General features: G+C 43.7%; 2 protein-coding genes across 2 annotated transcripts; one reads left to right on the top strand and one right to left on the bottom strand.

Moving 5' to 3' along the window:
- Positions 1-27474: 27474 nt before the first annotated feature.
- TNKS (tankyrase) lies at positions 27475-99555 on the top strand. The gene is made up of 27 exons (XM_082204592.1): positions 27475-28078; positions 34615-34839; positions 36596-36691; positions 52674-52710; positions 53380-53455; positions 62366-62460; positions 63863-63929; positions 65072-65258; positions 66105-66226; positions 68503-68594; positions 68689-68767; positions 73552-73723; positions 74011-74090; positions 74877-75022; positions 75597-75762; positions 80761-80980; positions 81176-81285; positions 82204-82392; positions 83643-83880; positions 84850-84932; positions 85197-85317; positions 85914-86011; positions 87367-87441; positions 88678-88783; positions 89920-90106; positions 91046-91202; positions 92649-99555. Exons 1-27 carry the CDS (start codon positions 27520-27522, stop codon positions 92733-92735), a joined length of 3870 nt encoding a protein of 1289 aa, XP_082060718.1. The 5' UTR covers positions 27475-27519; the 3' UTR covers positions 92736-99555.
- A 4977-nt stretch (positions 99556-104532) lies between these two features.
- Positions 104533-120101, bottom strand: DUSP4 (dual specificity phosphatase 4). Its single transcript, XM_082205093.1, has 4 exons — positions 119444-120101; positions 108921-109057; positions 105804-106023; positions 104533-105187 (listed from the first exon to the last, which is right to left on the bottom strand). Exons 1-4 carry the CDS (start codon positions 119820-119822, stop codon positions 104802-104804), a joined length of 1122 nt encoding a protein of 373 aa, XP_082061219.1. The 5' UTR covers positions 119823-120101; the 3' UTR covers positions 104533-104801.
- Between the last annotated feature and the right edge of the window lie 2454 nt (positions 120102-122555).

Here is a 122555-nt window from a genome sequence, read left to right as displayed (position 1 = left end):
CATGTCAGCTGTGAAACTCTCACTGGGTGACCTTGATCCAGTATCTATCTACAGTATCCATCCATCCATCCATCCATCCATCCATCCATCCCTGATGTTTCACAAGGTTATTGTTTGTATAAAAGTGGGTGGATGTCAGGGACTGGACTGAAGGGGACGAGATGGAGGGGGAATGGTGGAGACCGCTCCCCTCTTCTCCTGAAGCTTCCAGAGAAGAGGAAGGCAGTATTGATTTACAGCTGGGGTTTGAGGAAGGTCACAGTGCGGAGACTGGTGAACAGAAGAGTTGGGAGGTGTTAGAAGGGGCAAAGGGAGACAGAGGCAGAGCAACCAGCTGACACGTTGCCATTGGAGAGTATTTCTGACCTCCCTTCTCCCAGAACTTGGCCTTCGTTAAGCGTGCAAGAGCAAAGGACCCAGAGATAGTTGGCCACGGGCAGCCACCGTAAGGGAAAATGCCGTTGCGGGAGGAGGAGCTCAGTTGGAGCAATGCCATTATCGATAGACAGACTGCATTCTTTTGTCTTTTGCCATGATGAATGAATAAACTCATTAGAAAAGACTCTACCTTGTTTTTCTCTGCTTCTTCCTGAAGCCTGACGATGGGAAGCACATGTGTCCCTTTGGAGCTCGTTGAAGAAAAGGTGTGAATGTACAGTACTTAGTCATAGACTAGATCAGGGGTCAGCAAACCTTTTCAGCTGGGGGCCGGTCCACTGTCCCTCAGACCTTGTGGGGGGCCGGATTATATTTTTTTTTTTGGGGGGGGGGAAATGAACAAATTCCTATGCCCCACAAATAACCCAGAGATACATTTTAAATAAAAGGACACATTTTACTCATGTAAAAACACACTGATTCCTGGACCGTACGTGGGCCAGATTTAGCAGGCGATTGGGCCGGATCCGGCCCCCGGGCCTTAGGTTGCCTACCCATGGACTAGATGGACTCTGAGTTTCTGGAGCTTCCTGGGATACAAATGGGATCTGAAAGAAGGAATCTCTTTGCCCCCTCCACCTAGATGGATCTGATGCAACCCCTGCCAGAGGTTGGAGCGTGCCCCACCAATACCCGAGATCTCCCAAAGTTGTTCAGCATTTTTTGGAAAATCACTGCTGCTTCCTGCTTCAAACCCTTCCAAAATCATGAATGGGACCTAATGTCCTTCACGTCTGACCATGACCAGCAGGTATATTTACCCATTTCATCATCATTAATCAATGATCATTTTAGATGGATGAGATAATAACTTATTCTTGAAATGTAGAAGAAGATACGCTGCTCTAAAGCTTTTGAAGTTCGAACTCATGTGCTATCAGAGAGCTGTCTTCCCCTTCTCTCATTGCTTTGTCAGAATTTTCATTCTGCAGGGCATATTCTGTATCATATTTTTTTGCCCTAATTTTCTGGGTCAGTGCAAGGAGATTTCTGCATTGCATCATAATGAACAAGTGCCAGTTTTCTGAAATCTGGCAGCTATTTAAAGAGTGACCAAGATCAAACAGGGCATAAAACTGCCTCAAAGTCACTGGATGTGACTGGGGAATAAATTGTCAAGGTTTCATTCCCCAACACAGAGGTTGTACTAAGTTGATATCTACGTGGAGGTCAATGGGTCAGTTCTAAACGGGTTGCATAACATGAGCATGTCTTTTAAACAAACATTATTTGGTTCCGATGATGAACTGACTTGCTGTATTATACTGTATTGTTTTAATTAGTGTTTTTATAGTTGTTTTGATTTTGTGTGGAGTGCCCTACCTGGGTGGATGGAGCAGCCAAGTAATTTTGTTGTCCCCGAGAGGGGGCAATGACAATAAAGATATTATTATTATTATTATTATTATTATTATTATTATTATTGACTTGCTAATAAAAGGTGGGGGTGGGAAGAGGCTGTTTTTCCTCTGCGCCGTAAAACGACTGGGATCCTAGCATGCTTTTTCAAGTCAGTAGTTGGGAAACATGTTCGGAGTCTTAGTGAAGGCAGAAGGCCAGGCACAGTGGCTCTCTTGCACCTTCTCATTGGTGGCCCTGTGTCTGCAGCAGTTGAGCACAGAAAAACACATTCCTGCCACTAACTAGTGCTAGTGGAAAGGATAAAAACAGAACTTGTGACATTGGAGGCAGAAGGTTTATTTCCTGGTATCTAGATGCACCAATGATTTGATTTGGTAGAAGGCACCTTCCTTTGTTCCTATGGACAGCAGAAGCCAGTTTCTGAGCAGAAGTAGACTCCCTGACCCATGAAAACTAGGCCTTGAACTTTCATCAGCAAGCACCCTTAAACGGTTGGTTCCCGTGGAGGATACTGAAGTGGAAACATAGGGGAAATGCTACCAACGACTCTCTGGACTCAGTACTCCTGTGAGCCGTTCTGATCCTACAGGATTTGCTTCATGCAAGTTATTATGAACTGTAAGAAGGTCATGTTGAAGCTACTATACTGCAGGACATAAGGGGAAGCTGCTCTGCCTCAGTAATAGAGAACAGGGATAGAGAACAGGAAATCTTCGCCCCCAGGAAGAGCGATTGACTATTAAACTACTCTGAGAACTGCAAGTTTGTGAGAGGAATAGGTGTCTTCTAATAACACAGGGACACGGGTGGCGCTGTGGGCTAAACCATAGAGCCTAGGACTTGCCGATCAGAAGGTTGGCAGTTCGAATCCCCGCGACGGGGTGAGCTCCCGTTCCTCGGTCCCTGCTCCTGCCCACGTAGCAGTTCGAAAGCACGTCAAAGTGCAAATAGATAAATAGGTACCACTTCGGCAGGAAGGTAAACGGCATTTCCGTGCGCTGTTCTTGTTCGCCAGAAGCGGCTTAGTCATGCTGGCGACATGACCCGGAAGCTGTACGCCGGCTCCCTCGGCCAGTAAAGCGAGATGAGCGCCACAACCCCAGAGTTGGCCACGATTGGACCTAATGGTCAGGGGTCCCTTTACCCCTTTACCTTTTTAATAACACAGGACTGCAATACCTCAAGGACCGCCTCTCTCCATATGAACCAACCTGGAACCTGCGATCATCTTCTGAGGCCCTTCTTTGTGGGCCTCCCCCATGAGAGGTCTGGAGGGTGGCAACATGAGAACAGGCCTTTTCTGTGGTGACTCCCTGTTTGTGGAGTGCCTTCCCCAGGGAGGTTCAGCTGGCGCCCTCATTATACACCTTTAGGCGCCAAGCAAAAGCAACAACATCCAGAAATTACATTCATTTAGGAGCAACGTTTCTCTCTCCTCACTAACCCTGACCATTAGGTCTAGTCATGGCCGACTCTGGGGTTGCGGCGCTCATCTCACTTTATTGGCCAAGGAGCCGGTGTACAGCTTCCGGGTCATGTGGCCAGCATGACTAAGCCGCTTTTGGTGAACCAGAGCAGCACACGGAAACACCATTTACCTTCCCGCCGGAGTGGTACCTATTTATCTACTTGCACTTTGACGTGCTTTCGAACTGCTAGGTTGGCAGGAGCAGGGACTGAGCAACGGGAGCTTACCCCATCGTGGGGATTCGAACCGCCGACCTTATGATCGGCAAGCCCTAGGCTCTGTGGTTTAACCCACAGCACCACCCGTGTCCCTAGTGCTGCCCTAATTGCCATTCTGTGCTCGCCAGGGGATACTATAGGCATTGTTGCACTCGAAGTTACTTCTTACCTGTATCTGTGAGCCTGCATGACTCTGCACGCCACATAAAATACCGTAGATTGTGTAATATGTACTCTGATGTGAGAAAGGATGAGGCAATGTGGGAATTTGCGAGATGTTACTGCAGCTGAGTTCCACTTGAATATGTTTGAGGATGAAACTGGACTTGGTTCCAAGTTCATACACCTCCTGCAATGCTTATCTGGTTGGCAGGAAGCCTGTGAGTTTGCCTGCTAGTTATCACGGAGTTCCCTTGGCACTGCCAAGTCTTATTGACCAATGAAGCTCTCAGTCATGCCACCCGGTTAAAGGTATCTTCTGTCTTTAAAAAAAAAACCAAAAAAACCCAGCTGTTACAAATTACTTATACTTGAATAAAAGTCACATGGTTTGATGAGACTGCTAATTTTTTTTTAAAGAGAATAATTGAAGTCAGTGATGATTTTTTGGCACAATATTCTTTAAAAGAATGTAACCCCAGTTATGTAAGAAAGCTAAATGCAGGATTTTCTGCTTCTGTAGCTGATATTTGTAAGGGTCATCCTGGCCTTCAAGGGAAAAACGGGCTGGTCAAAAAGCAAGCAATACTAAATAGGCATTTTTTCTTAGCTTCCTATGCCTCTCCGTACCTCAGACAGGGGCATAGTTCGGGGGGGCGGCGGCAGCTGGCCCCCAATCAAGTACCATATTTTTTGTCCCATAGGACGCTCCGTCCCATAGGACGCACCTAGTTTTTTTGGGGGGGAATAAAGGAACATTTTTTCCCCTTTATTTCCCCCCCCAAACCAGGTCGGGGAATCCAAACCACGTCAGGGAACAGCGGGATGGCTGCGCTGCGCCTCCCCGCTGTCCCCCAAGCTTGTGGGGCTGGCGCTGGGGAGAAGCGCGCTTCTCCCCAGAGCCAGCCTCCAAACCAGGTCGAGGAACAGCGGGATGGTGGCACTGCGCCTCTCCACTGTCCCCCGAGCTTGTGGGGCTGACTGATGTCTGCCCGAAGCGCGGGGTGCTCTGCTTCAGGGCGCCTATCGCGCCGGGCGGCAGGCTGCTATCCGCAGCCTAGGGAGCCCTGCGGGAACTCCCCAGGCTTGCGGATAGCTGCCTGACGCCTGGAGAGCAAGAGGGGTCGGTGCGCACCAACCCCTCTCGCTCTCCAAGCTTCAGCGAAAGCCTGTATTCGCCCCATAGGACGCACACAGATTTCCCCTTCATTTTTGGAGGGGAAAAAGTGCATCCTATAGGGCGAAAAATACGGTACATTAAAAAAATTAACTTAACTAAAAGTAGAAATAATCAGAATATTTGAAATTGAAATGCTCTCTGAGGTCGCTTGGATGATGTGGTGCGTTCTAGTGATGCAACTGGCAACCTGACTGAGCGATAGGTGTGGCTTCCATGAGCTGACTAATCGTGTCACAGGCAGCTCAGTTCTGGAAGCTTCTCATAATTTCTGGCATTTTCTCCTGAGAGCCTGCACCTGCAGGGCCTGTCTAGAAATGAATTGGAAGTTTCCCACAGACTATTTATACTGCAGAAACCCCTCAGGGCTCATTCAATGATATAGTTCATTGGAGGGCAAAGGAGAAATTTGAGAAGAAAGTGCTGAAATGGTTTTCCGCAAATCCAATAAAACTTGCTTTAGTTTAGATTTTTTTAAAAATTAAAAAGACGTGTGCTTTATAATTTTGCAAACCGTACTCGTTAAGCGCATGAAACGTTAATTTTTTAAAAAATTAACTTCCTAGTTTTCAAATGACTGAAGATTTTGACAGATTTTCCTGAGCACTTGGGGTCGAAAGAAAACAATTTAAAATAACTGTTGTTGAGACATTTCATTCCGAATCTGCTGGACGGAGCCGGACAGAGGATGGTGACAGGTGGATGTCCTGCTCCCTCATAACATAATTCCTGGCTACGCTCATGACCTCAGAAGGTCCCACGTTCAATCTCAAGCATCTCTGGAAAAGATCTCTCTCTCTCTCTCTCTCTCTCTCTCTCTCTCTCTCTCTCTCTCTCTCAGATCCTGGAGAGCCACTGCTGGACTAGGTGGAGCCAATGTTCTGATTTCTTAGAAGGTACTTTCCTATCTTATTCCTAAAGCCTAGGAAAAGAAGTATCACGTGACCTTGCTTCCTGCACCGCTTCATTGGCTGCCAGGGCCAGGAAAGTGATTGTGGTGGCATTAATTCACAGGTCTTCCTTTCCTGGACATTGCTGTGGAGGTGAAGCAAGGAGACCTGGGGCTGCTGTTCTTGGCAACAGACATGCATTCCTTGTGTTTGTCTCATCTTGCCTTGGGCTATGTCTGAAAATTCCAAGGGCCAGTAATGTGAAGACTTCTTCAGCAGCATCCCTGTGGGGCAGGGATGATAAACCTCTATCCTTTGGGTGCGGTTGGTCTCTATCTCCCCTGACTGGCTGGGGCAGAGAGCAGCTGAGCTCATTGGTGGTTGTCCCTTCCTCCCCAGCTGATGCCAGGGCTGGCCTGCCCCTGAAGTGAGTTGAAGCAACAAGCTCTAGGCAACTGGGAGGAGGTGGCACCACTTGCCCCTCACTGCCACTGCCACCGCTCTACCACTACCTGGACCTGCCTCCGCCTCTGCATGCTGCCTGCCCACTGCTGCTGGGCGCACAGGTGGTTGCACAGTGGAAGAGGAGGAGATGGGCACTGGCAACCCATGCCACTGTTGACATTTCCATTCCACCTTAAGGAACAGACATGGGATTGTTACATGTCACATGTCTGTTTACATTCCAGCACAGCTTGCTGGGAACTTCCATTGTGTGTATAGCTTTTGCTTTTACTGTTCTCTCTGAGATGACATGAGAGAGAGATGACATGTTTCTTTGTCCTGATTTATGATTAATAAATCTGTAGTTGTAGCACGCTTCCACAAGCCTCACGCCTATTCTGTGTGCGCAGTTCGATCTGCTGATAGTGTGCCCTGGGTTGAAGCCCGGGTTGCAGATTTATGTTGGAGCAGAGGCTTATGGGTCTTCGCAGCGGGACTGCTGAAATGAGACAGCCCAGCTGGAGCTAGCCAGCTGGCCTCCCGGCCCTCTGCATGCCGACAACAGCCACACCACACCACGTCACTGCTCCTGAATCTTCCATATAATGTGTAAATTGGCCCAGATTTGGTTTTGCTCTGAATTGCCTGCTGGATGCCTCTCCTTTCTGCCAATAAAAATACTGGTTTAACAGCTTTGCCATCAAATTTATTGCGCCCGTTAAAATGCTGGTGTCAAATTGCAGCTCAGCAATAATCCCATGTGACTATGATGTTCGGCAGTGTGACCGATCTGGATAAGAATAGATGCTTGGAAAGTTGGAGACGTAACAGACCTGCTCTTATTGTAGGCCCTCTTGAGTCATCTTCTCCCAAAGGACACGTCTACCTGGTGACAGATTCCTCCTGAAGCACAGCCCAAGGCGGTTTTTAGCAGCACTTGTAAGACGTCGATGGCACAGACACACATAAATGAATATGTGTCATTGTGGGTTAAACCACAGAGCCTAGGACTTGCCAATCAGATGGTCGGCGGTTCGAATCCCCGCGATGGGGTGAACTCCCATTGCTCGGTCCCTGCTCCTGCCAACCTAGCAGTTCGAAAGCACGTCAAAGTGCAAGTAGATAAATAGGTACCACTCCGGCGGGAAGGTAAACGGCGTTTCCGTGCGCTGCTCTGGTTTGCCAGAAGTGGCTTAGTCATGCTGGCCACATGACCCGGAAGCTGTACACCGGCTCCCTCGGCCAGTAAAGCGAGATGAGTGCCGCAACCCCAGAGTTGGTCACGATTGGAGCTAATGGTCAGGGGTCCCTTTACTAATTATTGTTACTATTATTTTAAAAGTTGGACAGCCTGCCCAATGCATTGGGCTGATGCAACTTCTTGGCAACTTATGGGGCAGGTGTTGGATTTGCAATGGAATAAACCACTGCCAGGTTGTAGTGCCACACATGTACAGTATGATAGCATCCACTTCTCTGTAGTCTCTAGGAGGCTTAGATCAACATCACTTTGCCAGATCACACATTCATTGGGTGCTATTTGTAGATATATCATTTGCTTATATTTAACAGAAGCAGATGTACATAAGTAGCATGGGCTGAGGTGCATCACACCAGGCTTTTTGTAAATATGGTACTGTTTTCCAATGTGGAATTTGTTAGGAGCTCTAAATAGCTCGGGATAGTTCTGCAGAATTTTATGAGCAGGCTATTTATGGAAAGGCATTTTGGTCAGCCAAGGGAAGTGTTCTTAAGAGCAAAACCCAGTCAGAAGAATACCAGTGATAACAGCTGGGAATGGCATACGCTTTCTTTTGAAGCCTCTAAACTTTTTCATGGTCTCTCCTCCTCGTTCCTGTCTCAGTACCAATCTATGCAGTCAGCTAAATCACATGATGCAGAGTTCGTTGGATGATGCCATTTCAGATTTCAAGGGGTTGAATGGCTGCCTATTTGTTTCTGGGCTAAATTTGAGATACTGGTTCTTAACCCTACATGACCTGAGCTTGGAATATCTGATGGAGAGTGCCTTCTCGCATATATATCTCCCCATTTGTCAAGGTCTGTGAGTGAAACTTTTTAGTAGGCTCTGGAGCTACAGAGCCATGATTTTCCTCCACGATAAACAGGTCTTTCTCGGTGGTGAGAAACTCCTGCAAAGGGGCTCCTCTTTTGCCAAAGCCTAGACAGCCAAATGTTGGTGAGGGAGGGCTCCATCAAGGGTTCTGCCATCAAATCAGTTCAAATACCTTTGACACAATCTGGCCTCCCTTTTTCTTTTTTATTGAAGAATAAGAGGATATTTTAATGCCACCATCACAGAGGTGTCTGCAGAGGTGATATATTGATTGAAAACGTATTGTATTGTGTCAGGGAACTGACATCGGAGCTAGAGGCGGAGGGAAGGCTCTCAAATGATGCTGGAGAAGGGCCCAGCAGGGAGAGAGGCAGCTCCGCAGATGGGGAAGCAAATCAGCGCAACACCAGGGATGAAGGGGGGCAGATGGGGGAATCGGCGAGAGGGCTCCAGGACACCAGCGGGGAGAGCACGGGTCCTCCGCTACCCACGCCCACCCTGCGCAGAAGACTTCCGCGCAGGGAGAGTAGGAGGAGACTTGGCGTCAAACAACTTTTATGTTGGAAAAGATTTAAGAAACGCCCACTGACGGATTCTGCTAGCGACTGAGGCAGCCACGAAGTGAAGGGCTGTCCAGACTGAAAGGTTTAGCAAGGCAACAAAGCCTGGAGAGGCGGCAACTTATGCACAAGCAGCCCATACACATTACATATTGTAACTGCATTGTACCTTTTGAATAAATGTTTTTTTGGCAGGGGGGAAAAAACCCCTCAGTTCTTCCCCCAATGTGGCAGGAGCAGTTCTGATCTCTTGACGCAGACAGGGGTATAAATTCATTGTTGGAGGCAGTATGCCTCTGAATACTAATTGCTGTGAATCGCAGGTAGGTAGAATGCTGTTACATTCAGCTCTTGCTTCTGAGATTCCCATAAGCTTCTTTAAGGTTTTTAAACCGCTTTGTTTTTTTCTTCTTCTTTACAATCAAGCGGTAGATAAATTTTATGGGAGGGAAAAAAGGCACCTGACTGCTCGCTCTGAGGATAGGATGTTGGAGAAGATGGGCCTTTGGCTTGGTCCACCTCAGTGACCATTCATGAGCCATGGGCTTGGGCCTGTAATAATAATAATAATAATAATAATAATAATAATAATAATAATAATAATAATAATTTATTTATTTATACCCCACCCATTTGGCTGAGTTTCCCCAGCCACTCTGGGCGGCTCCCAATCAAGTATTAAAAACAATACAGCGTTAAATGTTAAAAACTTCCCTGAACAGGGCTGCCTTCAGATGTCTTTTAAAGATAGGATAGCTACTTATTTCCTTGACATCTGATGGAAGGGCGATCCACAGGGCGGGTGCCACTACCGAGAAGGCCCTCTGTCTGGTTCCCTGTAACCTTACTTCTTGCAGTGAGGGAACCGCCAGAAGGCCCTTGGCGCTGGACCTCAGTGTCCGGGTAGAACGATGGGGGTGGAGCCGCTCCTTCTAGGATGATCGCTTAAGCACACCCCAAAAGATGACTGATTTGCATTAAAGATTGCATATGCCAGTGTATGAACACAGATGCAAATTTGGAATTAATTAGTTCAGTTTAAATATAAATGTAATACAGTTTCAGTATTGTGGGAAATACCAGGACAATTGACAACAGTTAGACAGCTGTCCTGTGTAAACTAGGACATGTTGCCACCCTGCTGACAGCACTGTGCAGAAATGACAAAAGCAGTAACTGTTCAGATTAGATATAAAAACAAACATAAAAGTAATATGTCAGCAGGATCTGAGCAAAACAGAAAAACCCAACCGGACATAAAGGCCAACATCAGCTCATGGTTGAATATCCATTTCCCAGATATATATATAAAACTTCCTTGAGGCTCAGGGATTGTGTTTCCACATGGTTTGCCTGTCTGGGCGGATGGGTTTTCCAAGATTGTGGGAAAAGGTTATTGTACGATTATAACACACATTGCCTCATGATTGGCTTAAACTGTAATAAGCCCCTTATTTATATTGGAGCTGTAGCAATCAAACATTGTGGTCCCAGGCATCCTGAAAGTTCCCACTCCTGAAAAAGTCCACCCTGGACCCTTTGTTGCTTTGTGACAACTACTACCCCATTGCAAATACACCCCCCCCCCATTTTATAGGCAAGTCAATTTCAGGGGTTGTGGAGCACCAACTGCAGGTGCTGTTTTGGTGAAACAGATTATCTTGACCCATTTCCACCTGGGTTCAGGCCTTGTTATTTATTTTATGGCATAAAATTTACACACCACTTGATTATAAAAGACCCCCCTCCAAGCGGTTTGTGAAAAGATAAAAACAAGAAAATCAAGGGGAAAATGCAACAATCCTTTAAAACACACAGAGGACCTGATGGACCTTTATCTAGAGAAGGACAAGGGGAGTGTCACCCTGTTATTCTTACTTGAATCTCTTAGCAGCTTTTGGTACCTTTAAACAGAGACATCATCTTACCAACAAAGGTCCGTATAGTTAAAGCTATGGTTTTCCCAGTAGTGATGTACGGAAGTGAGAGCTGGACCATAAAGAAGGCTGATCGCCGAAGAATGGATGCTTTTGAATTATGGTGCTGGAGGAGACTCTTGAGAGTCCCATGGACTGCAAGAAGATCAAACCTCTCCATTCTGTAGGAAATCAGCCCTGAGTGCTCACTGGAAGGACAGATCCTGAAGCTGAGACTCCAGTACTTTGCCACCTCATAAGAAGAGAAGACTCCCTGGAAAAGACCCTGATGATGGGAAAGATGGAGGGCACAAGGAGAAGGGGAGGACAGAGGATGAGATGGTGGGACAGTGTTCTTGAAGCTACCAGCATGAGTTTGACCAAACTGCGGGAGGCAGTGGAAGACAGGAGTGCCTGGCATGCTCTGGTCCACGGGGTCATGAAGAGTTGGACATGACTAAACGACTAAACAACAACAACCATGGTATCCTTCTGAGCTGTCTTAGTAGGATGGATATTGGAGGCCCTGTGTTACGGAATAGTTAAGGGGCTGCAAGCCTATGCACATCTTTGAGGGTGAGTTCCATTGAGCTGAATACTTTGGATTGTGCTGTAATTTTCTCAGCCATTGTGAAACAAATTATACATGTCTTGTAATGCCAAAAATTAATTTCTAAGGGTGGAATTCAACATCACATTATGGTGAGCGTTCTGTCAGCGCTGCGTTCTAACCCCCCCCCCCCGTCTTACCCCCTGCCCGTGTGATGTTCTGGGGTTTTCCAGAGCCCCCAAGCCAATTTGTGGGGTGGAGGGCAAAAGGCAGGGAGAGGAAAGCCTTATTGCTCAAGCAGCAGCCCTTGCACAGGACTTGCACTGACAGGATTGATTAGATGAATCCTGCCCAATCATTCCGTTCCAGAAGATCAAGACTGTAGCCAAGAGTGTGACAGATTCTTAGGCTTAGTGCAGGATGATGGAGAAGAATGACGTACCCTGGGGGTGAAATTGAAATCTTAAATGGTTTTAGACTGGCAGGTGTGAAATGCCTCACAGGAAGCCACACGTTAAGGCTGCAATCTTATGCCCACCTACCCAGGAGTAAGCCCCTCTGAACTGAGCGTCATATACCTCTGGGTAGACATGTATAAGAAGGTAAAAGGTAAAGGACTTCTGGATGGTTAAGTCCAGTCAAACCTGACTATGGGGGGCGGTGCTCATTTCGCTTTCAGGCCGAAGGTGCTGGCATTTGTCCACAGACAACTTTCCAGGTCGTGTGGCCAGCATGGCTAAACCGCTTCTTGCGCACAGAACACCGCGACGAGTGCCAGCGCGCACAGAAACAGCGTTTACCTTCCTGCCGCAGTGGCACCTATTCATCTACTCGCACTGGTGTGCTTTCGAACTGCTAGGTTGGCAGAGCTGGGACAGAGCAATGGGAGCTCACCCCGTCCTGCGGACTCGAACTGCTGACCTTCCGATCGCTAAGCCCAAGAGACTCAGTGGTTTCGACCAGAGCGCCACCCGCTGTTTCCTTACATGTGTAAGAACCACACTGTAAAAGTGACGTTGCCATTCTCCATAATTTCTTGGCTGGTGGCAGAGGGTGTCGATTGTAAATGCTTGAGAAGGGTGGGTTTAAGGTGGAGGAAAAGGTCGTTGAATGAAAAGCACCAAAAGACAGACACCCAGACAAAGCTGGTCCATTGTTTACAAATGTAGCAGGGATTCTGACATGCGGCATAAATGAAGGGAAGGGCTTGCCTGGTCTCTCACCATGCCTACACTTATGGAATGTCTCAAATTGCCAGTTCCAATATTTACCTTACTGTAATAGCCACAGGCCTCATTATGCTACACCCTGTGTAAACACCTAGCAGGAACCAGCCCCTGTTGAGAAGCACACCCCTCTGCAGGTTGGAGTTGCTTGGCATATAACGTGGCTCCTGTTATGAAAAGCCAGAGAGTGTTCCTCCACCCGCTACAAAGGAGATGGAGAGGGAATGTGTCAGGAGGAGATCAAAAGTACAATTGCTGTGCAAAACCTGGGGGGGGGGGAACGATTAGGAGTTAAAAAGGTATAGAAGTCTGCTGAGAAAAGTACCTCAGAAAACTCACGGGAAGTGAAGGCCCTGTGCTTAAATTCAGAACATCTCTTGGTTTTTGTTTTACTGCTTATTTAGAACAGCAAGGCAATCCCGCGTATCGGTGGATATTGTGTGCTGTGAATTAGAAGTTGAAAAAGCAGCTCATTGCTCATGAGTGGTCGCTGGAGATTTGGAGTTCACGGGAAAGGGAAGCCCCCTCCCTGCCATGTTGAACTACAGAGTGTGATAAATTAAATTTATCTATCCTCCAGGATAAATTAAATTATATGGAAACAGAGATGCAGCGGATTTTCGTCTCCTCAAAAGAGGCATCCTGTTGCATTACTATGAGCCTGTTCTAGACCTAGTCTTGACCTCTCTGGAGCATACTCAAAACAGTGCAAAAACACAGGGGTAAGTCAGTCTCTCTCTCTCTCTCTCTCTCTCTCTCTCACACACACACACACACACACACACACACACACACACACACCCTTCACCCCAAGGTCTTGGTGAGGTACACACGCATATTTGAAGCCAAACTGACAATATATGAGCTAAAACCAAAATACATAAATCACGCTATGACCTCTGAGAAAAATGTCCTTTAGATGGCAGCAGGAACCAGGCACTGCGTTAAAGAATTTTGTGGTGCATGTGCCCCATGCTGTGGTTTCATGGAAGAGAACACATTCTGCATGTCGAAAGTTCAGGCTCTTCTCTTGATACTTCCAGCCAAAAGGCTCTCAGGTAGCAGAACTGAGGATGTTCTCTGCTGAAGACCTTGAAAAGCTGTTGTGGGCAGCTTAGGCTAGAGAGACGAATGGACTGATGGCATAGGAGGCAACTATATGCTTCTGCCTGGGTCTCTCCCTCAGCGGTGGCTGCCCTGGTGCAGGAGGCAGGACTGACTCCCAATGTTGGTGCAAGCTAGGGAGTGATTCCCTTGCACTTGGGCTGGGATAAGTGACCCTTATTCTAGGTTCAGCTGCTGCAGCACAGCTAGACATAAAGACTGGACCCTTGACAGGTTTTGCATTGGTCTGTGTTAAAGGTGAGATCAAAGGCTGTTTTAAAAAATTGCCAAAAATCAGATGTTATAATTACCAATCACTAAATGCCAACCTAGCAGTTCAAAAGCATGTCAAAGTGCAAGTAGATAAATAGGTACCACTCCGGCAGTAAGGTAAATGGTGTTTCCGTGCGCTGCTCTGGTTCTCCAGAAGCAGCTTAGTCATGCTGGCCACATGACCCGGAAGCTGTACGCCGGTTCCCTCAGCCAGTAAAGCGAGATGAGCGCCACAACCCGAGTCGTCCGCGACTGGACCTAATGGTCAGGGGTCCCTTTACCTTAAATGCCACCCCACCAGTTAAGTCAGATACTGTACTTAATTCCATTGCAACTATGAAAACAGTCAAATATTGGTCCACATATCTACTTGGGCAGGACCTCAGATGGTTATCCACAACACCAAGGTCTCATTTACTTGTTCATTTTCCAATGCCACCAATGCTCTTCTGCAAAGGGCAAACAGGCTAGTTTGTGCAAAAGAGTAATTGAATCTGAAATTTAATAAAGTTGTGGCCAATTTTAATCCTATAGCACTTTGTCTTGAGTCATTATTCCGCTCAGGGGTCACCTGGGGGTACGGGAGACTCTGCCTGTCCATGCAAATGGAAATACTAAAAAACTAGTGGGGGAACATTTCATTTTTCTGGGCACTCAGTAAATGACCATCTTGGAGTAGTTATCCTGGAGCAATTTCAAAGGGAGACAGCAGCATGGAGTCACTGAATTACAGTTCAGCAAGCGTTTTATTGATATCACTTGTGGGCTGAACAAGACAAAGGATCATTGCTGTCTGACCTCATTGTTTACAACCTCCCTCACCCCCAGTGGCGTAGCGTGGGTTGTCAGCACCCGGGGCAAGGCAAGTAATTTGCGCCCCCTAACCCGTGGATTTGCGCCCCCTAACCCTAACCCCCAGATGTTGCGCCCGGTGCAGCCGGCCCCCCCTGCACCCCCCACGCTACGCCACTGCTCACCCCCTGCTGCCATGTATATATGTTCCTGCAACTTGGGGAAACGCTTCATGTATCTCATATCCTCCAACATTTCTCTGGTTTCATAATGATAATTTTACTATTTATACCCCACACATCTTACTGAGTTGCCCCAGGCACTCTGGGCAGCTTCCAACATATACTGTACAAAAATATAACAAAACACTAAATATTAAAAAAAGCTTCCCTATACAGAATTGCCTTCAGATGGCTTGGGGGTTGGATATCTCCATACCCTCCAACATTTCTCCAATGAAAAAAGGGACATTCTAAGGAAAAGTGGGACATTCTGGGATCAAATAAGAAACTGGGATGGCTTCTCTAAATCAGGGACATACCTGGAAAATAGGGACACTTGGAGGGTTGGGAAGTGGACTGTAGTCCAAGAGAACTTATGCTGTATAAATGTGTCACTCTTTAAGGTGTCATAAGACTCTTTGTTATTTTTATCCGACAGCGATAGAAGCAAAATGTCAGATACTGAAATAATATTTTATGGGGTGTCAGTATTCCAGAACAAAACAAAACACCAAATTATTTTGAGAGTATCTGATGAATTTTTCGCATCAAGCTTCATACTGGAGAATTTGGGGGAGCAAATTCATATACTGAGAGAGAGAGGACCGTTTTGCCTCAAATGACTGTTTTGTAATTCTGGAACAATTAATTTGTATGAAGGATGAAATTAATGCAAACTTCTAAGAAACCTGTTGGGTTTTTTCCCCCCCTCAGGAGAGGATAATAGTTGGGTGTTGTGTTTAGATGGTTTTTTGGGTGGGGGGTCTTTCAACTGATGTGCTACTCTGAGTGCTGTCGTGTTTTCTGGACAATTCAGCTTAATGTATTATTTCTTTTCCTTCCCGGTTTAATGCGGTAGAGATGACTGCTGGTTTTACAAGATATCCCAGGACCTTTCGTGCTAGGAAGGTCACTTGGAATTAAAAAGGGGCCTCTGAAACCGAATTCCAGCTCCAACACTACTAGGCAGGAGGAGAGAAGCAGCCTGTGAGCCTTTGAATTCTGTAGTCTCACATCTTGACTCTCTGTTATTCTCCCTGCCTGTGTATATTAGCCTGACCAAAGTGGCGCTAACGTTTTGTTTTCAGAGAGAGCTATCCAATTCTCTTTTGTTCTTGGAAGCATGAGATGCTAACCCCTTGGAAATTTTCCAGACTACCCATTTCTGGGGTACATTTGACCAGTCCAAGACTGTTTCATGAGGGCACTTTAAAGTGTCTCTTACTTTCAGTTTTCTATAAATATGCTCTCTTGCGAAAAGCAAGTCCAAAGCAAAATCCTCTTGCAGTTAGTTCCCTTGGCTTGGCCAAGCTATGTGCAACACAGGGCCTTGCAGAAGAAGGAAAAACATACACTCTTGAACGTGAGCCTGGCCAGGGAGGTCTTCTAAAAATCGCCACTGGCATCTTGATCGCAGATCTGTTATCACCAACTGTACCAGGGAAGTATTCAAAAACAGTTTTCTTTGGTTTTTCTCTTTCTGTTCGGGTTGCCTGTTTTTCCAGTGGTTTCTGTAGCCTTTAGTGAGAGCTGGCTCTGCAGATGTTGTTGGTGATAATGCTGTCTACTCCAGGGGTGAGAAAGCATGTCTGAGAAATATGGGCCCTTTCAGGCTCCCAAGCTTCAATTATTATTATTATTATTATTATTATTATTATTATTATTATTATTAATTTATTTATTTATTTTTACCCCACCCATCTGGCTGGGTTTCCCCAGCCACTCTGGGCGGCTTTCAACAGAATATTAAAATTGTTGTTGTTGTTGTTTAGTTGTTTAGTCATGTCCGACTCTTCATGATCCCATGGACCAGAGCACGCCAGGCACTCCTGTCTTCTACTGCCTCCCACAGTTTGGTCAAACTCATGCTGGTAGCTTCAAGGACACTGTCCAACCATCTCGTCCTCTGTCGTCCCCTTCTCCTTGTGCCCTCCATCTTTCCCAACATCAGGGTCTTTTCCAGGGAGTCTTCTCTTCTCATGAGGTGGCCAAAGTACTGGAGCCTCAGCTTCACAATCTGTCCTTCCAGTGAGCACTCAGGGCTGATTTCCTTAAGAATGGAGAGGTTTGGTCTTCTTGCAGTCCATGGGACTCTCAAGAGTCTCCTCCAGCACCATAATTCAAAACAATAAATTCTTCGGCGATCAGCCTTCTTTATGGACCAGCTCTCACTTCCATACATCACTACTGGGAAAATAGTCTATTAAACATTAAAAGCTTCCCTAAACAGGGCTGCCTTCAGATGTCTTCTTCTTTCTCATTGTATATCCTCTTCCATCAGCCTGAGGGCCTCATTCCTTATTGCACAACCCTTTGGGAGCCACATACTGATAGTGGGTGGGGCCAGAGGCAAATGTAGACAGAGCAAGGGATGCAACTCTTAATCACATGCGCACCCCCCCTCCCCAAATCACAGCATGCAAGAGGCATTATCAGGAGGAGGACACAATCCACTCAAGGAAGATGTGGAGTGAGACTGGTGATGGGCGTAGTCTGGGAGGGCCATGTTTGTTCCTGGAATCTGTGCTTCCTGACCCCAGCTCTACTCCTTCAGTTACAAGAGCAAACCAGGCTTCTTTTTCTCTGGCCAGTGCCAGACCCTCCAAGTGTCCCTATTTTCCAGGGACAATCCTGGATATACAGAAGCCGTCCTGGTTTCTGATTTGATCCCAGAAAGTCCCACTTTCCCTTGGGACATCCCTATTTTCACCAGAGAAAGGTTGGAGGGTATGGAGTTCTGCGACCCCTGAGCCATGTTCTCCATGTAACTATACAACCTTTAAAGGTAAAGGTAAAGGGACCCCTGACCCTTAGGTCCAGTCGTGACCGACTCTGGGGTTGCGGTGCTGATCTCGCTTTATTGGCCGAGGGAGCCGGCGTACAGCTTCTGGGTTATGTGGCCAGCATGACTAAGCCGCTTCTGGCGAACCAGAGCAGCGCACAGAAATGCTGTTTACCTTCCCGCTGGAGCAGTACCTATTTATCTACTTGCACTTTGACGTGCTTTTGAACTGCTAGGTTGGCAGGAGCAGGGACCAAACAACGGGAACTCACCCCGTCGCGGGGATTCGAACTGCCGCCCTTCTGATCGGCAAGTCCTAATCTCTATGGTTTAGCCCACAGCGCCACCCGCGTCCCTTATACAACCTTTAGAAGACATATAAAGGCAGCCCCACATAGGAAAATTTTAAATGTTTAATTATGTTTTTATATATGTTGGAAGCCGCCCAGAGTGTCTGGGGCAACCCAGTCAGATGAGTGGGGTATAAATAACAAAATTATTATTACAATTGTAATAAATAAAAACCTGCCCTTATTCCCTTATGGGGGACACAAGAGCCCTTATAGAGTCCTTTGTAGGTTCTCTATCGGTAGGAGAAAATAACAGAGGCCAACCAGAGAATATTGAGAAGCAAAGCAGCTAGTAAGCCTGATCTTTATTGAAACTGTTGCAACAGGGTGCTCCCCTCACACACAGGAAAGGGGGAGGACCCAGAACAAAGGTGTGCCCACCCTTATAAATTTTAAACTGACCGCCTTGGAGTCCAAGACCACCCCCCCCCCCGATACATCATACCTACATCACAGAAAGGGCGGTCTACAACAGAAATCTGAGTGCGTTGTTTATCTCCTGTCTGGCAGGTTACCTGTTAATGGTTACTTGATTGGATACCCTGGGGAGCCTGGCCAGTCTTTTGTAATGATAAATACTTAGTTCCTGAGCCAGGTCACAGGCTCACCCTATTCATACACAGACATACCCTTAAGACAGGATTTGTGAACAAAAAGACAATGGGGAGGCTTTTCCATTTTCCTTCGACCTTGCTGAGAAATATTTGAGGTCAATTTGGGAAGGACAAAATGGTTTCAGGACCTTTTCTGTGGCGTTTCAGACATGTGGTTTATATATGCAGCTATGAACATTGTGTGTGTGTGTGTGTGTGTGTGTGTGTGGCCTTAATTTTTTTTATTTCACAATTATTATGGAATAGGACATCCCTATTTTCATCGGAGAAATGTTAGAGTACGCAGTTGACAACCCTTTATGTTCTTTACTTTCTTCAGGTGCTCCCCTATCAGTTGAGTTGATGTTATTATTCCAATGCAAGGTTGCTACCTGTTTTATTGGCCCGTGGCTCCTGAGTCTTTCATGACAGCCTGCAGTAAGGAAATCTAGCAGATGGTGCTTTTTCCAGGAATGGAGAGAGAGAATGTGTGTGTGTGTGGGGGGAATTCTTTGGTTAAATCTCTGCACCTAAGACTACTGTTGAAGCACAAAGGGAAGGCTGGGGGGGGGGAGGTGGGCCCCACATTCCTTAACACAATTGTGGAGATGGGGGGGCGGGGGGGGGCAGAGGCTTGCCAAAGGCCTCCTAGTACTTTCCACTGGCCAAGGTGGCCTTTGAACTGGGATCATATGTGATGTGGATGCACGCTTCTGCTGGAGGCAAATAATGCTTATTCCAGAGAATTGGAGGAAACCTTGAAAGCAAGACTGACACTTGTGATAAGTGCAGACACCCCCTCCCCATCAATTTTGCAACTGCGCCGGGAAAACAAGCCTGGCAACTTTCCATATCATCTCAAAAGCAGCAAAACGTGTTCCACCAGAAGCTGACTGCGGGACAGAATAAATGCCCATGTGTCCAAGCGATGCCTTTCTTTCATCACTTTTCATCACCTCTCCTATAAGCTACAGTCTTATTGCTTTCCCTTGAATGGTGGTCCGTGCAGCCGGCTAGGCGAGATGAGCTCTGGTGATGCAGATACCGGGCTGCAGATCCAGAGGAGCACAGCATTGTGAGGAGAGAACTGCTGCGTGAGGCGGCTGCAGTCACCTTCCTTATCCACAAAGGGTCCAGCCTCCCCACTAGTACAAACATCCATTCGGAGCAGGAGAGTGGAACTTGTGAGCTGTGATACTCGCAGGGTGGCTTTAGGCCAGGCACAGTTTCTCAGCCTTAACCTACCTCACAGGGTTGTTGTGAGGATAAAATGGGGAGGAAGAGAACCGTGTGTGTTGCCTTGAGCTCCTCGGGATATAAATATGGCAAATAAGTAATAAATACAAATATTTAAGCTTAGGCCCACATCGGCTCTGGATGGTCTTCTAAGTGTAAGCGAGTACAGTGGTACCTCAGGTTAAGAACTTAATTCGTTCTGGAGGTCTGTTCTTAACCTGAAACTGTTCTTAACCTGAGGTACCACTTTAGCTAATGGGGCCTCCCGCTGCCGCTGCGCGATTTCTGTTCTTATCCTGAGGTAAAGTTCTTAACCCGAGGTACTATTTCTGGGTTAGTGGCGTCTGTAACCTGAAGCATCTGTAACCTGAAGTGTATGTAACCCGAGGTATCACTGTATTTGACTAGATTGCTGGGGAGAGGGTACTTGAGTAGAGAGCTGCTAGGTGCCACACTTTGGGAAATCCCATTGCACGCTGCTCTGCTCCCTCTTTCTTCCCATCTAGGGCAGCCCTGCCCTCTGCCTACCCCACAGAGCTGCTGAGTCAAGTGGGGCTGAGCCTTGGCAGTGACAGACTCTCTTCCTCCTCCTCCTCCTCCTCCCCCCCCCCCCCCCGGCAATCTAGTGATTGCTTTGAACTACCCAAGGGAGGGAGGCAAGGAGCAGTGGTCATGGAGAAGCAATGGGATGCTGCTCCCTTTTAGCCGCCACTGCCACTGCTGCTTGAGACGAACATCAGCCCATCGTCTTCCAAGGAGTGTGGTGGAGTCTCCTACTTTGGAGGTCTTTAAGCAGAGGCTTGACAACCATATGTCAGGAGTGCTCTGATGGTGTTTCCTGCTTGGCAGGGGGTTGGACTCGATGGCCCTTGGGGTCTCTTCCAACTCTATGATTCTATTCTATTCTATTCTATTCTATTCTATTCTATTCTATTCTATTCTATTCTATCCTATTCTATTCCCTGAGCCCTGTGGCAGTGCTGGCGGGGGAAATGGGGACATTCCAGGATCAAATCAGAAGCTGGGGTGGGTTTCATAATTCTGGGACTTTCCTTGGAAAATAGGGACACTTAGAGGGTATGAGAGTAGTGTTTTCCAGTACAGTGGTACCTTGGGTTACAGACGCTTCAGGTTACAGACTCCGCTAACCCAAAAATAGTACTTCGAGTTGTTGTAAACAAAAACTGCCCTTTTCCCTTATGGGGTATCCAAGAGCCCATATAGAGTCCTTACATAGGTTCCCTATTGGTAGGAGAAGATAACAGAGGCCAACCAGAGAATATTGAGAAGCAAAGCAGCTAGCAAGCCTGATCTTTATTGATCTGTTGCAACAGGGTGCTCCCCTCACCCGCAGGAAAGGAGGAGGAACCCAGAACAATGGCATGCAAGGCCTTATAAAGATTTTTGAAATTGCTACCCTGTAGATCCATGGGGTCATGAAGAGTCGGACATGACTAAACGACTAAACAACAACAACAAAGATCAAGACCACCCCCAGAAACATCATACATGCATCACAGAAAAGGCGGTCTAAAACAGAAATTTGAATGTTGTTTTTCCTTTTCCCCTCAGGTTATCTGATTGCCTTTCCTGATTGCCTTTCCTGATAGTCTGTCACCCATTAAAATGCTGATTACTCAATTCCGCAGACAATGGGAAGGCTCCCTGACCCCCTTCCCTCCTTGCAGGGAGAACATTTGGTCACTTTGGGAATCAGGTCGGTCTTCCTGTGCTGATCTATGTACGTGCTTGGTTGGTACACTTATGAACATAACCATATATCTAAGACCTCAAAATTCCTATCACAGGGTTAAGAATTTTGCTTCAGGATGAGAACAGAAGTCGTGCGGCAGCAGAGGGAGGCCCCATTAGCTAAAGTGGTACCTCAGATTAAGAACAGTTTCAGGTTAAGAATGGACCTCCAGAACGACTTAAGGTTTTAACCCGAGGTGCCACTGTAAAGTGCTGGGGAACCTTGCAAGGCTTATTAAAGGTAAAGGGACCCCTGACCATTAGGTCCAGTTGTGGCCGACTCTGGGGTTGTGGTGCTCATCTTGCTTCACTGGCCGAGGGAGCCGGCATACAGCTTCCAGGTCATGTGGCCAGCATGACTAAGCCGCTTCTGGCGAACCAGAGCAGCACACGGAAACGCCATTTGCCTTCCTGCTGGTAAAAGGTAAAGGTACCCCTGCCCGTACGGGGCCAGTCTTGACACACTCTAGGGTTGTGCGCTCATCTCACTCTAGAGGCCGGGAGCCAGCGCTGTCCGCAGACACTTCCGGTTCACGTGGCCAGCATGACGAAGCTGCTCCGGTGAACCGGCACCAGAGCAGCACACGGAACGCCGTTTACCTTCCCGCTATAAAGCAGTCCCTATTTATCTACTTGCACCCGGGGGTGCTTTCGAACTGCTAGGTTGGCAGGCGCTGGGACCGAGCAACGGGAGCGCACCCCGCCGCGGGGATTCAAACTGCCGACCATGCGATCGGCAAGTCCTAGGCGCTGAGGTTTTACCCACAGCGCCACCCGCATCCCTATAGGTACCGCTGGAGCAGTACCTATTTATCTACTTGCACTTTTTGTGCTTTCGAACTGCTAGGTTGGCAGGCGCAGGGACTGAGCAATGGGAGCTCACCCCGTCACGGGGATTCAAACCACCGACCTTCTGATCGGCAAGTCCTATGCTCTGTGGTTTAATCCACAGCGCCACCCACGTCCCATTGCAAGGCTTATTAGATGATATTCAAAGAGAAGATCACTTTTGACAGGCATGCTTTCTTGAAGGATAACATGCCTGCTTCCACTGAACTTCTGCAATGTTTGGCGTGTCAGGGGGTTGCTCTTGGTTCATCGTGCGTTCCAAGAATCCTGGCTGGTGCCCTGCATGGGCAGAGCATGCTTTTTTCTCCCTCTCTCCCAAATATGCCCCAGGACAATCTGTAACGCACTGACAGATGTGCTCAGCAGACAAGCTAATGTGGAAAGAGTTCCCCGGAGGTGGAAAGTCTGAAAACCTCTCCCTTAACAAAGTTTTAACTGTATTTGGTAAGGGTTGCTGCTGGGAATTGCAGCTTTGTGGGAAGTCAGCGACAGTGCTCAGAATTCTTTGAGAGGGGGAATGTGCTTTGAAGGTGGCTGTGGGTGTAGCTCAAAAAAAGTTAAGGTTGGAAAAGGTTTGGCTGAGGAAGGTGGAATAAACTTAACTAGTAAATGCAGTAAGACTGCCTCCATGTGGTTATCTGAGTAACCTGATTAACTTTTGGCCTTGGCTGTTGACAGCAAAGATAAAAGGAAGACTTGTATCATCGCTGCAATTGGTTTCAACTTTGCATTTCAACCCCTGTTGCAAGCCTGAAATCTGTGAGGCTGAAATGTGATTTCCCCTCTCCCCTTTTTGGTCCATTTTGGATGCTGAACCTTTATTGTTGTTGTTGGTATATGTCTGTCTCCAGAGACAATGGAGTGTGCCTCAGGAGGTGGAGTCAAATTGCTGCATTAGCAGCACCAAAGTGAGCTTACCCAGGGTGCAAGTCTGGGCAGTGTGTATGGACATCCTGGGCTGTACAGAGGACAAATTTGGCAGGGGGCAGTTTGGGGAGAGAATTAATTATATGCTATGCTCCTGGAAGGGCCGCGGGTGGTGCTGTGGGTTAAACCACAGAGCCTAGGGCAGGGGTCTGCAACCTTTAAGACAAAAAGAGCCGCTTGGACCCGTTTCCGAAGGAAAAAAACCTGGGAGCCACAAAACTCATCATTATAAAAATAACATTTTTGTCACTTTTTATTATTATTTCTTTGTTTGACCCCTCAGAATTACTCCTCCTCATAGAAATAAACATTAAATTAACAAGTTACCTTTTTGTGTGTGTGTGTGTGTTCTTCACTCCCCTTCAAAACAGTGACCAGCGTACATGCCCCCTTTCAATGTAGTGGGTGGGCGGAGAGGCGGGAAGGTGGCGTCGGGACGGTGCGTGACTAACGCACGCACCGCCCCATGCGACGTCACAGCCAGTACAGCGCCCGCCACAGTGGGGAGTGTCGGGGCGCACAATGCGCCTCCTCCCCTCGCTAGTATCTGCCCCGGAGCCGCGGCAAAGGTGTAAAAGAGCCACATGCGGCTCCGGAGCCGCGGGTTGCAGACCCCTGGCCTAGGGCTTGCCGATCAGAAGGTCGGCGGTCCGAATCCCTGCAACGGGGTGAGTTCCCGCTGCTCAGTCCCAGCTCCTGCCAACTTAGCAGTTCGAAAGCACGTCAAGTAGATAAATAGGTACCACTCCGGCGGGAAGGTAAACGGCATTTCCGTGCGCTGCTCTGGTTCGCCAGAAGCGGCTTAGTCATGCTGGCCACATGACCCGGAAGCTGTACGCCGGCTCCCTCAGCCAATAAAAGGAGATGAGCACTGCAACCCTAGAGTCAGCCACGACTGGACCTAATGATCAGGGGTCCCTTTACCTTTTTATGCTCCTGCAAACAAACCCCTGCTTCTTCACATTTTGCAATGTATTTCTGTGCACTAGCATTTTTTTTTTAATGTAAAAAGTTGCATACAAATTTCTTTCTGGTGTATGCATTGAAAAGCATGTATTTCACATAAAGAGTGCACACAGCAGGATGGAACAGGGTGCAAGGAACCTCTGAGTTCCAGTGAGACCAAAAGCACATTGGAATTCTCTGATCATCCCATCCCTAGTAGAGAACACCCCCTGGTGACTATGTTTTATATCTCGCACAATTCCCCTTGCAACTGATGTGTCGGATTCCTCTGTTGGGCAACATTAAAGCTCATCTGAAAGAGAATGCTGGATATAGCCCAGCATAAGAAATACAACACAAATTCCACATGCAAAACCAAACACCATCCCTAATATGAATAAGAGTGCCACAATTTAAGTAACATAATCAAATGAAACTCTTGATTCTATTTTGGATGAAGTTGGCTCTGTTGTTTCCAAGGCTTTGGGCTGCTCATCTGGTAGTTCTAGAATCCATCTTGCCTCAGCTACCAAGGGCTTAAAGAATTCTGATTGAAAGAGTCTCCCCTTAGGTGGAGATTCCTCCAGTTATTATCACAGAATGTGGAAATGGTGCATCCAAAATAATATGCAAAAGGTTAATGCTGTAGCACAGAATCCTGCTATGTCATATGCCTGAGGCATTTCCCCCCCCCCAGTTAGTTGAATTATCAACTGTTGTTAAGTTTTAACTGTTAGAGCAGCAAGTATATTGTGTTATGCTACTGTCTGCCTCAGAGTGAGTCTGTAAATGTCAGTCAGTCTCAGATAATTTTGTTTTATTTAGATGCAGGAGTTGGTAAACGGACAACTGAGGGATGAGGAATTTGCTTTAAATAAATGGATGTTAATTAGAGATAAATCTGCAAAATAAGCAGAATGAAAAAGGGGAAGAAATGGAAGTATCTGAGAAAGAGACTGGGAATCCAGTTTTTTTTTGGGAAATGTATTAAATTAGCTTTAATTTGGTGTTGATGTGTTATAAATTTTAAAAATAAATAAAAATTAATTGACAAAAGAAGAAAGTGAGGTTTGCAGCATAAACCAGCACTAAACCAGCACACCACTTTGGCACCAGTTTGCAATCAGTTGGACAAAGTTGGAGGTTTAGCCATTTCCTTGTGACCCCTGTCTGAGTGTGTTATAAGAATTTTAAGGTCTCAAATATAGAATATTCCTAAATGTGACGCGGGTGGCACTGTGGTCTAAACCACTGAGCCTCTTGGGCTTGCCGATCAGAAGGTCGGTGGTTCGAATCCCCGTGATGGAGTGAGCTGCTGTTGCTCTGTCCCAGCTCCTGCCAGCCTAGCAATTCAAAAGCACACCAGTGCAAGTAGATAATTAAGTATCGCTGTGGTGGGGAGGTAAACAGCATTTCCATGTGCTCTGGTTTCCATCATGGTATTCCGTTGCGCCAGAAGCGGTTTAGTCATGCTGGCCACATGATCCGGAAAGCTGTCTGTGGACAAACGCCTGCTCCCTTGGCTTGAAAGCGAGATGAGCGCCGCAACCCCATAGTCGCATTTGACTGAACTAAACCATCCAGGGGTCCTTTATTTTTACCTTTTTTATTCATAAATGCACACATATATGAACCATGAGTCTGAAATAGTATGGGAGAGTAATCCTGAAGCCATTTGACTCTCCCAATGACCTCAAATATTCATCTACAATGGGGGAAGCCTTCTCATTGTCTTTTTGATTGTAAATCCTGTCTTAAGGGCATATTTGTGTATGAATAGGTTGAGCCTGTGACCTAGAGTCAGGAACAAAAGTGTTAAGCATCACAAAAGAATGGCCAAACTGCCCAGGTAATGCAATCAGTGACAATTATCAGGTATCCTGGCAGACAGGATTTCTGCTGTATACCACCTCCTTCTGTGATGTATGTGTGATTTTTTTTTTTGGGGGGTGGTGGTCTTGGGCTACAGGGTGGTCAACTTCAACTCTATGTAAGGTTTTGCGCCCCGTTCTTCAGGGTTTCCCTCCCTCCTGCTTTTGGTGAGTGGGGACCCTGTTGCAACAGTTTATTTTCCTTCAATAAAGATCAGGCTTACTAGCCGCTTTACTTCTGGTTGGCCTTTGTTATTTTAATCGTACAGATAGGGAACCCACTTAAGGACTCTATTCGGGCTCTGGAATATCCCCAAAGGGAAAGGGATCAGTTTTTTTCTTATAACAAGTGTAAATTACTCATTTCGGAGAGCAGCACAAAACATGAGGTTTGCAGCAAAAACTGCACAAAACTTAGGCACCTGCTTGGAGTCAATTAGACAAGGTTGGATTTATTGGCAATAACTTGTGACCCCGATTTGCTGTTGTCATTCAGTTTAGGGGAGCGGCACAAAACATAGGGTTTCCGGCACAAAACTAGCACAAAACTTTGGCATCCAGAATTTCTGGGTCACACACTAATGAAGCTTGGGATAGTAAACATCCAGAGGAACAAACAGAAGCTCAGCTTTAAAAGCAGAAGAATTCAAGTAGGCAGGAAGACTCTCAAGATTGCATGTGCCTAAGGTGAGATTGGTTATCTTGTTGTAAATTAATTAAGTTTGGAATTGGACTGTAAATAGGTTTCCGGCATCCCCTCTAGGCTTCGGATTTTATAGCCCTTCCTATAGAAGTGGCCGATAAAAAGAGGTCAAACCAGCTGGGCGAGCTTAATCTAGCAGATAACCCCTTTTTTATGAGGAGACTTTGCATAACTAAAGAATTGGCTAAGTACAGGTGAAATGGATAGTGGGAGTCCCTTCTGATGTCATCAAAGTGTGCAGGAAAGACAACAATAATAATAATAATAATAATAATAATAATAATAATAATAATAATTAATAATAATACTACTTTATTATTTATACCCCGCCCATCTTCCAACAAAACACTAAAATACAAAGAAGAGAGTCTTAAGCCCTATCTGTCTGTTTCCTTGGAAGCAAGCTCCCCTCTTCAGCAGGGCTTACTCCCAAGTCAGCAGGCAAGAAAGAGCTGGCTCACTTTTAGGCCCCGCGCAGGGAACCAGTTCCCTACGCGCTTCCGTAGCCATCACGACGCGTGACGTCACGTCCCACCAGCCCGCGCGCTGATTGGCTGCGAGGAGGCGGAAGCGAGGGCGGGCGCTCCGTCGCCGTTGCCGCAGTGACAGGACCGGGCCGCTCTTAAGAGCTGGGAAATGGCGGCGGCTTCGTCGTCGCGTCGCTCCCAGCAGCAGCAGCAGCAGCAGCAGCATCACCCGCCTCACCACCCGGCCGCGACTCCCGCGTCGCCGCCGCCGCCGCAGAGCCCCGGCCTTTCCACCCTCGGAGCTTCCCCTCAGCAGAGGCCCAGCCTAGCCGGGCCTGAGGGGGAGGCTCACGGAGGTAGCGGCCGGGAGGCGGCGGCGGAGAGGCCTTTCTCCCCGGAGAGCGTCTGCGAGGCCGCCGGGCCTCCTCCCCCTCCGGGCTCGGGCGCCAGCAGCGCCGCCAACAGCAGCAGCAGCAGCAGCAGCTCCGGCTCGTCGCCGTCGTCGTCGTCCTCGGCCGCTTCCAGCCCGGCCGCCGCCGAGAGCCCCGAGCCGCCCGCCCCGCCTCTGCAGCCGCCCCCCGCGCCCGTGGGAAGCGGCACTTTCCGGGAGCTGCTGGAGGCCTGTCGCAATGGGGACGTGACCCGCGTCCGGCGCCTGGTGGATGCCACCAACGTCAACGCCAAGGATATGGCGGGGAGGAAATCCACCCCCTTGCACTTCGCGGCAGGTGAGGGGGCGCCGGGGATGGGGCGGGCAGCTGCCTGGGGCGCGTTGCCCCGAGAGGGTCCTCTGGTGCTTGCGGGGAATGGTCCCCTTGCAACGCTTAAGTGTGCTTAATCCGGGAAGGGAATGTCGTTGTTGTTGTTGTTGTTGTTGAGTCGTTTAGTCGTGTCCGCCTCTTCGTGACCCCATGGACCAGAGCACGCCAGGCACTCCTGTTTTCCACTTGCTCCCGCAGTTTGGTCAAACTCATGTTGGCCTCTTCGAGAACACTGTCCAACCACCTTGTCCTCTGTCGTCCCCTTCTCCTTGTGCCCTCCATCTTTCCCAACACCAGGGTCTTTTCCAGAGAGTCTTCTCTTCTCATGAGGTGGCCAAAGTCTTGGAGCCTCAGCTTCAGGATCTGTCCTTCCAGCGAGCACTCAGGGCTGATTTCCTTCAGAACAGAGAGGTTTGATCTTCTTGCAGTCCATGGGACTCTCAAGAGTCTCTTCCAGCACCATAATTCAAAAGCATCAATTCTTCGGCGATCAGCCTTCTTTATGGTCCAGCTCTCACTTCCATACACTTGGGAAAACCATAGCTTTACCTATATGGACCTTTGTTGGCAAGGTGATGTCTCTGCTTTTTAAGATGCTGTCTGGGTTTGTCATTGCTTTTGCACCCCAATATTACACTCCCCCATCTGTACGAGGTTGAACATGGTTGCAGAAGAGGCAGAAAGGTTTTTTACTTTCATAATAATAATAATAATAATAATAATAATTTATTTATACCCCGCCCATCTGGCTGGGCTTCCCCAGCCACTCTGGGTGGCTTCCAACCAAGTATTAAAATACAGTAGGAATGCTCCTTCCACATAGATCAGAGGCAGAGAGGGCAGAAAACTTGTCTGTTTATAATTTGACACCCAGGTGGTTGGCTTCCTGCTGGGTGGGTAGTGGGTGGACGGGCCTCCGCCCTGCTTGTTGTGGTCCACTCTGCTTGTAGTGGCTGGATCAACAGCTCCTCCTCCAGCCCAGAGGGCTGCGCAGCAATCACACACCTATCCTGTATATGTGTGTCCCACACACAGGGGCAGCAAGGGAAGGGGCATGGAGGCAGTAGTTGCCCTTTCCAGGAGCAGCCTCTGCCTACTTGGCCCTTTCTCTCTGGGCTGCCCGATTGGGAGGATTGGGCCCTCTGACAGGTTCCCACTTCCCTACTGGGGGGGGGGGGAATGTGTAACTGAACCAAGGGGTAGGAGGTGGTGGTTGCTGCCTCCCTGGGGCAGCCATCCACCCCACTGCTCTTTTTCATTCACTTTCCCCTTTTTTGTGGGTGGTAGTCTGGAGGAAGGGGCCTAGTATATAAGTAAGCAAGCAAGTAAGCAAGCAAGAAAGAAAGAAAGAAAGAAAGAAAGAAAGGGGAGGAGTTGCTGCTGCCTCCTCCTGCTCTGTTTGGGCAGTCCAGCAGGGAGGAACAAATCCTTTCAGGTAAGAGCTGCCTCTGCCCAGACTCCCCCCCCCCCAAGGAATAGCAAGGAGAATTGGTGATTAGTTAGCTGCCCAGAAGGAATGCCCATCTGTTCTTTCTCTCTCTCTGCTAATATTGGACTCCCAGCAGGGGTGATGAGGGAAGACAAGAAGGCCTTGAAAGTTCTCTGACTGTGGGCCTGCTATAAACTAAGCCACCCTGGAGAGGTGAATGGTCATGAGCTTTTTAAGTTCTTCATTCGCCACCTCTTAAAGGACAAGGGTGTAGACTAGAGGCCCATAGGCCCTTGATGTCACGTTAAGGTGAAGCATCAGGTGCTTCTAAGGACCACTTCACATATTGCAACATTACTGCTATTAATATTTCAGGTGTATACCGTAAAATGTTGATGAGGCAACCACTTGTATCCTGTTGGTACAGATTTTAGCACAGGAGTAGTGAATGTGTTATCCTCAAGATATTGCTGGACTTCCATCAGCCCCAGCCTGCTTTGCCATTGGTCAGGGATGATGGAGGTTGTAGTCCAAAAACATCTGGAGGGCCCCACATTGGTTACCACTGCATTCTGTGGTTGAGGTTTTTATGATACCTTAGACTGGTATAAGTTTTTGTGAATTGGAATCTGCTATTTTTCTCTGCAGATAACTGCTACCATGAGTTGCCCACTCTGTGTGAGCAGTTTAGTGTTGGCGTGATAAACTTGTGTGAGATTGCTGCTCTTGTCTCCAAAGTACAGTGTGATTTATTGAGTTTGCAGAATATGGAGGGAGAGTTTGCATGAGTTACTTTATTGGCCTTTTCGTGCAAATATTATATAACATTGTTTATTACATTTGTTAGTCACTTTGTAGCAAAAAGTCCCATCTCGCCCCCACTAAACGATGAGCATTACATTTTAGAATGCACTGAGAAGAGCATTCTACAAATGAAAAGGCCACCACTGAAAAACAGATTTGTTCACATGAGCAGTTAATTGTGGAAGGGGGGGTTTGTTGGGTTGTTGTTTTTTATTATGATTATCTACTTTGTGGTTTTATATTCTGATTTTATCCTGTGAATCTCCCTGAGGTATAGGGCGGTATAGAAATTCAATAAATAAATAAATAGGCTAGTTGTGAGAACTGTCTCAGAGAGCCAGCAGAGTCTGCACCTCCTAATTTAGTGTATTCTTGTTGGCAAACTTCAGCTTCTGTTGCCATGTAATGAGTGAAGAGGCTCTAGTAAGTATAGTAAGTATAGAACTAATGCTTCTCTTTTCTCAAAAGTATTGTGTATCTTAGTTAGAGCTTAGGACTTTTCCTGAAAGTCACACTAAAAGGACAAGTCCACATCTGTGCTTACAGAATCGTAGAGTTGGAAGGGACCCTGAGGGTCATCTAGTGCAACCCCTACAATGCAGGCCTCTCAGGAAGATCATACGTGGCAGGTATATGCAACTCGGTGGTATCCAGAGTAGATCCACTGAGATGAATGGACCTAAATTGGTCATGTACATTAATTTCAAAGGGTCTAGCCTGAATATGACATAACACTAGATACAATCCATATTTATGTAGCTTTTAGATTCAAGAGGACATCAGACCAGTATCTGGTGTTTACTTCATATAAAATGTTTACTTTAATACCCACGGTTTTAAAGGATTTATGTCAACTGAAGAAAGTGTTCAAAAAGTTGGTTTAAAGGGGTTACATGAAAAAATTGATGCAAATCTCATTGGTATTTATTAGATTTGCTGAGCTGACAAATAGGATGTGTCTGACCTTAAGGAGCTCAGCTTGGGATTTCCTAGGGTGTTTTTCTGTGCCATGTTCATGGAGCCTTTTTTAGTATCAAGGGCAACTGACCCACAGAAAAAAATCAATTGGGGGCTGCACACAACTAGTAGTCAGGTAATTAACTGTACTCTATTCTCTTATAAATATCATAGGTTCATATATTGTAATGGCTGCAAGATAATGCTGGGGTTTTGCTTAGCTCCTCAGGTGGGGATCAAGTGATTAGCCTAAACCAGGCATGGCCAAACTTGGCCCTCCAGATGTTTTCGGACTACAATTCCCATCATCCCTGACCACTGATCCTGTTAGCTAGGGATGATGTGAGCTGTAGTCCCAAAACATTTGGAGGGCCAAGTTTGGCCATGCCTGGGCTAAACAATATAACTACTACTCCTAGAGAGAGGCGGGAGTAAAGACACTATGAATTAATACTTCTCTGGGAGCAGGAAAGACAGGTGAGGGGGGAATCTTGGAGCACTTTTCAGTAGCAGCACTCAATTGGTTGCTGTACCCTCTGGCCCTTTCTGGAAGGAAGTGGCTCCCTAGAAATGCTTAGAGGCTGGTTGAGATTAAACATGTGACAGCACCCACCTCATAGATTAGAAGTTCCCATCCTTGGTGCAGGTCCCCCATCTTCGAGGAGACATATGTTCAAATCTCTACTTAGCCATGAGGCTTACTGGCTGGCCCTCTCAGCTTACTCTACCTCATGGGGTGGTTGTGAGATAGAATAGGGGGAGGGAAGCATGCCCTGAGCAATTTGAAGAAGAGTTAGGGGGATGTAGTGTCTCCTGCACTACACGGATGACTGTCTTCTGGTGGGCCAATTTTTCTTTTTCCTTTTCTCTGAACAAAACTTATTGTAGCTCAGTCTAGCAGCTGAACGATATGAGGAGTAAGCAAAATAAAAAAAATTCCTTCCAGTAGCACCTTAAAGACCAACTAAGTTAGTTCTTGGTATGAGCTTTCGTGTGCATGCACACTTCTTCAGATATGCATGCACACGAAAGCTCATACCAAGAACTAACTTAGTTGGTCTTTAAGGTGCTACTGGAAGGAATTTTTTTATTTTGACTATGGCAGACCAACACGGCTACCTATCTGTAACAGGAGTAAGCAAGTTTTTCTTTTCCAAAACTAGCTATTCCTTCTTTCAAGTAGGTTTCTCCCAAACATAGGTGGCCCTAATCTCACACTAGTTACCAAATTTAAGAATTCCTGAAAGGCATCCATGTTGTCCCCTTCTGTCTTACAACTCACAGACAATTTTGACAAGAATCGGAAACTACTGTTTATTAGGTTATACGCGATGTGTGTTTTTTCCAAATCAAATTCATATTTTTGCTTGCATTACTTTTTTGTATGTAGGTACAATTTTACTCACTATTTGCAGTTATTATTTAAAAAAAATGTATTGTTTACACCTTTGTCTAGGACAGCAGTTTTCAAACTTGTCATGGACCCTTTGAAAATGAGTGGGGGCCTCAGTGGATGACTTAAACATTTTTCTTCCGTGCACCATCAAAACCAGTGCAGTATTATGAAAAACATGATAGTTGGGTACCAAAGGAATAAAACTGGAAATTTGTTTGTCTCCTTTATATGCCGGTGCCAAAACCAGACAATCACAATCAGTAACTTTTTGGCAGTTTGAGATATATGGCTTCATTGACTAATAACTAAGAAAGCTGAACATGTCTGGTACACTAAAATTACAGGTTTACTCAAAATACAGCATTGGGCACCCAGACTATGAACCCTAGGCCTTGTTACCCTATGCAGTAAATTCAGTATTGGCCCTAGCAAGCTTGATCACTTATGTAAAAAAAAAATTACAAATCAAATGCAGCACCAAGTACAAATATTCTTACCAATTCTGCATTCTTTCCACAGTCTACATAAATGGCATCGTAAGCCACCAAGAGCTTCTGGACTAGGACAATTTGCAAATAAAAATCTTAGTCAAATCCAGTACTAGGTAATTTAATCCTGTGCTCTTGGCAGTTAATAGCTAGTTTGGTATATGTTCTGGGGTTTCAACCCTGAAGGCAGAGAAATGTGGACCTCATAACTACAGAGTAGGCACATTTCATTTTGGGGTGTTGTAGAAAGAGACAAGTAAAAGTGCCATTATTAAAGCCGTTAGCGCTGTCTCATGTGGGTTACAATACCCATCCTTAGTCAATTGTGTTCAGAAATGATGAAGTCAGATTACAAGTGAACATAATAGCAACTGGAGCTACTGCCGAATGAAAAACCTTAAAGAGATGAGACTGGAAATAAAGGGGTCTCTTTATCCTTTTTTAAAAAAAAGTGGTGAACTGTGAGAAGAGAACACTAGTTCTCCACATATCTCATAGGTTTTTTTGGGTTAAATATTCTAGTGTAAGGACTATTGATTTAAAATTATGGTTTTGTACTCAGGCTGAGATTATGCAGTAAGTGATGCTGCTTGCTCATAATCTCAGATACAAAGAATCCTCAGCCTCAGAAAAAAAACAACACTGGGCATACTCAAAGTAAAAAAGAAGGTGCTAGTCTTGTCATGAAGTTCGGTTGTGTATGGGAGGCAATTTACTAGCACCGTGGTCAATAGGTCATCTGGATCCCAGAATACCAAAAGAACTGTGCCATCTGCGGAAGTGTTTTGCTATAGAAATAGAGAAGCAAATATATTAAGCATTTCAGTGGACTCTTAAGCAGGGATCTTGTGTTTGCTGCCCCATTTTCTTGAGCAATGTTAGCCTTATGGCATGGTATTTCAGGCTGTTCAGTTCTGTGTCTGTCCTCACCTGCACTAAAATAATTACTCATATGACCCAAAAGTGTGCCTTAGAACAATACTTTTTCAGTGCTCTTATACCATTGATAACATTTTTGTTATTTAGACTGATAGGAAGGAGAACTTGCTAAAATGGCAGTTTCATCAGGGATTTCATTGGGGCTGTTTCAATAGAGGAAAGGGCTGAATCCCCTTCCACATGTTGTGTGATCCTAGTCCAGATTGGGACTCCCTGTGGTTACTTCTTGAAAACCACCACCAAATACACAGATGCCAATGCAAAAATGTATTTACTGTTGTGATTTGGCCCTCTGGTGGTACAAACAGGTAGGAAGGAGCTACCCTAAACTACATGAAATTAGCAAGAAAATAGTATTCCATATTCATGAATCCAATCTAAGTCTTAGTTTGCACAATGTACTAGGTGAACTATATATATATTTGTTTGTTCTAAATGTTTGTATAGTTCAACATTTTAATGGTTTTTCTCAAATTACATATTTTTGCAGGTTTTGGAAGAAAGGATGTAGTGGAACACTTATTACAGACAGGAGCCAATGTCCATGCTCGTGACGATGGTGGCTTGATACCTCTTCATAATGCCTGTTCATTCGGTCATGCTGAGGTAGTCAGCCTGTTGCTGTGTCAGGGTGCAGATCCAAATGCCAGAGACAACTGGAATTATACTCCTCTTCATGAAGCTGCTATCAAAGGCAAGATAGATGTGTGTATTGGTAAGTGCATCTTTCCAAAAATATGTCTTTTTTCAGTGGTTTTCAATAGTATTATATCTTATGGGCCCATAGTTGTTACTGTATTTACTCAAGTCTAATGCGTCATTGAATCTAATGCACACCTCAGTTTTCAGAACCTTGAAACCAAAGTATTTGCTGGCGAATGTAAATGTGTCATCAATTCTAATGCGCACATCAATTTTTGCAACTTAATTTGGTCCCAAAAGGTGAGCATTAGAATTGAGTAAATACGGTATCTTATAACAATAATACTGATACCAAAGCAAAAATATTCAGGTGCTACAGAATGTCTGGAAAGGCCTCTTTACATCAGTTCCTCTATATTTATCAGCAAACTGTTATGAAATATACAGAGAACTTAACTGATACAATCTTTGTTTTGGCTATTCATCAACTTCCTTGGTTCTTTGTTTTTTGATGAAGGATTCTGATTATATCTCCATTATCAGCTCACAGGTATTATCCCCAGACCAACTCGCCCATCGTGCATAAACCTCTTGTGTTTATCTTTCTTTCTGCAGCTAGATTGTTAGTGGCCTCCTGTTGGAAGTCCAAATCATGTCCTTCCTGAGAGGAGTGGCTAGCGAAAGATCAGAATATCTGACATATAAATGGAGAGTCCTTAAGTGTTCATTAAAAACATATCTTTTTTATTTGACATGGTAAAAGTTTTTTCATATGTTAACTCTGTTGAACAGCCCACTAAACCCCCTGCAGGTAAACTTGTGGAGAGGCTTTATTGACAACTGAATTGACTCTCTCACACACACCCCTTTTTAAATATGTGATAGTTGAATGCGGTATTGAATTCTCAATTGTTTTCAGGTTTTCCTTCCCATTGTATTTTTCCTTTTATTTTTTCTATTTCTGCATGCATTTGTATTCAGGTCTCTTTTCACTTTTAAGGTATTTTTGTATTGGTTTATATTAACAAATTTCTATTTTTTTTAAAAAATGAAGGATTTTGGTCAGATAAATTATATTATTTGTTCACCCTAAAGAATAAGGGAGAAAAAAAGGAAAAGTGAGCATGATCCTTAATTATCTGGAATCCCTTTTGAAAGAAAAAGAAATTTACATGGCTACCTGCTAGTGTAAAACACTGCACAATACTTCAGTTTATTGCTTTAGTTTCATGCTTTCATCTGTATAGGAGTGTAATAGCTAATATATGAAAAACTAAGCTGAACAAAAGCCAGCATTATTAGTAATCCAAAGTCAGACAACTTGCTGTTACTGCTATGCTACCACCACACTATTCTATGCATAGCCTGTGCAGATTTACAGTCTAATAATTGTCTGGTAAGGCTTTGTAGCTTGCTAGCCTTCTGGAAAAAAGATAACTAGGGATGCAATTCTGTGAGCTCTTTTCTGGTAGCTAGGCCTGTTGAACTCAATGAGACTTGCATCTGAGTAGACATGTATAAGATAGCACTGCAAATCTATGTAAGACAACTATACTTGATGTTCAGGAACTGCATGGCTAACTCCATGGGCCAAATGAGGCTGCTTTTTTCTTTGAGCAACAACTGCCCTCTCCTCTCCTTGGATAAGATACTTTTGAAACATGTTTCGAAGTCATTTGAAATGCAAAAAGGGAGGGGGAGATGCTCTCTTGATTGTGGCCGTGTGTTTGTGTGTGTGTGTAATACATTATATGGTTACTGGGACTATTTATGGCCAGTGTATTCATTCTGCAAGTCAGTTTTCAGAGCTTTCCTCCTTCTTTGCACAGTGCTACTGCAGCATGGAGCTGATCCAAATATTCGAAACACAGATGGGAAGTCGGCCTTGGATCTTGCAGATCCCTCTGCAAAAGCTGTACTTACAGGTGAGAAGTATTCAGGTTCTTGTTACCTTACTGTGTGTAATCAGTCTCTTAAACTACTACGGCACAAATGTACACAGCATGTTTACAGATTTCATTGTAGTACTTAGTGAGGACCAAATGTTATAAATATTATTTATTTCATAAAATTTCATAAAGTTGCTTGTTGTACTTCCTTCCTTACGGCACTCTACAACTAACTTGCAGTTAATGTATTTTGGTTGAACTGTAGTGATACCGATATCATTTTTCTATATATTTACTTCATTTACTATAAACCATTTCAATCCTTTACAACTTATATACAGAAAGGAACTGATGATCATTTGTAGAATTAAAGAGAAAGTAGCATGTCTAAAGTTTACATGACGAAATATGCTGATTAAATGAAGTCTGCAGTTTTCCATATCTATTTAAAGGGCTTAGGAGTTGTAGCAAGGGATGAAAAGCTAAAATCTATATTTCTATTTTGGTGATTGATCAAGATGTCACTGTCTTTCTTGAGAGTCTCACATTTTGAGGATGTAAAAGACAGAGTACTGAGTAAAATGTTAGGAATGTAGTTTATTTTCTCATCTGTTTCTTTATTCACTTGCAAGCAAAAAGGAAGTCATTTGAGACTCATGGGGAATAGAAATGAGGGGTGTTTTTTATTTACGCGAGGATGACACAGTAGCTTGCTAGAATTATTATGGAAAGAAGAGTTTTACAAATTATGTGAATCCCTGATGACTTTTCTCATCAGAATGATTTTATTTAAAAAAATTATTATTTAGAATATTTATATCCCACTTTACAGCTCTGAAAGACTTTCATAAGCAGCTTACAAAAGGTTCTCAAGCTAAAATCATGCTCAAATCGAGTACAGGGACAGAAATTACATGGAGTCCATATGGAGCTGAGATTATTTAAGGCAGCATTTCTTTCCCTTGCCCTTTAGGGTGTTAAACCAGCTCTCACCAAAATCCTCTGCAGCAAGGGTGTGGAGCTGATCATCCATGCAGTTAGAGCAGGTGAAATACTCCTAGAGATGATAAAATAAATGTTTTTTAATGACACCAAATAAATTAGTCAGTTTTGGTCATTCCTTAGGGAAAATCTTCTAGTTCTTTCCTGCTAGACCTGATAACCTTGGTTAGTGCTTTAAGTAAGATAGCCATGTCTTCAAAATTTGTCAGCAGCTTGTGGCTTCTGAAAACTTTTCTCTGCACTTTGGATCTGACAGTTTAACTCTGTAGCCTGTAGTTTTTTAAGACAATGCTTAACCAGAGTGTTCTTTTTGGCACCACATCTTCATTATATTGATATGGCACAAATACATCAGGCCAACAATTTGGGTTGCAACTAGAAACATATCAGTTACAGTACTTTTGTTAGCATTTACTGTTTGTTAAAAGAAAGGTGCTATTGTTGATTCCTGGAGTAACAACGTTGCTTGGTCAGGAATATGGCTGAATTGCTCCATATGTATACTGCAAATTGTTTACATCCTTTTTCTCCACAAGGTACCTAGAAATGCATTCTGAAAAATAGAGGGTAAAAGATCACAGATCAATCTCATTGTTTTCCAAGACCCCAGTGTTTCTTCCTGCCTTCTATGTTCCTGAGTAGGCAGTGAGGGTTGACTTTTGTTTCACACAAGCCAGCATTCCAACACCGTTTAGGCCACTGTGTCAATTTCACAGGCAAAGTTCTATAAATGCATAATCAGATCCTATGTCTTCAGCTGCAGCTAGTGAGTTCTTCAGTCTGATGCTGCTCATCTGCCAGGAAGGTAGAGAGATTGCTTATTTTAGGCTCAGCTAGTGCTGTAGCATGTAAGACAAGCCATCAGCCTATGCCAGTTCTTAGGGAAATTCCAGAAGTTAAAACAATTTCCTGTTATTTATTTAAATAGACCGCAATAATGAATTCTGTATGTTTTGTTAAGAAATCAAATTATTTAAAGTACAATTGATATGATCTGATCAAAGGGGATTATGAACAACCTCCTATAGCATCTCAGTTCACATCCTTGCTTTTAGCTAAGCTACGGTAGAGTCGTACTGTACTAAATTTGGCAGATAGTGGCAGCTAACAATCCACTGGGCTATTATTTTTATCCTTACGATAAGGTGAGGCATTTAGATGTCCAGTTAAATTGGTCTTCCAAGTGACCCCTACAATGTGCTGGGGTACAGAGAAGGCTAAGAACTCACTCATAAAGACCATTGGGTACATCACACATCTGGGTGAAAGAATACATGGAACTCAAGTCACTGAGGCCTCTGATACCACGTTTGGAACACTCAAGATTCATGTAAACCCTAAAGAGTTACAGAGAAGTTAAGCCAATACTCCACCTTGCATTGTACACTCAAGTATCTACTAGGGGACCTCAGACAGATCTTTCCCAGTCATTTATTCTGAGAGTAATACCTGGAGATGTACTCCAAATCTCACTTAAGCAGTGTGCCACTAACCGACACTGCCTTATTCCTAGCTTTTGTGATGCTGGTGTGTGAGAGAATCTGCTGTGAAAGGTATAGACCTGCACTATTTTCAGTTTTAAGTGTTTTTCTGCCTTTAATTATATCACCCTTCAGTTTAACTTCCCTCTCAGTCTTTTATCTGCTTTTAATGAAGGAGTTTATGTTTTGGCAAAGAAATGAAAATCCAGATAATGTGAATTTTTAATACTACATCTGTTCACAGGAGAAAGAAAACGTGCATTCGCCAGCTTATAACAAAGGGAAAAGAAAAGCAAATGTTCCCAAGCAAGCACATTGCTAGGTACTTAAAAAGATTAAGGGCACTGGTCCATAGGCACACATTAGCATATGCTAAATTATTTGTATAGACGCAAATTGCAATTTAAATGCCACAGAAGGCAAGTCAACTAATTTCCCATCCAAATTACCCCATATAAATTATTTCATTAACATGCACCCCAGCCCAGATGATCCCAAATCATTATTCTTCAGTGTATTTACCCCCAATTAATTTCCCAACAGATTTCATTCCAAATGATTTTGGTTTCCCTACGTATACTCCATCATCTATAGTGAATCTTAATTTATTCCTCAAATTTATACATTACCCAGTAACAAAGATCACCCTGCTCAGTTCAGTTTCTTCAGCTCCGTTACCCACCCAGAAAAACTTTGAAAAAGATTTGAGGCTGTGGACTAATTTCTAGCAATGCCGCTGTTCCCAAGGAATAAATGCTGGGGAAAGGGAGAAAGCCCTACTCAAAAACTGCTCCAGTGTTCCCTAGCTTACTTATTTCACACAAAAGGGGTGGGTGAAATTTTTGCCACTTTCGTTAACCTTAAAATACATCCTTTAAAATGTGTCACAGAAGCAACTAGTTTTATTATAGGTTGGTATTTTGTTGATGTAGCAGACTAAAATATCTACTTTTTGACATTTGTGTTACATTGGTTGTGCTTGGGGATCTTGGAAATGTATCCCTGCCCCAACAGAGGCTACACAAAGTAGGAGCATGCATTTTGAGGGGTAGAGGGCAGGTGATTCAGGGAGGGGAGATAGCATCACTTCTGGAAGCATCCCAAGGGACCCTCTGCTCACCTGTGCTCAGTTGCTGTGGGTCTGCCCTTGCCAGCCTGGTGAATCTTCTGGAGGGCACTAGGATGGCGAAAGCTGTTATAGGCTAATCTATATTCTTACAAAGGGACACAGGTGGCGCTGTGGGTTAAACCACAGAGACTAGGACTTGCCGATCAGAAGGTCGGCGGTTTGAATCCCCGCGACGGGGTAAACTCCCATTGTTCGGTCCCTGCTCCTGCCAACCTAGCAGTTTGAAAGCATGTCAGAGTGCAAATAGATAAATAGGTACCGCTCCGGCGGGAAGGTAAACGGTGTTTTCGTGCGCTGCTCTGGTTTGCCAGAAGCGGCTTAGTCCTGCTGGCCACATGACCTGGAAGCTGTACGCCGGCTCCCTCGGCCAATAAAGTGAGATGAGTGCCGCAACCCCAGAGTCGGCCACGACTGGACCTAATGGTCAAGGGTCCCTTTACCTTTACTATATTCTTACAAGTGACAAATAACTGCTAACAGCCTTCTGCTGTCCAATTAAATACATTTTGATTTATTAATTATCAGAGTTTTAATCTACAGACCTTGGACAAAGCGTTCAGTCCCATAGAACTTGGCAAACATGCAGTGGATTTAGTTGTGAGGAACTCGGGCTGATAGGTCATGCTCAGGGTAGATCTTCTTTTGGGTGAAAGTTACACTTCTGAATTCTAGTAAAAAAGCTGTTTGTAACTTGATGAACACAGCAAACCTTCTGTGCCAAGGGTAGGGAACCTTTGATCTTCAGATGTTGTTGGAATCTTAAAATCCATCAGCTCTAGCTAGGGTGTCTAATGATGTCAAATGATGAGTGCTGCAGCCCAACAGGGTCACAGGTTCCTCACTCCTCTGCCCTCAGGAATGTCCTCCCCAATACCCATAAAATTCATGTATGTATGCATAATTCCTCGTGATCCTGTTCTGAAATCATGAAGTAGAAGTTTCGCTACAGAGGTATTGGCAGTATTGTAACTTGGGTAAAAATAAGTGAGGAATCGTAGCTAAGGGTCTTTATATTGGCCAAGGTACGACTTATGGTTCTTGGTTTATTTTCAGCTTCCTTGCAGTAGCATTTTAAATTTGCCAAAGTGTTTTATATTATTTTATTCTCACAACAGCCCTTTAAAGTAAGGCCATAGTGCAATTTTATCAAAACATGGTTTATTCATATGCAGCCATTCCACAGCTAAGCCATGCTCAAGGTGGCTGCAATTTCAAAAAAAAAAAAAATCACATAGTTGAGTCTGTTACAAAAATATAAGAAAATTTTAAATAGTCATAGACAATAAAGGGCAGGTGGAAATAGGCCAGCAAAACAGGGAGCAAGTCTTGTAGGTAAGATGAAAAGAACAGTACTACCACCTTAAGGACTATCCTGTAGATTATTGCATAAGCTTTCTTGGGCTAGAATAGTCTTCATCAGATGCATCATTCTTGGTATTCCTTGACGTTTATATGCAATATTACTGTTATACACTTAAAACCAATTCATCTTGGCATAGCTACCTAGGTGGTGAACAAAAGATGAGAGCTAGTCTCATCTAGAGGTGGGAAGACTGCAGACTTGACTTGCTCTATGTGTTGTGTTCAAAGCTATGGCTTTCAGGGGTTCCCTGGAAACCTAATGGGTAATGGGGGAACAAGAATGTTTGACTGTTAATGCAGCGAGTCCTTCCACCTTATGCTCAGCCTTTCTCTCTCTGTAAATAAAATCATTTATCCACTGCATTCTCTTGTGACCTTCATTCTAAGAAATCAAAACCCAAGGTAAGCACTGGCACTCCCTAGTGTCTCACATTGGTTGGAGATTGCATTACACTGGCACTCTCACTCCTAAAAGAGTAAAGAGAAACATATTTCCTCCTTCTGAAAGCATCAATAGCTAGTTGCTTCTGTGTCAACATATATGTACTTGTGCAGATCTTTAGACATGTGCAAAGGGTGCTTAACAAAATAAACTGGTTTGACTGCTTTAGCAGTACCTTCTGCTGCAAAATCTCATTTGACAGATATAAAACTAGAAGCCTGGAGGGACCCAAGATATCATTGAACCCAACCCAACCCTCCAATCCTTTATTAATACATTTGCTATAGGCTTAAAATGCCACTGGGCAATTTTATTCATTTCTCTTGTAAGCAGTGGCTAGTAGGATATCCCTTTGAAAACATACCACATCATTTTAAATAATGGTACCCCACAGCAACACCATGCAATGGGTCTATGGCAAAGAGGAGGAATGTTAAATTATGGCTCCAAATCAACACTCCCTGCTGGGCTGAATTTTCTGAATGGCTGCTTGGGTTGTAATTCTATATAATGGAATTAATAGTGAACTATAAATGAGGGGGGGGGGCCCGACATTTTATTATTTTGGTAGACTTGGTCTGCCTTTGCAGCCTGACAAGTTGGCTATCCCCCTTTGAAGAGAAAATGTTCTATGAACATGCTAGCAGCTGCTATTCAGACAGTGGAATGTGCTACAGTGACCTAGCAAATTGAATTAAAATGTTAGATGTTATCATCTGCAAAGAATTGTAGCAATAAATGGTCAATCATCCTGACTCCAACATCTTCAGCAGTAAAAGCAGTGATGTTAGGAGTGTATTACAACCGTGAACCAGAGAACTGCTGCTGATTTGCATGTAATTGCAGAAAATTGTAGCAGCTTGCATTTTTTTTTAATGAGGTGATTGCGAGGACATAGCTGATGGAGAGCTTGTACTCTTTCCTGTGATATATTTATAATTCACTGTGTGAGTCTAGACGTAACAAATTTTTTAGAGACAGTAATAAAATATGGATTTACATTTAGATATCAAAATGACAGTTTGCACACTAACAAATTTTCAGCATAAATATTTGCAAAGAAGTTAAAGTGGACATCTTAATGGAAATTCATAACGTAATCTGCTGAAAGACCAATGTTTCATACCAATGTTAATACTTAACCTTTTCAGCTATATGACCAGTTGAGATGAATGGGAATGAGTTTAGAAATCATGGTAGTTGGCATGTTTCAGAACTTATTAACACATATGTTTGAAGGGTGCTGATGAACATGTGAATGTGAATTTAGGACTTTGTAGTGTTGCTTGATCTGTCATCCCTCTATAAAAAGCCTTTGCTATTTCTGTTTCTCCTCCCATGGCCCTTGTTCAACTGTCTGTTTTCAGCTGTCTTTTACTTCCTTGCAATTTCTGTATTGTTGTCTCTGGTTATAGCATATCTCTTTATATACAGGTATATTTCCCGCCACGACTTGGGGCAAGTTGCTTTTGCCTGCTTTCTTCTAACAACTCAAGGTCCTCTGGCAATTTTCTCTATAGAGTAATGAGCTGTGGATACAGGAACTGCTTGTTTATATACAATCACAATAGTGACATCTTACAGTTGTGTTAAAAATCTCCTGGTAGCTCTAATCCACCCAACCCCAGTTGTTGGTTAACTTACTTACTGTGATACCATGGAATGTTTACATACACAAATATTACCAAAAAAGCCTCAGGATTTTAAAAAATGCAACTGTGTGCCCTTCCTCTGCTGCTGCTGCTGCTGCTGCTCTGTCTCCATTGTGCTGCACTAACCCAGATGTCTAGCATCACCTGTTGACAATAGGAGAGGCAGTTGGTATAGTGTTATAACAATTTACTGTCACAAATAGCACAGCACCAAAGGCTTTAAAAAGTCACTGTGTTGCATTAGATTTATGGCATCACTGTCTGTTTTTCTTGTTAGATTAAGACAGAACATAAAAACTTTTCATCTTGTAATAATATGCTGCTTCAGATTTTTTTATAGGAAATAGATCTATGAGAGTTTATATCTGGCCAAGTTTGACTTTTATGGCAGCCACAGTTCACCCACAACTTCATTGTAATGAGCTGCAGAAGGTGTGCATATAACTGATAGAGCAGTTTTGATATGATTCTTGTGCATTGTACAAAATGCATGTGGATCTGCTTTAGCAGGGGTGGTGTGACAAGGCTCTCTGGGCCAGCTCTACTCCATGACAACCATAGGACTGTCCCACATTGTCGCTGGCCGAACACATGGTTAGGACATACCCTTGATTTTAGTCTGGGGGTTAGTCTGGATTATTTTGTTGGTGGTGGTGTGTGATTTAACCCTGTTGGAATGGTCAGACCATCATCTGTAGCTTGGTATTGCAGTGCAGATCCCCACTGCATAGTTGAGGGACCCATGAGGATGGCCTGTTCCTGGATGCTTACAGAATCTGACAGGTACATGAAAGCTTTGGCAGATTTTCCAGAAGTCATATTTGACAATCACGTTGAGGTCTTGGTCTTGTTATAGAATGGCGAGATGCGCTGGGCTGTTGACACGATTGCTCCCGAGTGCCCTATCCAGCACTGTGGATTTCCAGTTGGTCCCTGCTTGTCCAAGGATATTTTTAATATAATTAAACTGTTTATAAAGGTGAATTAACAGCATTCCCAGGTTACTTATCTTTTTGCTCCCCTGCCCCCAAGACCCACAAACTTTGGCAGCAATGACAAAAACAAAAAGAATTAAATACAGCACTGGGTTGGATGGAGAGGTTTAAGACTGATCAACCGGTGCTCTGATGGAGATGCAGTTTCCCCCTTCTCCTGTCACAATCCTAATACTCTGATGAGTGGGGAGGGGACTGCAGATGTCTTAACTGCATAGGGGTGGCACATGAAAAAGTGCCTATCACAATGATATTAAATGCTGACATACGTAAAGGTGGTGGTCTCTAAGGTATGGGATAAATGACAAAATACCATCTACCTCAATGCTTAGATAATGTTTCCAAAGTCTGATAAGGGGTAAGAGCTCATCCACCTTACCATGAATCTTCATGGAGGCTTTTAGACCATGCCCTGGTCATTTTTGTTTTTAAAGGCACATGGCATAAACACCTTGCTGAAGCCAAGCAGGACTGCATCTAGGAAGCAGATGTAATCAGCTTTGAGTTGTATGGTGGAGGAAGGCAAAATATACACACACTAAATAAAATACAGGTACCCCATTGCAGTGCTCTTACTTTAAGAATGTTTTCCTTCAGCACCCTCATTTTCAAAAGATAAAATGCCAAAACAGGTTGTTTCCCTGCAGCAAAGCCATCACTGCTGCAGGTCTCTCCTTCATTATGTTGCTACAGTTCTAACACTACTGTAGTAGCATTGGCTATCCCCAGCATTGAGCTAAGGCAGAAATCCCTTCCCATCCAGCAGCATGTTCATGTATCCTCCTTTGTTTGAAGGGCTGTCCAATCATCTTGTTCAAAGATGTTAACATCTTGATGTTAACGCCTTGACGTTAACATCTTGATTGCTTAGGCCACCTGGTCTCAGCCTTCCTTGTAATGTTGAGATTCATTGGATTAAAAAAAATAATATTCTAGTAATTGCTTCTAAATGTGCATTTATACATACATATTAGCACATGCACATTTTAGTGTGTGCATGTGTGTGTGTGCATGTGTGTGTGTGAAAATGGCCATTCTACTCTCCCCGATGCTTGTTGGTACAAGTCCTAAAGCCAGCAACCTTGTTCTTCATTTGCCCTTCTGGAGTGATATAGCTTACAATTTTTGGGTGCATCTTCCCTTAATTCTCCGGTTCTGTTGGCAGGCTGCCAACTCATGAGCCTGGGAGACAATCCACTCCAGTACTTCCTATATGCCTCTATAGTTTTAAAAATGGCTTCAGTGATTCACTTTGCAAGAGAAGACAAGGAGGCTGCTTGAGGCCTGCCTGAGGGGAAAAGTAGCTGAAGAAGTTAAGTTGGTCATCTCAAGGGAGTGCATGTTGCAAGTCATATGTGCAGGACATGACCCTGGGCAGTACAATCCAGTTAGCCATCAGTACAAAAAGTGCCCCTTCAGGTCCATTATTCCAGTTTAAAATCCAATCATGTTAATCAAGGAGTCGCCCTGTCAGCTAAAGCAACAAAAGAAAACTCCATCAGGAGTAGTAGTGGGGTAGGAGAACTGAAAATAATGCCAATATATTTCACATCAGGCAACCAATGTGACTCTTTGGTTTCAGATAGTACATGGGTAGATGAGTTTTAAAAGCCTGGGGCACAATTTTTCAGGGCACTCTAGAGGCTATGGTGGCTCATCTACCAGAAGTAATGTATTTAGTTTTAACTTTGGAAGTGTATACTCAATTCTGACCAAACTAAGCATCCTAAAGCAAAAGATACACCAGGAGACAGGTATTGGAAAACATGACTGCCCAGGAATTAAGCATTTCTTGTATCAAATCAATTTTGGAATTTGCTCTAAAGCCTTCATTTACAAGGGTCTATAAACTCCAGGTTTCCCAGTAAAAAATATTATGGTTGCCTAGATCCACTCTACCTGTAATCACTTGCTGAATCACTCAAACTGCCAGGCCAGAACCTGTTGTCCTCCTTTGCTTTTCCTCCACTACATCTGGTTTCTGCTCCTTTGGGCACGTTTGCTGTATGTCAGGCTTCCTCAACCTTGGCCCTCCAGATGTTTTGAGACTACAATTCCCATCATCCCTGATCACTGGTCCTGCTAGCTAGGGATCATGGGAGTTGTAGGCCAAAAACATCTGAAGGGCCAAGGTTGGGGAAGCCTGCTGTATATAGTCCTTTTAAGGACTCCGTACAGTCTCCTGCCTCCTGATGGCTGAAGCAGAGTTCTATTTTCCAGTTGCCAAGAAGCCTTTTTAAAGGGCTCCCTCTTGCTTACTGTTCTTGCTCTTGGCTTCAACATGCCCAGGTTCTCTTTCCCATTGCCCAATGGTGCTTTATTTGGTGATTCTCACACTCTATTCTGCCTTCTGGAGAACCTTTCCTTACAAATCATCTGCTCCTTCTGTCCCCCGTGTGTGTGTGTGTGTGTGTGTGTGTGTGTGTGTGTGTATGTGTATGTGTGGTTTTTGTATGTCACCCTCTGGTCCTCCCGTCCCAGCTGCTCATAACTGTGCCCTAGTTTGTAAAATGAGTCCACAGAGAAATGAGTCCACTACTGTTCTTCCTTAAGCAGCACTGACCTCCACCTCACCCTTCCTTCTCTTACACCCTGTGTGCTTGCTCTTTCTTGTATGCATGTTGTTAGGTTAGTTGTGGTTAGAATCAATTGGCTAATTCCCTCACACTAAAGAAATGTGTATTGTTACTGAGTGATCATCATTGCCATAAAAGAGATGCATTGTTGCTGAGCTATTCCTCACTGAAGTGTTAAATATGTATATTTTGATTCTCTCCATTTTAAGACCTGTGTGAGTATAAGTTTCTGGGTAAATCTGCCAATGCACTTTGTTGCCATTGTCTACATATCCTAATTCATGACTCTTCTAGAACATGCATATGTAAAACAAGTGTCTCCTGAAAGCCTAAGTATACAAATATTTCTGCCATTCGTAGCTGTAACCATCTTTATGCTGCCCTTTCATATATGAATATATTAATTCATGGATCCGGTTTTCTTGGCTGGGCAGGAAGAGAATGATCCAAGAGTGGAGGATATCAACATCAGTCCCTTGTCATGACTACATCACTTGTTGCTGAGATTTTGACTTTCAGCAGCTTACCTTCTCCGCAGAGGCAGGGGCCCTATTTGGATGGTTTGCTTTTGGAGGCTGATGGAGCAAATTGGTTTTCAGATGACCTAGAGCCGGTGGGGCAGGTGTGGGATTTTCTGATGGGTACAGTTGATGCTTTGTTGAAGCCCTGGCTGATCTGTGGAATATGCAGAAGGATTCTTGGTCTGTTAACGTTATCAGCCCTAGATAGCCTCTCTTGCTTCATAAAGCTCTTCTAACTTCTTGGTATACACCAGAGCTTAGGGCAATGAAGTAAGGTGGGAGATGTCTTCTTCGGAGGCAAGTGGAGCAAAACTTCAGGTGAATACAACCAAACACCCGGGAGTGCTCTTTATCAAGCCTAATCTTTGCTAGTGAAGAAGACATACATTGCTGCTTCCATTGCAGCCACACCGTGTTGTCTGGTGGAGCTTTTCCAGGTAGTATGGGGCCTTTTGCATTGCCCAAAGGAGGCAATAGAATGGACAATGGCTTGCTGTGTCTTGTTTGTCAAGCATTTTGAGGATAAAGTCTTGTGCATCTGCCAGGATCTTGGCTCCACTGTTACAGATGAATCTCAAGAGGTGTCCAGAGCACTTTCTAGTCCTCCTGTTCTCGATCAGTTTCAGTTTGTAAGGATGTGGACAAAGTGCTTGGTTTGCTTTGGTCATCCACTTGTGCTCTTGCTGATAGCAACTAATGGACCACCAGTTGGGCCAGGGGGGTGAGTAATGCCTCATTGCAAATAGGGGTTAGTCCATACCTACCTAAAGAAGGTGATTGTAAGACCACTCCTTAAGAAATCCTCAGTGGATTCAAAAATATTAATTATCTAATGTCCCCTTTGAGGGGAAGGTTCTTGAGTGTTTGGTCGTGTGCCAGAGCCAAGCTCTTTTGGATGAAACCAATTTTCTAGAACCATATCAATGGGGGTTTAGGCCTGGTTTTCACACAGAAAGTGCTTTGGTCACCCTGTGTAATGACCTTTGTCAGGAGAAAGTCAAGGGTGTGTGTATGTCTGTTAAATTTCTTTGATCTCTCAAGATGTATTATGGTATAGTATGTTGTTATTCTGGAGTGAATGTCCTAGTTGGGGTGGGCCGCACCACTCACATCTACATGAAACCACTGAGTAAGGTCATCTGGAGTTTGGGAGTGGTTGTCAGCAATACAGTGGTGCCCCGCAAGACGAATGCCTCGCAAGACGGAAAACTCGCTAGACGAAAGAGTTTTCCGTTTTGGAGGTGCTTCGCAAAACAAATCTCCTATGGGCTTGCTTCGCAAGACGAAAATGTCTTGCGAGTTCCTGCGGTTTTTCCCCCTCCCCCCTTTTTCTAAGCTTCTAAGCTGCTTATCAGCTGATCCGATAAACTGATAATCCGCTAAAAGCCGCTAATAGCGCTAATCCTCTAATCCGTCAATGGGCTTGCTTCGCTAGACAAAAAAACCGCTAGACGAAGAGAATCACGGATTCTTTTCGTCTTGCGAGGCACCACTGTATGTTGATAATAGGCAGATCTGTTTCTCTTTTAGATGTGGCAATGGACTAGGTGAGAACCAATAAACTGAAGCTTAATCCAAATAAGTATTGGTGGGTTCTCTAGATTGGCTGGGTGGGCCCTCGCCTGTTCAGGATGGGGGTTGCACTCCCTTGGAATGAATAGTTGCACAGCTTCTGGGTACTTTTGGAACCACTACGTATGTCTGAGACTGACATGGACTTAGTGGTCAAAGTGCTTTCCATCAGCTTTGGTTGCTGGCCCAGCTAGACCCCTATGAGGATAAGGATAGTCTAACTTCTGTGGTCTGTGTCCTGGCAATAGGTTAGATTACTGCAATGTGTTATATGTGGGGTTACTTTTGGAGACTGTTGGGAAACTGCAGCTGGTGTAGAATTCAGTAGACTGATGGCTGACCAGAGCAAGATGGACTGATCATATAGCACCAATCTTGGCACAAGTGCATTGTGTACTAGTAGGTTTGTGGACTCAATTCAGGATGCTGTTTGTGACCTATAAAGCTTTATGTGGTTCAGGGCCTCGGTATACCAAGATATACCTCTTCCACGTAAATCAGTCTGGACTCAACATTCATCATCTGAGGTTCATGTCTGTGTGCCCCCTCTGAGGGCCTTCTAAGTGGTGGCTTTCTTTTTGTGGAATGCTTTTTACTCTTAATTTGTAGGGGAAAGGCTCTTCTGCTCATTTTTTGAGTGGCGTGGGTTGATTTGGATCCACCCCTTTTTGTACTGTGTACAGTATTATGGATGAACATTTTAGGTATTTATTTTATTCCTGTTCTTATACTTGGCTTTATTTAATGTTTTGTTTTTATATTGCAAGTTGCTTTGCGTCACTTTTGTGAAAAAGCAACCAGCAAATAATAATGTAGTTCTTTGGAATCATTCTGCAGATTGAACAAAGAAGCTTGTGCACTTTCCAATTTATTCATGCTTCAGCAGGATATGGTAAAGTCTGAAACATGCTTGTAACCTTGTTTTGTGTTGTGGTACTAGCAAGGTTGTTGAATGTAAAGCAAGAATGCCAATAATCCTCAAAATGCGTAAGTGTATTACACCTAGAGATAATAGGTTATCTGCTTCGAATAAAAAAATTATATCTCTCTAGCATTGTTAGCAGTTTGTATTTGCATGTGAATGGTAATGTTTAGTGTTTCCACTTAGGTGCTGCATACAAGGATGTAACTGATGGCCAGGATCCAAAGTAACAGCTGGACTAGTTCCACGTGCCTTAGGGGAATTTATTGAACAGCAGAACCTTGTCTAGTTTATGATATGGTATTATCCATTATTCAGAAGAATAAAAAATCCTACTCGTTGCACAGAAGTCCTTGGACACACCCAAGAATCCCTCTAGCACTCAGGCAGCATGTTCTGAATTTCTTTTTTTCTTTGTGAAAGACCAAGGAGCAAAAATACAGTGTAAGGGGGAGTGAATAAAACTGTATCTCCCGCTAGTCCTTATGGTGATATTACAGTATGAGAAGGATTAGACGACATACATTGGATGCACAAGGTCTCTGGTACTTCCAGCTAAAGCAGGCATGTCCAAAGTCTGCTTCGGGGGCCTAATCTGGCCCGCCGGTTGATTTAATCCGGCCCCCGTGGCAGTACATGTCCTGGGGTAAAATTGTAAAAAAAAAAAAAAAGCGCAACAACTTTGGGGTAAAATTGTAAAAAAGCTCAGCAAACTTTGGTCGGCTCTCACATATGTTCACTTCATAAAATCTGGCCCTCTTTGAAAAAAGTTTGGGCACCCCTGCGCTAAAGGATCTTGGCTAGCAGGGTTGAAAAACATCTCTGCCTGAGGCTTTGAAAAACCATTGATAGTCAGTGTAGACGATGATGGGCTAGCTAGGCCAATAGTCTGACACTGTAAGGCCACTTCATAGGTTGAATCCTATGAAGGCAAGTCTGTATTTATTCTTCACAGATATAGGTTGCATTTGCATGTAACACTGAGCCCAAACTGCATGGCTTCTTTTAACTATAATATGTATGAGGTGTATTGCCAGTGAATACTCCTGTTTCCTCCTCTGTTGAGCTGGGAAACAAACCATAGAGTTACTTCTGAGCAAGGATTTGTGCTTTGTTTCTCTCAAACTGCAACAAAGGAGCCCATGTTTTGTTTTTGGTTTGTTTGAGAGAAACAAATCATGAATGCTGATTAAGATGTGATGTTAAGCCAGCCACTTCATGGCTTGTTTCCCCACCAACTAAGGAAGGAGTAAAGAGGGATCTCTTGACAAATCACACAGTGTGGCTTAGTGTTGTGTATCTGTGGCCATTGAATAGAAATTATGAGTGTGCTCTCCAAGCATCCCCACATTGATTTAACACTCATTCATTCAGTAGTTGTGTCCGTGTGTGTGGATTTGTGCAAGTGTCCCTAGCAGGTGATTTTAATGGATGTGTTTCTAGCCATAATTGTAAAGTGCAATGGTTTTTAATTGTAATATTGCTGTGAGTGACCTGCAGAGTGAAAGGGCAATGTTAAGAGGGCCTGGATACTGCAGCTGCTATTGTGAGGATTATTTTAGTTGTGATTTCCTGACTTTATGGCTCTTAAATTGAGGTGTATTCAGCATTTCCCAGTTCAGGTTTTTGCAACTTTAAAATTTGAAGAACTAAAGGTTCAAATAATACTCTTCAAATCAAAAATTCTTCAGATATTCCACAGAACCCTTGGCACTGGGAGTTTACCTAGAGTTCAGGACGTGCATTTAGAATTTTGCCCTAAGATACGAAAACAGCCAAATAACCTTTTAATGGTAGGTTTTAAGTGCAGCTTTCTGAATGCTTTTGCTTTTGCCCTTCCCCATCTCTTTTGATGCATTGCTTTCCTTAAGGCCAGAAGCATGCTCTTATGAGGCAGAGGCTCGGGACGTTCTGACGTAAAATAATTGTTTTGCAAGATACTGTCAAGCTAGAAAGGGATTCAGGGGGTTGTGGCTTTACTTTTTCCCTTACGTTTTCACGCTATGCTAGTATGCCGTGGTACAGTGAATAGGAAAAGTGGGGGAGGAGACATTGTATTCAGCTGCCATGCTGTTATCGGAGGGATTGTTTCTAGATACAGGTTTAGCATTCATTGGTTGTCTGAAGAAAGCCATTTCATCCGAGGATTGGACAAGACGCTGCGTCAGTTTGCTGCCCGTCTCCAAGGCACTGGTGATGCTGCCTCCTGAAGCTGGCTAACGTCACAGCTCCATCACCCAGCGGGGTGTGGGCTCACTCTCCCCCCCCTCCCCCGTTCTGTTTAATTCTGTATTTGCTTCCTGCTGCATTTCTTAATCTGTCTTCTGCCAAATGCTAACAGCATGATATTTTGCAATCATTTAGGTGAATACAAGAAAGACGAACTCCTGGAAGCTGCTAGGTAAGTGCTGCTCAGAATACAAATGGTTTTTGAAGGGAGGATGTAGAAAGCCGGGATGAAAAATGGGCTTTTATGATCGCTGTCATCCTGTCATTACCCTATTATGAAATTATGCAGATAAACAAGGCTTGTTAGCATGGGTTTGCTTTGGATTTTAGCCACTTGCAAAAAGCAAAAGAATGTGTTTATTTGTAATCATGCAGTATGATGGGGGTGCTTGCATTTTGGCATAATGTACTCCCAATTTCATTTATGTTTAGAGTGATCATTTTAGAAAGAAACAGTATATTAGGACATTTTCTCTTTATTTTACACCTGAAAGGCATATTTCGCGTTTTCTTATTAAAGCCCATCATAAGAAACCTTGAGCAAGAGCTCTGAAGCTATTTATAGCGTCTTCGGGAATGTAACAAAAATAGGTGTTTGGGAAACGTCTTTTCGGCAGATACATAAAACCAAGTAAAATATAAATTAAACATTAAATTGATGTTAATCTTTTACATGGTGTATTCTTAAAGGAACTGTTTCAAGTGTCTGCTTTTTGCAATTTGAAATACATATTAGGTGGTTCTTTGCACATGCCAGTATATAGAACAGTATATAATGTGGAACTCCATTTCAAATATTTTATAAGGGGCTCTCCCTCTTTCTTACTTCTCTGTCATGCAGGAGTGGTAATGAAGAAAAACTAATGGCTTTGTTGACACCTTTAAATGTGAACTGCCATGCAAGTGATGGGCGAAAAGTAAGTCTGTGCATATTTAACGCATTTTGTCATTCCCCCCCCCCCCGACAGCTAACCTGCATGCCTTGTCAATTTGAAAATATTTCTAACCCATCACTTATGTGGAAGTGTTGTAATTCGTGTCTGTTAACTATGAAATTAAATGATGCTATGCCTAATATTGATGGTTTGTGACAGATTGACAGAGGCAGTGGAGCGTGCACTTGAAATCATGCTATTTGTTTCAAATATCAACTATTGGGCTATGCTTCAGATAGTTCGGCTATAAAAATAAACTGCATGTTTGGGCTGTTAATAGCTGTAAAATAACAGTCTGTCTAGTATTTTCTTTTTCGTGGTATTGTTCAGTTAAGAAAGGTAGGAGTCCAAGCCTCCTACTATGCTTAGCATAGCTAATTCCATATCGGTATGATTTGTGCCCATTCAATTCTCTTAACTTTTGATATTTTTATGCTTTTGATGTCTGGCTGCAGCTTTATATAACGGGGATGTTGAATGAAATGGATTGGGTTAGAAGGGGAAGGGAAGAACCTACAATGACAGGCTACCAGCCAGACTTCATGACATGTTCTCTTAAATTACATAATGTGCATTTGACCATTTAATTTCGCTGCTTAGCTTTGAAATTTTGTAATTGGTATACAAGAATTTGCTCTTGGGACTGACCCAGGTCCACACAGATTAGGAATCTTATCTTTCGGTGGCTATTTTTAGGGTTTGCCAAAATCTTCATAGCATAGTCTCAAACAGGGATGAGCAGCTGCTTTGGCCTGCAAGGCTGGATCATTCCTGCCCAAGCTGAGCTGGAAAGGGAAGACTCATAAAAACTGGGGCAGGTTGTGGCCCTTGGTCTCCAGGTTGCCTATTTTGGAGCTAAATCTTTTAAAAATAAGTTTATTCATTTGCAATGCAAAAAGGGCCAGTTTAAATATTTTTTGACACAAACACTACAGAGCAAGGCTCGTGTAAGTGCCATTTATTTCAATGTTTAGAACTGCTTATATTTTATGGGACCATGCCCTTTCTTTTTAATAATGTTGTCTGTATAATCTGTAACTGACCTAAAATTATACCCACCAGATTCTTGATTAGTTGCACTGATTTAAAACTTGGCAGCATGCATTGCTTTTGTGTGTGTGTGTGATTATATATATTGTTTTGTTTTTACTTATATGTTAGAATGACCATCAGTTGGTTTTACTGTCACAATGAACTGTATACACTATCCCCACCCCCATTTGTCTGCAACTAAGTACTTCTGAATCTCCTTAGAACTGTCTGTGCAAGCAACTTATATTTAGGAATTATTCAGATGATTTGTAGTACTGTATTCTTAGTCTGATAGCATGGGGAAGTCTTTTAAGTGATATATGCAACTGTGTGTGTTTATTTAAAGAGTTTTCTTTTATAATCAGTATTCTTAATATAGAAGTCCTGAGCAGAACTTTTTTGTGTAGCTAAATCCCCACAGATAGTTAAATGAGGCCCAAAACAATATGCCATCAAGTATAGTATTAATGGTTCAGGAATATAATGTATCTGACTGTTCTGAAAGGAAATACAAAGGAAAGAAGTTCAGTGTATTTAAAACAATTGAGATGCAGTAGCAGATAAATTGATCAAAACCAACAGATTTCTATTAAAAACAAAATTATTATTAATAACAACAAAACATTTATATAATGAGTATATTTGGTAGCTACTGTTGAGAGCTCCTCTGTTGAGAACTGTTCCTACCATGTAATGGATCTTGGGGTATACTTACAGGTCAGCAAATGCTTAGTTCTTTTTAATCTATTACTGTAACTGTGAAGGCACCATTCAGTTCTCTCCCCTATCAAAATGGCTCATGTCTTCTCTGTTGAAAGCATACTCTCCAAGATTCAAAAGTCTGCAGGACTCTGACCTGTTCACAGATATCCACCTGTGCAGCGATTGCCCTTGCTTCTGTCAGGGAATAAGTCACATATCGCATAGGGAACAGTGCATACGTAATGCTTTTGAACCTTGAACCTTGATTGGGGTTGGGGAATGCTGCTGGCTTCTTCATTGACCAAAGGAATGCGATTTTGAGACTCTTGCCTTTCAATATGTTTCATTCTGTGATACTTCTGAAGCCTTTTGCTCCTTTCCTTCATCTGGCATCCCCAAGGTTCAGTAGTGTACCAAACTGGATAAGTGTCCTGTTGCTCTGGCTTCACCATTAGTATTAAATCCACCCTAAAAGCCGCCAAAATCAACAGCTGGCTTCAGGTAGAATTCAGCATGGCACTATTACAAATGTTCCGTCTATGCAAGCATATCAGCTTGCCAGATGACTCCCCATGTGCTGTTTGGGGGGGTGTTCTCCCCCCCATGCCATTGGGGGGGCACATCGGGGTGGTGGTGATACAGAGAAGAAAGCCCCATTGTGCAAGTTAAAGTCCTTGTGCAAGACTTCATTGAGGTTCGTTGGGTGAATTCCACCCTTCATCTATGGGTTTCAAGACTCCACTATATTAGGCAGGAAATATGTAAGTTGAGTACCATGTTACATTCTGCCATCTTTCCATGTCTAAGCATCCAATTAGGCCAAAAGGATAGGCATTAACAGGGGTGTGACCTTTTAGTTGGCCTAGTAAAGATTGCCCTCATGTGGATTTGGAATTTATCTGGGAAATTCCCTTTATATTCTCATTCTCTCTCTCTCTCTCTCTCTCTCTCTCTCTCTCTCTCACACACACACACACACACACACACACACTCTCCCTTTACCTTTCTCTGTTATGTTCAGATAAATGAGTAAAATGGTTTGAGCTTCAGATACTTGACATCGTTGATATAGGAAGATAGGCTATGCATGCCTAAATAAGAGACCTAGGAGCAAGCCTTAATTTTGGGTTAGGAAATCCCAGCAGTCAGAGTAATGACTGCTGGCTGTGAAAGATTCATGTGCACAGCAGTCATTACTTAAAACACTAGTGTTTGTGCAACACAAGCTGGTTCTAGGCACCAACATTAATTGCTTAGCTGAAATGTGAGGATGCACTTTTTTGTATACAGTTATAAGAGGCTGTAATTCTTCAATAAAATCTTCAACACTGAATATTATATAGAATTTTGAAGAAACATATATACTGTTGAATTCCATCATTCAAGCTCTTATTCTACTGAAGTTGTAGTACCTAATAGTCTCTGCTTATTAACAACAGGTAGAGGTTGGGGTTCTGCGTGGGAGAAAATAACTCCAAGATACTATAAATAATCCTTTCAGTCATCCTATATATTTTTAGAATCCATTTGTGCAGTTTTTTGTATTATTTCTAATGAACCCATGACCCTATTATCTGTCAATGAATTGAATTGTAAATGAAGAATTGGCTAGTATCTGTGTTTGAATTCAGAATGCCAAGTGATGATACATATTGGCAGGAAATCAATGGCAAATATGCTCATCAAAGATTAAAAAATTAAACAGTAACACCAGGAAAAATAAATTCAATTAGATAATTCAGTTAGACAAACTATGTCTATTGTGTTGACACAATACAGAAGAAAATGATACAAACTCAATTTTATATTACCAAACAACTTTTACAATATTGCATTAAAATAAATTGCCTCTGCATTGCTCTCCAAAAGGATCTTTTAAAGCTTAGCTCTGCATAAATGCTTCTGCGTGACATAAGGGAAGTTTTTATAGTGGGCAGCAATGGAACCGCAGTTATCCCTTTGGAAGCAGTCATATACAGCAAGGCTGGGAAACAAGAAGTTACTGAACTCCTTCTCCCATCAGTCAAAGCCTGCAAGGCCCAATGGTCTGGGATAATGTTGTTGTGGTCTGAAGGCATCTGGAGGCCTGCAGGCTCCATATCGTTGCAGTTCTGTCCAGAGCCCTTTTACCTCAGCAGCCCTAGTGGTTACTGATATAGTGGTACCTCAGGTTAAGTACTTAATTTGTTCCAGAGGTCTGTTCTTAACCTGAAACTGTTCTTAACCTGAACAACCACTTTAGCTAATGGTGCCTCCTGCTGCTGCCGCCGCGCCGCCGGAGCACGATTTCTGTTCTCATCCTGAAGCAAAGTTCTTAACCCGAGGTAATATTTCTGGGTTAACAGAGTCTGTAACCTGAAGCGTATGTAACCTGAGCTACCACTGTACACTATTTAAAATGGTAGTTACTTATTCCAGCTTTACTGCTGGTGCCCAAACCATCATAAAACACATTATAACAACATCTGCTAATTTATTTACTTCAAAGCAGTGGGATTCTGAGGGTTGTCATCAGTGTTTGTTTACACCGGATGCGAGTTTAGACCAGAAAATGTGTGATCTGTTTGTGTAGACTGGCCCTTAGTGAGTTGCAGTTCTCCAGACTGCTAATTCTTTTAAAAGTTCTGCCCCTCACCCCATTAAACCTTTATAGTGCAAGTTCGGATCTCTGCACTCCCTTAACTGTTTGCTTTCTGTCATGCTAAAGTGTGTTTCTGGAACTTTCTGCAGTGTTGTTTCATGGTGCTGGAAACTGGAGAGTAAAAGCAGCTTGATACAGAAATTAACTTCCTTTTCACGCTGTGCATACTTAACAACAAAGCCCCTAAACATAAATGGAGGCCCATGGGGAGATGCAAGACCAATGCAGAGCCAAAAAATAACTCATCGTGCTTTCTGCAGATACAAATGAGCCAACTGAGTGCATCTTATTTCAGAAGACAGAGCCTTTATAGTATTTCACTACTTTCCTTAACTATCACCTAGGGAGAGGGAGCCATTTCATCTTCTTGCCGTTGCCTTGTATGCAATGTGGGAAAATGACTAGCACGGGAAGTCTTAAAAGCCTTTTCAATTCTGCATGTGAGACTAAATAGAGCAAGTGTTTCCTTTCTCGCTTTGCTGTTATAAATCCATATAATTACAATGATGTATCATACCCAGGCAATCTTTTGTATAAACTTGAAAAGAAAACTAGGCACATCTGTATTTGGAGTGGTTTTGGACACCTCATGTGGGGGGGAAAGGAAGTTCTTACCTTCTGTTCTTGGTTATTCATATATCCTACCCTACTTTGGTATCATATATTGTTCTTCGTCCAAACCCCTGTACCCCTTTTATCCTTCAGCAGCCCTGTAATGACACATGTAGTTTGAGAGACATCAACTGGCCCAAGGTCACCCAGTGAGTTTCAGGACTGATACAGCGACTGCACCATACTAGTTAGTTCAAGTTCAAATTCAGATATTAGAAGTCACTTGTTTTTCCTATTCACCATTTTATATACTGTACAAAGCCATTCTTTGTTTACAGGCTGTAAGTCTTAATTCTTGAGGGAAACAAACTCAAGTCCCCATTTTGGATTAGTTTCCCATTGTGTTTACATTTAACTACCATAAACAGGATTCTGGAAGACAATGTTTGCTTTAGTTTGGCTTTTAAATGATGATGCAATTGGAAAAGTTAATGGATTTCCACAAGAAGATTTTTCCGTTTTCCAAGCATTGTGTGTTTCTTACCCTTAAATACAAAGTAATTTGAGAAAGTTCACTCTTACTGGTTACCTACTGAAATGCAAACTGGAAGATTTTCGTCAAACCCAGCAATCGCATTCTGTATAACCACCCCAAATAACTTGCGCTAAAACTGCTTCCATTAGTCCCCAGATGACATCAATAAACTATTCTAAAGTCAGGAAGGAATCTTCATTTGTTTACGCAAAGATCTTAAAGGGGATCATTCACAATGCTGGAATACCTGTGGAAGTGATAGGCTCATTATGGTATGAGCAGAGGTGACATAATGGTTAGACTGAGTGTTCAACTAATACAAGGAAGATGCCGCTGAGCCATTCAGCTTACTGAGTGATCTTAGCCAGTCACCATCACACTGTGTGTGTGTGTATATATACCAACCTTCTTCAGTTCCATGAAAGAAAGATGGCATATAAATGTAAGACATACTAATACAAAAACAAAAAACAGCCTTTCAGTTTGAGCAAGGAAAAAGGTTCCTTTTGTCATTCTTGTGATGCTTAAGCCCTTCATTGTTTGTCTCATCTGTAAAGTAAAAAAAACCTGCTAATGTACATTCTTACAAAAGAGTGCCAATTTCTTACACTTTTCTTCAAAAGAGGAACCGTGATGCCAGTAAAACTCTAATCATTAAAGTTTCTTATGTAACCAAAAAAATAGTTAAATGTCTTCGAAGTCACCCTTTTTTCTTTTGGGGAGATATGTTAACAGGATTGTAAAGTAGGATGGTCCATTTTCCTTTTGAAAATGCAGGGTGGGAAAGCTGTTTTGCAAGGCTTATTAGGTACTAAATTACTTTAGACATAAGAGTTTGAAAAATCAAGTAATGCAGTGCATCACTTTGGAATGTTTTAGGTGTTCAATATTTGGAAGGAAGAGTTATAGGATTCCATAGATGGAAAAAAAGCAGTTTGTTTTCAGCTTCAACAATTCAGACTATAGTAATGTTTGTTTACCGTTTACCTATGGCCAGTCACCTCATGTTTACCCTTAAATGAAATAATGCTTAAGGCATTATATTTATCATTTTAAAAGGGCTGTGTTTAGGACGAAAACACTGTCCTTTTGCATTACATTGGTACTAGTTTCTTTGTACTGCAGGGGTCACCAACCTTTTTGAGCCCCTGGGTAGTCACACTGAGGTTGATGAGCAATGTGTGTTCTTAGGTGTAATATATTTGGTTACTTCTCTTATGGAGCTCCTGCCAGAATGTTTTTTTGCATCTGATTCTGATCCAGATTAGATGTGCTAGGATACCCAGTTTGCATCTATTAGAAACTGACTGGTGGTGTCGTGGTATAAACTCTTTACAATCAAAATACTTTCTCCCTTCTGCAGTTCTCTTTCCATAGGCAGAAATCTGTTTTCAACACCAAAGCTAAAAAGGCTACGATCGCCATATTTCCCTCCACAGAAGATGTCCACTCCAGGTTTTCTGGTGACCTGCTATTCCCTAAGAGCACCTCAGTTTCCCTACATGAAACCGGCAGGGAATCTTCATCCTTGGTGTTTATCTTTAAACAATTGGCTTAAAACTGTTTCCCCCTTTCTGGAGTGAGAAGTGAGGTGTGAGGGAGAGTCCTGCTCTGAGTGTACCTCTGCTGTAGATGCTGCCAAAGAGACTGGAGAAAAATTATGCTGAGATGAAGTCACAGGGAAGAGTGGCAGATGAAGGCAAATACAGAAATACAGAAGCAGGAGCTGGCGTGTAAATGTAACACAGCTGCCGGCAGGGAGAATGCTGACAATTTAAAGAAAAATAAATACCGTATGTTTTGCTCTATAAGACTCACTTTTTCCCTCCTAAAAAGTACAGTGGTGCCTCGCAAGACGAAATTAATCTGTTCCGCGAGTCTCTTCGTCTTGCAGTTTTTTTGTCTTGCGAAGCACGGCTATTAGCGGCTATTAACGGCTTAGCGGCTTTAAGAAAAAGGAAACAAACTCGCAAGAACTCGCAAGACTTTTTGTCTTGCGAAGCAAGCCCATAGGGAAATTCGTCTTGCAGAACGACTCAAAAAACGGAAAACTCTTTAGTCTAGCGAGTTTTTCGTCTTGCGGGGCACCACTGTAAGGGGAAATGTGTGTGCGTCTTATGGAGCGAATGCAGGCTGCGCAGCTATCCCAGAAGCCAGAACAGCAAGAGGGATTGCTGCTTTCACTGCGCAACGATCCCTCTTGCTGTTCTGGCTTCTGAGATTCAGAATATTTTCTTTCTTGTTTTCCTCCTCCAAAAACTAGGTGCATCTTGTGGTCTGGTGCATCTTATAGAGCAAAAAATACGGTAAATGCCAAAGGCTAGCACTGGTGACACTACAGAGCTTGCCCCAAGCATGCATGTGTTAGGGGGGCACAGAAGGAGCCTACACATGGCAGCTGCTCATTCTTAATTTCTTCAGTGCAGACATGCTAATCACTTGATGCACTTTCAGTGTGTGAAGAAGACTCCTGGGACTTAACCTGGCCAGAAACTATACCCTAATTCTGTTCACCAGATATAAACTCTTGCTTGCCATGGCAACTGTAATTGTACTTCCTGGTTGCTGAGAGGACCATGATGGGACAGCAGGGTCACTTAAACAGTCTAGGCTAATTTCCCCAAAGCTGGAATGCAAGAAGCGTTTTTCATTAATTTTGGGGAAGCTAGACTGATTTAACCTAGAGAATGCTAATTAAGTTGAGACTTGGATTTGGTATTTGCAGTCAGTGAGAGAAGTTGAAAGTAGGGCAACTAGGTTTAATCAGTTTGATCTGTTCAACAGATTAAATACCTTTTACATCAGTTTAAAAAAACTTGATCTCTTGGGTAGTGGTAGCTAGGTATGTCATTGGAAATATTCAGTCTGTTGATAAAATACATATAATGTTATATATAATGATGTTATAACAGGATCTGCGATGTAGCTTTTGAAACTAAACTTATAAACTTATCGAACATTTGTAAATGTTTTTTTCTGTCTAAGATGAAAGTAGCCAGTTTCTCTTTTGTTGTGAAAGAAAGCAAATGAACACACTCAAAATGGAGACTGTATTTTAATGGTTAAATAGCGGGTAGAGGAATCACTTTTGATAGATTAATAGGGAGCTACAGAGAAGGCAGTAGCCAGAAGAATTTTTTTAATCGACTGGGAAGAGAAAACAGAGGAGAGGGGTATATTATTGATGATACGTTTATCTCTATGCCCACTTCAAGTAGCTTATGCATGCAAGCTGTTCTGGTGTTTTGAGGCTGCTGCTCATGTGAGGTGGTTCCCATAGGAAATCTGTGCAGAACATAGAAGGTGCTTTGTAATTGCTCCCCAGCCAGAGTTGCCATTTCTGCCTGCAAATATCTGTCTGTGTGGAAACTTGCCTTACCCAAGGAAAGAGTCTTAATTTCATTCTTTTTGTTTCTGCCTTTTCTTACAGTCTACTCCGTTACATTTGGCTGCAGGATACAACAGAGTCCGGATAGTCCAGCTTTTGCTTCAGCATGGGGCTGATGTCCATGCGAAGGATAAGGGGTATGTAAGACAGTATAATGAACTCACTGGCTTTTTTAGTGCTCATAAAGCAGGTGGATACTAGTGAAAGGGCCTCTTAAATAGTGGTACCTAACAAAGGCTGGGAGGGAAGCGGGTGGCACTGTGGGTTAAACCACTGAGCCTAGGTCTTGCCGATCAGAAGGTTGGCGGTTCGAATCCCCGCAACAGGGTGAGCTCCCGTTGCTTGGTCCCTCTCCTGCCAACCTAGCAGTTCGAAAGCACGTCAAAGTGCAAGTAGATAAATAGGTACCGCTCCGGCGGGAAGGTAAACAGTGTTTCCGTGCGCTGCTCTGGTTTGCCAGAAGCGGCTTAGTCATGCTGGCCGCATGACCCGGAAACTGTACGCTGGCTCCCTCGGCCAGTAAAGTGAGATGAGCGCCGCAACCCCAGAGTCGGTCACGACTGGACCTAATGGTCAGGGGTCCCTTTACCTTTTTAACAAAGGCTTATCCTTTGGGCAACAGTAAAACCTTGATTATTCTCCCAAGCATTTCAAATCTTGTAGATGTTACAATGATGTACATTTGGAGTAAAGTTTTGAGATCACAGAATTGATTAAGTATCACACGCTGCAGCTCCCCCCCCCCCGCCCAATGGCATAGAGCGGTGGTTTTCAAACTGCATTCTGGGGGAGGTGTAGTGGTTCCTCGACAGATATGTCTGTGTGGAAAGTGAAGGGAGATAAACGACAATGCTGTAGAGTAATTCAGAAATATCTTAAGACTTTTTCACATTTCCTACTGCATTTTTTTCTAGTGTGGTCGGGGTGTTTGCACGCCATATTTTTATTTGTCACACCTTTACAAATTAGTCTGTTAGATTATTGTAACAATTTTCTGTTCTTCTAAAGCTTTCCTTTGTGCTCTGACCTCATTTTTGCATTCAGGAATATATATATTTTTAAGCTCCTCTTCCCTTGCTTGTGAAGTAGTCGGAACCTTTGTACAAAGGCAAGGAAGAGGCGCATTTCAAATGCTGGAATAAGATATAGCAAAGTGCTTTAAAAAGTGGCTTGCACATAGGGCTCAGAAAGGATTTTAAAAGTTGGCCTTGTGGAACAGCTGCTGTGCTGCCTCTCTGGATGAGTTCAAGCAATCTTCTCATCTGTGCATCAGAATTCCCATTTGTGCAGGCCTGAATCATGTGACTGATACCCTGTATGAAACTGGGCAGTGCAGTGTTGCTTTTGTTACATGCTCAGATTTTCATAAAATCCTGCACCTGGCTAGAATCTGTGACCAAGCATCTGTTTGAATAATAGTGTTATTGAGGTTAAACTACATTTTACATCTTTAAATGTCTCTCTTGCTGCAGCCAATTTGGTTCTAAGTTGCCTATTAACTTTTTAGGTAATGTAATTTTAATGCTTTATTTATTGCAGTGGACTTGTGCCCCTCCACAATGCATGTTCCTATGGACATTATGAAGTTACAGAACTGCTGTTGAAGGTAACGTTAAAGAGAAATAATTCTTTAATGTTACGTAATTAATTGAAGGAAATAATTAACATGTAGTGTGCTGTCGTGTTTACTGTTTGTGTGTTGTTCTTTATTGTATGGTTATTTGTATTTCTAAATTAAATTGTGTAAGCAGCCTTGCAGACCCCGTGAACTAAACATGGCAATAGCAATATAAATGTCCTTAGCTGCTGTACAGAATATGTATGGAAATATGGTATGGCTTGTGGGGGTCTTTCTGTGTGGTCAAACAAACGAAAGAACAATGTTTGAGGGACACACATTTCTCATCAATGAGGCCATTTTTCAAACAGTAGCATATGACTAACTGAATTTGTGTGTGATTGTGACATATTTGTGATTGAAATGTCACACCTCTGAAGAATACGCTGTAACAATTAGGTGTTATGCCATCCATAATATGTAAATTTGCTAAATCAACGGGGCCGCTTTAGCTGAAGTCCATAATATTTTCTATTATGCCATCTTATTAAAAACTAAGGGAAAATAACAGACCTGGTCCACATTCCACACATAGGAGAGTATTTTCCCCATATTACAGAAACCGGGTTACATCTAGCTAAATTATTACGTGATTGGAATGACTTCTGCTCACACAATTGAACTATTCCTTCTATGCCCCACTGCCACATATGTATGTGTTCCAGAGGGTTTGGGAAACACCCCAAACAGATTTGGAGGGTTGGAGGAGGAAGTTCTGTTGTGTAAGTGGAAGTCATGTAATAATTTAAGTTAGATACAACCTATTACTTGCCCCAAGCAAACCACTGTTTGTGGCTGATTCGAGATTCAAAATAGGACGTTTTTTACCTTCTATGCTACACCAAGTCTTACTGAAACTGACTTTTTTTAAAAAAACAAAACAAAACTCCGTAATCTCATATTCTGAGAGACTCTGGGCTTTCATTAAACATTTGTAAGCAGCAAACCTGGAGCACATTCTTTCTATCAAGTGCATATTATTTGAACATGTATTAAAATATCAATTCATTATAATCAAAGTTTTCATTAGATAACACCTATTCTGTTTAGCACTGAAAGTTAACTGTGGTACTGACACTACATACAGGTACTGACCTGTACAATTTAACTCTTATTCTTTCCTTACTTAGCATGGTGCCTGTGTTAATGCGATGGATCTTTGGCAGTTTACTCCATTACATGAAGCCGCTTCTAAGAATCGTGTGGAAGTTTGTTCTTTGTTACTCAGCCATGGTGCAGATCCAACGTTGGTCAACTGTCATGGAAAGAGTGCTGTTGACATGGCCCCAACGCCTGAGCTGAAAGAGAGGCTTACCTGTAGGTATCACGGGGGTGCAAAATACTGTATTTCACATCTAGAAAGGGCTCTTTGTGCTCTACGGAGTGTGATATTGATCACAGAATTCAGCTCCCTGTAAACCTCAACTTTTTTTTTTATTAAAGCAAAGATGGTTGCAAAGCATTTTGATGTGGGCATTTCTGGTGAAATCTCAGAGGGATTGCTGTGTAACATTTTGAGCAGTCATAGGGTAGGGTTTCAATGCCTGGGGTTCCTTCGCATCCCGCATCATGACCAGCAGAAGCAGAATGTTTGTTTGAAATAATGAAAATTATGTAATAAATTATGCAAACTGAGAATAATCATGCTAGTTGCTTGTGTAATATTTACTTAATTACTTTATTACTGCCCTTATAATATCTGCTTCATATGTGTTAATAGATTTCGCTATTGTCACAAAATTTGGGTCACTTTGGGACAACATTCTAATTTATTTCAGGCATTAAAAGTCAGTTCAGAAACTTTTCCCTGCAAACTTTTTCTTGTTAATCTTCTCTTATCAACATATTTGGCAGATCAGAAGTGTGTGTGTGTGTGTGTGTGTGTGTGTGTGTGTAAAGTCCTTTAGGCAGCATTTATACAAGTCACTGAGCATCTAAACTAATTTTGCATTTATACTGAGTAGCATTGAAATAGAAACCCCCCTTTTACCTCTCAGCCCAAGAATGTTATTTTGTCTTCACAATCTTCACTTGAGAGAACGCAATAGGACAGTTCTTGGTGAACTATGTGGAATTATATTGTCCCTCTTAACTGTTGTTTGGCTTTTCTAAGCTAATGCTGTATAATTCTGACAGTCATGAATATTGTTTATTCCCCTGCAGATGAATTCAAAGGACATTCCTTACTACAAGCAGCAAGAGAAGCTGACTTAGCCAAAGTAAAGAAGACACTTGCCTTGGAGGTCATTAATTTCAAGCAGCCACAGTCCCATGAGACAGCACTGGTGAGATCATAAGTCACTCTGCTTGCTTTAGGCAGCATGTAAGGTTTTGTATACATAATTGTGGCTGAAGTTATCCCATTGTTAAGACTGGCGTTTTCAAGGTAAATCTAGTTCAGCCCATCACATATCTAATGTTGCTTGACCTGCCAGTGACTTAATGCTGAGCTAAGGAAGCATCTTCTTTCATGTTGACACCATTTTAGCAGGGATCTGAGAATTCTGCCATTCAAAATTAAATGTTTTTCAGTTGGCTGCTTTGAAATGAATAGTTTGATCCCTCAGCACATCATGTATTTTTGCAACTGTAATTGCTTCAGCAGCTTTCAAAATCAGCTAGAGTAAAAAAAAAGAAAAAGGTTGCGTATCTGTAGGCAGGATGGCACAAGATGTAGCCTATGCTGTGAGAGGCAAGGGAGGCAAACAAACCAACTAATTTAGCTCCTCCCACAAAGTGTGGATAACCTGCCTGTCTCCACTAAACAGCCCTTAACGTCTGGAATTTATTTAGTGGCCCAGCCATATCAAGTGGTGTGGTAAGGCAATTAGTGTGGTGTGAACTACAAAGCCTCTTACACATTTAACCCAAATTTAGATTTTGTAAAAGGTTTTGTAAGGCGGCAATGTAAAAAATAATCATGAAGGTCTTTATTCAACAATAATGATTTGAAACAGTTTGAGCAAAGAAGATAAAATGAAAAGAAATAGGAAAACATGTTCATCTAAACCTAGTCTAGATTGTTTCCCTACCCAAGTTGATACTTTCATCAGGCAGTGTCCATCTCTCTCATTGTTCAGCATCTTCTGTTCCTGGAATCTGGATGTGTAGCTGTCCTTTAGCTTCCTTCTTTTGAGTCCAGCTCTTTCCTATTTCACCAGCACTGTGTCTTTCTAAACTCCATTTGCTAGCTTTACTTACACGCATTATTTCAGGTGACCAATCAGAAGGGCAGTAGAATTCTGCTTGAGATTCTCTTTTTCATAATTTCATCTTATTCATGTTTAGGTTTCATTTGCACCTCACGTGTTTGCTTCATGCAGTGAACTTCTGACCTGCCTGGTTATAGAACAGAGAGCGAAAAGCAGCCATTTTATAACCCAAAAACAATAGACAAAATGGTTGAAACAGTTTCATACTTCCACAGTTGGAAAGACACGACTGTAGAGCGCCAGTTCAAATATATCATAGTACGTCCTCTAACAGTGATCATGCTGAGGTTAAGATGAGGGATCATACTGTCCCGCTCACCAGCCCCTCCTCATTGGTGCTCGAATTCCCTTGCCACTGTTTGCTGTGATTAAGGGCTACGTTTGCATAACCAAAGAAGTGTGTGATCTTATAACCTAGGGGTAATGAATCTGTAGCCCTCCCGATAAAGTTAGACTTCCACCAGCCACAGCCAGCATGGCCAGTGGTCAGGAATGATGGAGTTGCAGTTCAGGTGGCAGAACTCAAGGTGCACCCTCCCTCAATATCAGAGAAGTACTTGCGAAGGCTTCCGCGTTCTGATAAGATCTTGCAAGATCTTGCTGGAAGCCACAGCTACACAACCCCAATAAGTGAGACTTTGGCGGGGGGACGCATGGCACCTTCCTGTTTTGGCTCAGGTGGCAAAACGCAGTGGGCCGCCCCTGCCAATCTCTGGGATACGTAAAACCTATCCCAGAACATCTTGTGCTTTCTATTATAGTTTTGTACTAAATACATATGGAGTAGAAGCAACAGTTCATGTTTACTCCAGGGAAGTGGAAAACGATTGATGCCCCCAAAATTATTGCATTACACCTCAGCACACACACGCCCCAAAGCTGTTAGAGGTTCTAAGTGCACTTTTTGCACTTATACTAAGATTTTCACATGAGAACAAGTTCAAAATATGATAGTACAGTATGTGCACAATATTTTATATATTACCTGGCGTCCACAGAAAGGATACATGCATATGGAACTATGGACATTTCTGGAGCTCTGCTTGTCAATTTGTCGTGGCGGTTCCTACAGACAAGGCAAGCCGTGACTCCATTTAAGTAGCAGATTGCATCTTCGGCACAGGGAATTACTCTGGCGCATGAAGGGCTACTTGAACTTCAATCACTTGCATACAGTTCCATTTTGAATCCCTGACCCAGTCCTGCATCCTAAGAAGCAAATTCCTTGTTGTACACTATTACGATTTATGCAGGTTAACTGCAGCCTTCTCATCTTGTATTTCCAGCATGTCCTTCAGTTTTGATTTCCAACCCTTGGCTTAAGTTTTCCTACATTTCCTTTTTTGCAGCACTGTGCTGTGGCTTCTCTTCACCCCAAACGGAAGCAAGTCACTGAGTTACTGCTTCGGAAAGGAGCGAACGTCAATGAGAAGAATAAAGAGTATGTTTTCTTCTTTAAAACAGCAACGTTTGTGTTTAGATGAAATGGACGCATTCTGAAACTTATTTATTTGTATCTTTCTTTTCCAAACTAGTTTCATGACACCTTTGCATTTTGCTGCTGAACGAGCTCACAACGATGTTATGGAAGTTCTTCATAAACACGGAGCAAAGGTAAATATTGGACTATTCCTAATTTTCCACACACTGTATTATACCTGTGGTCTTGTGTGCTAGTCCTACAAATGTGAAAAATTAGGGAAACATTTACTCTGATATTTATTTGTGGTTCTGTGGAAACAGTGGGGGTTCAACTCTTTGCCTCTTTTCACCCAAACAAATGTACTCGTTACATTTTCATTGATACTAACTTTGATAGTTGGAAGTAATTATTTGCACACTTTTCCTTTCCAGACATCTGAACAGAAGTCTGGGTCCGCTAGCATGAGGTTTTGGAAGAAGCTTGTTTGTCATAAGTTCTTTGACTTTGTAATCTCTGCTTGATACGGTCCTGGTAAAAGTCTGCCTTGGCTTTGAAGAATTTACCGGGATAAAATGTTCTCCTTGTATAATTTCCTGCCAAGCTTTTAAAGATTCAATTTGGATGAGAGCTTTGATATTAGACAGGAAATCATAGGGTGCTTTCACATCTGAGGTCTGCAGCTCAGACCATGATAATACTGAATATTATGGAATAAGAAGAACTGCAATATGCCTTTTTTTCAGCACACCTGTTAACTATCTCTGCACTGAACCATCACAGCTACATTTTGCCCATTTAATTGTTTGGCACTAATGTCCTAGCTGCAGCTGGGCCACAAAACTTGTAATCTACCCACTTTTGTCTAAATTTACATCTTTTTGTTCCAACCAACCAGTGTATAATCAAATAAAAATGCTAATTCAAATTGCTCTTGATATCCAGAGTGCTTGGGTGCATGTAATGTTTACATATTTTTCAAAGATAAAATAATGTTTTTCAAAGCCTATTGGGTAAATTGTTGTCACTGCGGCTCTTTCATTAGCTGTCCTTTTCAAGTTCCTTTTTCTGTTTCTTTAAAACACAGAGGTGCAATTTCATAAATTAATGTATAAATGTTGTTACATGTACTTCTTTCTTACTTGAGTATAGACTTGTTAGATTCTTGCTAGTTTAACTTGTTTTATGTCTTCTTTAAAGTGCAAGTTTCAAGACGGCTTATAAACTGAGGATTTCATATATGTTGCCAGGGGTCCCCAACCTGTGGCCCATGAGATTTGTTCAATTGGCACGCTGCATGTCCACATTCATATTGATTTTTAATTGTATTCTATTGCTTCTTTTATTTCTTGTATTGTACCACATTTTGAATTTCTGCGGCATTCAGAATGTAATACAATATAGGAAATAAAAGAAGCCATAAAAATACAAATAAAGATCATACAGCATCTAGCATCGTGCATTACAATTTCCATAACAGGTAAAAAAAACCCCTTTAAGTTGCCCACCAAGACAATCAGTAATTTTCGTGGTCCATGGGCAGGAAAATCCTGGGAATCACTGAACTCCTGAATGGTGAATTATACTTCTGATTCTGTGTGTTTGGGGTTCTTCAGAGTCTTTTCTGGAAATATGGTGACACGAGCCATACTTTTGGCTGAGGTATGGTCAGTTTATTATTTGAGAGTATTAAATAGAGAAGTTCAGATAAAGAGATCTTGGGTGCAGTTCTCAAGTGGTTGTCTTGCTGGCACAGGCGAATGAAGCCTCTAAGGCCTAAGGGTACCAAGGCTTCAGGAAGCTGGAAAGCCCCATAGCTTTGCAATAAGTACCAGGCCTTGCAATAGTAGCAATAGTGACTCCTATTCTTAAATTGGTGGGTCCAGATTTGCAGTTCTTAAGTGCAACCTTTGAGGTTTCTTGATGGCTGTTGTATGGCCTGGATTGAGGGGACCTTGAGTGTGGAGGAGGGGAAGAGAGAGAGTTTATGGTTTGCATTCAAACCCCCAAACAGTTAAGTATATCTTCTTTATTATATCTTATTAGAGAGATATAACATATATCAACAATTCTTCAATTATGTCAGACAGATGCGTTTTAATTTAGGAATCTATTATATAGAAGTGCTATTCTCCAGACCTCTGTTTCTGTATTTGTTCCAAGCACTTTTAATAGGATCATAAAATACAGTGATATACAGAATCGTGAATGTGTAGTGTGTTATGTTCCAGAATTTTGAACCAGCTGTTACCTTTTTTCTGTGGGGAAACATTTTAGAGAAGAGCCTTTGCGCTCACTGAAATGGCAAAATTGTTTACTCAGGCTGCTAATTAAATGACTTCCCCAAATTGCCATCTAATAAAATTTCAGAAGTGGGGATTCTGTTTGTTGATTAAAATACTGTATCTGGCCAGTGGGTTACAGGAAAATGAGATTATTTGAGTAACAGTGTCTTTTGAACCCAGTAAAGAAGCCTTCACCCACAGCTCCTACCCATACACTGGAGAAAATAGATGAGAAATGTACGTCCAAATGTTCTGCCTTTCCATCCTCTACCTCTAGGAAGTAAGGATTTAGGAAACACTGAGAATTCGAAACTGGAAGGAAATCAGTAATAAGAGGCCCTGTCAAAATAGTCTTCAGTTGCTGAGCTATTACAGATGATTGGCAGAACATAGGACAGTTATAGGTGCGAGTGCTGCATTGCAACACAGGAGCAGTAAGAAGTGCTGAAGTAAAAAATAATTGCTCGTTGAACAATGACATACATTCATGTTGACTTTCAGTAACATTTCACATAGGGAAGGGACTTGGATGTAGTGAAAATAATTCATTCCAATGGCAAACTCTTGCTTGATAGACCTGGGCAACATGACTTTGAAAATGATGTTAGCATTGCTTATTTTAGCAGGTTTAAAACATGTGACTATCAGGTCTGCGCTGATGTCTGTCTGGTGGAGCTGATAGACCTGTCACTTTGTAAGCTGAAAGAGCTCTTCACAGTCTGCAGGGCAATTCATCACTGCATCAACATAATGTGCACAACAACAATCAATGTGACTGCCACAGTTTTTTGGGGAGGGGTTGGTGTAGCTTTAGCGAGCAGTGTAACTTTTAAGTGTATATATCCTTGGGAAACCAGCAGTGGGCTGATGAATGAAGCTTTCATTCCATACCAGGCAAAATAGTCGTTTTAGTATGTTAGCTCTCAGCCAGTTTACTTAGGTCAGTTGGAATTTTGGTGAACTACAGATTTTGAAATTTGCAGGGTGCTGAATTGATATGTTTTTTTTTGTTTTGCTTGATATAAATTTAATATGGAGGAACCAGATACTTCAGGCAAGAAATTTGGGTCTGCATGGTGAGGGCCTTCTGGCCAGGGTCTCTAAGAAGCCACCTCTACCTACACTTGGGGAACATGGAGCTATCAATTTAGCTCTCATTTTCCATAAATGAGGAACGCAGTGTGTGCTGGTTAGGACAGACAGTATGGCAGCTAAAATGCATATGTCACAGGCAGAGAGGTAGTTGATCAAAATCAGTCCTGAAGGAAGGAAACTATTCTCTTATGTAAACACCCATCTGCCCACAAGGGCAAAAACACTGGAAAAGGTTCATTTTTAACCTTCATCCAGATTAGCTTGGTTAACCCCAGTGGAGTAAGCCTTTAACCCAAAGATATTTGATCAGATCTGATTCAGTTCTGAGGACTGATCATGTGTCTTTTTGCCTCTTCTTCCAACAAGACGTTGTTGAGGTTCAGCATAAGTTTTCAGGTAGGAAGAGAACCAGTTGATGCCCTAAAGGCAGATTAGCCATGCTGTTAACTTTGTACTTCCCTGCCATAACCTCTTCTTCCAAGAGTAATCTGGAAAATCAGGTATAAGTGTTAATTGGCCCAAGATTGCTAGCTATAACACCTCCGATACCATGAGAGAGCTTGACAACTCAAAGGCAGTTTTGCAGGATGTGTCCTTATTCACATAGCTGGGATGATGTCAAATGGTTCATCGCTGTTTGATTTCTGACCCTGGATGCACTGCAATTTCACATTCTTGTGCTTGTTGCCCTCCCCTTGAGAAATTCTGAATTTACCTGTGAAGTTCTGCTCTTCTCAAGGGAAGCATGCTAGCCAAACCCACCCTTAGTAAATCTGTTCCTACATACAGAGGTCCGTATATTATAGCCAGACGTGTATGCCTAGAGGGGAGAATCAATTACCTACAGGGATCCCCTTTCTGACCCTGTGCTTAAGTTCCCTTGATATCTGGGCAAATTGTTCATCCTAAGTGGTAGGAGAGCTGAGAGTTGGGTTATGTGTGTTGATTGAAGAATATTCAGCAACTCGAGTTAGTGTTTTGCTACGTACTACTGTATGTACTATGCTTTGATCTGCTCTTCAGTTTCCCCCCCTTTTCTCAGCCAGACAGGTTCTTGTACTCTCAGATTGATTATTTTGACTACAGGGGAGAGTCCTCCCTCTAGGCACAAAAATGGAGACTGGTCTGTCAGAGCAAAACCCTATTTAAATGCTAGCTGCCCCCTTTCTCTCCCAAAACACATTTTCACATACAAATCCAGCATTTATGTTTCCATTTGTTACAGTAACTGGATATTATTTAATTTGTCAGCAGAATCGGAAAGCATGTATTTATTTTACAGTTAAATAAATGTGCTTATTGTACATTTAAATTTATGGTAGCCCCATTAATTTTTTTTACCTTGGTAACAATTTCCGTTAATCACCTACTTCATATGAAATAAATGTGCCTTCAAAGTAACGTGGAAGGACTTAATTGATCCTTTATTGTCCTGCTGTGTTACTGTTTAAACACAGCAGGAGGGGTAATAAAATTAGTGTCTTGTAGTCTTGGTTAACTTTTTCCCTTCCATCCACAGATTGTGAGGTAAGGTAGATTGTAAAGCATTTATAAGCTCTGTTTGGGTTAAGCACATGTATATACATTTCCCCCCTCAGATGAATGCACTAGACACACTTGGACAAACGGCTTTGCATAGGGCTGCTATGGCAGGTCACCTGCAGACATGTCGCCTCCTGCTGAATTATGGTTCGGACCCCTCCATCATCTCCTTACAAGGTTTTACAGCAGCGCAGATGGGCAACGAAGCAGTGCAGCAGATACTGAATGGTGGGTGTTCTTTCAGACGATAATGATAACCAATGATGTGCATTTGTAATTTGCAGGAAAGGCTGATTGGTTCTTATTTTAATTAAAATAAAATTGCTTTGCAAATGAGGCTCAAGGCAGCGACTGAAAAGGATAAACAAAATTACACACTGAAACAATGTGACTCTATTTACAATGACTGTGCTCTACCAACTGAACTGGAACGTCCTGGTTTGTAGTTCATATTTTTGCTTAAAAGTTGTTTCTATGAATTCAACCTGTTTATAATTTTTTTGTCTCTTGTGTAGAGAGCACTCCTGTACATACATCTGATGTGGATTACAGACTGTTGGAAGCCTCTAAAGCTGGAGACTTGGAAACTGTGAAGGTAGGTTGGAGCAAATAACACCCAGTGTGTTCCTGTATACGGTGGTACCTTGGTTTAAGAACAGTCCTGTTTATGAACAATTCGGTTTACGAACTCTGCAAAACCTGAAGTAGTGTCCAGGTTTGCGAACTTTACCTTGGTCTAAGAACGGAATCTGAATGGTGGAAGGGCGGCGGGAGGCCTCATTATGGAAGGTTTAAGAATGGACTTCCAGAACGGATTAAGTTCGTAAACCGAGGTACCACTGTGTTACTGTCATTGCTTCTGTGATCTGCCTAAAAAGATAGGAAGTATTTGGCACTATCAAAATCAGCCCTACCTTTTGTGTGTGATGATTCCCTTTTGGGTGCATTATAATGCTGCTTGCTGGTGGGCAGGTGCGTTTGACTGCTTTAGAATCAGTGGGATTAAATCAATCACAATTGCAAATAGAGCACAGTAAGACCGTTATGACCGCAGACCAGCTTGGATGTCACGATAAACCCATGGCTTATTGTGAGTAGACTTAAAAACCCTGTCTTACTCAAAAACGTTTTGAATTGGTGTTCTTTATTGCAAGAGAGTCACTTCATGGTTTAAAATTTAAATAAGCAATTCAAGAATTTGCATCTGTAAGGCAGGACATGGCAGTAGCCACTGAGGCAAAAAAAGAAAAGAAAAGAAAAAGATAAGCAGCAGCAATGAAACCTCTCATTTTTACACTTTGAGAAGGTGGTAACTGCTTGAAAAGGTCTCTTTCACGAGTTTCTTTATGGATGTTTTTCCTTTTCAATTTTCATTTCACAGCAACTTTGCAGTCCTCAGAATGTGAACTGCAGAGATTTGGAGGGGCGTCATTCAACCCCATTGCACTTCGCTGCAGGTTATAACCGAGTGTCAGTCGTGGAGTACTTGCTTCATCACGGAGCGGATGTGCATGCAAAGGATAAAGGGTAACCTGGGATTCAATTTACGGTTTTGTGTGTGAATAGAATAGCTTCTTGCTTTCCAAGTCCTTTTGCTTCTGTGCTTTTCAGTACCTTATTATTCAGCTGTATGGCCACAGTCCAGAGGTTCTATTTATATGCTCCGGTTTTGCAGCCAACAAAGGCAAACTCTTGATTAAATTTCAACCTGTTGGCCCCATCCACTGCTGCCAGATGCTGGTTTTTTTGGACGAAGATTTCTGCTCCTGGATCTCATGAGGAAAAGGGGTTGCGTTTCATCAGTGTTCTGATTATACCTGTCTGTGGACAAATGCCGGCTCCCTCAACCTGAAAAGCGAGATGAGCGACGTACCACATAGTCGCCTTTGACTGGACTTAACCGACCAGGGGCCATTTACCTATTTTACCTTTACCTTTTTACTAAATGTATATAATTTTTAAGGTTTGGAGGTCCATCACTTGTAAGAGACAGTTGATGTCATCATTTGGAATTCTGATTTATCTTGAAGGATAACTACAATTTTTACTTACTTCTAGATCCTGACATGTTAAAAGCTGACATGTTTCTTTCTTTGATTAGTGGCTTAGTGCCCCTCCACAATGCCTGTTCATATGGACACTACGAAGTGGCAGAGTTATTGGTGAGACACGGGGCATCTGTCAACGTCGCAGATCTGTGGAAGTTCACACCGCTACATGAAGCAGCAGCAAAGGGGAAATATGAAATCTGCAAGCTCCTTTTAAAAGTATGCAACTTAAAATTTCTTTAGACTTTTGAAGATGGGAGAAAGAGCTGAGTAACAGCAGGGCTTTATTTTTTAAGAAATGGGGATCAGCTTCAACATCTAGCCTGACGATGAGTTCTAGAGAACGTGCTTACCAGTTATGACATTTTGTCTGTTCTAATCAAATTTCAAAATCCAACTGGATTTTGAAATTTTCCGACTATTGAATTTTCTTCTAGTAAAGCGCCTTCATCTAATGGAACCTGTGGAACATGGTACCACATGCAGTGTTTCTGAGCTAGACAATAGGTCAGTTGGTAGAACATGAGCCTCTTAATCTGAGGGTTGCCCACATGTTGGGCAAAAGATTCCTGCATTGCAGGGGGTAGGGCTGGGCAATACCAACTTTGCAACATCGTGGTGTGTCGCCAGCCAAACATTGTGGTTGGTTTTTTTAAAATAATATTTTATTAGGTTTTAACAATAGAAAAGTTTGGAAAAATACAAAAACGAAAAAGATACAAAATTACAGACATTGAACACAAAAAAGAAAAAGAAAAAACACATATAAAAGAAGACAAAAATTCCCTCTTTCTTAATTTCTCATCTTTAGTTAACTTATTTTCCTGACTTCCTCACGTCTCCCATTTTTGTATCCCTTTTAAAAATTGGTTCAGCATGTCCTATTAGTTTATCTATTATTAATCCAATCTTACATTTTACCTTGTTGCTAGAACCCCTGCAATTCATTTCAATGTCATCAGCATTCAAAAATTTTACAATATTTCTGCAAATAAGTTTTAAATTTCCTCCAATCTTCTTCCACCAACTCTTCTCCCTGGTCTCGGATTCTGCCAGTCATTGTGGTTTGGCGATATACCGCAACATTGAAAAAACAAGATGCATTGGCCTCTGCCCACGAGACACTGGGTGAAACTGCCCCAGCTCTCACCTTGAAAGCTGAGGCGGTTTCATCCAGGCTGGTGGGCTGGAACATTCCCCACCCCAGCTGAGACAGCCCCAGTGCTCTCCCGGCTTGACCGTGAGTGGGCGGAGCACCAGAGCTCCTTTAACTGCTTGCTGTGGGGAGTGGCAACCGTGTTCCTCTCCCCCCAAGCAGTTTCACAGAGCCCCCACTCCACCGCCGACTTGCGGGAGCCAGCGCAGGACTGAGGGCTCCTTTAACTGCTCGACTGAGGCAAGGGCAGCTGCACACTCTACAGTTGAGCAGTTTAAAGATGCAGAAGGGAGAAACAAGGTGTATCGACACCTCACCGGTACAGCTTGTTTCTCCCTCTCCATCATATGAGGGCAGAGTGGGATGGCGGTTTCACCAGCGATATATCACTGCGTGAAACCAACATTGCGGTCTGTTCCTCGTACTGCTCCTGGGCGATATATTGATAAATCACCCAGGCCTACCAGGGGGTTGGACTAGATGACCCTTGTGGTCTCTTCCAACTCGAGGATTTTATGATTTCGTGATTCTATGAAAATGATAATTAAAATTATCAATTACAAAATTAAAATTACATAATGAATACAATTGTATTTTTACTTATAGGTTAGACATGGTACTCTTTTTTCAGATTTACAGGCAGGGCCCCCCCCCATTTATGTGGGGGTTACATTCCAAGGCCCTGTGCACATTGATGAAATCGCACATAATTGAAACCCATTGAAAAAGCCTGCAAACACCCCAATTCACCCGGATCCTCTACCGTTTCACTCATTTCGTGATGGTTCAGTGGCGTCTTTATGATGTTTCCGGGTCACTTCTGGGTTCAGCGCAGTGCGTGTATACACAGTCACGCGCACATGGGGCTGCCTGTATAGTATCTCTGCAAACTGGCATACCTTTGCAAATAAAATCAGTAGTTTGTATGTGCAGCATGCCATGGAAAAATCTGAACTCATATTTCCTGGTTTCTAATTCATTGAATGTTAGCTGCAAGAATTAGGACAAATTGTTAGAAGTAAATCTGTTGGGGTCAGAGAGGCAGCACATTAAATTTCTAAATGTAGTATTTGTGTTTATGCTCTTAACAGAAGTGGTTCCTTCTACAACTTAGTTGCATTTTTCTCCCTTTCTTCCCCCTCACCCTCCTTTATCTGATAAAGGTCATGTATCACTCAAATTGCCACCATTGTGAAAACAATTTGAGTCCCTAACGGATGTTTCATAGGTTTGACTCTGGACTTAAAAGGAAATTGCTCTTTATGTATGCAGAAAGATATGCATTGCATCAAAGCCTTCCCTACAGACTGCATAAAATGTTAAAATTTCCTTTTGGGAAACTTACTGTCACAACTTCACTGTATTAAAGTGAGCATGTGCAAGTCCGCCATTTTGCTTCAAATGGTTTCCAAGATAAGCATCACTTTTCTCCCACTTGTCTCTTGTGGGAAGCCATTTGAAGCTTGTCCAAGCATTTTTAAAATGTTCAAAGCATAGACTCTCTATTTGCTGGATTCTCTGCCTTGAGAACAATTGGAACAATCGTTTAATCCAGACCACCATTTTGATTCCAACAGTGGTCATCCATATTATTCTGGGGAGCTTAAAGAAGGGCACTAATACCCCTTCTCTAGTTTTTTCTCAGCAAAGAAAGGGGTGTCACCCCCCCCTGCACCAGTTATATAGTATTGCTGGATTGCTGACGATGTGAATGGGTTTTACATCTTTCTGTTACCCCCACAGCTTGTGGAAGAGCAGATTTAGGTGCTCATAATGAACATCTGTTTGGGGCTATTTTTGCAGGAGGAATTTTGCAATCTATTTTTGCAGGAGGAACCAGCTTAGTGGGGGAGGGAGTGTCCCTTCCTGTTCCTCCTCCATCAAATTATCAAGATAATTATTTACAATGTGAAGTTGTGCCTGCAGCTGTCAACATCTACTTCTGCACTGCTGTGAAGCAATTTCAGGGCAAGGGCAGGATTTTCTCTTTGAAAAATCACAACACCTGTAGTCAGACTTGTGGCTAACTGATTAATATTCTTTCATGGGCTTCTCACAGTTTCCATGGTATCAGCATTTCTGTTCCGGAAAGTCTCTACCCACAAGCCATTATTTTTTTGTATTTTTAAAGGAACGTCTTCAGGAAGGTAGTATGAAAATTATAAAATCTGCTTTTACTACTGGGCCTATTTGATGAGACTTGATAATTTTAAAGAAGAAGCAACCAAAATAATTACAAACCTTTTCTTCCTTTCTCTTTCCTCCTTCCTTTTCTTTGAGTTATATGTGGAACAAACCATTTAGTGAAGATATTCATCTTGTAAGGACTCATAGCATAATGCTATTTTCCTGAAATGGTGGGGGGATATCCGTGTTTGGGTTGCACCTCCCACTCACTTCAGAAGGCAGGGCTATGTAATTTACCTTGCACGAGAGAGAGAGCACCCCTCCCAGTTTTCAGTCCTGCCTACTCCTGGAGACAGGCTCAGGCAATGTTTGTAGCTTCCGCCATTTTCTATTTCTGATTTTATTCTGTTTGCCTTGCCTTCCTCCCAGCTAGTCTGACTTGCCCTGAGAAGAGGGATTGGGGGGGGGGTCTTGGCTTGGAGATCTCCCTGAGAGGCAATATAGAAAGACATCAGGGCATCTTATCACCAGAAAGATGATAAAAGGTAAAGGGACCCCTGACCATTAGGTCCAGTTGTGACCGACTCTGGGGTTGCGGCGCTCATCTCGCTTTATTGGCCGAGGGAGCCGGCGTACAGCTTCTGGGTCATGTGGCCAGCATGACTAAGCCGCTTCTGGCGAACCAGAGCAGCGCACGGAAACGCCGTTTACCTTCCCACCAGAGTGGTACCTATTTATCTACTTGCACTTTGACGTGCTTTTGAACTTGCTAGGTTGGCAGGAGCAGGGACCGAGCAACGGGAGCTCACTCTGTCGCGGGGATTCGAACCGCCACCCTTCTGATCGGCAAGTCCTAGGCTCTGTGGTTTAACCCACAGCGCCACCCGCGTCCCTGTAGAAAGATGATAGACCAGTGCTGTTGTTAGACTTGTCCAAAGATCGATTTGAAAGAGCATTATAAAATTGCTGCCAGAGCTTTGGCTTGTCATCAACTGCTCAGGGGACAAAGCTCTCCCAACTGGACATTTTGCTTGGTTCTTGATGCACACCTTCATTTGGGGGTGACTAGTCACATGCAATGAAGTATAACTAGAGCTGCAGCCAGGACCAATTCATTTTCATCCTAATGAGCTATTTAATCTGGTTAAAAGATGTAAAATAAGTAAATGGATTAAGGAAGAGAAAGCAGATTTAGTTCTGTTGCAGTGAACACATTTCAAGCCACCAGAATCTCACGGTTTAAGCACTGTATTTAAAGGAGATTCTCTTCGCTTGTGCTGCGATAAAACACAAGGAAGTGAATACTTAGATCTTCCAACAAAGGGTATTTATAAGGATATGTGTTTGTAAGAGGGAATATTGAGAAGATAAGATTGACAGTAGCGGATTGAGTTTTGGATTTTAAGGTTTTCCTATGGTACTTCTGAAAGAGAGAGTGGTGTGTTGGATAATTATTGATTGGAGATTTCACAGAGTTTATGAGCTTCAAGGCTGAATAACATAACACTCAAACACAGTGCTAATCTTAGGCTTAAGAAATTAATAACTTATTGAGTAGAATAATTTATTGAGTAGTGATGGAAAATGCATCTCTTTATCTTGAATGTGTGGTGTATATTAAAATACGTTTGCCCACATATTCTCTACTGGCATATACTATTAAATACATTAGGGTCTGTTTTAAGTAACACCTGCTGGTATTTATATATTCTTTCTTTGAGTACTGCATTACTTTAATATAGTATTAGAGGGGTATACACTATGAGTTGCACTCTTGAGTAGACCTATTTTGGTTTTATTTATCTAGAAATATTAAACTGTAAACAGTATATACTATTCTGCTTTTGGGGTCCTGTGGGGAGGGTGAAGGAATCGGAATCTTAGCCACCCTGCATGTTATTTCTGCTAGTAAACAGTAGAAATGTTGTTTATAGCACGGAGCAGATCCAACAAAAAAGAACAGGGATGGCAACACTCCTCTAGACCTCGTGAAGGAGGGAGACACAGATATACAGGACCTGCTGCGAGGTGACGCAGCTCTGCTGGATGCTGCCAAGAAGGGCTGCCTGGCACGAGTTCAGAAATTGTGTTCTCCAGAAAACATCAATTGCCGAGATACCCAGGGACGGAACTCAACTCCACTGCATCTTGCTGGTAAGTGGTTTGTCAGGCTTTCTTTATCACAGCCACATAATTTATTCACCCCAAAATTGTCTTGGAAACGGTCCCAGCTATTTAAAGAATCATACATGAATGCAGCAGGAAGTGAGAGGTTCTCCATTAAAAATACGAGCGATTTTTCTATTAACCGCTGGATGTTCCGTTGATGCTTTGTTTTTCTTCATAAAGCCGGTTACAATAATTTGGAAGTTGCTGAGTATCTTCTGGAGCATGGTGCTGATGTCAACGCTCAAGATAAAGGAGGATTAATTCCACTACATAACGCAGCATCCTATGGGGTAAGCATTATTCATTAATGTATAGATTTTCAAGACTCTTATTCCCCCTTTCTGTAGAATTATCAAGGCACCTTACAATGCAAAACAAAGAAAAAACAAAAAACCCCTAGCAAGTAATAATAACAGTAATAAATAATGAAGAAAACAATCTATACCCCCAAAGAAGGTGCAGCAGCAATATACTATAAAAGCTTGCTGAAACTGGTAGAGGTGTAGAGTATATTGGTAGCTTCTAATTATTGCAGTTTTCCCTTTAAGTGGAAAGCCTGTCAGATGGGAAACAGAAACGTCTTTCCAGGACTTTTAATTGAAATAGGGTGAATAGATAATTTTTACCGAAACTGTTCCTTGCGTGCATATAGCTATTTGATAAGCTGGGGGTGAGAATTTTGCACCTGGCCAAAAATCTGAGCAGCAGGGGAATGATGATTCTTTGCACAACGTGGCAGAAAAATGCACATGACTGTTTTCTAGTGGTCACATGACTACCATGCTAAGTTACCCCTTGATAAATAGTCATCAGTATTTGCCAGTGGACTGGTGAAATCCAGATCAAAGTATTAGGGGAGTTCTACCTTATCCTGCTCCCTTTGTTTCATATTTGCAATCAATAAGCAAGCCTTTTTCAATTTCTTCTGCTCCCATCTTCCTATGTAGAAATGGAAAAAGGCTTGCTTATTGATTGCAACTAAGAAAAGCCCACTTTAGGGAAACTCCAGGTAACTGAAGAACTGCAGGAGCCTCAGTATACTGCAAGTATGTTAAGGAGCTTCCAGCACTTAATATGTCCATCCATCCAAGACTTATAAATGCATAACCCATCATTTAAGAATGCTTTCTTTTGCGCTTCCTTTATGGGTAATGCCTGCTTGCTATTCTACTCTCTTTGTTTATCTCTCTCTCTCGCCCTGCCGGCAGCATGTGGATATAGCTGCTTTGCTGATTAAGTACAATACCTGTGTAAATGCCACAGATAAATGGGCATTTACACCATTGCATGAAGCAGCACAAAAAGGAAGGACGCAGCTGTGTGCCCTACTTCTAGCTCACGGAGCAGATCCAACAATGAAGAACCAAGAAGGCCAGACACCTTTGGATTTAGCTACAGTAAGTCCATTCTGAAAAAGAAACAGCAGCTATTTCTATGCTGCAGATCACCAACTAGTACAGTAGCATGCTTTTCACTCACCATATTTTCCACTCTATAAGACGCACCAGACCACAAGACGCACCTAGTTTTTGGAAGAGGAAAACAAGAAAAAAAATATTCTGAATCCCAGAAACCAGGACAGCCAGAGGATTGCAGCGCAGTGATCCTGCTGGCTGTCCTGGGTTCTGGCTTAGCTGCACGCAGCCTCTCCCAGGGAAGGGGAGCCTCCATCCCCTGCCCGGGAGAGGCTGCGCGCGGCTAAATCTCCCCCAAGAGCCGTTCTCCCTTTAAAGAGCGCATGGAGTGTGTGTGCGGCTCTTGGGGGCTTTTCCTTCTCCCTCCTTGGGGAAAAGCCCCCAAGAGCCGCACGCTCTTTAAAGGGTGCACGCTTCCTGTGAGCTTTTCTACGAGGTGGGGGAATCCCCCCCATCTCCCACAAAAGCCTGCAAGAGCCACGCAGATCGTGTGTGTGGCTCTTGTGGGCTTTTCCCGCCTGCATTCGCTCCATAAGACGCACACAAAATTTCCTCTTACTTTTTAGGAGGGAAAAAGTGAGTCTTATAAAGTGAAAAATACAGTAACCAGCCACATTTATATCCTGACCTTTCTGTTAAGGAGCTCAGGGTGGCATATGTAAAATAGGCCCAATTTTATCCCCTCAAACAACCTTGCAAGGTCAGGTAGACCTCATAGTGAGTTTCAAGACTAAGTAGGGACATGGGCCTACTTCTCTCCAGCCCAAATCCAGCACATGATTCATTATACTACAATTCTCTTGTTTTACATGAAGAGCAGGCAGAACTATGAATCTTATACAGATTGTGCATCTTTGTTTGTAAACCCATCATTTCGTCCAGGCAAATTCACGATGTGTTCATTCATTTGGTTACTATTGAACAATTGCTTTCCACCTTAAATTAGATTTTGACCCTGCTCCTTGAACTTTTATATTGAACTTTAAAAACCAAGTGATGGCACCTGAAATGTGAACATGCGTAAAAATAATCTCAGTTTCGAAACAGCAGAACTTAATGCTTCCAAATTTGGTTTCCAAGGCTGATGGTATTTAACATTCACAAGCGATGCCAGTTTAAAGAACAGCTCAAAAATGGAAATAAAAATTACCTAATCAGGGTACATCTTCAAGAAACAATTGAACACTGGTTCTAATTATTACTTTTTGTATATGTGATTTTCTTGTTTTCAGGCTGATGATATTCGAGCCTTGCTGATCGATGCGATGCCCCCAGAGGCCTTGCCAACCTGCTTTAAACCTCAGGCTACTGTTGTTAGTGCCTCTATCATTTCGCCAGCATCAACTCCATCCTGTCTCTCTGCTGCCAGCAGCATAGACAACCTTGCAGGACCTCTGGCAGAAATAGCGGTGGGAGGGGCGTCCAATGCTGGTGATGGAGCAGCAGGAACAGAAAGAAAAGAAGGAGAAGGTAAGTTTGCCGACAGCGCGAAAGACCCAGGCTACAATCCTGTACACACTGACTAGGGAGTGAGCCCCCTGGTACCTAGTGGGACTTATTTATATTTATTCATAAAAATATTTATATATCGCTGTATCACAAAAATGTATCAAAGCGGTTTACAACAGTAAAAACAAATATATGTAGGATTGCACTGTGACTACTGTAATCTCTCACATTATCCTAATAAGTTTGCTTCGTTATTTTGTCCAGCTGTAAAATAAATGACAGAGTCCTGGGATTTGCTTGAATCAAATGAAATTTCATTTTGAATCAATAATCTTCCTGACTTTTTGTTAGCAATTGATTCCTGGGGGCTTTTATATTTCTAATTAGTGAAAGATGTGTTCTGTTTGTTTGTTTCTTTTCAGCCTGTAGTGGAAGTTTGACTTGTAGAAAGGAATACATGAAAATATAACCGAAGTTGTAAGGCTTTAGAAATAGTGATGATCATTAAGAGGGGATTAATACGTTTGTGTAATTTAACTATTGGCAGTTATGAGTGGCCTCCTCATGCAAGTGATGCAATATCATAGGGTGATACTGATAGAAAAGCCGGCAGGAAGCATTGAACATGCAATTCCTTATAAAAGAAGCAGTTGCTTAGTTTTCTTTGAGAAGTATTCTGTAGCATTAACCTATACCTAACAGTTTAAATGTCACAAACTGTGAATCAAAGTTTCTGAACCCGCTTTTGGAATCCACTTTGTAGAAAAAAACACCTCAGCAGAAATACACTTAGTCTTCATCTGAATTCCTTAATAATTCTTCATATTTAGATTCCTCCCCTTCAATCTACTTTCAATGAAAGTTTTCTCAAAGATGGATTAGTTTTTGCATTTTAAAAATGCATTTTGCAATTGATTGATGTTTGGTAGATTGTTCAGAATATGTTTGCATCCTTTTGTGAAAAACTTACTGCTGTGTCTCTTATTACAGTTGTTGGACTTGACATGAACATCAGTCAGTTCCTGAAGAGTCTTGGTCTGGAACATCTTCGGGATATCTTTGAAACAGAACAGGTAAGATCCTGCTCGCTCCAAAGTAGTGTTCCACTATTTTTTAGTCTTATAATACACCTAAAATAGTAGGAGATATTGTCTAAGATTGGAGGAACTTTGCAGCTAGTTTTGTGCGCGCAGGGGCCTTTGGACTTTAGTTTCCAATCAGCATAGGCATTGGTAGTTTTACTTTCCCATTCATTTCAGTAGGGGTAAATCAGTAAAAAAGATAGATCCCTGTCCTAACGTAAAATACTTATTTTTGTTCTTTTCTGTGCTTCTCAGATTACCTTGGACGTACTGGCAGACATGGGACATGAGGAGCTGAAAGAAATTGGCATCAATGCCTATGGGCATCGTCATAAGTTGATAAAAGGTGTAGAGAGACTTCTAGGTGGGCAGCAAGGTGAGTCTGCTAAAGCATCCTGCATCGAAATCAATTGGAGCTTTGTCTACAAACAGTAAGCTCCATCCTTCGTATACTATAGAAATCTTTCAGAAAGGTCCTTAGGTAATGAGCGATCTAGGAACTTTATCTATTCATTTTTGTGGCCTAATCTGTTAGAGAACCTCAGGCTTGAGCACAGCAGTTTGCCTGATGGACTTGAAGGCAACAAGGAAAAGAGCACCAGAATAAAATATAAACCTCTTTTAAAAAATGCAAATGAAATGAGATGGTTTTATTTTCATGCCTAAGTCATGACCCGAATCTCACACAAAATCAAGCTATTCCTATTGCCACAGTGTCAGAAGCGCCGCTTGTCACCAACCCTTCCCATGCGCCTTCCAAACAGCAGTTCCTCTTACGCTCCTGCCCAAGGAACCACCATGCCAACCTATTTCCAAAGCCCTTTCTCTTAACGGTGGTCAGGGAGTCAGCATGTTACATGCATTGGCTAAGGTCTTGTGCAGTTATGTATTATCAAGAGAATTGAGGGCTGTGGAATATAAATTACTTGTAGAATGGATGCAGTATTTCAATGTGCATGTTCTGTATTTCAGGCACCAATCCTTATTTGACTTTTCACTGTGTCAGCCAGGGAACTATCCTGATAGACCTTGCTCCTGACGACAAAGAGTATCAATCTGTGGAAGAAGAGGTAATTACATCTGTAAAGACATTTGGGACTGACTCATTCGTGAATGTATTAAACTTCTTAAGGGTGCTTCCACACCATATAGAGAACTGAAAGTTGGCGATCACCTGATCGTTCAGTAGAGAGACTAGTAATTTAATTAACTAATTACCTAAACCTTCTGAAATAGGTACTTTATACCTGTCTGTTGCAATGTGGAACGCAAAATAATTTCCTGAAAGACACAAGTAGTCTAACACAGAGCAACACATGGGGATGGAAGGTTGAGGTGTGAAATTTTGTTTCTCCCTTTATACACTTGAATCCATCTTTTCCTGGAGGAAAATTCCATTGGCAGACAGGAGCCTATCTGTGTTTGTAAATACAGTTTGTATTGTGCTGATAGAGTTGCAAAATATCCTAGGGTTAATTTTGTATCTCTTGTTTCCAAAACCTGTGTAGTTGTACTTTAAACATGCCGTGGCTTAGGGCTATGTTGAATGCTTCGTGTTTCTCACCCTCTAGAGATAAAATGAGCATTCCTAATTACTATGTCTTATGTTTTAAATGCTCCAAATGCTAAGGCTGCTGGATATCTTCTTGCTGTTAATACATTTGTAGCTGGAGTTATTCAGGGCCCTGCCCTCCTAGGCCAGGTAGAAAAAGCCCTGCCAGGCAGGAAGCAGGTCTTCCAGGACTCACAGCCAAGATGGTCTCTAGATATGAAAAAGAAAGAATTCCTTCAGTGAATAAAAGTTTATCTACCCGCTCTCAACAAGGTTACAGGGGAGCAAGTAGTGGTAAGCCTGATAGTTTCTCAGTGCCCATAACTCAGTTCAAGTTCTCATTCACTAAAAGGAAACGGTATTCAACCCTTTATCTGCTGTGCTCATCTGGTTAGATGCCCTTACAGCCCCACGAGGGGTTGAACCTTGTTGGGAGCAGATAGGAGCTTATATTAATCGAAGGAGGTGCATGAAATGAGGATGGGAGCAACTCAGAAACATGCCTCCTTTCCAGATTATACTGGGCATGGAGCAGGTGAATGGGAAAGTTCCTTCTCTGTAACAAACAAGACTGCGGGCATCACTATCTCTTATTCATTCTTTTACTGAAGAAAGAAAGAAAATTGCAGAAATACCTACCTTTCTCTTTTCCATTTCTGCCTCCTTCCTCAGAAGGATAGGAAGAAGAGCAAGAATGGTTTATTCACAGCTTGCCTCTCTCGGCTGGGAAGATAAACACTGTTTCTGTATTTGTTTCCCCCTCCACACAGTCACAGAACGTAAAAGGCAATAGATGTAAACACCAGATTAAAATGTGGGCAGTATTTCTGAGATGTCCCCTTCTGGGTGTCTTACCACTTGACTGTTTTACAGATGCAGAGTACCATCAGGGAACACAGAGATGGTGGCAATGCTGGGGGGATCTTCAACAGGTATAATGTCATCAGGGTAAGTGTCAATGACTTTGAAAGCCTTCGTATGAAACAGCTACCAATTTTGCTGATAAAGAAATCCTTGCCTAGCAGGATAGAGGACCCTTAGGTCCTCTAAATAAAGCGATCGTAGGAATGGATGGAGTTCTGTTGAGAATTTGAGCAGCAGCTTTGAACAGAAAGCCTTTACATTACTGTTTATACTGACCTTTTAGACTGGGGGCCATAATTAAGGAAGCAGGTGAAAAGGGAGCACAAGCAGGTGGTTTAGTTTAGCCATATATTCAGGAGGCTAATATATTTCCAGTTCAGGATCTTCATAAGTAATCACACCCAGTACTCCTCCTGACCTTATTTCAGTTGCGTTTTATGACCAGGCACCCCCAATCTTCGGCCCTCCAGATATTTTGAACTACAATTCCCATCATTCCTGACTACTGGTCCTGTTAGCTAGGGATCATGGGAGTTGTAGGCCAAAACTTTTGGAGGGCCGCAGGTTGGGGTTGCCTACTTATGACCCTTTAAGGTTGGGAGAAACCAGTTCAATGGTGCTCATTTTCCATATCAGAGTGCTTGTTGCCCCTGCCTTTATCCGCTTTAAAGGTAAGAGACCTGCAGCAGCACCCGCTGCTTTTCCAGTTTAGAAAGAGTGCCACAGCAGCCTTTGAAACCTGGTGGAATAATGTTGCCATATGCCTTTTCTCCTTGGGGCCAAATGTGTTTTGGTCCAAGCCATTTCTTCTCTGAATTATACTACATTGTACTTAATCTACTAACATATATTCTCCAGAGAGAGTTAAGTATTTCTCTTCTGGAGGAATCGTGGGTGAAGCTGCAGCTTGTTATACAAGGCTACAAAAGGGGATAATTATTATAATGCCTCCCATTGTTTGTGCACATGACCCAAATTCAACAGAGGCTCCCACTGGAGGAAGGATGGGGGGGGGTGCAGTTTTCACCAGTTCCTGCTGCAGCTCTGAGTACCACTTCCCCTTCCTTTTCTGAAGGATCCCCCAATTCTCTGGAGCGCCTTTTCATGGGATTGCAGGAAAAATTACCTCTCCTCCCATTCATTCAGTGGAGTGTCATACAAAGAGAGCTAGCCCTAAGATCTCCCTTATATTTAGTAATACTGTTTTCTTTTATTTAAGGTAATCCCACATATTTTTAAAATGTCAGTTTATATGGAAATAGTTTATCTGGAGTTCTGTTTCTCTGGTTCAGTTATTGCTTATCTTTTATCCTTTTAAAGATTCAAAAGGTGGTGAATAAGAAGCTGAGGGAGAGATTCTGTCATCGACAGAAAGAAGTCTCAGAAGAAAACCATAACCACCACAATGAACGCATGTTATTTCATGGTGAGTAGCCTTGCCTCATCTAGTCATCTAGTCCAGGCTTCCTCAAACTCGGCCCTCCAGATGTTTTTGGCCTACAACTCCCATGATCCCTAGCTAGCAGGACTAGTGGTCAGGGATAATGGGAATTGTAGTCTCAAAACATCTTGCCGGCTGAGTTTGAGGAAGCCTGATCTAGTCCAACCCCCTGAAATGCAGGAATCTGAGCTACTTCACATATGACAGGTGGTCATCCAACCTCTGCTTAAAAACCTCCAAGGAAAGAGAGTCCGCCGCCTCTCGCGGGAGTCTGTTCCGCTGTCAAACAGCTCTTATTGCAGAAAGTTCTTCCTGATGTTTCATCAGAATTTCCTTTATTGTAACTTCAATCCATAAATTGTGTTTTTTGTTCCCTTTGGGTTGTATCCAGTGTTAGTCACACACACAGCAGGCCCATTGAAATTAATGGACATTAGTTTTCTGTTTGGACATCATTTCTTCACCCCCAGTTCTTCCTCTGTTAGTTAAAAGTAGGGTGCTAGGGGAAATGATGGAAGAGGCACCCTACCACTGGAGTCACAGGAGCTTGCCAAAGATTCTGGAGAGTTTAACAAATGTTATTGCTCATTGGTGGCAGATGTTGAAAAGGATCAGAAGTCCATGTTGGTGCTGGTGGTGTTCAGAGATTTCCTATACGCCCCTGGCAGTCTCTTATCAGCGAAAGGGATTGGTTGAGCCTTAGTATTAGCCATGTAGTATGAATGACTATATTTCTATTGTACAAGTGTGGGGGGAGGGGGAGAAGAGCCTTCCTTCTTTCTTTGCAAAGAAGCCCAAACTCTTTCCAACACTGGTGGTTTGTCCAACAACTTAATCAGTAGAAATTCAGAACTCTGGCTGTAAGTGACAGTGCTATCTAATCCCAGAGAATGGCTTACAAAGCTAGGCAGCTTTGTTTTTGTGTATATTCAGCAAAATTTGAAGTAGGGAGCTTGCCGTTTCCTCATATATATGGAAATCATAAATATGTACTTGAAAATCTCCAGTGCAGTTTCTTACCCATTTGTACATTGCTTCCGAATTTGATTTAATTAATTTGCATTTGAACACGGAGGCTGTATACCACATGCATAAGCAACGTGTTTTACGTTCTGTTCCAGGGTCCCCTTTTATTAATGCTATTATTCACAAAGGATTTGATGAAAGGCACGCATACATTGGAGGCATGTTTGGAGCTGGGATTTACTTTGCAGAAAATTCCTCTAAAAGTAACCAATACGTATATGGAATTGGGGGAGGCACAGGTTGCCCCACGCATAAAGACAGATCGTGCTACATCTGCCACAGGTGGGTTTCTGGTGACCTGTATCACCCCGTCAGCCAAATGTAATGTTTTTTTTTTCTTTAAGAGTTCTTGGGATGAAAAGTGCTGGTTGAGCATCAAACTGGAAATAGAAGGAAATGCTTTAAACTTGTCAGGTCTTTCACCCGGAGAAATGTTTCTGTTGTGCACACTGACAAATTCTGTGTACTAAATAAAACCGCTGATAACAAAGTTTTGGCTTCACTGCCACTTTGGCCGTAGTCCAACATGCAAGTAGACACAGCTTGGGGAGCTAGTTATTGACACAGGACTTTCATCAGATCTGCTCCTTAGCCATGCCTTCTTTCCTAGGTTAGCCATCTTATTTCTCCCTTCAGTCATGAATCCTGAAACAGGGGAAATCTGAATTCTTTTTCACCTCAGTAAAAATTTAGTCATGATGTGTCGTTGGCTAACCACTCTGAAGCCATGGATTATTGTTAGCTTGCTGGTTGTGGCTTTTCACGCAAAGCAATTGGGCAGCATGTGAGAGCATGTTGCCATTTCTAGATAACCTATAGTAAGCCAGAAAGCCTGTACAAATGCAGCCTAAAATACAACTTTTGACTGCTCTAAGAACTTTGGGCATTCAAAGTAAATAGCTTAAGAAGTTTCAGGTAGCTGCACACTGGAGCCAGTGTGGTGTAGTGGTTAAGAGCGGTAGACTCGTAATCTGGGGAACCGGGTTCCTATCTCCGCTCCTCCACATGCAGCTGCTGGGTGACCTTGGGCCAGTCACACTTCCTTGAAGTCTCTCAGCCCCACTCACCTCACAGAGTGTTGTGGGGGAGGAAGGGAAAGGAGAATGTTAGCCGCTTTGAGACTCCTTAAAGGGAGTGAAAGGTGGGATATCAAATCCAAATGCCTCCTCCTCCTCCTCTTCTTCTTCTGCTTTGTTCATCTTGTTTTCCTCCCCCTTTCAGGCAAATGCTCTTTTGTCGTGTGACGCTGGGGAAATCCTTCTTGCAGTTTAGCACCATGAAAATGGCCCATGCCCCTCCTGGGCATCATTCAGTCATTGGCCGGCCAAGCGTCAATGGACTTGCCTATGCTGAGTATGTTATCTATAGAGGAGAACAGGTAAGCAGTGTACATGGTGCTTCTGTACAGCTGGGTGATTGATGTGCTAATTGACTGTACCAGTCAACTGATGCGCACTGCCTATGTGTCACTAAAGTCCATCTGGACTGCCTCATGCTTTGCGCAGCAAGCTCATCCACTGAGTGTACTGTCAGAGTGACAATGCTGTTTCCTGCAGCACATTTATAGTTTGCTGTCTTGGTTGGCCAGGATATATATATATGGATGTTTAAAGACACATGTGCCTTTCACGCTTCACAAAGCAGACGTGATTGCTACATGTTTCCTGCCACAAATGCGTAAAGCATGGTTAGGCAGACTAAGGCCCGGGGGCCAGATCCGGCCCAATCGCCTTCTCAGTCTGGCCCGCGGACTGTTCGGGAATCAGCCTGTTTTTACATGAGTAGAATGTGTCCTTTTATTTAAAATGCATCTCTGCAGTATTTGTGGGGCATAGGAATTCATTCAATTCCCACCCCCAAAAAAATATAGTCTACCCTGCCTGGTAACCCTAAAGGCTCCTAAAAGATCCAAATTGTTTTATAATACATGCAACAAGAGAGATCTCTTTGCCACTGGAACATTTGAGCATTTACATGTGGTAAAACAAAAACATTTTATTGGGTTTTATTCCATCTGTTTCACTGATTCATATTCAGTGGCATTTTTAAAAGCCCCCCCCCCCCCGAAAACTCCCTCTCTGTTAGTCCTTGGGCCAGACACTCCCCCTCTGTCTTATGATGCAATGTTGAAATTGGGTAACTTCCCTGTGTTACCATCCTGAGCTTCTCAGAGGAAGGCGGGGATATGAATGTGATAAATAAGTCCCAGCGTGCTGCTTGCAGGAGGCAAAATAGTGTCGCTCGCCTACCAGCTCTGAACATTGGACAGAAAAAAGACTCCAAGCGACTTCCTGGACCAGCAGCTACCATTGTGGTGGATGCTTTAGAAAGCCTAACGTCTAAAACGTAGCTTTCAACCTCCCACGCCCTTTTGACATTCAGTTCTTAATGCTCTGCCTTTTCTCTTTAGTAGCACTCGTTCAGATGGTAGTTTCTTTCTGAAGAAAAGGAAGAGCTTAGGAACTGGCCGTGGGTGAGAGGGCTCCTCTGCGGCCTTTTGCAGGAGGGGGAAATGAGCATCTGATAACTATGGTGGGCAGCATGGAGGGAACATCTTCCAGATAGAGGATGCAATGTCCGGAGGGGTGATGGATGCCTTATGAACGTGGACATAGTGTTGCAGTACACTGGAAAAGGGTTGTATTCTGTTGGAAGCCACCTAGAGTGGCTGAGGCAACCCAGCCAGATGTGCAGGTTACAAGTAATACATCATCATCATCATCATCATAGGGAGGGGTGGAATAAGTGGGCTGAAATGTGATTTCTTTCTGAACCTCTGAAATGCATAATTTATTTGTATTTGTATTTATCTTCTTGTTCTTAGGCATACCCCGAGTATCTGATTACATACCAAATTGTAAAGCCAGATACTCCCTCACAGACTGCAACGGCCGCAGAGCAGAAGACCTAGTAAATGCTGTTTTGGTGAAACAAATCAGATGACTTTAATAACTTACGGACTGGATGGATGACATTAGTTTCAAAACATCAACGTTTTATGAAATGCTTGTCACCCTAGAACTAAGCTGTATGTGTTTTATAAAGCATTGCTCTATAAACAGATGTGAGTAACGGATACGTACTCAATTGCTACTATTCCTTTTGAGGAAATGTTTACAAAGGTTTGCCTTTTAACAACATATCTCAGGCTCACTTTCCCTGCAGTTGCCATGTGTGTGACGACATCATTGCTTCAATCTGGGTGTTTGGGAACATTATTTAACAAGCAGGGCTAGGTCAAGACCATATTTTTAAAAATAAATTCTGACGCCACTGCTCTGGTTGTGTGATGTGTGCGTAGCTTGTATTGAACCCATGCCGCCTTTTCAGAGTTGGTTGTCTTTTCGGAAACTCCTTAGTTGGCTATTTATTTTACTCCCCCCACCCCCCTGCCCACTGTGTTACAAAAATGAGCCAGGCCCTTCTTGAGGATATTTTTTGCACAAAGTCAAATTGACTAAAATCAATGAACAATGCAATAGGAATTTCTTGTCCAAGAAGGTGTTAGAGATCTAGTTCTTTGGTTTGGGATTCTTTTTGCACTTTTTATGAACTCTTCTTTTTTTATGTTACTAGAAGCGTAGTTTCAGGGTAGAAACCCGTCCTTTTGACTCTCTTGAGCTCCTCTTTCGATAAGAGGAGTTCATACTAGTATTCATGTAGCAACCTCATTTTAAAAACACCCCTGTCCTTGAAATGTATGAGTTACTTTGCTAGGATGAACACAAACTGATAAATCTGCCAGAGGAACCTGTGTTTAATGGCATGTTTCAGTCATCACTTTCTCTCTGGAAAGAGATCAAGCAATGGGCCTTGATACTGCTCCTTCTGCCCATCCCAGCGCTTAACAACACAGGGAGAAATGAGCAAGTGAACAAAAGCCCCGGTGGTTGTTTGAACTGGACATCTCATGTAGCTCTCTCCATGAAAATAAGCCAGCAAGGGGGGGGGGGTGAGCCAGGAGCCCGCCATTGGTACAATCCAAGAGAAAAAATCTTTCCCACACAGGGGCTGTGAGAAAGTGAAAATTGTCCTTAAGCTTACAGCCAGAATAAATTCTAAACTGTTACATTGCCGACGGTCTCAGTCATGTGCTGTATCAGCAACTGTCTTCTGACATGCAAATTGTGCGGGGTTTTTTTTTAAAAAAGCACCAATTGATCAAGTAGCGTATTTGCATTTATCTAATCCCAGAAGCCTGACAGTTATTTTCCCTCCATTAAATTTGTCCCCATAAATCTTGTTTGTATGTGAAGAAGCCTCTTTGTGACCCACCTGTCTATTTTCAGAGGTCTAGCCACAAAAAAAATAATTTTTCCAAGAGAAGCAACTTTTTTTTAAAAAAAAACAACAATGCAAAATAGCTTTAGGGGAGAAAGGAAGAAGTTGAAAATTAAGTAGCAATAGAGGTTTATAAATAGGATATGTAACAGAGAGATTGCAGTGTTTGTTGTAGAAATATAACCTTGTAAAATCTTTAGTCTGAGGAGGTCAACAGCCAAAGAAGGTTGAATTGCTCAAATTACAGTTCTTCCATTAAAGGTTTTATTATGATTATTTCTTTAGAGTAACAACAGCAGACTGTGGCAATTATTTTACAACATATACTGGCATCTGCTTGGAAATGGTGGCAAAAAATCTTACCTGCTGACACAGCAAGCACAAGAACAAAACCCAAAAAACCTTTTGGAAAAAATGTCTTTGCCAATAATAATCATGTAGACTTTGACATTGGTCAAGATCAGTACTTGATTCAAGCTGACAAAATGACTTCTAATATTAAGAGAGACCAGATGAAACAAGCTTTGACAACTGTGAACCTTTCCCTTTGCTTCTGTTGTCCATGGCCACTTAAGTCTTGTTGGCTTTGCTGGCTTACAGTGTAGGACTTTGAAGGCCAAAGCTGACCAAAATAGTTTTTCTTTTCATTAAGAAGGCGTGTTGGGGCTTCACCGTTAGAATTCTGATTACCATTCATGTTGGGATTTATGTTTTTAAGCATAGTTGGGGGGATATGGCAACTGCATTGCAAGCTAAAAGACTTTTCCGCCAGCTTCACGTAGTTGTTAGTCGTAACCCAGCCGTACTTCATAGTTAAGTTAAATGGTTAACTTGGATGTGGAAGTTCAGTGTTCCTTTCTCTCGGGAGAGAGAAGTCCCAGTTCTGTGGTTGTCTTTCTCCTCCAGTGTGCGAGTTCACCTAATGGATGTTTTAGATTTCATCTTGAGTCCTAGCAGCCAGATTCTCAAACTATGGCCCCGATCTTTTAAACTGCCCGTGTTTTGTAACTGATGTTTTGTGCAGAGTAAAAGGTGCTGTACGAGGAATTCCATTTGCAGTGGCTTTTGTCTTGTAGTTACGTGATTCTGTTAACCCTTTCTTGGTCGGACCTTGAAAAATACGCATTGCATGTTTGCTCCAAGTCTTCAGAGATCTCAAAGCCTAACATGGATAGTCTTAGAAAAATGAAGTGCACACCTGGTGTTTACTGTCCTCCAGAATAAAATGATAGCCACCTTTCTCTCATACAGGAGCTGGTATTGCCCCAAAGAACTCACAGACTGGATTCCTAAACCCTCTTATTTCAGAATAAATTCCATAGTAATTATTTCAGTACAACTTCTTACTTGCTCTGGGGAGAAGGCCTGGTACGAGCTTTGGGCATAAGACTGTAAAGTCGAAGTAACAAGAATTGTGTTATATTTAAATAAATGCAGTATTTCCTTGGCCATTGGGTAAAAAACCCAGAAACCACTCCATACAGGATGGATCAAGAAGATGCTATAAGCATTGCACAATTTATTAGCTTCATCCTGCCCTGGGAACGGCAGGCAGTTCACGAGAGTGAGGGCTGACTCACTGGGTTGAGAGACCTCAGAATTTAGTTAACAGACCTCAGTCACAACATTATAGAAACACAACATTATATAATGCCATTGCATTATCTGCAGATCCCTGACAGGTGTACTTGTATGATGCATGTCTTGGCGAACGAGACATTTATCACATTGCATTCTACATTTTTTAGTATATAGCTGCAGATGTAAATGTGTGACAAAGCCCATGGTGATTATTTTTGGATGCCCCAAGTCGCACCATTTCTGTGACTGGTATGTTGCTGCTACAGCAGCAAGGTTAATTTGTTTGCCGAAAATGGGGTTTGCAAGAAACAAAACGTTATTTGCAGAATTTGCCTTTTTTAAATGTCACATTGAATACTTAGTAGAAAAGAGATGTATAAATCTGCACCGTAAAAAAAATGTTTTCAATGAACTCTCTAAGAATAGCTCTTTCCCTTTTCCAGGGAACCCTGACAAATTGTAGCAGGTTTTTGGTTTTTTTAAGAGGGTGGGATAATAAAAGATGGCAAGTCCCTCTTTTCTGGCTAAATTATCTGGGCCTCATGATCTTGGGGCAAAACATGAATATTCCACAAGCTATGATTTGAACTCCTGAAGTGGTGAGGATGTGTATGGATTTTTTGTTTGCTTTAAACCAGACATAGGAGACTCTGATTTTGATAGAAGCAACGGTGCTGCCGGGAACTGTACTGTGCTGTTTCCAACTCTAAATTGTGCCTCTCCCCAGCTGCTGTAAGTCCAGCAGCAGGAATAAAGCAACATGTGCCTCTGTTGTAGGGGTTGTGTTTTTTATTGCGGGTCCGCAGGACAGTTTAGAGCAATGGAATGACCCAAAAAGAAGGATGGGAAAAAATCCTCCTTTAAAGCAAAAGAAGAAGAAGAGTAGATCAGTTACTGGATCTTCTTTATACAGGCGACTCCCCACTTACACAGGGGCCCAATACGCATAAGTGAAATTACGTGAAGTGGTGAGCGCCCTCTAAACACCCTTTAAATGCCCTCTCTGCTGCTGTCTCTTCAATCCATGCCAAAAATACTGTATCCAGAATTATCCACAAACTAGAATTGAAGCTCTGGCGCTGGCAAGAGGCTTGAGGATGCAAGGGAAAGCTCCTGCGTCTGCTGTGCTAAACTGCGCGGCTGAGCAGCGCAAACAAAGCCCCGCTGGGTCTCCAGTCTCTTCAGGGCTTCCTCTGCTTTCACTGACGTCCTCTTCAGGCTCCGGGGAGAGTCTCCTTGCGAGCCATGAGGTCTCTCCTACTCCCTCCCATCATTCCCAGGTTTGAATTGAATTATTTAATTAATTGACTTATTTAAAGAGCCTGGGCAGCTCAGTTGGTTCGGTTGTGGTGCTGATAACACCAAGGTTGCAGGTTCGGTCACCCTTTTGGGACAGCTGAATATTCTTACATTCCAGGGGGTTGGAATAGATGATCCTCAGGGTCCCTTCCATCTCTAGAATTCTACGATTGTATTTAATTATTACCCAGCGCTGCACGTATACATGGCCACTTGCAAGTAGGACATGTATTAAGTAGTGGGATGCCTGTATATGTTCCAGATCTTAAGAAATTGGCAGGAGGATCTGCTAGCAGGGCTACCATTAGGCGGAGGAGATTTTGGCGTACCACTTAAAGGATAGCGAATCACCAGCTAGTAAATATTTTTACCACCGTGGATGGGGAGGGTGTTGAATTTTCGGCCTTGCACATCAAAGCGTTTGCCAGGATACTGAATTACAGCCCGTCACGGCTTTGGATGCTGTTTTCAGTGCTATTAATCTGCTTAATTTAGTAGTATACTTGGCAGCATTTTAATAACGTATTAAATAACGACTGGAAAAATTAAAATGCCATGTTTGTGTGGCTGATGGATAAAATGGAGCTGGTTTGTTCCCTTAGTTCACATTTACAGTAGCCTTCTCAGCATCGGCAGAGGCTGCAGTCAGGTTCTGTCACATGGAAGCCTTAGTATTTGAATGTGAGAGCTGTATCCATGGCCGCTGAAGTTCGCATTGCAAACAAAATTGCTGCGAGAGAAGCCTAGCCTTCCCTGCTCCCCAGGCGATGGTGTGTGGGCTGCTGTGAATGTGAATGGAGCCCGTGAAATTGGTGGCTGAAGACTGATGCATTTTATGTTGCGTTTTCTGGCAGCAATCCTGGTCTCGAATGTTAAAATGTCCATATGAATATGAGCTCTAATGTTTCCACCCATTGTACATCTGATTATTGTGCATACTAATATCAATACCACTTCTGGTGCTTTCTGACACTCCCAAGTATAAATCTCCCATTCCTAGCTGGTTTCATGCATGCAAGTGGAACTAGATTTGTAGTTATTGCTGCAACAGCCAATGCCAGTGACAGAAGCCTTCAACTGTTCTCAAAGGAATTCTCCTAAAGTTGGGTTCCTCGCATATGTAGAAATGGCTCCCCAGGATTGTACCCAGTAGGAGCAAAGCTATATGTATTTTGTGATTCTTTAGTAGCACTGAAAAAAGTTGCAGGATATTATTGGGTGTAGGACTCCTGCTAACCTCACCTGCACCAAAACACAGTTTTCTGGTGCTTTATACTGTGTGGGCAATTAGTCTGATGAAGTTAGAGGGCTGGTTGAATAAAATTTCCATAAATTGAGGCTAGGACTTCAGTATCCTTCATCGCTCCTTGCTATTCCCTAATACAAAGGTAGAACAAATAGTGGAAAATTGTAGAATTACATGAAATAGTTAACACATGGGAAATAAGATCATGCATATTTGCATAGTACATACTGTATATACTCGAGTATAAGCCTACCTGAATATAAGCCAAGGCACCTAATTTTACCACAAAAAACTGGGAAAATTTATTGACTCGAGTATAAGCCGGTTCACCACACCACAAACCTAGTGGTGGCGGCAGCGTCGGAGGAAGAACAAGCAGCCTGAAAGGACCCTCGCTCGAGTATAAGCCGTGGGGGGCTTTTTCAGCACAAAAAAATATGCTGAAAAAGTCAGCTTATACTCGAGTATATACGGTAATTTAGACAAGCTGCAGAAACTGGATGCAGAATTTTAATTTTTTTTTAAGAATGGAATCTCGCCCAGGTTACCACCATGTCTGCTTAGAGGTTTCGTGAAGCACAGAGTTGGGTTTTCTTCATATGAATAAAAAGAACGTTTTTATTGGAGGAAAATATGGCTGTGATCACAGAGGACGGTAATATTTTCACCTTCACTACCTATCATGGTCCTTGTGGTTTGTTGCTGTGAAGGTGGAGAAAAAAGACTAATTATGCATCAAAGTTGAAATGTGTCTATGGCGGTGAATACTCATTTGTGTTTGTAACTTCCTGATCGACCAGAAGGTAGATTTGTGTGTGTGCTGGTTCAGTTCAAAGTATTACTGGTAAAAGGGTTTAAAAGCTTGTCTGTTACAATGCAATCTCAACTTTCTTTTCCTTTTTTTTTGCAATTGGCAACTTTGCAGTAGCCATCAACCTGTGTATACAACCCTCCTAACAATTTTAACACCTAGTTATTTCCATAGGCACTACCAACTACTAGCTTTGCATTAAAAAAAACAAACAAAAAAAACCCCTTGTATAACTTGCTTGCATAGCTAGCCTTGTGTTCTTGATACCTGTTGGCCATAGAAGAACCTATGAAATCCCAAAATGGCCTTTCATTGTTTGTGACCTGGAACTGGGATGTTTATTCCCTCCCCCCTCTTGCTAAAAGAGGATATTAGAGTCTCTTAACTTAACCAATGTGATGGAATTTTGCATAAAGCCAATGTAACAACTTAGATCTTACTGTGCTTTAACTTAATGTCTGACCTATAAGTACTTGTGACAGATTAAGATTCAATAAACACACTTTTTAAAAACGTTTTTGGAGGTTTTTATCATGTGTTCGGAGGCACCAAAGGTTGTACCACTTTCTTCAGTTGCTTACTCCAAAGGCTGGTTGTTGCCAGAGCTGTGTGTATCTCACTGTTCTTTCCACATTGCCGCAATATGTGGCATGGGATGCACAAGCTCACTTCATTTCTTTTAAACTTTCTGGTTCTTACAGCTTATTCTACAGCGTGAGCAACGCTTCCTGAAATCTCAGAAGACAGGAAGAGATAAATCTGTAAGAAGCTAGTGGGAGGGTTTGTCTTGTGTGGCTACTTACCTCTCCCTAGGACTAGCCAAACAAAAAACAACAACAACAAAAAACAGAATAAAATAGTAAAATATTTTAGGGGGAATTGCTGATATAATAATGCAGTCATCCAACTTCAAGGATCTTTAATCTGCAATAGTGACTGTGAGGGAATTATGACAGGTGCAGCTATTTTTAGCGAAAATTACATATGCAGTAAAGCAGTTATCTAAAAGGTACAGGAGTTTTAAGCTGATAGGGTTGATCCACCCCGTTGTAGAGTTTAGTCAGTGCCTGGTTTTCCTGACCCTCAAATGGCATTTTGCAGCATAGCTCAGCTTTTTACTATCTGGGTAAATGGTCTTTCTATTTATACATTAAGTGCAGAAGAAATAATGTAAGGGCCTTTTGTTTTATGGTGCAAATTTTTACACCTCACCACTTTAGCCTCATTCCACCCCCCTTAAACTGTGTTCCGGTGTTGGCTAGGGTTCATTCATAAAATGAGGAATAGCAAATTCCTTTCAAATAAACTAGCTTGTTGCCATTTTTCCTCTTCAAGACCATACCCAAGTAGGACGAATGAGCCTCTTATTACTTTGTATGAAAGGAGACCATTACTGGAAATTTATTTCGAATGATCATTGTCAGGCAATAAATTAAACACTTGATAACCTAAAACGCACACACACACATGCATTTGAGACAGCCTATACATAAAAATATAGAGGTGGGACTTTGGGCTATTGCACTGGTGGGAGGTGTATCAAAAGCTCATTCATAAAGGTGAGTGGACGAAGCCACCTGCTTTCAAGGAGGTATCTTTGCTTCCTATCCTTTGGCCACGGAGAGAACAACAAGCTGGGCAGTGCCTGTGCAAGTAGCATAACTAGGAGGTGTGGGTGTTAAGTCTGATTTAAAGCGTTGGGACTGAAAATTGGAGACTTCAGTGTAATCATTCCATACTTAGATGAGCTGAGAGGGCACAGACCAATTTGCTTTCTCGCTTAAGGCTTGCTTGCAGGGGTACACACGGGGTTGGGGGCTGTAAATTGGCTTTTGCACTTGGGGTGAAGCATTCGTAGCAGCAGAATGTACGGATGTGTGGAACCAAGGGAAGCCCAACAGGTTTTATTTGAGCCATCACACAATCTGCAGGGGAGCATTTCCACCCCTTTCTAACATTGCCTAAATCCCATTGGGGGGAAAAAAGCCTTTCCCCTCACCCCACCCCACTTTAAGCAACAGATTGGAGTTGTACATGGTGTAGTATTTTGAAGAGAATGGACACCTAGCAAGGAGCAGAAAACATGCACCACAGTAGCTTCTTCCTATGCGTCCATTTCCTCCTGTGACACCACAAGAGTCTGCCATCACCTCTTCCTCTGCCTGGACTTTTGTCTTATGAACAAGAAGAAGAGAGTCACACAATTCCAGAGTCCTGTGCATTTTGTCCTCTCCTCTTTGGTCTGCTATAGGATATAGAAAGTGAGCTTTCTGCTAGGCTGGTGCAAAAGGGAAGCAGCAGCAGATTCTTTCAGAGTGCCCCCAGGGAGGGAGTTCCTTGTTTGACGGCCTCCGACACTCTAGTGGTCAAGGGCAGCAGCTGGCTACCACATCTGAAACAACAAAACAGCTACGGATCCGGCCTACTTCCGGTTGCCTCCTCTCTGGAATACAGAGGAGGCTGCTTTTTAGGTGATGTGGTAGAAGAACAAACGCCCCCACAGTGTACTAGATTTCTGCACGAAAGTCCCACTGAAATAAAAAACAATCGGTGGAATTGAAGTATAAAATTTTCTTCGAGCTGCGGCACAAGGAAAATAAGCGGTTCGGGAAATGAAAACGGGAATAGGATATTTAAAGGGGGGAGGAGAGGGGAAAAAGGGAGAAGTAGGCCGATGTTTATCAACTCTCAGAAATAAATGACTTAATTGCAAGTATTACTTGTGCAGTTGAAATTGATCAGGAGCAGGTTCAGGACTGAAGAAAAGCAGCACTCCTGGACACAATGCTGGAGCCATGAGTGAGTGACGGGTGAAACTGAGTCCCCATGTTTAGGGAGTGGATATATTGAGGGCAAAGAAGGGCTGGTCTGAATCCTTATGACCCACTTCAGAGAATCCCAGTGAGCACAACTAACCCCTGATCAAGCCGTGCTTCCTGCCTTTTACACCCTGCAGTATACAAGTTTGGTGAAGTTCAGCCTTAGGGCAATAGACATATTTGACATGTTTCTTTGTTTGATTAGTAGCTTAGTGCACCTCCACCATGCCTGTTGATATGAACACTATGAAGTGGCAGAGTTATTGGTGAGACACAGGGCATCTGTCAGTGTTGCAGATCCTTTGTCCTATGCCCTTTTAAAATGTGGGTTTTTTGCGGGGCGTTGTTGGATTGTTTTTATTTTGATGATGGATTTTGTGGCTTTATATTTTGATTCTATTCTGTAAACCACCTGAGACCTGCAGGTATAGGGCGGTATATAAAATCAATAAATAAATCATCATCATCTGTGGATGTTCCCACCACTACATGAAGCAGCAGCAATGGAAAAATATGTAATATGCAAGCTCCTTTTAAAAGTATGCAACATATTTTTTTTAGAATTTTGAAGACACAAGAAAGAGCTGAGTAACAGCAGGGCTTTATAGTGGGTTTTTTTTTTTTTAAAAAAAGGGGGGGATCAGCTTCAGCATCCAGCCTGAGAATGACTTCTAGACTCTAGAGAACTTGCTTACCAGCTGTGACATTTTGTTCGTTCCAATAAAATTTCAAAATCCAACTGGATTTTGAAATTTTCGACTACTGAATTTTCTTCTACCAAATAGCCTTGAACCCGGTAGAGCAGGAGACTCTTAATTTGAGGGTTGTGGATTTGAGCCCCACATTGAGCCAGGTTCCTGCACTACCGGGCGTTGAACGATTCTATGCCCTAGGAGTTTTCACTACAGGATATTCCTTCACAGCACAGCTTCTACCGACACTACCATGTGGTCAGATATAGAAGAAAGTTCCTTGCTATTTTATCCAATTGAACCAACACACCCACACTGTCCTTCTGCCCCACATAATAAAATAGTGCCTCAATAATTGAAGTTGCAACATGCAAACCTCAGAGACAAATCTGGGGCTCTCCAGATGCTGGATTCCCATCAGCCCCAGCCAGCATGCCTAATGGTCAGGGGTGATGGGAGCCACAAAGTCCCCCTCTTTACCCTACCTGACGCATGCCAGTGGATGCACCGTGTTTGTGAATAAAGCTTTGTCCATGTTTTGGGGGGTGGGGGAAGCATTCACCGTTAGTCTAGACACCCCAACGAAAGAAAGGTTAGGAGAAAAACCATCCTAAGAGTATGGAGGCTAAAGCCATCAAACTTAAAAAACATCTTACTTGAGAAAGGCTCTGATTTGTGAAATTTTCTTCCATATGTCAGTAGTAGAAAGGATCAGGCTTAAAGCTGCTGGAGATCTTGGTGCAACTCTCCCCACTATGGACAGAAGGTAACTAAACGGTACAGCGCAATACTCGGTCCATCTGTACCAAGTGTGGAAACGTTGGTCTTTGGACATTGCTGAACCACAATTTCCAACATCCCTTCCCAATGCAGCAACATCTGTACCGAGGTTCTCTGTGAATCTGCTCTTCCCTGCTCCTCTTGGAAAGGGGTGGTTCCATATTTGTCTGTGCCCCACAGAAGGTAAACATCAAGAAATCCGAGAGCCAAAGAATCAACGTGAAGTTGCCTTTTTATTGCCTGCCTACCCCTCCAAGAGGTAGTCTTCCTCTCCATCCCTACTCTGATGCACACAGGTATTGCTTAATTTTGCTGCTGCTTACGTGTAGCAGATTACAATATAGCTGATTAGAATGTTTCGCTTCTAGACCAACTGCTTTTTTGAAAAACTGCATTGGGAATATTTTAAAGGGCACAGATGTCAGGTTGGGGGAGACCCTAGATGCTGGTGAAACCAATATTAGATCGGGCCGTGCAGTACCCAGGGAGAAGAGGCTACATAAGCTAGCTGAGCCTTCACCAAGTTGGCACTCTCCAGGTGTTGCTGAACTATAACTCCCATCATCCCCAACTATCGGCCACATGGCTGGGGATGATGGGGAGTGAAGTCCAACATCTGGAGGGACCAGGTTTGCCACAGCTGGTAGCTTATTCCTCTCTAGAACCACAGAGAGCGGTCCATATAAACAGGGCGCCCAAAATCCAAACCAGGGGTTAAGTCATTTCCCTTCCAATGCATGCAGGAAGGGCACTGCTTAGGCAAGTAACTGAAAGTGCCAACCATGAGGAAATTCCACACTGAATATGGTGGATTCCAGCTCCACACCAACATTTCCTAAACAAGTGTGTTTGTTACTCTTGGCCAAAACAGAAGCCATTTTCGATCCGATTATTTTTACACAGAGCTGCTTCGGTGGAATCCAAGAAAGGCTTTGTGAGGTAATAGTCACCCCTTTCTCCTACTTCAAAACCACCCTGGGCCTCTTAATAAATAATAATAAGAAATAATAGCAGCAGCAACCAAAAACCAGGCACTTTGAAAAGCTGTGGCCTCAAACCCCATGCTGTAGGCCTCCTATACGCATCAGGAACCAGTGGGGAAAAACACCAAGAGGAACATTGGCAACACAGTGAGCTCCCTCCACCTGTCTCAGGGCGTGCGTCTCCCTCACTCTTCCCCACACACCAGAACGTGACGATTTCACAATTTCAAACGTTTTTATATATTATATATATACTTTAAAAAATGAGGTAAGTCATCTTGCCACAAAAAGACATGCTGCAGCCGCATCCCTCTCCCCACCCGAATATTTCAGCTGCAAGGGTAGCTGTTATTGCTCTGTCTCTGGGTGGACTCTGATTGGCTGCTGGGTGGGCAGAGTACGTTATTGCCATGATCGGTGGCCAACGGGGCTGCCCGGCTTTCTGTCCTTGGGTCACCCCCGGGCACAACCCACAGAGGCCTCCTCTAGCAAGTGGGAGAAGTGGTGATGGGGCTGTGCAGGTACGGGAGGCTGCCGGCAGTGGAGTGCACAGCCACCGAGACCGGGAAACTGAAGACGAACTGGGAGGTGGGCGTGGAGGAGCTCTTCCCCCTTTCCCTCAGCGTCCCCGACGGGCTGGCGGCCTCGGCGGCGCACGACGTAGCCAGAACCTGGGACTCGAACTGGAGGAGCTGTCCCATGAAGCTGAAGTTGGGGGAGATGATACTCCGGCGCTGCTTGACAAACTCAAAGGCTTCCTCCAGCTTCACCCGCTTCTTCATGATCAGGTAGGCCAGGCAGATGGTCGCTGATCGGGAAATGCCAGCTTGGCAGTGCACTAGGACGCGGCCGTGACAGGCCTTCACGGAGTCTGGGGGGAGCAAAGCAGAAAGGTCAGAATAGGTTTCATACGCTTCAGGTCACAGACTCCACTAACCCAGAAATATTACCTCAGGTTAAGAACTTTGCTTCAGGATGAGAACAGAAATCGTGCTCCGGCGGCGCAGCAGCAGCGGGAGGCCCCATTAGCTAAAGTGGTGCTTCAGGTTAAGTACAGACCTCCGAAACGAATTCAGTACTTAACCTGAGGTACCACTGTAATTATCATTCATACAACAAAACTTCTCATACAATGTTTTCTTTGGACTTCCGTCAACATCTCTGATGATTTTCCGTTCTCATCACTTCTTATGCATTTCTTAATTTCGTATTACCTTTAATTATCTTTAACTAATAATTCTCCTCATTGTCTTTTTTTTGCAATATTTCAAATAATTCACCTTACTAAACTTCTTGCAAACCTACTACCGTAATCTGTTCATCACAATTATTTTTCAAATAGTCCGTAAATTTACTCTAGTTTACTCTAGTAGCTAGAGACCTGAACATTTCCTCCACCGTTTGGAGCTGGACCCACAAGCTTTGGTTTTGAAGCCTGTGTCCCACTATCTCTGCCTCACCCACCCAACCTGCCAAGATGAACGTACCTATGTATTCAATCGCTTCCATGAACCAGGAACTGATGTCGGTTTTGTGGTTGTCTTCCACTGGGATGCATTTGTATTGAAAATGTCCTTCAAAGTGGTTTGGGCAGTCCGAGGAAACATTTAACAAGGCGGTAATCCTCAAGGCGTCCAGCATGTCTCTCCGGGCGGCGTGATGTGCGCTGCCAAGGAAGAGGAACGGAAGGATTTCCACGGGGCCACCCTGCTCTCCGGAAGGGGAAGCAAGAAAGGAGAAAAGAGAGGGATCACTATGACTGAGAGAAGGAGAAGAGAAGTCCCAACAGGAAAAGGAACAGGCACAGATGCGTGATGCTCACAGAATTCATGAGCTCCACAAAACACAGCTGGCGAATGCCAGTAACATTACTGGACTCACAACAGGGACAAATAAGCAGCTGTCCCCATTCACAATTCTCTAGTGATTCTCAATCGTCGCCAGAGATTCACAATAGCATTACGTTTGAAGCTTTCTGATCTTAAAGCTGTGGGACCCCAGCTTTCCCCCTCAAACCTGTGGAGGGCCTGGTTTGAAATGGAGTTGGCTATACCATGTGGTGTTATATATTCTGTAGGCTTAAGGTGACTGAGCAAAAACACAAAACGAAAAGGGTGCAGCAGGAATATCACTCTGAATTGCAGTTAGTGATGCAATTTAGCTTGCTGAGTAATGGTGAGCGCACAATTTCTAATCAGATCTTGGGCATATGTCTCTCTTGAGAGCATTATGCCGCTATCCCAAACAAGACTCTGTGTCACTTGCTGACAGCACGCCTGCAGCAAGGTTAACTGGCTTTAGAGTCACAATAATAGTTTTGCCAAGCTGTGCATTCTGAAACTTTTTAACATCGCTCTTCATTGAAAATCTGAACTCTCCTAATAAAACCTAGCCCTTTCGATTCATGCAACTACACTTGCAGGTTCTTTGTTCATTTCCACAAAATTTTAGTTCCGGAAGGCCTGGGAGATTCCACTCCAAAGATCTCCAGATGTTGTGAACTGCATTTCCCATCATCTGTCCTTGACGACTGGGGATGCTGGCTGGAGCTGATGAGAGGTGTAACCTACAATATCTGGAGGGTGTTGGCTAGACTATCCCTGCTCTACTCCTAAGCAAAGGAAGGCCACCAAGTTCAAATCCCTACACCATGCACTCTTGAATTACGACTGTGTGTCAGCCAGCATGACAGTAACACCCACACAAGAAATAACAATCGCTATTGACTGTCTCCCACGTTAGTCACCCTCGGGAGCTAGAAATTAATGGACATGACTAACGTAGGCTCCCTAATTATAGCAGGTCTACGCCAAGTATAACATGGTTGGCTGGATGCAACCTTATGGCTCCATGGCTAGACTAGGAGCCACTGCATCCAAACAGTGTACCTGTAAAATTTTTGAATGCTGATGACATTGAAATGAATTGAAGGGGTTCTAGCAACAAGGTAAAATGTAAGATGGGATTGATAATAGATAAACTAAATAGGATATTGTCAGGGGTTCAGGAGCAGAGGCAAGGGCAAGGGAGGAAACAGAGAGCGAGGGGGAGGACGCAGAAGAAAAGATGAGTGATGACGACGACCCGAGATCTCCGAGTCTTTCCAGTGAATCAGAAGATTCACAGAAAGGAGCACCAGTGGCCAGGGCAAGGGGGGAGCCTAGGGGGACACCCCAGGAAGATAAAGCCAGAGGGGACTCAGAGGGGAGCAGTTGGAGATCGGGACCAGCGTCACCGCCAGAGAGCAGGGAAGAGGAAGGGAGCCAGGGATCAAGTGCTGGCAGCTCACAACAGGAGGGAGGGCACGAGTCAGGAGTGGCCACACCTCCATCAGGGAGCGAAGAAACGGTCAGACGGAAAGTGGAAGGTTGGGCGCGCGCGCCAAGTTCAAATGCACAGGAAAGTGACGCAGTAGGCAGCCCGGAGAGGGAGCCAGGTCCTAAAGCCCGGCGCAAGGAGACAGAAGGGTCCGGGGGGTCGGCGTCGGAGGAGTCCCGGAGGGAGGAGACCCCGGGGGGCAGAGGGACCCAGAGGAGAACAGTCAGGCGGAAAAGGTGGAGCAGGGCTAGGATATTAAGTTGGTGCACAAGGGGCGGAGACTCAGACGGAGCTTCGCCGATCTAGACATAAGACGTAGAGTTGCACGCAGCAGCTTGAGAATGGAAACTGTAACTCAATAAAGACTTTACTTAATGATCGCTGGCTAGCGTGATCCTCTGTGAGCTAGGATCGGGGAGCAACTCTGACAGATATGAATTTGCTGAACCAATTCTTAAAAGGAATACAAAAAAGGGAGGCGTGAGGAAGTCAGGAAAATAAGTTACCGTATTTTTCGCTCTATAATACGCACCCGACCATAACACGCACATAGTTTTTAGAGGAGGAAAATCCGTAGGCATGCCACCCGTAGGCATTCCCTACTGCTTGCTGGTTTCTCACTGGCATCCAACTGGCCACTGTGAGAACCGGGGGCTGGACTGCATGGGCCTGATCCATGTTCTTATACTATCCAAATTAGTATGGTAAAGGGACCCCTGACCATTAGGTCCAGTCGTGACCGACTCTGGGGTTGCGGCGCTCATCTCGCTTTATTGGCCAAGGGAGCCGGCGTTTGTCTGCAGACAGCTTCCGGGTCATGTGGCCAGCATGACTAAGCCGCTTCTGGCGAACCAGAGCAGCGCACGGAAACACTGTTTACCTTCCTGCCAGAGCGGTACCTATTTATCTACTTGCACTTTGACATGCTTTTGAACTGCTAGGTTGGCAGGAGCAGGGATCAAACAGTGGGAGCTCACCCCGTCACGGGGATTCGAACTGCCAACCTTCTGATCGGCAAGTCCTAGGCTCTGGTTTAACCCACAGCGCCACCCGCGTCCCCACTATCCAAATTAGGCCAGGCCATTTCGCCACATCTAAAATATTCCGATGGAGAACATATTCTCCAGGGCTCGGAGATCCTGTTCAAAGTGCAAAACCAGACCTCTGTTGTTTTAAGGACAGACGGATAATACACCAACCAGGAGACTGAATTCATATTGCCAATTCAGACAAGGGTCTCTGACAAGAACGAGGGTTTAAACGGATATAAGCCCCGGAAAGCCAACCTGATCGTGTTGCGGTGTCCCACAGGAGCTGCAGCTGTGCTCAAGGTACTCTGCAGTCGCCACAACGGACGCAGCAGTCGGAGATTTTGTCTTTGCACAGAATTCCGGATATTCCGAGTGAAACCTCTCATAGCCGCCTGAAAGATAAGCAACATCACAGCGTTAAGAGTGTTGGACCTGGGAGATCAGGGTTCAAACCCCCAATCGGTCGTGAAGCTCATTGGGTGACCTTGCGCCAATCGCAGCCTCTTAACCTTCCTCGCAGGGTGGTTGTAGGGCTTAACTGAGGAGGTGGGTGAACCATGTACTTCCTGGAGGAAAAGGTTGCCTATAAATGCAATAAATAACCTCTTCTGCTTACCTGCTTAAGAAAGCAGGAGGAGATGGAGATGCCAGAGATCTCCACGCGCTTGCAATGGGACCCATGGCAGTCGCAAAACGCGCCTGGCACCTGGCTAATTTCTAACACTGAATCCAATGTTGCATTTTCAAATATTGTCCAGGCTCTATTTACTACGGATGGCTTCACAGTTTCCCACCGACCAGGCTGCTTATCGCTGAGGTCTCGAACGCTATCCATCTTTTAACAAAAAGTGCTGTTTTCTCGACATCCACAGTTCACCTGCTGAGAGGCCCACAAATCCAGCTGCCAGGTGGCCAACAGCTCCTCTCTCCCCTCTGGGGACTGATCCTGCTGCATTCAAAGGGCTTGGCCCCATAGTCAAAGCAACCTGCTCCGGTACCTGGACCGGCACTCATCCCAGGGGGCATGGCGCACGTCCCAGGGGGCGTGGTGCGCTGTCTGGTGGGTGCACGGTGAACAGCGCGTGCCCCGGGGTGCCGCTGATCAGGGGGTCGGCATTTTGTCCCTCCCCCTTTTGGAATGGCACATGGAGCGGCCCAGTCCGCCCCCTTGGCCCAACACATGGCGTTTTACTGCAAACGGGAAGTTAACTTGGGGCGGGAGGAATTTATGCGCTGGGTGTCTTCTCCAGCACATGCAGAGAGCACAGGAAGACCTTGCTTTGGATCTGAAGAAGAGAAAAAAGCAGTGATAGCCCCTCGTGTCACTCCTGCTTGTCCCCAAATGAACTGACTATAGAATGATCTGATCCACTGGGCCTTCTGCTCTGCTCGTTGGCTGAACTTTATGAGTTACTTCTGTTGAAATTTACAATTTGATACTATGAATCGTATATCTTATTTATCCAAGAACACAGCCGGTTACGTCTCATGTGTTTATGGAGTATGCTTTACGTGACCATAGGTTTGTTGGTTGTTGCTTTGTCCCCAAAGCCCTGCATGAATTTGGCCTCAGTTCTATGGTGCATGCAAGACCTTAATAGCCGCCGTGGAACGCATTAATGTGCTCAGCAGTCATTGGCACTCATAATAGCTCTGGTAAGGACCACATCACAGCGATCTTTAGCTTGGACAAAGACATAGTCTAAAAGGTGCCCGTGGTTCGACTATGTTTTATTTTATTTTTTGTCGAAAGAGTGTGTTGGTAATACAGTGGTACCTCGGGTTACAGATGCTTCAGGTTACAGATGCTTCAGGTTACAGACTCCACTAGCCCAGAAATAGTGCCTCGGGTTAAGAACTTTACCTCAGGATGAGAACAGAAATTGCATGGCGGTAGCGGGAGGCCCCATTAGCTAAAGTGGTGCTTTAGGTTAAGAACAGTTTCAGGTTAAGAACGGACCTCCAGAACAAATTAAGTACTTAACCTGAGGTACCACTCTATAGTCAAAAGTAAAATTCCGTTCTGGTTGCTGTTGCTAATTCCTTCTTTCCCAATCGGCTACCTGTGATTGCCAAAGAAGAAGAAGCAGCATGCAAGAGAACTTGGGAGGAGGGAGGCCATTGTCTCACTCACCCATTTTCAGAGTCTCTGCAGCTGCCAGAGGACTTGAGGAAGGCAATGGGGCTCAGTGACAAGCACAAAAGCTGGCTGGCTAGCATGCCAACTCGCCATCTGTCAATCCAAACCTTTTTAGCGCACTCACAAACCTAGCCCTGGGGCAAAAATGCTCACATTCCTTGATTAGTATCACCCCTGGATATTTTTGGAGCAGGGGCAGAAGTCCCACTTCGATCACAGTGCAAGACAGTCACGATATGTGACTTCATGAGCTCATCAGCCCAGTATCACAAGAGCTGCGTAGCCTGACGGATGGAGTGCTGCGGAATCTCTCTATTCTTGCCATATCAAACAGGTAGAAACACTGCACTTATCAGGGTCCTCTCTGGCTGGTATGCTGCATTCAGCTGACTCACAAACCACACAAGGCCCTTTCAAGTATCTACACTTTTTCCTTCAGGGACTTCCCTTTTGCTCATTTGTTTTTCTATGTTCTGAAGTTTTATTTATTTTTAATAGGCATTTAAAATTTTCATTCTGTAAACTGCTTTAAGCTTCATTGTTGAAAACAAATATTGCACACACAGACACACACTCCCTATCCAAATTTGGGGGTTCCCAAATCATTGTTTGAAGTCTCCCCCCCCCCTTTAAAAACATTGAGGTCCCATTCAAAAGATGTCCTGGTCTCCCTTGCTCCAACACACCTCCCACTATTGGTGTGGAGGGTTGGGGAACTGGATCCAACCAACACACTCCAAAGAATCCTGCAAATTCCATTCAACGAGAACCAATGATCCCTATATTCAGAACAAAATGCTTGTTTAACCTGGAGGTAGGCTGTATGAATTGTGTGTTGCTTTGTAATGATTGGTTGGGTCTCTGGACCGTAATAAAGATTGTTGTTGTTTCTTTCTTTCCATTCAACACTTCCACCTTTCTTGCAGCCCTTGGCCCTCAATACTTCTACCATAGAAATGTCTTCTTCCTGTCTGTCTCCACATTTCATGCATTCCTCTTTTACCAAGCCCTCAACATCCTTCGTTCCCACAAAGATCAGAAACTTTGTTCTGGGAAAACCGCTCACCTTCCCAAGGGGCCAGAGTTGCAGACTGGCCACGAGCAGTCCCCATGTACAGCGGGGGGCGTGGCGATGCCGCCCATATCACACCCCACAGCCGACCAATTGGGTCGACCGTGGGGCGTGGCTTACCGGATTTAAACGTCCACAAGGCTCCTGCATCGGATCTCCCGCCCTATTTTCGTGTGTTCGCCATCTTGGCCTTGATACGGACTACGGTTGGTCGCCGGTTGAGGGGGCCCAGTAGGAATTTTCCCACTTGGCAAATTGGCACCAGCCATGTGGTTTTCTCCTGCCTTGTAGCAATCGTCACAACTTTGTAAGGTTTGGTGGTTAAAGGTAAAGGGACCCCTGACCATTAGGTCCAGTCGTGGCCGACTCTGGGGTTGTGACACTCATCTCGCTTTACTGGCCAAGGGAGCCAGCTTCCGGGTCATGTGGCCAGCATGACTAAGCCACTTCTGGCAAACCAGAGCAGCGCACGGAAACGTCGTTTACCTTCCCGCCAGAGCGGTACCTATTTATCTACTTGCACTTTGACGTGCTTTCAAACTGCAAAGTGGGCAGGGTGGGCAAGGTGGGCAGGAGCAGGGACCGAGCAACGGGAGCTCACCCCGTTACGGGGATTCAAACCGCCGACCTTCTGATCAGCAAGTCCTAGGCTCTGTGGTTTAACCCACAGTGCCACCCGCGTCAACCGTGTTTGGCGGTTAGGCATTGGTAAACCTGGTTGATGGGAGGGGAGGTTGTGTCCTTCACCTCCCCCTCCTCTTTAAGGGTATTCCCTTAAAGGGATTCAGGGGTGTGGATCCTGTCCGAAGCCCGGGTATGGGCTAGGGCCATGCCACGACCCCATCGGGGACCCTGGGGGAGCTCGCAGTTGATGTACATCAACAGCGCTCCCGCTACTGATGGTTGACACTTAGGAGACTAACTGCATGATGGGCGGGAGTCAGATATAGCCAGTTCAGTTCCAGTGCCTAAGCCAATACCACTCACATCTGTAACCAATAAACCTGTGGCCTTATTTATCCCATTAACCCAAAATATTGGTGTCTGTATGTTTCATTATCAAAGACATGGGGTGGTGTTCAGGGCCTCGCCATGCAAAACCTAACCATCAATTTCTTGCTTGGCATTCTGCATGCAAATGAGCGCACTCAGTACTTGGGTTACACGAACCTTTCTGTGTAGAGAACAGCAATCCAGTGGTCTCATGACTCTCATGAACACGATTCTCCGAAGGTAGTATTATCCTAAACCACCTACCAACAAAGGGAGGTTTGACAGCAGCCAAAAGACTGATATCGATTCATTGGAGATAATACTACGGTCTCCTTTGATCAACGGAGAGAAGATACGATAACTCTCTCAACATACAAACAAGATTGCTTTTAGATGCAGATTGTGTATGGATAAATATAATGATATTTGGAATGCATTTATAAAAATTAGCATGACTTGTTAATAATTTTACATTCCTTGGAATAGTCCTACTACTTATATACCCATTTATTGTATTGTTATCAGCTGCAAGCACTTTTTTCTTTTTGGTTTTCCCCCTTCGTTTTATTTCTCCACTGAATTTTTAAATTAAATATAAATTGGGGGGGGGGGAGAGAGAGGGATGACTCTCCAAGGGTGATCTAACTAGGTACCAAACATACAAAGGATCGCATGACTGGAAACAGAAGTACTTTGTGTGACTGTTGAACTGGCTAACCAAGTAACAAACAAAATGCACCAGCCTGAGTAAGGAAGATTTATTCAATAAGATGTTCAAGAGACTCTAAAGGTAAAGGGACCCCTGACCATTAGGTCCAGTCGTGGCCAACTCTGGGGTTGCGGCGCTCATCTCGCTTTATTGGCCGAGGGAGCCAGCATACAGCTTCCGGGTTATGTGACCAGCATGACTAAGCCGCTTCTGGCGAACCAGAGCAGCGCACGGAAACGCCGTTTACCTTCCCGCCGGAGCGGTACCTATTTATCTACTTGCACTTTGATGTGCTTTCGAACTGTTAGGTTGGCAGGAGCTGGGACCGAGCAACGGGAGCTCACCCCGTCGCGGGGATTTGAACCGCAGACCTTCTGATCGGCAAGTCCTAGGCTCTGTGGTTTAACCCACAGCACCACCCGCGTCCCTTAACAAGAGACTCTATTTGCTCCATTTACTACCCTCCAATTAAAAAAAAAAAAAGCCCTTTAACTTGGGCTTTAAACAGGGTTGTGTGTACTGCTGCATACTTAAAGATCAAATTCTGTACCCAGGCAAGCTGAACCAATTTCAGTGTCCTGAATAAATTATGTGAACTGTGCAAATTTGAACATTACTGTATTTCCAATGCTGTTAGTCCCAGCCCACAAGATGCAAAGTTTCTGAAGAAACCACTCAAACTCTTATTCATGCACCTCTCTAGTTTCCAAGATTTTAAACTGGGTGGCAACCATATATTTTTTTAAAAAAATAATCTCAGTTGATTCTTGGTTTATTCTTAGCTTCAAAATGTACGACAGCATTTAAGATTGGGACCTGTCACTAGAGCATCATTGCCAAACTACAGATAATGATAGCTGAACAAGCTGAAATACATTCCTTGTGATGTGTATCAAATTTTTTAAGACTCATTTAATTATCTGCTTCGGTTGAGAGAACACTCAGTTTAAACTTTATACCGCTGTGAAGCATGAATAGTGTGGGGGCAGGCCTCTGTGTGCTGCTGTTAATATAAATTACTCTGAAATATTTGGGGATTTTCAAACCACTCTGCACTTGATCTATCCCAGATTTGGCCTTATCAACACCCAAAACGTTTTAATTGCACTTGCGTACGACTGTTGCAATCACAAGCGTTTCCATTACTTTTCACCCATTCATGGTGGTGTCACAATTTTCCAGCAATCGCCGGCACATGGTGCACTCTGTAAGACTTTGTTTCCTATTGAGTCAAAGGAAAGAAAGACAGGAATTCCATGGAGCTTGAGAGCAACAGTCCATCAGCTGATTCACGGGTTAAGTGACAAATCCATCGCCCTAAGACACCAAAACGTAAACAGCGATCTGGATGATCACCCGAGATTTGCACACTGGTCACTTGGCTGATCAAATATTGTCCGCTGATTATTACTTGACGGTCAAATATCCAAAGGAGCCATCATGCTTGAAAAATTAATCTCCGCACAAATGCCTTTCAAAGCTGACTTTTGTTTGTCTCTGTATAAAGGTAAAGGTACCCCTGCCCGAACGGGCCAGTCTTGACAGACTCTGGGGTTTGTGCGCCCATCTCACTCAAGAGGCCGGGGGCCAGCGCTGTCCGGAGACACTTCCGGGTCACGTGGCCAGCGTGACAAAGCTGCATCTGGCGAGCCAGCGCAGCACACGGAACGCCGTTTACCTTCCCGCTGGTAAGCGGTACCTATTTATCTACTTGCACCCGGGGGTGCTTTCGAACTGCTAGGTTGGCAGGCGCTGGGACCGAGCAGCGGGAGCGCACCCCGCCGCGGGGATTCGAACCGCCGACCTTTCGATCGTCAAGCCCTAGGCGCTGAGGCTTTTACCCACAGCGCCACCTGCGTCCCTTGTCTCTGTATAATACAACTTATTTCTATTTCTACCTCTTTCCCTACTTTTGTAACTCTAGTCTGACCGTAATTTTTAAGCATAAAAGCAAAAGGCAAACTGAATAAGCGAATCATTCCCAGAAACAGCCGCTAACATGGCTAAAAATTGTGATAATTCATTGTATTTGTTGGAATATGGTTTATTGTTACTTGCCGTAACAGGCAAGTTTGTTTTTGCACTTAAATATATACAATATCTTTATTGTCATTGTCCCATGCAGAACAATGAAACTGAAAAACTGCATAAAACATTCAACCCCCCCTAAAAACTCTGAAACCCCATTTTAAAATACACTATACTATAGAGACCCCTTATGCTGCGTTTAGAACCAGAATTGCATTTGCATAGAAACTGTTTCTCAGGCGGCTAGTCCTGGCCTTTATAACCCTATACCTTCTTCCAGAAGGCAGAAGCTGAAAGAGATCATTTCCGGGGTGCGTACTATCCTGCGCTATCTCTGCCGCTTTCTTATGGCACCTGGCAGTATAGATTTGAGCTAAGGTGGGAAGAGTGCACCCAATTATTCTCTCTGCAGTCTTTACAACCCTGGACAGCATTGTTTTTTTGCCTCTGTACCAAACCAATTGGGGTTGCCAATGGGGAATCTGTGAACACAAGGGCAGCTTTAAAGTCTCCCACCAGCAAAGTCTCAGAGCCCCCCACTTGGTGATAGGTGGTTATCTCTTTCTCCTTTGAAAAGTACATAGAGCTGAAAGAGGAAGTCCGAAAAGTGGCCTTCTTTCCCACTTCCTCTCTCTGTTCTTCCTGCTTTTCACGACTCAGATTAAGCTACCAGATCCGACATTTACCAAGATCGCTTGAAATTGCAAAGAGATGTGTGTTATGTGTGTGAACATGAGTTTTCCGGGAGAGGAGGGGAGGTGATAAGAGAGGGAAGGAGAGAGTGGTGCCCACAGCACTCACTCAAAATCCAAATGTCTCATTGAGCCCAATTTAAATTGCAAAGGGTCTTTTGTTATTTTGTTTGACCCAATCTATTTCAGCATTCAATTACCCAATCTAGGACCACCACTAGCCCCCAGTATACACTGAGGCGGTCCCCAACACAGCAATTAAAACAACTGGAGAAAAACGCAAGACATCTCGGTTTGTTTGGTTTTACCACGTGCTGAAGCCCACTAATCATTTTTAAATGCTAAAATATAAAACGGATCAGCAGCTTGCCTCTTCAGCAGTAAAAGTTGATGCAGTGAAAGCCCCGAAAGAAACCAATAATCTGGATATATGGCATCATAGTTTTAAATCGGAATCTTCTTTTTCATGTATTTTTTATTCATTTTCAAATTACATATTATGGAACCACAGAGACAGGTAAACAAGAGCAAAAGTTCAATAACGTCTCCAACTAAAAGCATTGCATACCAAACCTAAACATATTAAATAGCAACACTCAATCGAAAATCATGACAACCATATTTCTCTAGATGTCACGTGGCGAGACACATGTAAATCTAAAACGAAACTATATGAAATAAAATCCCACCATACTGAATAGAAATTATGTGGCTCTCCCTGTTCCACAGACCTGTAACTTACGTGCTAGGTTTTTCTGCAACAACTAAATTCCAGAAATATTTAGACCCGGCATAGGCAAACTCTGGCCCTCCAGATGTTTTGCGACTACAATTCCCATCATCCCTGACCACTGGTCCTGTTAGCTAGGGATGATGTGAGTTGTAGTTCCAAAACATCTGGAGGGCCAGAGTTTGCCTATGCCTGATTTAGACCATAAGGATGTAGTCAGAATTTTTTCAAGCATCATGGGGTAGGCAGAAAAGAAGAAGCTATGTACTGCTTGTTCTTTGAGACTGCCAGAGCAGTGGCGTAGTGTGGGTTGTCAGCTCCCGGGGCAAGGCAAGTAATTTGCGCCCCCTAACCCGTGGATTTGCGCCCCCTAACCCTAACCCCCAGATGTTGCGCCCGGTGCGGCCGGGGCCCCCCTGCACCCCCCACGCTATGCCACTGTGCCAGAGCAGCAACCTTCAGCACAACCTTTGCAAACCACTGGCTTAAGATCACAACCAGGTATTTGTTTATTTCTGAGCCAACCTCACTCTCAAAAGTGACTTGAAACACAGAGAGAGACCATGGCTCATACCTTTCCAGGAAATACCTGGGCCCAAGGCCTGGTCAAAAGGCAACAATATTCTGCTGAATGGACCACACTGTATCTGACAGAACAGGTCAGGGATAGGCACCAGGCGGCCAGATCACCAGCGCTTCAGCATAGCTCCTGCCTGCAAATCCATCTTAGTCCCCAAAGCATGTCGCATGTGAGTAAGCAGCAGAGGTCCCTAAGGCAGGACGCACAGGCAACTGGGAGAGAACAGCTGAGATGCCCCAAGGGGAGAAGATGAGCTGGTCCCTCTGCTGTAGGAAGAGGAGGCAAAAGACTCATCAGCCAAAGACAGCCTTTGCTAGCTATGGATGCTTCTCAGCCCTTGCGGAATTCAAAACACGGCCTCCGTTAAAAGGTTAGGCCCTGACCAGGGTTATAAACGCAGCTTTGCACGTTTGCAAAATGAGAAAAATCCTCCACTAGCTTGCAATGCTTCCTCTACATCGTTCTCAGGAGCTGGTGCCATTTTTCTACAGAAACTGGTGCAAATATCCTTCCAGGGCACATGAATACATATACCCAGGCATGGTATCAAGGCTGTGTGTTGCTTTGTTCCTTTTTTTTTTATTATCCTTGAGGATGCATTCCTAAGTCCTGAGAAGGGAGAGGCCGTTCCTGGGACAATAAACCAGGATCTTTCCACCCACCCAGAGCTTTTGCAGTTCAAAAGGTCACTAGCAGCCTTCATGCACGCACACGCGCACGCACACACACACAAAGCCCAGATGACAGGTCAGATGGGCAGGAAACAATCTCCGGATACAATTCAGTCTACTGTTTCCAAAGACCACACCAGGAGGGACCGTGAAAGAGACTCCCGCTACCCGCACTCCCTGGCTGGGACGGATGTGAAGGAGGTTGCAAGAGAGTGCTAATAACTCCCTCTTTTTCTGAGTATTGCATAGTATTTAAGAAGCACATTTGAGGGAGGGAGAAATGGGTGTGAAACCTCACGGTTACGGAGCCTGCGCCACTAATGCGTGGCACACGCAGAGTGCACGGCGCTGCACACAGGACAGAATCAAGGCTGTCTCTTGCCGAAAGAAATCTCTTCCTACTAGGTGGAGCTGCCTGCATGGGGAAGGGATCGCCCGCGCAGTTTGGCGGTGAGGGAAGGGAGTAGGCGAGGGTTGGGGAGCCAATCTGAGCCCTACCTTAACGAAAGAGTGTTGTTCCTGGGGTTCAAGCCAGGTCGGGAAGCTCCCACTCTCAGGGCTTGAAATGGGAGTCGCATGTGGTGGAAGACACGCATCGCCCTAAGAGGTGCTCTCGTCTGAATGCTACACGACCGGGCAACGTGGGCGTCAGAGAGAAGTGCGCAGGCACGATTCACAGAATCGTAGCGTTGGAAGGGACCCCAAGGGTCATCTAGTCCGACCCCCTGCAATGCAGGAATCCGGCTCACAGCCACCCCTGGGTGGTCTCGAACCACCAACCTTCTGGTTAGCAGCCGTGACCCATCCTTGCGCGCCCTCGGCTGGGTCCGCGCAACTCCTTCTCCCCAGAGGTCTTTCTTTCTTTTCCCACCAATTTTTTTTTATTGGTTTTCACAACATTATAAACAAACAAACACATAAGACAAACAAACATAAATCATAGCCTTATTGAAAATTACACTTATTAACATTGTTAAGTGACTTCCTCGCTTCCCCTTGGTTGGATTTCATTGCATATCCTTTTAACGGTTTTCCAAGCCACAGTTCTTGTAAAATTTAAACATTAACACCCTTAGGTCTTCACATTATGAAATTAAACCTATTAATTCACCACTTAACATAAATAAAACCCCCTCAGCCAATTAGGGAAGGTGCCCGCTCACCTTTCAGCAGGCAGATGTCGGCGTGCTGCGCGTCCCGGCGCAGCGCCCGCACCACCAGCGCCACGGTGCTGTCCTCCCGCAGCGCCTCCGCCCGCCCGCTGCGCTCGTCGTACACCACCACGGCCGAGTAGAGCCCCGAGCGGAGGCGGGCGCGCGCCTCGTCGTCGGCCGGCAGGATCTGCTCCAGGCTGACGGAGCCCTTGGCCCTGCGCCGGACGATGGTGTTGCAGCGCACGTTGAGCGCGCCGCGGATGTGGCCCGCGCTGTGCGCCAGGAAAGGCCTGCAGTCCAAAAGGAGGCACTTGCCGCCCTGGCCGGAGCCCCCGCCGTGCAGGAGGCGCTGCAGCCCCACGCACTCCATCTCGCGCAGCTCCGCCATGGCCGCCGCCGGCGCCGCCGCGCAACCTCCCTCTCCCTCCTGCTGCTGCTGCGGGACACGGGCCTTAGCGCGCTCCTCTTGCGCGCAGCCCTAGCGCGGCCGCGGAGAAGGAAGCGCAGCTGCTGCTGCCGCTGGTGGCGACGGCGGTGCTGGCCGCGCGCCCTCCGGAGCGCGTGGGAGGGTCGCTTTTACTCCCTCGCCCCGCCCTCCCGGCTCGGCTTTCCCTCTCCCCGCCGCCGGGCCCCATTCTTGCCTCCGCTCGCCTTGAATGGAACGCGCGACGTCACAATGGGAGGAATCGAACGCGGCCCCGGAGCTTCTGCGCGCGTTCCATTCATAATAATAATAGAGGAGGAGGAGGGGCGGGAGGGAAAGGGAGGAGGCGCGTTCTCCTGGCGGCGGCCCCAGGCTTTGTGAATGGGAAGTGGAGCGCGGAGGGGCGGCGGAAAAAGGGAACACCCAAGCAACTCAAGGGCCCGCTTCCTGGCTTTCTCTGTCATTCTGGCACTTGGTTCGTTCGTTTGTTTGCTGCTGCGTCAAGTTTCTCAGGAAAGCCCTTCGGTTTTTCGTGGAAAGCAGCGCCGGGTCGCGGCCTCAGCTGCGCGCACATCCTGGCGCCGGGTTTGGGGTTATTTTTGGCTTTCTAATGGGCGCGCACACTTGCATGTGGCGGGGCGCTTCTCAGGTAGAAATGAGAGGCCCGAATTGGTACATCGTCACCCTTTTTAAACAGGAAAAAGCCACTTCCAGTGAAGTGGGAGGCGGGGAGGACTTGGCCCTTCCATCTGTCGAATAACTTCCGCCCTGACATCAGGCATGTGTCGCCGATCTTTACTTTTCGATGCACGTTTCTAAAATTCTCAACATTCCTGCGTTAGATACTACAGTCCAAACGCCACTCACCTGGGATTAAAAGCAACTGAATTCCATGGGGCATGGTTAGGATAGTAGCTTGACTTTTTCCAGTCTATTCTAGTCGTATTAAATAGTATTTATAATACTTTACTGATTGGCAGGGTGGTGTCTTTTCCCCCAGCCAGAACTGAGTGCCGGCACCTCTTTTGTAGCTGTAGTGTCAGGCTTCGGGCAGCGCGACGGAGGCAGCGTTGTAATGGGGCCGCGCCCCCCCCTCAAAAAAAGTTTTTGTTTCTCCCTTAAAACATCTTTGGCTCCCCCCTAAAGAAGCACAACAACTTAGGGTTGTCCATAAAAAAAACCCCCACTGCTGACTGGTTATATTTGTTGGTCTTGCATTTTATTGTACACCACTTAATCATCAATATTTTAAAGTACTGTCCTATAAAATAATAATAAGATTTGAACCTGAGACTGAATAAATCTTTTTATTGTTTATTTCATTGATGCCTCATGATGCCGAATTTTGCCAAGTCCACATCCAGCCAAATTTAGTAGATTGCGTCCCAATTTCTTCCTTTAAAATTTTTTTAAAATATTCAAAATTAAAACAAAACATATTATCCAAAAACATATCATCCTTATCCCCCCCCATTTTTCCTCCCTTTCCCCACCCTCCAAACCCCCCTCCCCCGGCTTCCCTCAGTTCCAGTCTTTGGTTTCTCTGAGAATGCTGTTTTCTGCATGTTACAAAGTTGTATAGAATCTCAAACTATATAGCTGATTATTATCAATAAAAAGTTTGTGAATGTTTATTCAAAGCCAGCCAAGGAGTCCAGTTCGCTTTGTTGTGTCTTCAAATACTTTCTAAAGGGTTCCCATTCATCTTTAAAGTCACAGTTATCCTTGTCCCGTAGCTTATATGTCGGTTTTGCCAGTTCTGCATAGTCCATCAATTTTTCTTGCCATGACTCTTTAGTTGGGGTTTCTTCAGTCTTCCATCCTTTTGCTATTAGAATTCTCGTGGCCAGATTGCATCCCAATTCCTTGCCAGTATTGGGGCCAATGACAACTCACTCCTGGAGGAGATGGGTTTTCACCAGGACCACCACACTCTGTGAAAGAGTTGCCCACCACCATCCGTTTCCCCCACTCAGTTGTCCTGATTTGCTGCTATTTAACCAAGAAAAAATATACACAAAATACGCACATTTCCTGTTATCTTTAATTTGGACCTAAGCTGAGACACAGTGATTGTTCAAAACAAAACAAAACACCCCGGAGGTCTCTGCACTTTCAGAGTTTGTCAGAAGAGAGACTTGAAAAGATTTGAACGTGGGACTGAATAATCTGCACTCCTGGCTTCTCGCCAAAAACTCCCTGGATAAGATGATCTTCCTATTGCATTATTTAATTAAGATGTCATGTTGCCCAATACATTTTTAATACCTTAATTTCACTTTAAAGGCACACTCAGTCCTAGGCGGCACTTCGTTCATGAATGAGGAGACTGAATCACATGAGCACACGAAAGCCCATGTGAACTGACCTTCCACAGGATTTTGACATCTTGAAAGTGCATGGCTTCCTGGCAGGCTTCTGAACTGGCTCATCTTTTTGTAGAAAGTAACGATGGATAGAGGCCAAACAGGGACACAATCCAAATACTTAGATGTCTCCCCGTGAAATCACTGGTCCTTAAAAATACTTAATGTTGGCTGCATTCAAGCACTCAGTTTTGAGCTTCACAACCCTTGTTTCTTCAGCTGCTACAAACCGAGATATTTCTCAGATGTCTGGCTAGAGACTATAGTGAGGAAGCCAGTAAAAGAATACTTCCAGGTACTTATTTGGGGAGCTGCCTAGCTAGGTGCGTGT

This window comes from Podarcis vaucheri, assembly GCF_965113315.1.
Source record: "Podarcis vaucheri genome assembly, chromosome: 17".
NCBI lineage: Eukaryota > Metazoa > Chordata > Lepidosauria > Squamata > Lacertidae > Podarcis > Podarcis vaucheri.
Note: the sequence above shows the minus strand (reverse complement) of the source record. Positions and strands in the feature narration are given on the sequence as shown.

Coding starts and splice junctions, on each gene's coding strand:
- TNKS (XM_082204592.1), top strand. CDS start 27,520: ATGGCGGCGGCTTCGTCGTCGCGTCGCTCCCAGCAGCAGCAGCAGCAG. Junction 62,461..63,862: donor GTCCATGCGAAGGATAAGGG/GTATGTAAGACA, acceptor TATTTATTGCAG/TGGACTTGTGCCCCTCCACA. Junction 74,091..74,876: donor GAGACTTGGAAACTGTGAAG/GTAGGTTGGAGC, acceptor TTCATTTCACAG/CAACTTTGCAGTCCTCAGAA.
- DUSP4 (XM_082205093.1), bottom strand. CDS start 119,822: ATGGCGGAGCTGCGCGAGATGGAGTGCGTGGGGCTGCAGCGCCTCCTG. Junction 106,024..108,920: donor GGACACCGCAACACGATCAG/GTTGGCTTTCCG, acceptor TCCGGAGAGCAG/GGTGGCCCCGTGGAAATCCT. Junction 105,188..105,803: donor GGAAGCGATTGAATACATAG/GTACGTTCATCT, acceptor TGCTCCCCCCAG/ACTCCGTGAAGGCCTGTCAC.